Genomic DNA, 123,328 nt, shown 5'->3' with positions numbered 1-123,328 from the left:
CAGTGGGGAGAGCTACACTTAGCAAGGGTTTGTGACAGCATTGGAGTCAGCCAAGTTAAACCCTTTATTCTGAAACATGCAGTGGTAACCCAGGTGTGATCAGGGTTAGGGCTGAAAAAGAGCTTGGTTTATTAAAACCTCTTTTAAATATTGGTGAGTTAGAGGAAGGGATAGAGCTGATAAAGGCAAATTCATTTTTTGTTTTCATATAGAATTATAGATTGACATATAGATTAGCTATGGTAAAGGCCTTGCTGAAGAGCATGATTTATTTCTGGCATCCACATCCCCTGGGAGCCTTGGCTGCAGACCCATCTGCATGTGCAGCATCACAATTTGGAAAGAACAGAGCTGGAAAGATTTGCAAGGCAGGACCAAACCCCAGATTTTGGTCATCCTTAGCTCCTAGCATTGTGATAGCACAAGCCCTGTTTATTGTTTTCTGAGCATATATAAATTCATCAGCATCTTGGGCACAGGCACGAGTGCTCAGTGCTCCACAGATGAAGAGATTTCCAAGTAATGCTGCTGTAAATACAGAAGTTCACAGCCAGATGGTGTTGGGGGGGACTTGGCAGCTCTGTGCCCATTAAAATATGGTGAGGTTAGTTAGGATGAGGATCTGAGCACCAGGCTCTTGGCAAAAACCTGGAGTACCTGCCTGCCTGGTCGTTTACCTCTACATTTACAGGGTATCTTAGACTCAGGCAAGCCTGAAGGATGCTACTGTGACAAGCAATCCTGGGAACAGTCACCTTGGAGCACAATGCAGCAGCATGAGGGAGGAGAATTTGGGCCAAGGAAACAAAGGGAAACCCCAACTCTTATAATGAAATAATGTTCAAACAGATGGCAACCAATTCAGTGCATGGTGAGATGTCAAAACATGTTGAGCACCATATTGGGACCTGCTTAGGGAAAATCACAGTGCTATTTATGCTGTTGCACTTTTGAACAACCTATTAATTTAATAGTAGGAATGAGCCCTTGCTTTGTACAGTTGCAGATCTGCTGCTGCTCCTTCCAGTTAAGTGAGGTTGTACCCAGGAGCAGCTGTCAAGTTCAAGGAGTGATCCATAATTTGGCTGCTACAAAGGACTGGTGCACTATGATTCCTCTTGATAAAAATATCAAAGGTAGGAAGGAATCATCACTTTCACTTTGAAGGCTTCAGATCTTCAACTTAAACAAAAAGAAAATATGTGTTCTCCTGAACAGGTATGTATTTCTTTTTTACCTGAGACAGCAGAGATGGGTATTGAGGTGTTAGCACTGAAACTGCAGGTTTTTTCTTTCTCTTCTCCTCCCCTCATCTGCCACTTCAGTTGTTTTCTCACCATTTAATAGCAGTTCTAGTGCAACTGCATTTTTATGCTACTATTTCATTTTGCTGCTAGACATCCCTGTTTACCTAACTACAGAGCAACAAAGAAGGAAAAAAACAGTATGTGATCTTGAATCACAGGGCTGCTTCTAGCAAAATATGCATTTAAAGGCTTTCTTAAAGGGAACTAATCTAACTTGAGTCCTCATCTAAATGATGAGGAAAACTGTGTCTGTCCCAAAGGGTTTTAAGAGCCAGCTTCTTTGCTTGCAAACACTAAAAAAAAAAAAATCTTTATTTGGAAAAAATAATTATAAATTAATTTACTGTGAATCAGTAAACCGAAGCTATTGCTGAACCTGTTGGGGAGCTGAGAGAGGCCTGTGGTCCAGCCAAGCAGCTCACCTGGCTGGTGAAATTTGGGATATTGTGTGGGACACCAGAGCCAGTGTTCATGTTCTGAAGGGAAAGGGGAGCATTCATGTACATGAGATGGGACCCTTTATGAGCCATCTCCTGTCCCAGTGTGTAGGACAACCCAGGTCTTCTGCTGCCCCCATTTTTTAAATCCAAACTGATGTGCAGATATGGTGATATCCCCAGAGGAATTAGAAACAGTGGGGATATTTAACAGTAATTCTGGCAATTAAAACAGAGCAGGTTAATGATACTTGCTGAGGAGACAGGCTGGATAGAGGAGCCTGAAGTTCTCTTAGTTTGGATGGCAGACTTGTTCAAAATCTAGGGTAGAGCACCTTTAGACATGGCAGGGCTCCAATATCAGGGGAGGATGTGGCATTTTACTAAAATGCACGACCATGGCAATTGCCCAGTTCATGCACAGGAAGCTCTTTACTGCATTTCTATTTAAGAGCTGATCTCCCTGGGAAATGCGGATGTGGATGAGACACAGCCAGTCACAGTGTCCTGAGTGGAGTCCAAAACCAAATTGGCAGTGCAGGTAGTGGACAATAAATTAGATTTTAAAAACTCTTTCAGGCTTTGTAACTTGAAATGAACCCAGCTATGTAAGTTTCAGATGAGAAATACACCACAAATATGTCAGTGTTCCAGGGGTGGACTGGGGGAGGTGAAAGGAAGCACAAATATGTAAAATGATTTGTAGGAAGTCAACTGTAATAAATCCATGAGTGCATTACTTGATCAGCAAGATGCCAAAACAGCATTAGCATCATTAAAATGAATGTAAGAGAGCAAACATACGACGTGATTATTTTTAAGGGCCACACCACGTAGATTTCTGTTACCAGATTAAATCTTGCCCAGGCACTGTCCGGCAAGGGGCTGTTTTGCAGCCCTGTGATGTCTGCAGGTCTCAGCAGTGCTCCCTGCCGATGTCCCACGGATATCTCCGCACGGATCCATCGGATCCCTCTTACACAAGCTCATCCCGCATCCCCCTGCACCTTCTGCTGACGCCTCACTGACACAGGGCTGCCGAGCTGGAGGCCTTTCACCAGTGCCTCACTTTAAAGTTAATCACTCTGTATCTGAATAAAACGGCCGTACAGAAAGGGTCATAAAGGTCAGACAAGCATTTTACAGAATGAAATTTAAAGCTTCTGAAAAGCTTTCCATTTCCCCTCTGGCTGCCCTACCTGGCAGCAGCCGCTGCCAACTATGACGTCTAGGGTAGGGCTGAGCCAGCTCCACTCAGAACCACTGGGAATGTGTCATTTTCCCCTTTTACGATTCGGCACAAAAACAAACAAACAAACAAAAAGACGTGAAATACTCGACAAGCGTGAGCAAACCCGTGAGGGCAGAGCAGCGCCAGCGGTGTCCGAAGGCTTGCCTGTGCTCCCTCCGGAGCTGGGGAAGCCTCGCGGCACCGGAGTCCCCTCAGAGTCCCCTCAGAGTCCCCTCAGGGTCCCCTCAGAGCCCGCGGCCGCTCCCGCCCTCACGGGGCCGCCGCCACACCCAGGCAGGGCTTCCGGCCCCGCCGGCCTGCGATTGGCCCGCTCCGCGGTACCAGAAGTGACGTCAGCAGCCCCACGCCCACCGCGCCGTTCAAACGCTGGCGGCGGTAAAAGCGGGGAGCGCGCGGGGACTGAGGGGACCCGGGGGGCTCCGGGAACGGGTCGACCCTGAGGGGCGGAACGGAGCTTGGGGTGGAGCAGCTCTGAGAAGGACCCGAGGCTCGGGATGGGGCAGCTCTGAGAGGGACCCGGGGCTTGGGATGGGGCAGCTTTGAGGGGGACCCGGCGATTGGGATGGCGCAGGTCTGAGAGGGACATGGGGTTCAGGATGGGACAGCTCTGAGGGGGACCCGGGGCTCGGGATGGGGCAGCTCTGAGAGGGACCTGGGGCTCGGGGTGGGGCAGCTCTGAGAGGGACCTGGGGCTTGGGCTGGGGCAGCTCTGAGTGGGATCGGAGCTTGGGATGGGGCAGCTCTGAGGGGGACCCGGGGCTCGGGATGGGGCAGCTCTGAGTGGGATCGGAGCTTGGGATGGGGCAGCTCTGAGGGGGACCCGGGTCCGCCCGCTGTAACCTCCGGGGTCTGGGGGGCTCCGTGCCCTCCCTGCAAGGCGATGGGGTCACTGTCTCTGGAGGTGTTTAGGGAAAGGCTGGCCGAGGTGCTGAGTGCCACAGGGAAGGTGGCACGGTGGGGTTCGCTCACTGAATGGTCTCGGAGGGTCTTCTTCAATGTAATTGCTTCTGTGCTTCTCCCCACTTTATTGCTGGGGCGCTCCCAGCCTTTAAACTTATAAATTTTGTCCCCGAGGAAAAGTAGATGTTACTTAGATTACATCCCCCCTCATGCATGTTTTTTACTTAGAGTCAGCCAGCCAAGTGCTTCCTGAATGTCCCTGTTCACTTTTCCAGGTGCTTGTTTCAATGAGATAAGCTCTAAAGATGTTGAAGTTTAAATGTGGAGCCCGAAATCCAGTCGAGGCAGGACCGATGGAGCCCATCACCAGCCGAGTGTCTCGGCTAAATCTGCTCTTTCAGGTGAAGGACATCTGGCCTGGGAAAGGCTGATCCTGGTTTTGTTCTTGTCCTGATCTCCAGTATCTCAAAATACAGCTTTGCTTGTTTGGGTGCTGAAACCATGCCTGTGTTATTCTTTGGGGTAACTAGGTGAAGTTCAAGGTGAACCTGGTTTGCACAAAATTCAGTGGATAGGAACTGCTGTAATGTTTTGTGCATCTGCTGATGTTTTAACCTGATAGATTTTTCCACTTAAATATGGAATATTGCTTTCTGTAATATTTAGTTTTTTCATGAGTGAAGGAGCTGTGGGTTTGTCCCAAGATGAATTTACCTAAGGGGCTGCTTTTTCATCATCTGAGGTCCCACAGCTTTTCCTTCCAGAGCTACTGTTGATGCTGATTTCTCCAATTGTTTGTACCATGGAAAGACCTGCATGATGCAGTGTCAAGGAAAAGGCCAGTCAGATCAGAGTCATCAGGAGGATATAGATTGTTAAAATTTGAATCACAGCTTTCTTGAGACTGGTAGTTTAGTTGCTTGAAACTTTAAAGGATTGCTTTGTCTACAAGAAAAATACCTGTAACAGCTATCTGTTGGACAGATGGACATAGTGAGTTGATATATTTACCTCACACTTCTGTATCATTTGCCTAATTTCTGAAGTAGTGATTTTAAAATGGATATATATTATCTGCTCTATACATCTGTTATTGATTTGAGGCTTTTCATTGTTGTCTGAGACTCCATCTGCTGTTGCTGCTTTTTTTTTCCAGGGGAAGCCACTCTTTGTGACTCAACAGCAGATGTCTCCTCTCTCCCGGGAAGGCATCCTTGATTCATTATTTGTTCTTTTTGAAGAATGCAGAAACCCTGCTTTAATGAAAATTAAACATGTTGGCAACTTTGTCAAGAAGTGTAAGTTTGTTTACACTAATTTTCAGGTGTCACTTTATACAACAGTTCTTAAGAATCTGGATGTTAGAGTAATGCTTTAGTTGCTTTGATTGTAACCCAGGACTTTGAGCATCTGATTCTTTGTTGGCAGACTCAACTCTGCAAAGGGGATCTTGGCAATCTTGGTAAGGATTTGTTCAGGTCCAAGAAGATCAAATGCAAGTGGCTTTTGAAGTGCTGTGACTCAAATGTGCCTCCTTCTTAGTCTGTACTGTATTTATATTTGAAGAGGTGCTTTCTTGGAAAGTGAGTACTGGCTACAGCAAAGCTCTGAGTGTGCACCACAGAAGGATGTCAGAAGTTTAGAGCAGGGTGGTGACTCTGAGAGAAAAAAAGATTTGAGAGAGAAACTTGGTAATCTCTGGCTCTTTCAAAATACCTTTTGGATTCCATGTGTTACCAAAGTTCTGCATGTGTAACTTGTAAAGAAGTATTTCTGTGCTTCAGAAATGCAGGTCCTAAAGGTGTAAATATTTTATTGATAATGTGCCCAGAATCCTTTTGAGGAAGAGCAAAGAAAATTTCCATCAATTTTTCCATTAAGATGTAGCAGAAACACATTGGACTTCAAGTAACACCTTGTGTCCCCCATTATAATTCCACCCAATGATTTGTAGTATTATTAGCAGACAGAAATTTTCTGCTAGTTTGAAGAATTTTTAGAACAATCTCCTGTGAGTGACTGATAATCACAGTGCATGCTGGCTGGAACTAGTCAGTGGGAAACTTGAGCTGAATATCTGCAGTAAATGCCTCTGGTTGGTTGTTAGACAATAGACTGGTGCCTCCCTCAGGCAGAGGAGCAAACCCTGCCCCTGGACTGGAACTTGCTGGGTAAAGCCCTCATGTTTAGAGAATATACTTTGTATTGATAAAGGATGGCTGGAAAGAAATTAGGAACCAAAGAGCTTCTCAGGCTCTGATGTTATGAATGGGACAGAATTATGGTTGCCATGGGAACTGTCTTAACATTTCCTGATCCTTTTGTATGTACCATATTTCAGACTTAACTCTGCATTGATACAGTCTTTTTCTAGTTCTGATGCATGCTGTTATTTTTAAGAAGCATATTCTGGAAAGATTTAACATTTCTCGAGAATCTGGAACTGAAATGTTGGGATTTTTTTTTGGTTTTGGTTTACTGGAGCTTTTTAAATTTTATTCCCCAGTTTCTATGTTGTCTCTTTTTTATGAAATGCCAGTTGCCAAATGTAAAAACAAGTATTTTATTTTTATAGATGCAGAGGCTGTCGCTGAACTAAAGGAACTGCAACCCAGTGTGAAGGACTTTGAAGTAAAGAGTGTGGTTGGCTGTGGTCACTTTGCAGATGTCAAAGTAGTGAGGGAGAAAGTCACTGGTGATGTCTATGCCATGAAGGTGATGAGCAAGGAGTCCTTGCTGGCACAGGAGCACGTATGTATATTTTTCTCTGATGAGTCTAGGAGGATAAATTGCAATTTGTTGAACACTTCCTTTATGTCACTATAATTAGAACTGAGTTAAAAATATATCTTGAGAAAGTTCATCCTGCATTTGAGTGAAGCAATAAATTTGTGTGTAGTTTTGCTGTGTTTAAAAGCCATTGTGACAGTCTGTGGGTCTGTTGGATGAGGTGCCATCCTCAGGTGCCAAAACATGGCCCTTGTTGTAAAGAGCTTCCCATGTAATTATCAGAAAAGAAAAACAGATTATGAAAACACTGAATCAGTATTGATCTTGTTGAAGATGGTTTGAATTTTCAGACAATCTATTCATTAAGTTTTTTTTTTTTTTTTAATTTTAAAGAGCAAAGTAGAATGTCAGGAGTGGGTGTGAAGGCAAACTGTGGTGACTGGATTTTTATGGAGAGCCTCTCGCTAGCTTGAGGAATGTGTTACTTGGAAACTTAAAAAAGGGATAATGGAGGTTGTTCTCATAGTTTGGTGAGAAACAGAAGTTAATCTTTGCTGACATGAGATGACAAGTAGGACAGAGATACTCCATGAGAGACCTCATGAATTTATACAATATCTGCATCAGTTGTTCCCAATACATGGTGCACCAAGGTTGCTCCTGATATCCCTCAGCATTGTTTGTGGCTAGGAGAAATGGAGCCCGACTAAAATTACCCTTTTTGGGCCCAGATTGACAAGAAAGCAAAGTATGGTGCTACCCTCACATGGCACTTGCTCAGGAAACAGCACTTAATGATTTCTGTGTAATTTTTTTGTGATGTGTGCCAAGTTTTTCTAAAACTAGGGGATTATAATGTATTCTCACTCCCTCTCATCATGATGTAACTGAACACTTTTTTGGTAGGTGTCATTTTTTGAGGAAGAACGCAGCATATTAGCTCAGAGCACCAGTCCATGGATTCCACAATTACAGTATGCATTTCAAGACAAGAAAAATCTCTACTTGGTAATGCCTAGTTTTTGATTTTCTCCTCTACTGAACACCATTGTTGTTGGTTTATTTTAAAGAATAATGTGATCGTTGAAATGTGCTTGTTTTCTGTAAATTTTCCTGCACTGTTTGATATATGCCCAGTGTCATACTGGGGAGTTGAATGGAATATCTTGTATATCTATTCCTTTAAAATTGTATGCAGGTTATGGAGTATCAGCCTGGAGGGGACTTGCTGTCACTCTTAAACAGATATGAGGACCAGCTGGATGAGAGCATGGTGCAGTTCTACCTTGCAGAGTTGGTTTTGGCCATTCACAGTGTCCATCAGATGGGTTATGTCCACCGGTATGTCAGGGTTCCTTTGGGTGCTTCTGTATCCTGTCCTCTTTCAGTATTTCACATGCTGTGTCAGAGGACAAAATTAGAAAATTAATCAGACTCCCAACTATAATTGTAGCTCAGGGCATTGACTTTGATGTAAAGTTCAGACCAATATCAAGAAAGGATTGTTACATATATTTTTCTGGAGGCTCAGTAAAAAGAAGCCTTAATGTTGCCCTATAAAAAATTTAAATATTTTCCATGGATTGCTGCTTTTGGCACCAAATCCTATGGGGAATTAATGTAATTGTTAAAAATGGTTGTGTGCTGATTGGTGAACAGGGCAGTATAGGATGTTGGAGTAGTTAAATATCACAGAGTTTTCTCTCAGGGCTTGGAGACAGTTACTGTGTGCATTTCCAAATCATAATGGTATTTAAAAAAAATATTCCATTCTGAGGGTGTGGATGGATATTATGTTCCAAGAGCTTGTAGTGGCTGCACTTAGAGCATGGGCTGTGGCTTTCTAATGCAAGGTCACTGGCTGAATTTGGAAGATGTGAAGAATAAGTTCTGAGGGAATTTGGGAAGAAAACTACAAAGTACTTGACTGTGAGTCAGTTACAATGTGGTCAAGATGCAAAATCACCTTATCTTTTCATCTGCTGTCAATAGTTATTAACCTTCCATGAAATAAGGGGAGCTGTAATTCTTCCATATTTGCTTGGAAACAGGGAATTTTTGGAAAGACTCCCACTTGAAAGGCTTTATGCATTTGGTTGAGTATAGCTGAATAGGGATATCCTGTTATCTGGGTGTGCCAGTAGGGAATGGTCTGGAAAGGTTCTGATTGCTTTCTTCTGGCTTACAGGGACATCAAACCAGAGAATGTTCTTATTGACAGAACAGGACACATTAAACTGGTGGATTTTGGGTCAGCTGCCAAAATGACAGTAAACAAAACGGTAATAATGTGGATTTCAACTTTGTCTGTGCCTTGTTTGGATAGTCCAGTTGAAAAGGGAAAACTAACTCAGTATCTGTTCTTTGATTACGCCTTGCTCTTCTCTCTTCTGCCTTTCTTGTCTACTATGGAATCTATTCACAATTGTATTTTTCCATTTGTGAATGGCATTTCAAGCATGAGCTCAAGTATCTTGTTCAGCCCTCAGCAAATACATATTTACTTATTAAAATATTAATAGACAAGAAAGCAGACTTACCTTTACCTTTCTCATGGTGCTGCACTGGGCACAAAATCATATTTCTACAAGTTCTTACAGCTGTTCAATGCTGTGTTTAAAGGGGACATGGATTCATAGTTGGAATGAAAATCGTGCCTGTTGTAACCAAGTTCACATAACTTTGAAGACTGGGGAGCTCTTGATCAAAATGAGTCACATTTAAATATTCTGGGCTTCACTCACCACAAAGTACTGCATCAAATCTAAATCAGTGGAGTTTTTTATAAGTTGCTTGTAAGTTTTGGTAACTGCACACAACTTCCACTGAAAATTTTTAAAATTTAAATGTGTCTAAGTGAGAACATGAAGTTCTGTACCATATTTCTGTCTTGTTTTACAGTTTTTATTTTTCCATAACATTTTCTTTGTAATGTGATTCTTAATATCCTGTTTTTCCCTACTCTTACATTTTCAGTGCTTCTCTGCATTGCATTTTCCTTTGAAACTTTTTGTTCACACTATCTCTTCAGTCACTCATAGCTTTTTGTGTTAGCCTGCCTGCTGTTTTGTTTCATTCTTTATGCCACTCACTACAAAAATGATTGTAGCATTGGCTCCTGAATTACCTTTTCTAAGCAGTCCAGAAATTCAAATATTAGTACTTTGCTGATCATGAACACTAGGTAAAAAGGATGACAGGGAATGTAATGAGGACAGGAAATAGTTCTGTCTGAACATGACCATTTTTGAAATTTCAGCTATGATGTCCCTGTTAATACTAGTTGAAACAGAGTTAAAACAAACACCAGTTTAGTATTTCTGTGCTTTTTGGGATGCTACTTTTCTACTTTAGCAGTTTGTATTTTATAGTAACAATTAGCTCTGATAATTTGACTCTTTATATCAAATATATCAAACAAATCCCTTTGGTTACCAGCAGTTTTCTTAACCTGGTGCTTATTTGCTAAACAGCTTTGCTTAAAATTACTTTCTTAAAATTCACATGGAGGGCTGAAAATTATGTCTTTTTTAAAAAATAAAAAAAGAGTGGGGGCAAAAAAGAAAACCTTTGTTTTATTACCAAGATGCCATTGAACAGAAAGTGCTGTAATTTCACTTGGTTTATCTTTGCTCCCAGGTAAATGCCAGGCTCCCTGTGGGCACACCTGACTACATGGCACCAGAGATGCTGACAGGGCTGGGAGGGGATGGCAAAGCCTCCTATGGCCCTGAGTGTGACTGGTGGTCCCTTGGAGTCATTGCCTATGAAATGATCTATGGGAGGTCTCCCTTCACTGAGGGCACTTCAGCAAAGACTTTCAATAACATCATGAACTTCCAGGTAGAGAGATCTCTTTCCCTGTTCTCAAGTAAAAAGGCTGTTTTTCTCAGCTTTGCACAAAAGTTTATGGATGTCTCTTACTTTGTCACAAAATATCTGGAATATATGCACTGTGCTGTATTTATATAGGTATTATAGGTGTCAAGTTATTTTTTGTAACAGGTGTCATCATTCCCAATTCAAAAAATGCTATGACCCACCCTTTGGAGGTTTGTGAGAATTTTCTGGGGAAATGTCTTGTTTTATTCTTCCATTTGTGTGTGCTATTGGCCATTGTTCAGCATAAGGTGCTGACCTGGGATACCATTTGCCTGGGTGGGAATGGTTGTTCCTGTGTTCTTATCTTTACTGCAGTAAATGCATATAAAAGCCTACTTGGATAAAATGCACCATGCTTTTATTTGTGTGCTATAAATATTCATCCTTTGTACCTGACATATCTCAGAATAATGAAACTTAATCTTCCTGTTCTGAGCCTGTTTTCCTACTGAGCAGAAATCCATTTCTTTCTAATGCAGAGATTTCTGAAGTTCCCAGAGGATGTGAAAGTTAGCAGTGACTTTCTTGACCTGATCCAGAGCCTGCTCTGTGGGCAGAAGGAAAGGCTGGGTTATGAGGATCTCTGCTGCCATCCATTTTTTTCTAAAATTGACTGGAACAATATCCGTAATTGTAAGTAGAATAAAATTGCTTTTAGAAACAATTTTTGGGTTTTTTGGTACTGGGAAAATTTATACAATGAGTATTAAAGAGTGTTTGATCTGAATTATTCCTAATGAAACAGGACTGGTTTCTGGAGCAGGTGTTTTTAACAAAACAGCTCATTTTGGTTTTTACAAAGGCCATGTTAACATCTCAGGTAAAAATTGTAAGGTAGAGGATGTTTTATTAAACTCCACATGAATTCCTGATGCAATTGCCATATTACTGCAGGCGCTAGACTGGAAAATCAAAATGGTCCTTTCCATCTCCTTCTTCAGATTAAAAGGCATCAGTATTTTTTTTCAGGCCTTTCCCACTTCAGTTTGCTAAATTTTGGCTTCATCTTTTCTTGTTGTTGTTGTTGTATCTTCAGATTTCTCTTTTGTAACTTGTGAACCAACTTTACTTAGGGTTGGTTTGTTTTTTGTAGTTCCAGTAGGTGATGAAATGTCTGTGGCCATAGGGGCCATTGCAGCTTTTTGTCAAAGTCAATGGGGATAATGTATTACTGCTTTTTTTTTGGTGAAAAATCTGTTCATTCAACCAGGAATAGAATAAAACCAGTGAACCAGATAATTCTCTATGCAGAAAACTGTTTATAATACTATGCAAGCAATGGAATTTGGTATTTGGAAGTACTGAGGCACCAGCTCCATGGCAAAAGCAAATACTTCACAGTTCATCAGTGATCTCTGTATGGGGATCTGATTGTGTTGGAGAGTATTTTAAATTATTTGGACTGTAAGATTATCTGGGCGAGCAACATGTCTGCCTTATGTTTTTTGTCAAATATGCTGTAAGGGAATGATTCTGCTCCATTTTCCATGATAAATTGCTAAGCCAGTGCTTCTCCTTTTGATGACTATCTCAGCACTTCAGCTGTCAGCTCCACAGACTGTTTGCTCACTTTTCTGTCGATTCATTAATTTTGAACTTGTGGAGCTGCTGTTCTGTTAAATTCCATTGTTTCTGCCCTTTGAGAGCCATTGAGCCTGCAGCCCTTTTCATCACTTTAGCATACATTTCCCAGTGCTCTCTGCCTTCTCTCCCTAGAGCCCTGCCTCAGCCACCAGTTTCTGTTCCTGAATTTAGTGTTGCATTTATATCATGTTGCCTCAGATATAGAGAGGAGAATGACATGTGAGCATATGTTCTGGTGTTTCCTTGGCAATTGCCTGTCTAGTATTCACACAGCTGCAGGAGTTAATGGAACGTTTTGCCAATTTGTGTGACAGCAGTGATGCTGATGGACAAGCCACTAGGCAGCCCTGGTGTGGTTATAATGTTGGAATAATCATTTGGGATTTAAAAAAATCCCATTTCTGTCTGCAGCTGGCCAGCAGATTGCATCATCATTCCCTGTAATATCCACACCTACCTACTGGGAGGTTTCATGCAGTTTTGACCCCTCATTTTGTTGTTATACCTCATACTTGATAAACCCCCACTGTAACTAGCACAAAACACAGCAGTGTCTGTGCTTCAAGCAGCAGATTCAATGTATCACCTATTGCTTTGCTCTCAGTAGTGGTTCTCCCTGTGCTGATTTTTCTGAGCAGTCTTTCTGTCATTCTGTTCAAAACCTGGGTCAGGTTTGACCTGAGCTATCTAAAAGCTAAAGGTTTCTTTCTAATCTTGACCTCTGCTGATAGAGGTGTTTAGCTGGAGAAATGGCAGCTTGAGAAGATGGGTGGTGGAAGAGGTCATAGGATTTAGATTTACATTAAAGAATCTCACTACCCCAAGTTAATCTGGTGAAAGACTTTAAGGTTATGGAGTGTTGGGGCTGGGTGATCCTAAACCCAACTGAAGTGACTCTGATCCACAATTGTTGGACAAATTCTGTGTCAATATAGTCAGACTTTCCTATAGTCTATAAGGGCAGTGATGTAATTTCTATTTCAGGCTGAGAAAGGTAGGGAAAAAAATTGGTACCTTTGCCTTGCAGGTTTTTAATTATCATGCTGAGAGCTCCAGGATAGCCATTCTTAATACACAGATTATGGTTAAGAATGTGTCATTAAGGGGCTTTTCAGTGTTACACTTTGTTGTTATGGTAACCTATGAAACACTTGACTTTTTAGTAAACCTGTTTCCAAAAGATCATTGCCTCCAAAAAAAGCTCCCAACTTCCTGAGGTCCAAGTAATGTATTTGTAAAAGCAGCTCTTAAGTTACAGAAACAGAATCAAACAATTAAACCTAAAGTCAGGTTTATCTGAATTTGTCTCAACAGGTGATTTTTCTCCTTTGTTGGAGTATTATACTGAAACACACAGAAATTCTGGTCTCTGTTGCTCTCTGCCTTTTTTTCTGCTATTTAATGACTTCTAAAGCTTATTTAAAAAACCCACCTGCAAACAGATACCATTGCACTTCCTCCCCAAAAATAAAATAAACTAAAACTTTCAAAAGTTTTTGTTCACTCACTGAAGAATTTTCTGAAAGTATTTTGGAATTTATTTACCTGAAATAAGCATATTTCTGTTTCAGCTAAATGATCAGGTATTTCACTAGAAAGTTGATAACAGAACCATTTGAGTACCTAAGAAGTATCTAAAATCAGAGGTAGAGAATGTGGGAATGACATACTTGAGTTATCAGCAACAAGGCTGCATTCTGTATAATTTTGGGAGTTTTTGGTTGTCTTTTGTTATTTGACATCCATAAACTGCATCAGCTTTTTAATTTGGAATCAAAAATCTGCTTGCTGAAGTCTAGCTGGGAGATGGTCAGAAAACTTTGATCTGTATCAGCATAAAGAGCCTTTCATTTTAAGAATTGCTTTGTAATTACAATCCAAGAGGTCTTGAAAATGGAATGGCATATTTGGGTTTGCACATGGAAACTATATATATGAAAAGACAAGAGTTATTGTCTTGTGCAAACAGAAGAACTCGAGAAAGTATTAAAGACTGATTTTTAAACTGTTTTCTGCTGTTAAAGAGGCAGGACCCAAATCTCATTATTCAAAAATCCAAGACACTTCTCCTTATGAACACCATGTTGTCATTCAGGATGTTAACAGTTACACATTGTAGTGTTTCATTTGAATTCTTGTCTTCAGAAAAATGTGTTGACTTGTTTCTTGAAGTGGAGATCACTTGCACTGCAGGTTGGAAATCACTTTTATTAATAGAAATGTATGTGTTGGATCATTGTCTTGACAAAACACTAAAGGTGTTAAGATAATATTGTAATGATAGGTTAGAACAAGCACAGTGCGTTTTTTATAAGTAGTCTTAGCAAAAATTTCCTTTAGTTTCATCATTGGGATTGTCTATTTTTTCTTTCATAACACTTTCTCAAATAGGTCTGTTAGAGCCTGAGGAAGAGGAATGCCTAACCTATTTAAAAAGGCTGTGTGGATGCTTTTCCTCAGAAAGCATTTATAGATCACCTTGTAGATCAAGAAGAGACACATTTTTATCCTTAAGAAACATTCTGTATTGCCTTTAAGTTTCCTATTTCAGTTGAGTCTTTCACTGTCCCAGGGGAAATGCAGTCTCTCTTTTCTGAATTTGCATGAAAATATTTTGAAAGGATGGAAAGACCTGGTTAAGGCAATGTTCTTTGTACCAGTCATAAATACACACACTGAGGCAGAGTTTAAAAAAAAAGGCTTTTTTCCATAAGAGACACTTTATCTAATCTTAATTATAAACTGATTAAAGTACTGGAGTATGTGTGGTGGTTTTGGATTTTTCCTTTTTTCTTTTTCCTTTTTTCTTTTTCTTTTTTTTTTTTTTCCCTTAAACTTAGCAACCTACAACACCCCCTTTTCCTCTGAAAGTCATTCTTTGGAACAGATGGAAGAGGGTTACATCCTTCCACAAGTGGGGATGTATCTAGGCAAGGAATTGGCTTTTTTAAAACATGCAGTTCTCCACAAGATACTTTAAATGGTAAACAGAACATGTACGTTGTTGTAACGTGTCGGGGACAAAAGGAGCTCTTTGTACCCAACCAGTTTGTGAGAGTAGAAGCACTGGGTTTACTGATTCTTGAGTAATACTTTGGGGTGAGCCTGAGAAAAGTGCAAATTTGTCACCTTGTCAGATGTGATGGCTTGGTGCTCACATTTATTTCTCAGAGGCTTCTCTTGACCTCTGCTGAAGGATCCTTTCCTTTAAAGAGGAAACTGATAAGCACATCAATGTATTTGCATTCACCAGTCTTCATCTTGTTCTGAAATTGCTATGGTTGTGTGACAGCTTTCTGATTTTAAGCAAGAAATAATAACTTAGCTAGACATTATGCCATGGTGTGACCCACTCTTGAGAACAAAATTGCTTGTCTGTTTTAGCTTGATTTTACAAGACTACTCTGTTTTTTCTGTGTTAATTTGGACATCCGATAAAGGACTCCTTAGTCTAAAGAATAAAAAATCTATGAGGAAGCTACCATATAATTAGCAACATCAGACAGAGTGGATCTAGCTTTTTTTTTTCTAAGTTATTCCCTCTTACCCATAAGTGATATTTTTGTCCAACAGCTGAAACTTCTTCAGAAGTTCTGCTTCCCATTTTCAGCCACTGTTGACAAGTTCAGAACCACTTAACATCTAGAGGTGTTTTTGTCAAATGACTGTTCCAAGTTTTCTCTTTAGTTGCTACTACTTCTTGATACAAATATTGTAACAAAGTTATACTGCAGAGTTGCAGAGATTTTGGACTGTTAGTCATGGTTTTTAGTGAATGCAAAATAGAGGGCAAAGGATTGTTTCATTATTTTTTAATCTAGTATTCACAATTTCTCTTCTTTGTTCTCATATTTTATTAAACATCAGAGGAAGCTGTAGTGTAAAACATTATGCTCTTTAAACTAGTTTCCACCAGCCCCAAAGGTTTGCTCTGTCTCACATTCAGTTTTATCTTTGTGCATCCATTGTTCCCCCACTGAGTGCTTTTTCATCTTTTTATGTGCATGCATAGTTAAATGATATTTTTTTTTATGCATGGGGTTTGAGTAGCAATTCTTATTGTTGGTAAGAGGGACAACTTTGTTTTTAATTACAAGACCTTGAAGATGACTCTTAAGATCTTCTTTGCTGATTTCTGGAGGGAAGTAAGACTTTAGGTGTCTCTTTCAGAGATGAAGTTATATCTGGCAGGCTCTGGGGAGGACAGAATAGGGTGCTTGTACCCTTATAAAAAGGCAGCTAAGTTGGGTTTTGCTATCTCTTTAAAAATGTTCTAGATTTTTGCAGATGAAGTGAAGAGTTTGCTGTTTTCTCTATTACTTTACCTCATAGACAGTGTCTGCCTTCAAAAACAGTGTTAAAAATCCCACAGCAACCCTTCTGTGAGAGAAAGTGCAGAGTTCTTTCAGCAAAGGTCCTGAAACTAAAGAATACTGATCCTGAACTGATCCTTCTCTGCTGTGAATTAACTACAACGTTAGGCTTGTATTTGCAATTAATTTACAAATTGTTTTCTGTTACTTATCTGTTTTTAATCATTAAGAACAAATGTAAGAGTAGCTGGACATTATCCTGATATTAAGTGATTTTTTTTTAAAGGAAACATATTCCAATCAACAATCTATATTTCAAAATTATGTTTATGTTGCATAAGTATCAGCATTATGTTATATTTTTTATTATGACCAATTAAAGAGAAGAAATTAATAAATCTGTGATACTGACATACATTTTAAATGTTCTGGAGCTTGTAAGTTCCAGTAGGCTGAAACTGCTTACTACAGAACCTATTTAATTAGTGTATTTTCCCCATTTATCTCATTCTAATGCACTTGGAGCTACAGTACACGAGCAGCATCTGTTTCATGGAATTTCTTCTCACTTCCCTGCTTGGGAGCAGCGTCAGGATGGCTCTTCAGGGAGCTGCTACCAAAGCCCGCGCCTGTACTTGGGATTTGGCACTTGACGGAGACAGATTCTTTATTTTTAATTTTTTATTTTTTTGTCTATTAACGCTGGTCTGGTGGATAGTTCCAGCGAGGAATGGAGAGTTAAAGGCGGGCAGTGAAGGCTTTGGCAGCCTAGAGGGAGCCAGAGCCTCCAGCCGTGACTCGCGGTGCCCCTGCCACTGACGGGCGGCAGCGGCTGTCACGCCGCAGGCAGGTAGGGTTAACGCCGGCTCGGGAGCAGGGAGCCTGCACTGCAGGGGTTGGAATGTTTGTTCCCAGCCCTTCAATCCTCAGCAGCCCTTCAGCTACGGGAGATCCATACTGGATCCATGGTAACGGTTTTAGCACACTCCACTTCCATCAGCTGGTGACAATGGGCTGTTCTAGCTGCGGGCTGAGGAGCTGTCTCCCCTTTGCTGAGCTCAGAGTTGCAGTGAGTGGGGAGCTGAGTGATGAAATTAAATAAATAAATGTTAGGAAATGTGATTTAATGAGGTAGGGATTGCACAGCAGGGCTTCTGCATTCATTCCTTTCCCACACGTAGCCAAGCCAGCAGGTAGCTCGGGTGCTGCACAGCACCGAGAAGAACTTGTCCTTTTGTTCCTTAGGTTAATTAAACTGAAGCAAGCACGAGAAAATCATCTGAAATTAAAACAACTGCTTAGCAAGTTAAGTGGTACCAATTTAGAAATTATAGTAAGAAATACATTGTAATTCCTGCTATTTATACCTCTCTTCAGAGCTGATTGTATCAGAGCCAGACTGCAGTGGTGTCCCGGCAAGAGTTCCACATCTTAAGCAAGCTCGTTTAGAGAAATAAAATCAATCTTCTTTTCCTACAGACCACTGAGCTTTTAGTAGCTATAGTTTATTAGAACCTTCCAGGAGAAAGACCAGTTTGCTGTTGATTAGAAACCCATGCTGGGAAGATTCTTGTTAGTGTTAAAGGGTAAGATATATCCCTTAGCTGACTAGCACAAGATCAGGCTTCTTTCTCAGGTAGTGTCACTAATTGGACAGGTTGGAGACATTTTCCTTTTCAAGATGAATCAGAATTGACAGGCTGCTGGCTATATTACAGTAATGATTTTCTTAGCCTGGTGCTTTGATTTTATTATTTATGTGTTAAAAAACCCCAACATCCTCACCTGAAAAAAACCCAAACCCAGAATCTCTAATGCCCAAGCTAAATCTCAGTTTGATCAGTGTGGGAGATGCTGTGCCTGCAGAGTGGTAGCCATGTTGGCAGCTCAGGGGTTAATCTCTTGTTGCTGTAATACGCTTTGAGAGCAGCAGCTCAGTCTGCTTGTGTTAGCAAGATTAAAAGCAGGAGCTGCAGTGCCATTGCAAGCACTGAATGAGTGGGACTGTTGCAGAGTGAACTGTAGCTGAATTTTATCTTTTCTTCTTGCTTTTTTTCCACCAGCTCCTCCCCCCTTCGTTCCTACTCTCAAGTCTGATGATGACACCTCAAATTTTGATGAACCAGAGAAGAATTCGCGGGTTTTATCCTCTACGCGCCAGTTGAACCCAGCAGGATTCTCGGGGGAAGATTTGCCGTTTGTGGGGTTTTCATTCATCAAGGCTTTGGGGATACTCAGACCAGAGTAAGTAGAAATTATTGCTCAGGTGGATAGGACTGCTGGAAAAATGGGTAGGTTTGTTGCAGAGAGGATGATGTGTGTGTGAAAGGGAAAGCTGTTTTAACTGACCTGGACTCTGCTGTAGGGAAGCTGCCAGATTCGGGTTTTATCTGTTGCTGCTGTGTCTTGTGCATGTCCTACTGTTCTCTGATTATTTCTGGGATGAGGGGGAGGAAATGGGGTAAAAAGATTAATTCTAAATCAGTTATTATTAAAATTGTAGTTCAAATAGTTTGAATTAGTTGTTGTTGTTTAGCAGGGAGCAGTAGGTGATTGCATTTCTGGTACTGCAGATCCCTGCAAGGAGCAGAATACTGAGGAGTTCAGAGATGGAAAAAGGGGATGGTGTTATTTTATTGGGTCACAGAGTGGGCACCAAGTGCTGGGAATGTGTAAGGCTGAATCAGTGATCCATAGAAAAGGAGCTCCACTAACCTGGGAATGTGCAGTGATGGGTCAGTGAGCAAGGGAAGGAGCTGCATGGCAGCTGGCTCTGTGCTGCTGGGTCAAGTTGAACAGGAGGACTGGACATTGCTGTGGTGTGTGCTCAGACACTGGAGATTTGGATCAAATATGCAGTGGCCATGTGTGTGGAGGGATGTAAAGACCTCAGAGAAATGATTTTCAATGGAAAGAAAACATGATTTCCAAGAGAAGGGAGTCAGAGAAAAAGAAGAATATAAATAGTGTGATATAAACCATTTGGTGTGGTGGGTGGTTGGTTTCTGATGACAAAGCTATTGAAAAAGTATTAGTGCAGTGTGTTAAGTTGGGAAGTCCTCAGCTCAGGAGCAGGAGGCCTCTCAGGAGCGCAGTGGCTTTGGCTGGGTTAGTGACTCAATGCACTGTGTTATCATGTCAACCCTCATTCCCTGCTGCTGGTTTGCTCCCTTCTGGGACTTCATTGTCAATCTGTCTTAATTGAGTTTCATTTTATGTCATATTGGTGATAGCTGCTCTGCAGTAAGCTTGTCACCAAATTTGGTGATACTGTTGACATCTTTGATCTTGCTCACACCGTGAATCAAGGTTATGTGATGGTTATGTCAGCAATAAAAGGGGAATTTTTGCCTTTCCCTCCTCAGCAGAGTTGCTTTTATGGCAAAAGAGGAAGGAAGGGAGAGGATATAGAGCCTCAGAAAGTGTTCTTTTGGTGAAATGATCTAATATCATTAGCAGGATGGAATGTTAGATCTGTAGATACCTGGGGTTAAAAATCTGTTTTAATTTATGAGTGCGATAACTTGGGCTGTTCTCTTGTCTGCCTGGAGAACTGCAATCCATGTACCAGGTCTGTGAGGCCATTCAGGTGACAGTCAGGAAAGCCTGAACAGTGACCATATATGTGTGCTAAAAACATGTATGCAATTGGGCCCAGGACTAGAACTGAAGAGGAGCATGGGCTGAAGTCTCAGAACAGTGGTGTAACTGTGCTGGAGGCTGAGAGAGCTGGAGCAGATGGACTGAGGGGCTTTCTCTGTGGAGCTGCTACCAAAAATGCATATGGAAGTTACATTTGAATTTTGGGAATAGGTGAGAAGAGGTATAGCAAATGAATATAGAGATTAATGTCCTCTGCAGTAATTTTGACTGAAATAAAATTTCTGTTTGTGTGGCCTGTGTTTTCTTAAACTGGAACAGAAAATCATCTTATAGATATTTTCTCCTGAATAATAATGGTTTCTTTTTCTTGAGTGAGATCTAGATAAATGCACTTATTTTTAGCAGTAAATACTTGCCTTTTGTTCTAAGAAGGTGATTTAAGTATGGTAAAGCCCTTATGGAGACTTTAAAATACCTGTATTTAAATATTGCAGTGATTAGTTTATTCTCAATACCACTGCAAATGGGTCACAAAGATAACTTCTTACTTATAAAATATTATCTGGTGTGTGTTTTACTTGAGGAAATAGAGTACTGTTTGTCTGCACTGCCTTGAAAATCAAATTCTTAGATGAAGAGCAATAAAATGTGGAGGGAGTTTATCTGCTGTGAATCTTGGGATGCCTTCTCTGGAAGGTCCTAAGTCATGAAGTTTATCAGTCCAGAATTTTTTTAAAAAACCTTTTCCTGTGAAAGTCTCTCCTTATGGTTGCTAAGTGATGCAGATCTATTTTCCTGTCTGCAGCACGAACCCTCTAGTGCTGCTTACTGTAAGGCCAGGCAACTGCAGAGTGCTGGTGACGAGGTCCTTGAAACTTTCAGCACTTTGAATCTGGGGGCTGTCAGACTCTGAAGGTCAGGGTTATCCTTTGCCCTTGTCCACTGGACAGTAAGAAGGTGGGTTTTTGGGTATTTCAAATACTTCAGAGACAAGGCAGCTAAGGAAGGACAGAAGAAGGATAACAGAAGTTCTCTTTTCCAATCCCAATGACTTTGGGCTAGAAGGGTTTTCCTTCTTTAAGTCACTTAGACAGACCTGTTGCCAGAAATTACATTGTTGGTGTGTGGTTCAGAAAGGTCCATTGGATTACAGTGCTCTGTCTGCTGCCCCATACCATGAGATTTGAGAGGAATTTGTGTCCCTCTAACAAATGTGAGACTTATCAAAAATGCAAAAGACACAGCAATAATGTGTCATAGGAAGCAATCAGGAGAAATCAAGGGCATTGTTTAAGTTGTGGGCTGCTTAAAGTGTTCCAGCTAAATCTGCTCTTAGGAGAGCTGGGCTGAGGCTGCAGAGTAGGACCAGCTAACTCCTTCTCTCATCATGGCCTCTGAATTCTGGATGTGGGGGAGAAAAGCCTGTCTGGCTGCAAATCTGGCTGCTGGTTTGGCTGCAAGCGTGTGACTGTGACAAGATAAGAGGCAACCAAGAGTTTAATTCCATTAAAAGCCAGCCCCACCTTACTTCCTGTCCCTAACCATGGCTGATCTCCAGTGCTTAGAACAAGTGACAGAAACCCTTAGCTGCCAAAAATACGCATCAAGTGGTGGAAGAAAATTGTTCTTGTCTTTTGTAGGTGACTAGAAGAAAGCATAAGATAAATATGTTATAAATCCAGGGCTAACCAAATATACCAAACTGCCTAATAAAAATAAATACCTAATAAAATTAGTGCCAAATAAAAATAAATACCAAATAAAATATATCAAAATACCTAATAAAAAAATAAGTGCCTAATTAAAAATAGTTTATTATGCAGAATTTTGCCTGCCTATGTTCTCTCTCTAAGGTCCTAAGAAATGGTGTTTTCTCAAGATTTCTGGGGTTTTGTTTTCTGTTTTTTTTTTTTGGGGTTACTGGGGTTGAGGGTTTTTTTTAATTAAAAAATTTGGTATGGATTCGTGACTGTCATTATAAAATACTGAGTTAAAATGGGCCATTCCTCAAAAAAGAAGGATTTCTACTGATTTCTTCCAACAGTTTGTTGGGTTCTGGTAAGCTCTTTCACCAAAGATAGATGAAAGAGGAAGCACAGGATGAGCATACCAAAAATATGCTTTGCTTCAACAAGCTCTATTCACAGATTGATGGTATCACTGTTTGTTTTTGGTTGGTTTTTTTTAGGCCTGAGCAAGCATTTACGAGGGGGTGGAAGGTACAGATGAGTATAATGCTAAAAAGAATAGAGCATGAGGGATGGGGATGAGATTATCAGCATGTTGTGTGGGGGCCAGGATTAGGACAGATGGTGCCAATCCTTGTGAGAAGGAAGCACAGGTGAGTTGGGGGTTTAGGACAGTGGCAGAAAAGGACACAGGAAGTTACAAAGTGTGATGGGATGCACAAGTTGGACACCAAGAATCAGCTTGGAGCTTTTCCCATGGCAATGCTTTTTTCTTCTTCATCTCAGCCACATTAGGACTGGAGGAGCTTTTACACAAGCAGCCCCATTTCTGCTCATTCTGCTGGTTGAGGCTGCTGCTGATCTAGCTGTGAAATCACTAGTCAGCTCTAAGTTAACTTGGCTTTTAGTCATGCAGGCTCTGCTTCTCTGGAAAGTAAATTGGCACAGCCTATGAGAGCTTGGTACTCTAGACTTGGATTTGGGGTTTTTTAAATCTTTTATTGCCATTTTTTTTGTTGGTGGAGCTGGTTACCTTTTGTTAATAATTTTTTTCACACTTGGGAGGAAACAGCAGAAACTGCTCTGTTGTGCTAAGAGAATTGATCCAGATGTAGCAGTTAATTAAATGAAATACTCTGAGATGGTCCCATCCTGAATGATAGCTATGCATCATGGCTTTAGATGTTGGATTTTGTGTGTTTAATTTCTGCAATGATGCTGACTGAGGAAGAATATAAGTGCCCCAGAAATGTGGGTATTTTCCACCTTGTCATGCTCTGTTGAGAGCTTCTATCACCATGACAAGGCTTATTAGATTAGCCAGTATTCCATTTCTCTTGATTTCCTCTGTCTGCCCCTTTCTGATACTTTGAAGGTTGTATGGATGTTCAGGAAGTTGTTCTAATACAATTTGTACACAGGAAAGAATTACTGGGAGAGCCTGTCTCCTAAAAACTGTGTCCAGTGCTAACTGAGATCAGCTTCCCTTGGGGATAAGATGTACCGTTTCCATGGCAGGAAAATCACCGTGTCACCAGCACATATATTTTTAAGGAATTTCTTCCTCACTTTGGACAGGGATGGGGAAGAAAATTGGAGTTGTGTCTGCAGCCTTCTCTCCTGTTACAAAGCCAACACCAGCCCTGAGGAGCAGCTCCCTCTGCAGTCACCTCATGAAATCCAAACTTGGGCAGTCTCCTGTGCCCTGTCCCATCCCATCCCACCCGAACCTTCTGCAGAACTCCACATTCCCTGAATCCCTCCTGTTCCTGCCTGCCTTGCAGTGCCTGGGGATGCTTTCAGCTGGTTCACCATGAGAAGTTTTTGAAATGCAAAATGGTGCCTGTAATATTAGGCTCTGTTTCTTTTAATAGCAAATAAAATAAACAAGCCAAAATGACAAATAAAATGAGGTCCTTTGGGGAGGTGGAATAGAAGACATAAATAAAACCAGCTCTGTGAGAACTGGCTGGAGTTTTCTTAGGTAATGCCTCAGATCTGAAAAGAATGGAAGTAAAAAAGTGATGGTTAAGGTTGAAACTATAATAATAAAAAAAGATTGCTTTAGCCAATAGAGTTCAGACCTGTAAAACTAAATTTTTATTAAAAGAAGATTTTCAGATTTGTCTCAGTACATATTTGCAGCTATTTACATATATTTGATTAACATTTGAAAGCAGATTCCTTAGTGTCTTTTTTAGCTAATGTGAGCTTTAATTTGTATTTTTAGACTGCTTTTCTCAACTATTCATTTTTAGCCTTGTTTGTACACCCAGCTGTTATGGGATTTAATATGCATCTTTCTCAGATGGTTGCTTTTTCTCTGTAGGAGTATAGACACGCTTTATAAATTGATTTTTAAATATGGTAATTTGACGGATCAGATTGATTGGACCAGGGCTAAAGGAATGCTGTATAAAAGCATTAATTTTAAACTTTTTTTTAGTAAGTCCTGATCATATCTCTATCATTGACATGCAGGATTCTTTTTTCTAAGTTTTTCCATATCAGGTTTCTGAAGAGATATATTAATACCTGACCTTTCAAGGCAGCATTGGTGGATTTTGCTGTGTTTGTTTGCTGATATTAAAACAGCCTTTCCTAATCACTGCTCGAGGTGCTGGTGCTGAAGATCTGTTTGATCCAGAAATGTTGCTGCATTTTTGTAAAAATCCATGTATATCTTTCTGTGCCTCTGCTGCATATCCAGTTGGATTAAGGAGTAGATTTTTCCTCAGAAAATGGTGGTGATGGAATGAAACTTTCCTTGGTGTTGAGAGGAGCCTGTGCTGCTGTGTGTGGGTGTCTGGCTCTATGCAGAGAGCTGCTCAAAGCTCCTTTCTCTCCGTGGGGATAACTGGCTGCACACCAAACTGTGGCCAGGAGAAGCAGAAAGCAACGTGTGGGCAGCCTGTGTGATCTTTTATTAGCACCTTCATTGTACTGCTGCTTTTTCATCTATCAGTTAACACTGCTTCCATCATTAACTGCTCCAGTCTCTAGTCTGAATCATTTTATGCAAGGGAGAATGTGATTTTTAAAATTGTGTTTTGATGTGTGTACTTAATTTTTTGGTTGCAGATTGCATATTTAAGGCTTTGCAAAGCACTAAAAATATGCTCCTAAACATCAGGTGGCTTCCTATCCTCTTCTAAAATAAATTTAGACTAACAGGAATGGTAAACTCCTTAAATGCTGAGTCCCAATTAGACAGAAAGCTCAAGAACAAGTAAATATTTTCCCCTGGCTTCTGGAGTCAAATTGTTTTGAACAGTACAGTTGTGTCTCAGGAAAAAAAATTACTTTTACGTGGAACTCTGAAGTTCTGCAGTGTGACTAATCATATTGATATTGATTGGGTTTGTAGGGATCGTATGAATTGGGTTAGGGAAGTTTCAATTTTGATTCACAGAATGTAACTAAGGATATTAAACTCTTCTTCCTGTGGTGCAGATTATGACATGTTGAAGTTTGTAGGGCTTTTATACTTTGATGGTAATTTAAAAACCTGTTTAAAAATAAAGCACCAAATAAAAAGCATTTCTCTGAAAATTTGTTATCTTTCCAAATGGTTATGTTGACTTTATGCTCTGTTTTTGTTGCACCTATAAATCCCTACAAATCATGGAGAACTGCTGCTGTGATTTATTGTTTTGCACTCTGACACAGCCACTGATGGAAAATATGAATATTGTAACTAGAAGTACACGTGGATTATTTAATAATGGTGTACTGTCATTAGCTTTTATGGTACCTTTGATCTGCAATGATGGCTGTTAGGCTGTGATTGCTGCACAATCACATTTCTTTTATCCTGGAATAAGTAAGTACCCAATGACTTTACAGGGGCTGCATAAATCAGATTTTTGTACCTTTTACCCATATTCATGTGCTGTTTGGCTTTGCTCTTTTAGATCTGTTTTTTCAAGTGTGGATTCCCCAGCCAAGGTCAGCTCCATGGAAAAGACACTTCTTCTCAAGAGCAAAGAGCTCCAAGACGCCCAGGACAAGTGTCACAAGGTATTTATTCATGCGATTGGCCACACCCATTGCTCCAGGAATCTGCAACCACTGTATGTCCAGGGATCTGTCAGATGCTGCTGATCATCCAGACTCGTGGTGGGCAAAGTGCTTTTCCTTCAGAGAGGTGGCTTCCTGTCCAGTACAAAGGGAGATGAATTTAGGCCATGCTGTTGCTGTAGATACTTTTAACTTAACAAGAAGCGGCTCTGGATTTTAAACAGTGCTTTTGTCAGCGTGCCACAGACGACTGCTGCTTCCTGCAGGCCCTGCCTCTTCATCAGACACACATTACAGCAGTACTGTTCTGAGGGCTCTTCCTCACTCATCAGCTCCTGCTTATATAACTGTTGTCACGTCACTGCTTTATGGTGAACGTCTTGTAACAGTTGCTGTGCTCCAATAAAGGGAACCTGGTGGAGTCTTTTAACACTTACTGCTTGTTTTGAGACTTTTATGAGAGTTCCATTACTTTTCTCCCTGCTCGGTTCTGGATTTGACCATTTGCTCCTGACAAGGAGATGGGGGGAAACCATCTTCTGGTCCAGCATGGATTTGGGATAAGGTTAAAGTGACCCATCTCTGCAAGTCAGGTGAAAAATGATTGTGTCTTCTTTGCTAACTGGGGTTCGAAGAATGACTGAATATGAACAAGCAGCTTGAATGAATGGGGTGACTTAGACTTACTACTTTGTCCTTAAGAAGAACTGTGCATTCCTGGAGCAGAGACAATGGTATCGGAATTTAAACACCATTTGGAGAAACATAGCTAGAAGTCTCTTGGAGACAAATTTCTTACAAAGAGAGCTCTGAAAGTAGCAGTTAACAAAGCTTTTGAAGCCCTCCTTTATAACCTCTTGATATTTATTGCAGATGGAGCAGGAAATGACGCGGTTGCACCGGAGAGTGTCAGAGGTGGAGGCTGTACTTAGCCAAAAGGAGGTGGAACTGAAAGCCTCTGAGACCCAGCGATCCCTCCTGGAGCAGGACCTGGCCACCTATATCACAGAATGCAGTGTGAGCCCTTACCCCAGTCCTTTCAGCTCTGAAGGCCTGAAATCTGGTGGTCTTTGTCTTTCTCTTCCATCATGCTTTCAGTGGGGTACTTGATGGAGAGAAAATACTATGTGAGAGGATATCTGTTGAACATGGAGCCCTGAAGTGTTTGCACAAGCTTGATTGGTAGTTTTATTCAGATGTTGTTTCATGGTCATGTGCTTAGATCATGCAGGAGTGACTACTGTCCTGGTCTTGCTGAAACTCTTTGTGATGTTTGTCTTACTGGCTGTGCTAGAACATGCCTGGTTTGTGCTTCTGAAAGGTTTCTTAGCTGGAAGAGGATGGGGCCTAATCAGTGCCTAGACAGAAATCTTCAAGAACAAATAGGATTAGGAAGCAGTGGTGTTGCCTCCATCTGTGGTGTCCTGAGTTCAGACCCATCCTGTTCCCCAGCACAGTGTCAGGGAAGATCTAGGGCAGGTGCTATTTTTCAGGTAGAATATAAAAATGAGGCTGTAAAGCCACGTCTTCAGAGATCATTTTTCATGAGAGCTGGAATGTCTGCCCAGTTGTCACTGGCAATATTCCAGTGAGGATATTTTCATTCTAGTTGATAGTCTCTGTATTTTCAGTTAGATACACAATTATGTTTCCTCTCTTGTACCAAGAGCAAAAATGCAGCTAATACTCTGTTCCAGAGAATTGAAAACCATTTCTGATGTCTTGGTTTGTTGGGAAGGACATCTTAAAATGGGGCCACGTGATTTTCCTATACTGAATGCTACTAGGCAAGGAAGAAAATTCAGTTTATATCTTCCTGTTGATGAATAACACTCAGTTAATAGGAGCACCACTCCACTGGTGACTCCAAATTTGGAGGTAAGGCATGTGGTGAGATACACTCAGCTCTTCTGTTCCTTACAGAAATTTAACAATGATTAAAGCATTTGACTCACTTAACAGCAACAAGAAAAATGTAAGTAACATGAAGTTGAAGGATTGTATCTAGGTTGTGAATTAATAGTGCTGGATAAAATATAGATAAATGCTGTCAATAATGGATGCCTTTTGTGATCTGTGTTTGGTTTTTGTCTCTAAACCTGATGTGAGGAAGTGGAGATTTGAACGAAGATTTGAGTTGAGTAAACAGTGTTTGTAAAATGGGCTGCTTCTGTTCAGATAGGAGCCGCACTGGCCATGAATTTCATTAGGATTCCATCATTGGTGCCTCCATTTTTCTGATGCCTCACTGCAGTCAAAGAGGCATTTGTGTAACTAAAGATCTTCATTATACAACCATTTGAGAAACCAAAGCCTATGTATTGAACATTTTGCTTTCTGCAGAGCTTAAAGCGCAGCCTGGAGCAGGCACGGATGGAGGTGTCTCAGGAAGATGATAAGGCACTGCAGCTACTTCATGATATCAGAGAGCAAAGCCGAAAACTGCAAGAGATCAAAGAACAGGTATTCCTGCTTCTTTGGGGAGCAGAGTGGCTGCCCACAAATAGGCATTCTTGGCACATTCTAGCTCTGGTGCCAGGATTGCGCTCGGTGTTGATAGGCTGTGATAACTCCCAAGCTGTGTGATTTCACAGGGGTTCCTGAACAATACAGCAAGCTACAAAATTCCACTTGTGTATTTTGCAAGTAAGCACAAACTCCAGACTTCACTTTTCTCTTTTCCTAGTCCCGAAAGTACTTCATCTGTACAATCAGTTTAGGAGAAAGTTCCAATGCTTTAGTGACATGCTGCAGTAGAAATGACCTATCCATTTTAAATGTCACAAGTTAATGAATATTCACCTGGGAGAGAGCTGAGCTAACCTGAATTGTGTTGGTCTTTTTAAAAATTTTTCTTCTTTATCTTACTATTTAAAATGCTTAATTGCGTTTCAAAATAGAATGTGTACTGCCTATTTTTTTCCTGATTTGATCTGTTTGCAAAGTAGAAATTAATAATTTTCTTTTCCACCCAAAGAATGTTGAAAGTTCACTAATTCACATAGTTGCCCTTAAGTAAAAAAAGGTCAAAATTAAATGAAAACATTGTGACAAATGTGGCCATTGCAAGGGAGAACCCACTCAGTTTTATGAATTAACAGCAACATACTGAATTGAGAAAAAGGAACTGAAATTTGCTATAGCATTCAAACAATTCTTTGTAATTATCTGTTGGTTTTCATCTTCAAAGCACTTTACAAACATTAACTGACTCATTTCAAAGTCTCTGAGACAAGGAAGCCCTGAAACCTTGGTAATAATTCTCCAGACATGAGTAGCTCTTATATAAAAAGTAATGAAATGCAAGCCCAACCCTCTGGATGTAGCTGTCCTCCACAGACTTCCCCAGCATTCTTCTGGGTGGTTGTTTTATGTAATACAAGGGATCTAAAGCTCCCTGCTCTCTCTTCTGGTGCTTTGCCAGCAAAGTTGCTTTAAATGCTGAAATGGGGAACATTTTTGATGATTTTAAATATCCACAGATTCTTAGGCAGTACAGACAAATGTAACAGAGGAAACATAATGCAAGTAATTTTTAATCAAACACTTTGTCCCAGAATCTCTTAATTTGGCTTGTGGAGATTCACAATGACATAAAGAGGCTGCTTAGCTCAACAAATGAGTCCTGCAGAGTTTCATGTCTGTGGTGGCCTTCTGAGCTCCCTGAAACACGTGTTCAAGAATCTTGCAACCAAAAATGCTGAGAAATTTGTGCTGGCTCATGTCAGCAGGTGGATTTTGGCCATTAAAGACTTGGACCATGATTTTTAAGTCAGAGGGAACTGGGAGTTGGAAGAGCCCCTTAGAGTTTTGCTGTTGGAAACCTGAGGCTTGAGAGAGAATGAGTCAAATCAACAGCAAAGCAGGATCTTCAAAACCCAATAATTAGGCATTTGATATTTTCAGGGTGAGGCTGTAGGTTCAATTTAACCTCAGGTACTTGGATAGATGAGCATGGTGGGTTTGTGGGGTTTTTTGTTTGCTTGGGGTGTGTGTTTGGTTTTTGTTTTGTTTTGTTTTTTTGTTTTAACTAAACCTGTCGTTATTTGATGAAGAGCCGTACTAACAGACAAACTTGCAACAAATCAGAATCTGTATTTTTCTGAAAGCCTCACTTATGTCTGTGTAGTTCCCTGATGTGATTTGCTTCAGATACATGCCCTGAACTTGTCTAGTAATCTGTGCTTAAATATCTCTTGGTATTTTAGAACTCTGAGCAATGCATATCCCAGAGGATTGTTCTGTGTTGCCTTGAGTGCTGTGGCCTGTTCCTCTGATCTATCTCGGGACTTATTCAAAGACAATCTTGCAAATGTGATGAAACAAGAAAACCTGAAATATTACTAATTATCTCCTCTTCTTTCTTCTTTTCTCCCTCCCCATTTTCCTCCCTTCCCAAATGCTCGTTGTAACAGTGGCAACTATTGTCATGCCTTTAATTCTTTGGTGAAGTGTTCGCTGATATAAAAGCCCAGTATTTTAGGAAGTCTAAACAAATTATGATTTCTGAGCAGAACATTTATTCTTTCAAACCATTCTGCCTTTTTGTTCACAGATGTATTTGTATAAAAAGAATATTTAAGTTAATACATGCTTAGTTATTAGGAAAAAAGATCTAATTTTTTTCCAGCAAGGAAATAAGATTATCCTTGCACAGGAGACAAACTGGAAAGAGTAGGTTCCTGTCTGGCTTACAAAGTGGAGAACCAGTTTTGGGATTACAAGCCAAGGAGCCATTCTTTGCTCCCTGTAAGGGCCAGTAAAGCAATCTGCTAAAGGCCTGGCTTCTTTCACTATCTGCATAAGCTCTCCATGCTGGAGGATGAGGGGCTGCCATCAGGGTCAGTGCTCAGCAGGCTCTCATCGAGCTGAAGGCGCTGCCTGTCTGGAGGGAGCGATGACAAACCCGGTTCTGTCACGAGACAGTTACTCCTCTCAATATGGGGGTAGTCAGGCATACTGTAAGATATTAAAATGGAAAGAGAGATAGACTCCCCCACTGTCAGTCCTTCACAATCTTTGTTCCTAACTCTTGATGTGCATGTTTTCTACTTGTTCTCAGCTTCGTAAAAAATACTTCAATTTTGGAGAGGGCTTTTTTTGTTTTTTTTTTTTTTTTTTTTTGCTTTAGAATAATTTCATGAAATGCATACTTGCAGGACTTAATAAATGCTAAACATAATTAAATTCTTGTCTTTCAGTGAAGATGTGAAGCAATCTCTCAAGCTAGTCTCAGTTTGAGTTCCCAGTCTCATTGAGATAGTCAATTCAAATGTTCTTTTCTTCTCCCACCTTCCCCTTCCAAATGCCCTGTCTTGTAGTCTCCTACATGGGGAATCTTTATTTCTGCCTGTACAGGCAAATATCTTCTATGAGCAATGTGAGTTTTAGATAGTTTTTCTAAGATAATGTTTGATTTTAGGTTGTCTCCCATACTGAGCAATGTGATCCTTTTTAACTCTGTCAGGAGAAATCTGATGGCTGTGAGCCACAGTGTGCTACCCCTCTGCTTCTCCTTCTTCCTTTTACCCAAGCTGTGCAGATCTGTGATAACTGTCATGTTATCAGCCTGAGAAAATAGATCTTGAGGGAGCATCTGGGCATTTAGTAGAGACATCAACTCAAAGGCACATTTCTGTTTCAGAAATTAGAAATGTAAGTAATTTTTATCATTTGTATGTGGATGTATGTATGTGTTCCTGCACTCTCAAAAAGTCAATGTTTTGATTTGGAGGTATCGAGTTGAAAGTGGCAAGACTCAAACCACAACACCATGATTTTAGTTATTTTAGTTAGTTTTTACTGTTTTATTTTGTACTTTACCTTCCTTCTACGTACTCTTAAGTGCATCTCTTGCCTGCAGTCAGTATTCTGGAATCTGCTGCTCCAAGCATTTCCCCTGTTGCCTCTAAACTGTAACCCCTTCTCCTTCCCTTGCACCGCAACCACAGGAATACCAAGCTCAAGTGGAAGAGATGAGGCTGATGATGAATCAGCTGGAGGAGGATCTGATCTCGGCTCGCAGGCGCAGCGATCTCTACGAGTCGGAGTTGAGGGAGTCCCGCCTGGCAGCCGAGGAGTTCAAACGTAAAGCTGCCGAGTGCCACAACAAACTGCAAAAGGTAGTCTGTGCTCCATGGGAGAGGGGGCTGAGGCTTGCTGCAATATCTAGTGCTGCTTGACACATGCACACACACAAGTTGTGGGTGTGCCCTTCAGAGATTAGCGTGGTTCCTACAACTAACACAACATGTGTTGTATGATGTGAGTTCTACTTTGTCTAACTGCTGGTGTTTAAATTGCATGAGGTGATGACTGGATAGAAGCCTAGCTTTTCCTGAGGTTTTCATATATTTTATATTTAAGTTACAGGTTAAAGATCAAGGAAAAAATGAGGCAGGAGAGTTGTATTCCAAACTGGAAAAGGTATGTTACTTCAGTGTTCTAGATTTTTCTTCCTGGGTCTCTCATGTTTTGCACAGAAACCAAACTGTGGCTACTCAGTGGCATGCATGGCCTCACAGCCCCCACCTCCTTTCATTTTATGTTTTAAGACATCTTGGTGTGATTCACTGTTCTCTCTTGTTTGATCTAAAGCTGTCTCTGGATAACCTGTTCTTAATGGATTGTGTTGAGAAGCTGGGCAAAGACAGGCTGTTATGTGTCATCCAAGTTTGGAGTCAGGCTGGGGCTACATCAGGGTTTGCTTTACTCAGAAGGAACAGCAAAGTGAAAAACAAAAAGAATTCTGTGTTCTCACACTGAACAATCTTCTTGGTAACTAAAATATTAAATCAACTGGAAGTTAGCAAAATGGGAGTGGATTTGCCAAGGGGTGTTTTGGTGTGTTGGGATTACAGGGGGAAACCAAGATTTTTGGGAAGCGAATTAAAACAAATATGGTATCGTAAGCAAGGAGCATTTTCTCCTCTTTGGTTTTGACTCTTTCCCTCCATCTTTTTATCTAACTATAGATCAATACAGAGCAGCAAGCCAAAATCCAGGAGCTGCAGGAAAAGCTGACAAAGGTAACGACTGGGTGGTGAAAGTGGATTTTTCACAAGATTTCCCAGTGAAACCTTAATGAAGAGGAGGGATGCACTTTGTTTTACCCTCAAAAATAGAATTAGTCATAGCATGGGGGATGATAAGGAAAAGGGGGTGGGAACTGGTATCTGAAATCACTGGTGCTCTCAATATGCTTTTGGCTCTTGAGACATGTCAACAGTGCTTATTTTTACAAATGAAGCTGAGTCAGAACTGGAGTAGTGTAGAGAAATTCTCATTTAGAGGCCTGTTTGGGTATGCTCTGGACACTGCACAGGTCCCTTGCTTCTGAAGAGGGGTTCAGCTGCTTTTAGCTCACTAGTAAAACACATGTTGGACTTGGTTTAGTCTCCCAGTATAATCTGCTTTAATCACCTGACAGTTCAGTTCTTCCCAGGATCTTCACAGCAAAAATGTTGAATGATAAGGATTCACAACAGAACTAAAACACCTTATCAATGTCTGCTGAAAGTGGTGCAGAATATCTAAGATTTGCTGTCGTGGTCAGTCTGGCACTTCAGGTCTCACTGTAAGAACAGTCAGGGAACTTCTCTTATTGGAATCCTTCAGCAGGAAAGAAAGGGGTTGTCATAATAATTCCCTGATTGAGCTTTTCAAACTTGGCACCTGCTGAGAGAGGGCTATTTCAAGGGTTAATGATCATGAATATGGAGGCCAAAACTACATAGAAATAGTATGTCTAATATTTCAAAACATTCATATTTTAATCCCCTGTATCCTTTTCTACCTGCATTAATGCCAAGAAATTATCTGTAGGCCAACAGCTTATTCTCCTTGTCCTTCAGTAGTAAGAGTATTTTCTGAGTTCTTTAAAGGAACTTGGGCTGAATTTGGGATAGACTTACTTGACTCTATATACTGAAAGTTAACTTGCAATATAGCAAGACAAATATGCATATCCTAGATTTTAAATTTTTTTTTTTTTTTGTGAAATAGAAGTCAAAATTATGTTTTGGAAGTTATTTGGACTCATGCACATGTTAATTTAAACTGTTAAACCAAAGTTCTGTAGTGATTTTATTGAGAATGTTGACCATCTTGAAGTTCTGAAACTTTCATACACCAAATTTGTGTGTGTGTTTTTCATATAATATATTTTCATTTTTCTCTCTTGACCTTCAGGCTGTGAAAGCCAGCTCAGAGGCAACTGAGCTCCTGCAGAATATCCGTCAGGCAAAGGAGAGAGCTGAGAAGGAGCTGGAGAAACTGCAGAACCGGGAAGATTCCAATGAAAGCATGAAGAAAAAATTGCTTGAAGCAGAGGTGAGTGCAGAGTGTGTCCAGAGTAAATCAGTTATTGAGATGTGTCTTAGTTTAGGAACCCTCACCTGGGTGGCTCTGAACAGCATTCCTGTAGTAATTCTTCAGGGGAAAGTGCTGTTGGACTTTAAAGCATTTTTAATTAAGAAACATATTTTTGGAGGAAAAGTGAGGTGTTTTATTTTCAGTGAGGGGTGGATAAGGACATGCGGTCGGCCTGGTGGATTTGGGGTGTGATGAGGATTCAAAATATGAAAGCCAGCCTTATATTGACTGCTTCAGCCTGTTTCCTCCAGAAACTACTCCTTGCTTTGTGCTAGTGCAGAGTGGCCTAACCAGCAGCTCATGATTGCTCTGCAGGAACGGCGCCATTCTCTGGAGAATCAAGTGAAGAGATTAGAGACTGTGGAACGAAGAGAAAACCGCCTAAAAGAAGATATTCAAACTAAATCTCAACAGATTCAACAGATGGCAGAAAAAATTCTGGTGAGCAGAGGTGATAAATGAAACCTAGAGGGTAAGAGTTTGTAAGGAAGGGGTAAGGAAGAATCAGAAGATGTAGAATTGCGTTGAATAAGGTGGAAATTGTTGAATAAAGGGATTTGTTTCCTGTACCAGCAGAAAGCTTAAGTATTCAAATACTATTTGTACCCCTAGTTACAAACTCTCTCTTGTGCCTTTAGTCTTAATAGTGCTTCAAAGCTGGAGTCATCTCAGTGGGAAAACTTTTCCATCAACACAGTAATGTTTAAATTATTTACCTCATGATTGTTTCAGAGGTTAAACATTCTGAGGGTGGGTTATGGCAATAACAAAAACATCTCTCTTTTTAAGTAAATTGCAGAGGAATTTAGAGGTCAGATCTATTAGAAGTGCTTACATTTTGAAGCAGAGAGAAATTCGTCATCCAAACTGTTCATCTCCAAAGATATTTGTTAGGAAACCATTTGCACCCACATAACTTCTCTGTTGGCAATTTCTTGTTTCTTTCCTGGTTAAAACTATTAAGGCAAGTTAGTATGTCAGTCTCTAGTGAATCAAGCAGAGGGTGTTTCTAATAATTTTTGCTTCCCTTGGACAGAAAGCATAATTTAATATTGGAATAATTAAATTTATTTTGCCTTCCTCATGATTTTTCTCTGTGTGTTGCCAATATGACAAGGAAAAAAAGAATTACATTTTACTGATAGTAATCCCAAGCTGAGACACACCTGAGGAAGACCAAATGAAAATGTAAAATTAAACATATTTGGAGTCAACAGATGACCCAGGCTTGTTCTGGGTGAACAGACTTTAGCATCAGTATGCTGAGCACTGTCAAGAAAAGGTAGAATAAGTTCTTTAGTAGTGCTGTTCTTTTCAAATTGTTTTGATAGCAGGAGTGCATGGTAAGTGGGAGACTATGGTTGTGCTGGGCAGAGAGCCAACTTTATGTTTAGAAATAGTGTAAAACTTTGAATTGTTTCATAAGCCTCTTGTGTATATTTGGGGATTGTTCCTTGGTTTTGATTATGTTCTCTGTGGAGGAGAAAGTGGAAGGGAAGGCAGAAATATCAACTAATTGTTTTACACCATGGGATATGCTTAGCTCTTCTTATAGATAGTTTCCATGGAGTCCTGACAGAATGTTGGAGGGGTATTTTATGGAAAAAGTCAAACAGGCATTGAAGAAGTAATCCTATAGAGTCTTTCCTAGTCCCTTGCAACTGCTCTGGGAGCACAGGGTACTGGTGTTCTTTTTTCCTCCACTCCTACCTAGTACCTTCCCTCAAGCTGTCTCTTCAAACATTTTTTACTTTTCTTGGTATGGAGAGGTAAGAGGGGAGTTGAAGATACAGAATTGCATAGAATAAGATGGAAATTATTGAATAAAGGCATGGTTTTCATGTACACTCATGGAGCAGTACCTGAGAAGTACCTGCTCATCTGTCTGTAAGGAACTGATGAAGAAGTAAGAAACAAGTTAGAGAAGATACTTCTGCCTGCCTGAAAGTGCAGATCATTGCTGTGATGCCAATAACAAAGTCAGTGCTACATAGAGAATACTGACTGAGGGCAGCAATGGTAGGAAATTACCTTTTCAAGCCCACACTGGCTGTTAAGTGCCACTGCAGGAACTGGTGAAGCTCCTGCTACAATATGAGCAGTCTGATGCTGGGAGCTTTGGAGCTGCTGCTGATCTGGTTGTCTGATTCTCTGCCAGGACCTGAAACGTGTGGGTTTCTGGGGGAGGTGAGTTGTCCCTCTTGTTGCTGGGAGACATATTTCAATTGCAAAAAGCAGCAATCTCCATTCCATGCAGGAGTGTCAGGGACTAGGCACTGTTGATGACCTACTTTTGGTGAACCTCCTCTTTGATTCTCACTTCTGGAAAGGAGGTCTATTGCAATTACTGGAGCAAAAAAGCTTACAAGATGCGGAAAAACCATATCAAAATACTATGCAAAGTACTAAAACACACACAAATATCAGGAAATTTTCCTGTTCTGTGAAGTAATGAGGGCAAACAGGAGGTCCAGATGCCCCTCAGCACCCGAATTTGTCTATGCAAGAGTCAGCCCAGTGGTGGTGAATGACAGACCTGGACCTGCTCCTGTTCTAAAGAAATTGTTGGAATGACAAATATGACAATAAATGAGCATAAAGTTGTAAGCTTGGCTCTTGAGAAGTGTCCTGTTGAAAGGTTATTATAGATAGACCCCCAAATAATATAGTCAGACTGCAGAAATAGCTGATTTCTGAAATACAAATTATTTAAGTCCTTATTGTACATGGCTGAAACTATCTGATGTGAAATAAAGAGGCTAGAAGGATTCTGGAATGTTCCACCACATATATTGCATCCTGCACTTTTCATTTTTGAAGCCATTTATAAATAGCATTTCTGACAACATTTGTCCAAGGAATACAGCAAAGTAAATGCTATTCCCCCTCTGAATGCAGAAGGAAAAGCACAGACAGCAGTACCCCGTTATTGAGGTCTGCTGTAAGAAAACAAGTGAGACCTTGTTAAAAATAGATCTGAACTTCCTGTGATGCCACTGCAGCTATAAAATGTTTATAACTATGTTTTCACCAAATGTCCTTGGCCTATCTTCGGGTATATTTTACTGGGAGATGGAGATTCTTACCATGGAAGTAGAAATCCTTGTCCTTAGCAGTGTTCCCACTCTGCAGAAGATGGGTCTGCAGCAATATGCAAACCTAAAGTTGATAATGTTCAGGTCTCATAATGCCTTTCTTTTTTACCATGACAGCCCTGGACTTGGGATTTTTATAGTGTGAAGCCTTAAAAAAGAGAATGAATTTTTGGTATCTTTATAACACATACTCACAGCACCTGCCATTTCCTTGTTTCTGAATATGATTTTTTGCTGCTTTTAGGAGCTGGAGGAAAAGCACCGTGAGGCTCAGATTGCAGCACAACATCTGGAGTTGCAGCTGAAACAGAAGGAACAATTCTATGAGGAGAAACTCAAAGTAAAAATATCTTCTCTTCCTACAAGCTTTTGTGGGTAGAATGAGTTCAGGGAAAAACAGTTGCCTTTAGGCTCTGATTGCTTTGTCTTGTGAGTTGCCTTCTTGTTGCCATTGCTGCAATGTTGAGGGAGTTTAGTGGAATCCAAATCAGTTTTCTCCTGTTTTTTCTGCCATTGTACCTTATCTGTCTGTGGCACTGGATTAGGAGAGGTAGCATTTGAAGCTAGAACTACAGGAAGGCATTTGTTGGTTGTAATTTGACTTTTGATGACTAAATAATACTTAGTTAATGCTGTTGGATCTCTCACCCTGAAGAAGCTTTCAGTTCCCACTGATTTTCTATGAGTGTTCACTCAGCCTACCTGCAAGTTTTAAATGCAGCAAATAGTAGACCATTTCTGAAATTCCATCTTGGAGCTGGAACATCTGCCAAGAAGACACAGAAACCACCCACTTTGTTTTTGTCTTTTCCAGGGTAGCACTAACAAACAGTTAGAAATAGGCACCATCTAAAATTAGTAAAAACAAGCTGGCAAATAGGAGTATGTGCACTGGCTAAGGATTTTTCTAAAGAGCTTGCAATATAACAGCCAGTAAATGCATTTTGTAAGAATCTTTCATAAGAACAAATTATTCTCAGTAGGAACAGTCTTCATCTTGTACATTTATCTAATACTTTAATTCTACATTTTTGCTGAAATGTGAGAGGATGTAGTATTTAAGAGGAGAGAAGAAATTTCTGTGGGAGAAATATAAAGGAAAAAACAAGATATGCTGGCAGATCAGAGCATGTGGTTATCAGTAATGAGAGGAGAGTGATAGAAAGCAGGAAGATGAGATGTAGATGTTGAGAAATAAGTGGTGATATAAAAACTGGAAAAGAGTATAAGCTTTGAAAAAAAAATAAAAAGTAAGAGAACTGGTGTATTATGGGGCTCTATGATGTAGGGTTTAATAGGAGAAATCAGGAAGCCAGGTGAAAGAGGTTCAAAGGAATAAAACAGCACATGGAGTTTTTGTAACTGGAAAAGTAAAAACTATCCTGTGGTGCAGAATTTGTGCCTTTGATAAACTTTTCTTTGAAGGAAGAGACCTTCAATTTAACAACTGATTTATAACTCTGGTCATACATATACAACATGCATTTCTAGCAAAATGTAGCCATTCATTACTTTAGTCCTGTTCCCAATGACAGCTATTTGTGCCACAGTAAGAAGTTTTTTAATTTGCTGTTAGATTTTTGTCTCTGACTGGAAGAATTTGTGTGGTCTCAGTTGCCTTCTCATCCATACCTATGGAACTCACAAATTACTTATGAGCCATGTTGGTAGGGCAGCCAAAGGATGGGCACTTTCCTATTTCTTTCAGCTGTACATATTGGGTTAGAGAGTCTTTTCTCTGTTTCTCTTGCATTAGGCTGAAACAGTTATTCAACATGGTTTATATGACTCAAAATAATAAATAAAATACCTACAGTATCTCCATATCTCTATAAAATCTTATTGTTAAATTCAGTCTTCAGAGATAACTGAGAGTGCTCTTTTTGGAGTTTGCTCTTCCATGGATTTCATGCAATTGCATCATGGATTTAATTTTGCTTGAGATATGACCAATTGCTTACTAAAAAAACAATCTATATTGATGATTTTCTTTCTGCTTGCCCTTTGCCCAGTGAAACAGATATAATTTAGACAAAAGAAATGTCTTCATTTAGGTGTTGGAAAATCAGATGAAGAAGGATCTTGCAGATAAGGAAGCACTTGAGAATATGCTTAGAAGACATGAAGAAGAAGCACGTGAGAAATGCAAAGTTCTGGCTGAACAGAAGGCGGTATGTGGTGTTGAGCTGGAAATCAAAGCTGTTTAAAGAATAGCTTTCTAAAGCTGATTTTAAGCAAGATAATCTTGTTTGAGGTTCTGTAGTGCTGCTGAGCTGCTTTGAAAAAAATTCATTGATTAATATGAATTTTAAGAGACATGTTTTTTTTTTTTAATTCAAGAATATTTGAATATTTAAATTCAAGAATATTTTTGTCTTCAAGAATATTTCCTTTAAAAAAGCCATTCAGCTTGCTGTGTACCACTCATTTTGGGTCTTGATAATGATTGCTTTTTCCTAACATTAAAGCAGTAGCAAGCAGCTGCAAATAGCTCCAGTAATTGCATTTGTGTTGCTCATTTTGGCCATTTGATCAGTTTTCTTTTAGTTCTTTTTTGTTTCTGGAAAAAATTCAGACTTTTAAAATAAACTTTATTTTTGTAACTGCTTGCATTGTGCAGTCTCAAAGTCTCACTGCTGTGTTTTCAGATGATCAATGCAATGGATTCCAAGATCAGGTCACTGGAGCAGAGAATTGTGGAATTGTCTGAGGCCAACAAACTGGCAGCAAATAGCAGCCTCTTTACCCAGAGGAACATGTAAGTGTGGCAGCTCTGTCACTCCTTTTCCAATTGAAGTGATTCTCTGATTCACCATGTAAAAGTGGGCTCTTTTTTGCAGGCCTGCTCTGCTCCCTGCTTGTTTTTCACTGATAGCCCTTCAAAAATATTCTCCCTTCTTCAAATAGTTGGGACTCGCTGTGTATTTTGTGTTTTCTCAAACATGACTGGGAAAATTGGTTTGTATTGCAGTGTTTACTTTGGAGCATTTCCTAAGGCAGGTGATTTGTGCAGGTTTGCCAGATATGTTAAATGAATACTAATAATTTTATGTCTAAAATACCCCTGGAGAAGCATACATTCCTTCTTCAAACATAAACATTGCTAATAGATTTATATTTTGCTCAGTTCCCCTGACACATGATTTTGTAATTGAAAACATTAAACACCCTTCACTCACAAACATTCCTTCATGCCTTGATGGGTGAGAAAACAAGGAAGAACACTATATTTTTAAGCCAAGAATTTCTCTGCATGCTTTTGAATTCTTCTATTTCTGGCCTTTTGTGTGCCCAAACTTTATTTTTCTTTGGATTTTAGCTGAGATTCCTTATCTTTACAATGCTGTATATCCTTCATAAATGACATAGAGGTGTTCTACTTTGAGTGTAGGAAAAGCAGGGGTTGGTTGACACCTCCTGTAGGGCAGGGCTAAAACAGAATTTGCCCTTACTGAGTTCAGACATTCACCAGCTTGGTTTCCACAAAGGTTACAGCAGCTGGATCCAACATCAGGCAGTGCCTTTGTGGGAAGCACCTGGATAGATGCATCTCTGATATTGAATAGAATCAGACAAGGATGAGTTTTGGCAAAGACTTGCTTTGGTTTCAGTCCTTTTTTGTGGTCATTATGCCTCCAGATATGTAATGGCTCCAATTTTCATTGCATTTCAAATATCTTGCAATTTATTTTAGCCTTTGTAGCCAAAAACATTCACAGAAATAACTGGGGAACCTAATTGTGTTGCTTAATGCTCCAGATGACCTCCAGTTAATCACCCAGGGAGTTTGTTGAGGCAGCAAAAGCCATAACTTACCTTCAGTCTAAAATAAAACAGAAATGTCTTGAGGTGGAGCTGTTCAGTGTAGGGAAGGTTGAATGTCTCAGTCATGGGTGCTGAACTGAGTGTAAGGACTTAAAGCATCCTCTGGGAGCCATATCCTTGACTGGAGAGCCACAGAAAACAAGAAAAACATATAATAATGTTTCAACATACAATTTAAAATAGATTATTGAGAGCCATTTTGTCAAATGATGAACTTTGCAGGATTGGTAGGAGACAGTACAGAATTAGCAACATTTTGAGAGAAAATTGCCTAATTATGCATGCAGTTAGTTAATGAATTTGTGCTTATTTTGTGAATTGGGCTGTTGAAAATGTATAAATTGTTGTTGGACTGCATTTTGAACCCACAAAAGCTGCAGCTAATCTGAGCATGCATCAAGAGGAGAGCTAGTGATTAAACTCTTCAGAGGAGAGGGGAGCTCTGCAAGCTTTTGTTCCAGCAGTATCTGAGGAAACCACTGATTATCAGGTTCCTGAGAAGATAGCCCAGTAAACAGCAGGAAATGAAATAACACCATTTGACAGTTCTGGCTGGCAATAATCTATAGAGGTAAATTAAAAAAACAGAGAGGGTAAAAGGGTGGCTTTGCTTGCAATGCACAGAAATGTGAGTCAGAAGACTTAAGTCCTATTTTTAGTTTTGTTAAGTCTTCCTATTTGATCTTGGGCAACCCACATAATTTCTCTGGGATAGGATTAATAACAGCTTATCTCACAGTGAACTTCTTAAAATATTAATTCATTAATATATGTAGAGCTTTGTGAGGTTTCTAAGTAGAAAGCACTCTATGAGGCAGAATTTTCCAATGCATGATAACACAATTCCAGGAACTGTAAATAATGCAGAAAGACCCTTTTTTTTTTTAGGGTGTCAATTTCAGATGATAATAATTAATAATTGCCAGCTCTCAAAATTCTTATGAGAACAAGTAATTATTTTTGTTCAGTTTGTGGATTAAGACTTTGATCAGAGACAGCAAAAGCTTCACTTCAGTGTAGGTCAAGTTCTATGTTCATTACAACAAAAAGCCCCAAACAAAACCCCAACACACTACTCCCAATCCTAAAGCATGGGGTTCCTCTTGTGTCATGGAAATACACTCTGAGAAAGCAACTCTCAGAATTTATTTTTCCACTACAGAAAAACATGTGACAACTGATGAAATGAGTAGAATTAATTGTATCTTAAATTACAGAGTACCCTCTATTCATTTGTGCAACTGGCAAATATGGAATTTTAGTACTCTGGGCATATGTTGATGAATACACTAGTATTTTTTATTTTTAGCTGGGATGTAGTATTTAAGCCATGAACTTAACTTCACAGCAAACTTGTGTTTTCCTTACTTGACCCCAGTGGAAGGATATATGTTAAGGGCATTTTGGGTTTGTCACTTGTGCATTTCTCCTATCAGGAAAGCCCAAGAGGAGATGATTTCAGAGCTCAGGCAACAGAAGTTCTACTTGGAAACACAAGCTGGAAAGTTGGAGGCCCAGAATCGAAAATTAGAAGAACAATTGGAAAAGATGAGTCACCAAGATCACACTGACAAGAACCGCCTGCTGGAGTTGGAGACACGGCTCAGAGAGGTGAAAACATGGCTCTGATCCCTCTCAACAAACTTTCCTAAATGTACCCCGTTTTGTCAATACAGTGAGAACTAGATTAACTTGTTGCAGTGGTATTTGAAAATGTATTAGTAATTTAAAAAAAAAGCTCACTAAAAGGAGATAAATGTAAGTATTAAGGACTTGTCATGCTGAATCTGAGCTTTTAGATCATCTTGCTTTTTCAGAATTCTATTTCTGTGTTTGTTTGTACAATACCCTTATAATATTTTCTGGGTAGAGAATAGTAGCTCAGCAATGTCCAATGACCAGACAGATAACCTGTAGCCTTAGAGTCTACAGCTTAGAAAGCAAAGGGCACAGCAGAATTGCTGTACGAAAAAAGGAACCTGCTGCTTCAGGCACCATTTTCAGAGTTTTCTGGAAAGAAAACCCAACAGTAATATGGAAATATACTCTTAAAGATCTGTGAGCTGTACTTCAGTTTTAATGTTGTATTAACTAGTTTGGTTCTACAAATTCTTCTCCAGTCTCAGTCCACTAATTTTCAGCTAAGGCTGAAATCTTGCCTTCAGCTGAGGTTGTTGAACAACCAACCTGTCCTACTTTGGCCAGAAGCTGACTGAGACCATGTAAGGTTTCTGACAGCCTTGTCACACATCTCAAGCACAACAGACAGATTCCCTTAGGATAGCAGGCAGCCTGAAGAAGGTGCTAATGTTTGGAATTGATTTTGAACACTGAGATGTGTTTTAGTTGTTTATTTCTTATCCCTGGAGTGACATGTTTTTCCCTTTGTGTGCTGCAAGAAAACCTTCATCAGAAGCCATTCAAATAAACCCAGAGCCAGATGAGCTGGTAGGTTTCTGTAAAAGGATTCTGAAGGGAAGATGAAACGTGGAATTGCAAAATGTATGTAATGTATGCCCAGAGATTCCCAAATAAAGATCCTTAGAGACTCTTAGCTTCAGTGAAGAAAGTTCATCACAAACTACTTCAACATTTTATGTCAGTGTTTGATATGTTTGAGTTTCAGCTGGAACTATTCTTGTGCCCTTGTTGTTTCAAAATGCCAGGTTGTTTTTTCCAAAAAAACCAGTAGATTTTAGGGAGTAGACAAAGCTGTGTCCTTGATTTAAGCAGTCTGCCAGGTTGTGATTTTGGGAACAGACATGGCAATGGCATCTTAAAGTGGGCTGTGAAACAAGACTCCATTGCCTGTCATGTCTTTGTTAGTAACTCACACTTGGGTACTACTGTGACTTCCTTCAGGTTAGCCTAGAGCACGAAGAGCAGAAGCTGGAGCTGAAGAGGCAGCTGACAGAGCTGCAGCTGACCCTGCAGGAGAGGGAATCCCAGATCACTGGGCTGCAGGCTGCAAGGACAGCCCTGGAGAACCAGCTCAGAGAGGCCAAGACCGAGCTGGAGGAGACCACGGCCGAGGCAGAGGAGGAGATCCAAGCCCTCACGGTGAGCCCTGGACCTTGTCTGTGAGCTGCAGATAAACCCTAGAGTTATGTAGGTGCATGTTTCATAAAGAGGTTAAAAGGAATTTATATGATCTAATTTTTCATTTTCAGAAATGGGTGTGAATTGGGCCTTGTGTTGATAGGGTAAAATGTCACATTTTACCTTTAAGTATTTGAATACTTCCTAGTAATGGTTCATTGCTGCCTAAACTGACTGATGGCTTGTAGGAGAATCATTACTTTTGTTTTGAGGTAAAAGTTGCATCTGAAATTGGTATTGTTAGGAGTTTAACTCTGTGATTTACTTATTTAAATAATAGCTCATGAATTTAGAAGTACTTGATGGTCATAAATGTTTTGATGATTTTTTTCTTCCTATCAGTTACCCTGCTTTGAGGATACTTATTCAGGGGTATATATACCAAATTTAGGGGTGTATATACCAAATTCTCCCACCAAATTCTTGGAAGAGTCTTCCAACACATAATTGTATCCCAGTGCTACTTTTATTAAAAATTGTCATGTGTGTCTGGTGAGGTGTGTGAGTGATAGAAAGGAAAACAAAGTTCAAGTCCTGCCACCCTCTTCCACCCCAACCCCTATAAATGGAGTTCTGGATTATATGCTGCTGGTTGCTGTCTCTTGAGCACAAAAGGATGCTTTCAAACTGTTTGATTTTAAGAAATATTTCCTTCACAAAAGATTCCCAGGGTTGTGGGTAGAGAGTTTGACCTGCTACCAGCTAACCCCACCTTGAGCAGCAGCCTGAAATGACCCTCAAATCCTGTCATTTGGAAATGTTGAAAATGTGCTCCAGTGGCATTTAATCAAAGAACTGTTTGAATATTGCTGCCATTGCTGGTTTTTGGGAGGGGAGGGGGGCTCAGCTGGCATGGGCACTGGTATTATGCTGCTGCTTTGGGTAGATGAATGGCAGAACCATTCTCTCAGTTCTAAAGTGGGCACAGCCTGGGCAAGTGCAGCAACAGCATCAAGGCCTAAGAATAACTGAATAGAGATGGCATTGGGTTCTTTTTGCTCAGAACTGAGGCAGTCCCTTCCCAGCTGAAAGCTTTGCATAACAGCCACTATCACTGCCAGGGGGCTGGCAATGCACTTGGGATCCTTACCAGCAGTGAAACAGATGAATATTCATGACCTGTGTTCGCTCAGTTATTGCTCCAGTTAATGGAGCAAACTGGTCGTGCTGGACCAGCTGCTGTCAGGCACTCCAGCCAAGCAGGCTTGGGGCTATTCCTGCCATGGAGTTTTTTACATACTGTTATTTCTCACATTGCCTGTTGTGGTAAGGTAGCTTTTAAGCTCTCATATTTGACTTCTGCTGAATGTTTTTTTTCCTGTTTAGTCTCTTGGCTCTAAGGAAAATGTTCTGAATGAAGAAAGGTGGCTGGATATGCTTGAGCAGTAACCTTTCCTTTATTAAGTTTTCACATAGTACATGACATTAGACACTTTTTAAATCACTTTGAATTTTGAGAGTGGCCACGAGGCTGAAACAAGAACTTTTTGCTTTGTCATGCTTTGCTTGTAAATTAGGGGATAAAAATGGTGCATGCAATACTGCATTCTTTAAAATGAGTGTTTGAACTTTTCTGTACTTTAGATGCTGTCCTCAAAGAATTGATTATTATGTTTTATCACTGCTTTTTAGGGAGGCTCAGGCTTAAATGTGACTTTATGGTAGGATTCAGGTAGATTGGCAGAGCTGTTTGGGGTAGCTTGCATTATACATCACTATAGTTTTTCTTTGCAAGCATTAAATTGTGTGCAGTGTTTATTTTCTATGAAACACCAAATATAGAAATAAAACCAACTCAAATTAAAATGTCAAGAATGTAAAAACTTAACATGGGATCAACAAGTCTTCTGGTGCCCATTTCAGATGGAACCTGTTACATAATTCCATTCTTGCGCTTGTACATTTTCCTAAAGCACCTCAGATTTGGGAGCAGAAGTGTATTTTGATAAGTAGATGGGACTTTTGCTAATCAGTTCTTTGCCACTGCAAAGTGCTTTCAAAGCCTGCAGCATCTGCCTTCCAAACTTTGCTTGCTGGTAGATTGTTCTGCAGTTTGTTTAGCAACAAATGCAACAGCATTCTCGAATTCTAATGTATGAAAAATTGATGATGAACTTCTTACCTCCTTTAGGCACATAGAGATGAAATCCAGCGTAAATTTGAAGCCCTTCGTAATAGCTGCACAGTGAGTATTAAATACAGATCATTGAATTATTTTGAAATTAAGGATAATGAAACAAACAATTTCCTCATTCAGTCCTTGATGACACTAGTTCATAATGTGGACTTCTGGCTTCAAGGTGCTAGTAGGAGCTGGATGGATTGGATTGGATTTCATTTAGGTTTCAGGTAAACCTCAATTTTGAGGTTTTAGTCTGATCATGAAATTGTCACTGTTCTTCTTTTTGGAGAAGAAAGTAAATTAAAATATCTCATTGCAGTGCAGCTAATAAGAATGGTGCAGCAGCTGCAAAAAATGACTGTAGCTAAAGATCTTTTCTGCTCACAAGAAGGAAAGATCTGCCTGTCCAAATTCTGAGCTGCATTGTAGATCTAGGCCTGAGTGGGTTTTAAGGAGGATTTTAACACTGTTTGAAGAAACAAGAAGTGTTAAGGTTCCAAATAATACATTGACATACAGCAGAGAGAACTCTGGGATCTGAATTTTCACCTTCTGTTGCCTGAGATCTTTGACATGTTTTCAGATTCATTTCATCAGTCCAGGACACATCTCCAAGGGCTTTGTCTATCCACAGGGATTCTTGCAGTTTAACACTATCTTCACTTGTTCATGGCAGCTGATGGAGAGTATCTGCCTTCCAGTGACATGAATTACACAAGTGTTGGATAAGGACCACAGTCCTCTGGTCAGCAGTGATTGTGAATCATTCTGGGCTTTTTCTCTCTACCCCACACTGTGAGCAGGGCTTAATTGCTGGGACTTTTTATCTTGATTGTTTCCCTGCTTCCAGTGATTTCCTCCAATGTAATTTTTCATGCTGTAGGAGTAAGTCTCTAATGTGTCAGTTTTCATCTTTTAAAATATCTTTTCAGCATGAGAGTCATTCTGTTTTCCTCACTTGCTCTTTAGCACTGAGCAATGGGGGTTCTTCTGGACATGGAATACCCAGACAGGAAGAAGTGAGGAAGTACAGCTTTCCAAAGTGCTTTAACCTGTGTCTAAAAGAAATCCTACACAAGAAACTTCACTTTCTGTTCCCTTCCTCATTTTCTTAGATTGACTGTCTAGCTCCCTATGTGTCATCATAGATCTTACATCCAGAGCTATCTCCTGTTGCTCTGGATGTTGCCTTTCATTCAGAGTGACAGCTTTCTGGGAAAACACTTTTGTGATCTCCATGCAGGGAAAAGGCAGGTGGGGAAACTCTGTGGCTTCCGTTCACTGCAGGGTCAGCTGCCTTGCAGAGCTGTAACTCATTATCCAGTGACACTTCAGCTCTGAGTGTGGGGAACAAGCTCCAGCAGTGCAGAATGACCCATAACATTTCCAGAATGTCAAGAGCTTCAAAGGACTTGTAAAAGTGTTGTGCATTGTAAGGCCCTCCAGTGGGATAAGTGGGATCAGACATCCTCATCAATAAGAGATTAATTAAATAGTTCCTAAATGAATAATACATGCCCGTGGTACATTCTCTTTGCAGCCCAGGAGAATGCATGTATAATTTAATTGACCATGGACAGATAATTTCATGTTGTGTGCTGTGACTGCTCCTGGCTGTCCATCCTGCCTGAGGAATGAGGAAATCAGGGCAATATTCTGTTGCCAGTGAGGGTCAAGAAATGCTAATTACACTGCTTTCACCAGATGTTCCAAACTCATTTTTATCTGATGGTACCAGTATGATGCAGGCTGTGCTTTTTGGTGACCATGTGACTCCACTTGAAGGTGATTATAATTTATACTCCTTTTAAAATCCAACAACACTTCAAGGGAATAATTGTAATATGCTGCTACTTATACAGCCTGATAAAGGATGGATTTATTCTTTCAGGAAGTTCTCAAGAGAGATCCTTTTTAAGCTGACACAAACTCCTTGAACTAGTCTGGAAAACTTTGGCAGGGAATTACATTTTATTTGATCTTATTGAGAAGCCCCAAACAGCATAAGAATTACAAAAATAAGATTAGACAGGAAAAAAATATTAAAAAATTGAATTACTTCAGTACTTTTGCAGTCTTCAAAAGATAAATAAAAATACTTAATCTACTTTCTTTGGTATTGTTCCTGTTTCTCTAGCTTCACAAAGGTCACAACTTTTGATTGTAGAGAAGGCTGTGTCTGCTTTCCTTGTATCCTCATTGCACACTTGGTCTTCCTTTTGCTGAGGTCTCTGACCAAGGAGGCATTTTTAGCTTCCCCTTTTTCATGCTGTCACTCAATTGAGCAAGAAATAAAAGAATACATAATTACAGCAAAAATTGTAACTTGTGCTACCTGCTGAACACACATGTGCTTGTGGGCACACAGTCATATCTTATCACAACCTTCTCACAATGATGGCTCATCCAGCAAATCTGCTGAGGGAGAAAAACTACTTCCCTACATTTATTCTCTGAAATAAATGGTCCATTTGAGTGTTAAAAGTATTTTCCAGGCAATCACAGCAAGATCTAGAAATTAAAGGCATTCTTAAATAGGAAAATGTACACATTTGTCAGTTGTTTCCAGATACCTGCAAACTGTGGCTTGTTCTGAGATCACCAGCATGTTTAAACTTAAAAATACAACTAAGTTATCTAAATAATAATAGAACTGTTTCCAAAAGGAAACTTCCATTAAGCAGGTATTAAAGTCTTTAAATATTTAGCAGGAAATAGTCCTATAAAAGCCTTGCACTCAGATTAGTAAAATGCCAGAGAACAACCATCTGAGCCACCTGGGTTTTTCAGGTACAGGCTATTGCTTTTACTCTAGCAATGAGTGGCATTTCTTATTCCTAATTGGATATTGCATTTCCATTTATTCAAGTTTTCCCCTATAAAAGAAAGTTTATCTTCCCTTCTTGAGTTTCTTTTGTCATCATCTTGTGTTCCAGTCTTAAACATTAACAGGCTTGATCTGCAAGAGATTGGATACTGAGGCATTAAATCTGTGAGCCCATCAGATAGGTATAATTTATGTGTGAATTCCTGCTGAATTCAGTCTAAGATCCTGATTCCACATTTGCTTCATTAGTTGACGTAAGTTGTATTCTTGTGAGCTTCCAAAATAATACTCAGGGATGTTACTTTGATGCTAAACTGTGTTTCGGAGTAAAGGAATCTTGCCCACTATGACAAGGCTAATGCCCAGGCAAACATTTTTATATGGCTTTCTTAATTTTTTTTTGAAAAGAAAAATTCCTGTTGGGTGGAAGGAGTTATCCTTGATTCCCATTTCACAGAAAATCTGATGGCAGAAACCAGTTACAGGCAGGAATGGAGTTTTGTATTTTTTGTAGCCTGACAAAAAATCAGAGACTTCTGAGGCGTTGCTGTGAGAGGTTAATGAGACCTTCACTGTGGGTAACATCACCAGCATTTGAGGAAGAGGCTGTTGTTTGGGAGAGGCAGCTCATCTTCTGGGGCCTAGGATAGGAGCACAGGAACTGAGTGTTTTAATCCTGCCTTGCTGTGGGGAGGGGAGGAATGCAGTCTGGGCAGTGTCCAATGGGCAATGTCCCTCAAGATAAACCATGAAGAGTTTTTGGAGACTGAGATCCATGTCTAAGGTGTGTTTCAAGGCACAGATGTTGTCTGACTATGGGGAGGGAGGAAAGTGAGGGATTTATTGTCAGGTAGTGATGGAACAGGCAGAGATACAATCTGTCTGCAGCCCTGTGTGAGAGCCTCAGCCTCCCAGTGTTGGGATTTCTCTGCCTGGAAAGCTTTGTCTCAGAGAGTAGGTGAAGACAAAAGGAGTCTGATTTCTGCTCTCACTTCCTCCTCACAATAATTTAGGGCTGAGAGAAAGCTTTTTCTTGTTTCCTATTTACTCCTGACAGGTAGCTTTCTGGCAAAGATTAGTGGGGATGGGGAGGAGTGGAAATGGATAGAGCAACACTATTAGTCTGGAATTACATTAAATTCCAAGTAAAACACTGCTGATAGCATTCCAAAACAGTTTCCCTTGTTGTGTCCTTGCATTTTCCTGCATGTTTGTTGATGGCATCTGAAAACTGAGATACTTCTATGAAGGAATAGGGTGTGGGGAAGTTTGCAAGCTGCAGTTATTGGTATATAAATAAAACTCCTTATTTTTATCCTTTTCCTCATCATTGTGCCTATGGTTTTGGTATGTGGAGCATATGGATTAAATTTAGTACATTTTATCTGGTGTGCAAACCAAATCATCAAGGCCCTGACTGTTTGTTTCTCTGATATTTGATTTAATCCATGGCTGGAGAGGTCTCTAGGACCAGGGGTAACAGCTGTGAATCTGCTCAGCCTCACCAGAGGAATACTTTGCTTTTCTCAGATTATTCAGTGGAGAGGGAATTATGCTGGATATGGCCCCTTCTGCTGAGGAGCTGCTGTGCTTGGGCTGCCCTGCAATATTTAAAAATGAGATACAGTCCTCTGCATCAGGATAAAGATAAGCTGTGTCCTTAGATGTGGTGTGCAGTGAAGAATCTGTGTAGTTAGATGATATCTCTGGTTTATGGATTAGTTGTGGTGAAGATGTGCATAAATAGAGGAGAAAATTCCAGTTGCTCTGAGTGGTGATGCAGTGGCACAGATACAGTGGCTGTCTAGAATTGCTTTTCCAAGGTTTCAAGTGTTTGCTTAATTTATACACTTAAAATGTGAAGATTTTTCTACTTATATTATGGGTTTCTAAAGGATATAATGGCATTTTCTTACTGACTTCCCATTAATATACTTCACATTTACTCAAGAATAGCTCAGAATTGGTTGACTTGTTTGGGACTTTTTGGGGCTTTTTTTACCTGGGGATTTCCCTAACTGAAAAGAAAAATATCTAAAGCTATTAAATCTTTCCAGGTACAGGATTCTGATATAGGTAGTATGGATGCCCAAGCCAGTATTTCCAATTAAATCTGGGGGGTTTTTAATCTGTGGTTTTTTTGTTGTTGTTGTTGATAACCAGGAAAGGCATTTATATTACACTACATCCCATTTTCCTGTGTCAGCATTACCTATTACTCTTTAGGCTTTTAGTGTTAATAAACTCTCTAATCCTGTTGGGTTATACATAGCTGTAGATAGCTATTGGATGTGTTAAAAAACATCCCCTTTCCCCATGAAAAATGGAAGATTGTAGCAAGAGGAATAAATTTTCTCCTGTGGAAAAAAATTGTATCTATCTAGATTACATTATCTAGGTTTTAATATAGCTGGAATTTAAGCCAATGTATTTTGGAATTGTCAGTAACTACACTGTTAGAAGAAGGAAAGAAATCATGTCACATCTTCTGAAACCTTTCTTTGTTAACTGCTTTGTTATTTGTCTGAAGTTTTCCAGAAATATCCTACTAGATAAAATATAGCAGTGAAATATAATATGATCTGGTTTAATTTTAGTTGTATTCAGGGAAAGAAGTCATAATCTCAGAACCTAGAATAAAAGAAAACGGGAGCTCAACTTCCAGCCCTTAAGGAATAAAATCAACTTGAAATACAGCCAGTTTTAATAATTAATTAAGTAGTTGGACATATTAACTCTGCATATTACTTTATCCATTTTGTGTTTCCCTCATCTCAGTTTTCTTGTATTTCAAAACTAGCTTAATATTTTTTAATAGAAATTACTTGTACTAGTGAATGTATAAAATATATCTTGAAACTGCCTAGATACATGATGTGGTTAAATATAAAATTAAAATAAATGGAAGAAAAAGTGAGTTTCTGATCTGGTAGAGATATCAGCTGTTGTAAGAGCAGTAGGTAAAGCACTGTGAAAACAAATGTTCTTTTGTTCCTTTTTGTTTGTATAAACAAATCTACGTCCTTATTTCTGTAGCACTATAGGCACTAACATGTCCTTACAACCCAGGCTGCTCTTTGAAAGCTTGGTACAAACAATGCAGGGGAAAAATGTGTATTTTCAATAGGGCAGGGAGAGTGCTCACAAACAAGCACATGATCAGATTTCTTCAGAAATGTTGTGTTTTGAAGTGTGAATCATCTTGATTTGACCCTGAACATATGGGTGGCAGGAACTCCCCTTCACCCAGCAGGGAGTAATGGCTGTTGGACTTTTCCTGCTCACAGTTTAAAAACCAAATACTGTTAATTTAGGTCTAGGAGAGGCATGGTAAAAGGCTGCCAAAATATGCATTACAGATTCTTCAAAAAGAAGTGGTTGTCATCTTTCCAGAGAGCTGAGAAGAGCTGTGTGCTCTATCCTCTACTGCTTTAGATATTTAAGTCCTTGGCTTCTGTAGGAAATTGGAACATTTACATTTGAATGTGTGGCCAACTGTGCTCTGAGATTTTATTTTTTCCATTTAATGAAGTATCTTATTCACTTTTCTTTGACATCCAGGCAAAAGAGCCTCTAGAACATATTTTTAAGAGTTGAATGTGAATTGTATAGAGTTTACCAGTTTCTGAAATTCTTTTTATTAAGCTGATTTCAAAATTACTGAGGTTTCTTTCTCTTCTGTTGTGGTGATATTGGTTTTGAGTTAGGAGGTACAAATTCATCCACCCGGTGTTCAGGCCTTTCATTCATAAAACCAACTGTGAAAATGGCCCACTGTTGTTTATAGTTGTCCTTCAGTTGGAGGGGACTGTGGTTGAAAGCTTTTAGTTAGTGCTGACTGAACAAATGGATGCTCCCACTTTGGCAAAGGCCTTGTTGAGTTTTTGCTTTTCACTGATTTTCCATATTGTGTTACCACACTGGTTTCTTCCCTCCTGTGTACCCAGCTGCCATCCATAATGCTGTTACTTTGATAGAATGTATTTCTGAACATTTTTCTGCCTTTCCTGGTTATACCCAGTGTTACAAACAATAATATAAGCAATTCCCACGGATATCCATCAGGTTGCACTGCCTGCACTGCACCTCTTGGTCTGTTTTCTTCAGTACCACACTTTGAAAGGCTTTCAGAGAGTGATTAGCCTCATTGCACTTAGGGGAGATTGAGGAAAAAAAGGTCACTGTAAGTCAGCAGCAGAGCTGAGAATGCAGCCAGAACTCCTGGCTCCCAATCCAATGCTTTAACTATGGCAGGTCACTCAAATAATAAATTACATTGCAGCATATTTAGGCTCTGAACCAGATTTAAAAAAAAAGCTATTTTCTCTAAGACACAAAACTTTACTACTAATCCAAGTACATTACTATGCAAAAATATCTACCACTATAATGCTGCCCTTTTTTGAATTAGAAAAAATGTAAAAGCTTGGAAATAAATAATTCTGTGTGAATTGATTAATCTCCCCAGTTATATAGAAGAATGGATGATTTCGAAAACCTGTGCTTACTCACATGTAATTTATTTTTCTTTCTAGGTGATTTCAGATTTGGAAGAGCAGCTGAACCAGCTCACTGAAGACAATGCAGAGCTGAACAACCAGAATTTCTTCCTGTCCAAACAACTGGACGAGGCCTCGGGGGCCAACGACGAGGTGGTGCAGCTGCGGAGCGAGGTCGATCATCTCCGCCGGGAGATCACCGAGAGGGAGATGCAGCTCACCAGCCAGAAACAAGTAAGGCTCTCTAGGTCTGCCCAGCAGCCTTGGTGGGAGCTGGCAAAAACTCCTTTTACATCTGGGAACCCATGAGAAGTGATGATGCTTCCAAGGGCAGTGGCATTTAAGCCTTCCTTCCCAAGGCGGTTGAGTGAATGGAAATTTTTGGTATTTCCCATCGTGTTTTTACAACATTTTATTTAGCAATCCTGCACTCTGAAGGCATTGTCATTTAGAATTACTCATTTTAATTTGGTGGCTCTGGAAATCTCAAAATGTTCATAATGAGCTCGACCTGACATTATCAGGGATCACAAGTGAATGTACAGGAGCCTTGAAATAAATGGGCTGTGATTTCCCAGCTCCTGCTGGCTGCTGATTTGCATGTACTGTAATCGAAATGCTACGGCTGAAGCTGAGAGTGCACGCTTGATGTGGGATGTGAGAATTGATAGGAGGATTTATTTTTAGACTATGGAGGCCTTGAAGACAACATGTACGATGCTGGAAGAGCAAGTAATGGACTTGGAGGCCCTGAATGATGAACTCCTGGAGAAAGAGCGCCAGTGGGAAGCGTGGAGAAATGTTCTAGGGGATGAGAAGTCCCAGTTTGAATGTCGAGTTAGAGAGCTGCAGAGGATGCTGGATACTGAGAAACAGAGCAGGTCTCTCTCTTCCTTCCCTTTTATGAACTTTTATGAAAATTCTCTATAGAAGCTAGTACAAAAATTATATTTAGCATAGGATATGGGAGTTGGAGCTAAATATAAAATCTTGTGAGGTAGTTCTAAAAATGGTTTATTAGTTAATAGTCATCACTGATATTGTTCCTTTTGTTTCTTTGCAAGTGAAAGATTCAAGGGGAGTGGTATTTATCATTGTAACTTATAAAATGTCTTGATTTATTATCTTCTATTTTATTTTATGGAAAAAATAGTCTTTGCTCCTGACTGTTCCTGTGGGGTCTTGAAATTTTTAAGGCTGTAGTTCTAGCAGGGGCAGGAACAGGATTATATAATATAAAAGTGTTGCAGCAAACAGTCTGGCTTTCTAATGTAACATCTTGAATTTGAGGCAACCTCTGAAAGAGTTATTGATGCCACTGCCTGCTAGGGAGAGGTCAAGGAGTTAGGTAACATTATTTTCCATTTTAATGCAGAGTGAGAGCAGATCAGCGTATTACTGAGTCTCGCCAGGTGGTAGAACTGGCTGTCAAGGAACACAAGGCAGAGATTCTGGCCCTGCAGCAAGCACTCAAGGAACAAAAACTCAAAGCAGAGAGCCTTTCTGATAAGGTAAGTAACTTTCAATCCTAGACTTTCATAATTAGATGAAATATTTTTCCACTGATATTACTTTTAGAAATGTGGCCTTCAGCAGCTTTTTTCAAGATGTTATAGAGACAAATTAAAAAGACCAGAGGGCATAGAATAGAATTCTATCTGCAAACCAAAGACCTCAAATTTTCTTTGAAAAAGACTAAAGCAGACAGCAGGCTGTGATGCCTGGAATGAAGTCCTTCAATAACTTGGTATCTGCATTTGAACAAGCCAAAATATCTTTTGCCTGGTTTTTCCCCAGCAACCAAAGGCTAATTGTATCATTTTTCTTCAACATGTGCTTGGTGAAGTTGGATTTAAGACTGTGGAATTATATTTATTAGTGTTCAATGTTACTCTGACCCTCTTTCCCAGCTCAATGACCTGGAGAAGAAGCACGCCATGCTGGAGATGAACGCCCGCAGTTTACAGCAGAAGCTTGAGACAGAAAGGGAGCTCAAGCAGAGGCTTCTGGAGGAGGTAACCTTGGAGATTCATGTTAGAACTTCAGAAGGTTCCACATCTTGAGGAGGGGAGGTTGTGTGAATAAGAGTTACACATCCATCCTTCTTCTATATAACTAGGGAGATTAATCAAGTTGAGGGAGTTGTTTTCACTAAAAGTTTGCAGAGTGTGTGGCCATGTCAGGGAGCAATAAAAGTGAGCTGCTCCTCAGGGGCAGGGGAGATGGCAGCCAAGGGGGACAGCGTGCCAGGCAAGGACAGGACCTTGTAGCCTGCAAGCTCACACCCACAGCACCTCAACAAGAGGACCAGTGAAGATACCAGTGATCATTATGGAAGCCTCTAGTCACAAGGCAGCTCCTAAGTCAGCCCTGCAAGGCCAGGGCTGTGCCCAGGCATAGCTCTGACCAGGCCAAGGGCCATAGCTTAAAACCAGCTCTGGAGCCAACATGCTGACAGTGCACACCTGGAGGCCACAGGTGAGGCTTCTCTCACAGCTCCTGTCATCATTGATTTGGGTCACAGGTTTTGATACAAGGTCACACACCATCATCATATCAGACAGTAACTGAATGCAGGCAACCAGTTGTGGATGGTGGGGGAAGAGGCTCCAGAGGAGGATTTCAGGGACAATTAGGGCATTTAGAGCCTTCTGGTATTCTTGGGGTACTGACAGGTTGCCTGCTCCTTTGTGCATCACCAGGAAAGATTCCTGGCTCTTACTTTGTAACATAGGAGCATTCATGGTTTTCCTAGTCAGGGACCTTGTCAAGAAAGTGTAAATTCTAAAGGAAGTAGGAGTATTTTGTCATGTGCCCTCCTTTGGTGTTAATTGGAGAGAAAGATGCAAACAGCTGGCCATTATTTTCCTTATCTCATGTGACTATGACTGTCCTGGTTTATAGTAAAGATTGTAGTTTTAATTTACTTTTACACAGTACTTGAGGTGACTTCTGGTGGTTGTACAGAGAGCTTGAGAAAATGGTGTTGCTACAGATTAATATAAATACACAGAAATGCTTGTTTAGTCATAATGCAGTCTGAAAGAAAAAGAATCTTCTAGAGTATTGTCATTTTCCAGTTCTTGAAGAATTGTATGTTTATTTATAAGTTCTGCAATGATGATTATTTTACAAGAGTGACAACATTTAATAGCTTTTCCTTACAAACAAGAAGACAACAAACCCAAAACCCTGGCCTTTGTTTTCCTTTCAACAGCAGGCAAAGCTGCAGCAGCAAATGGATCTGCAGAAGAATCACATCTTCCGCCTGACTCAAGGTCTGCAGGAGGCTCTGGACCGAGCAGATCTTCTGAAGACTGAGAGAAGTGACCTGGAATATCAGCTGGAAAACATTCAGGTGAGGGTGAGGAAGCAGGGCAGTGCTCTGCCTCATTCCCTGTCAGGCTTTAGGATGTGATTTACAGTTTGTGTGATACTTTCTTTAGGGTATTTTTTAGCTCTGTTTTGCTATCAAGTTGTTTGTTTGTTTCTTCTGTTAAGATGAAATTTTTTGCATCTGTGTGTGATTCACAGGTTCTCTATTCCCATGAAAAAGTGAAAATGGAGGGCACTATTTCTCAGCAAACTAAACTCATTGATTTCCTGCAGGCAAAGATGGACCAACCAGCAAAAAAGAAAAAGGTGGGTGAATAAGGTTTGAGAGGCATGGAAGTGAATGGTTTTGTAATTAGTTATGTGCTGTGTATTCTTAATATTCTGTTTTATCTTCCTTTGTGTAACAAAATGTTGTCCTCATTTAAGACCATTCTGAGTTGGTGAACACAAACTTTACTAGGCAGAATGTGTTCTTTGTGGCTTTTCTGGTATTTAGTTATTCCTACAACATTTAGGTTACAACCCAGTAGCTACACCTCAGTGAAGCTGTAGGACTACAGAATTTTAAGTATGTTTTTTTAATGCTAAGTATGTATATGTGTACAAACTTATTGTGTACCAAGAGTGGTTGTCCTTTAGTCACAGCATAGGACGGAGCAGTCAGGCAATGTGACTCGTGTCACATCTTTGTCATAAGCTGTTCTGTCACTTTGAATGAAGTAATTTAATTTTAACCACATATTTTGAGATCCTCTGTTTAGATGCTTTCAGAGACTCCAGGTGTGAGTACTACCAGGTAATGTATGTCCCTCTTTAAATTAATCCATATCTTGACATTTTTCTCTCCAGTGCCAATATGAACTAAAAATCCATCCTTACACATAACAGAGTTGCCATTAGGCCCTCTGGCCGGACTGCCACTAGCTAGTGTCACTTTGCCTAGGTTAAGCCATCTCTTGCTAGGAGTTAGGAGTTGTCTGTGTGTTTCTGTTGCTAGGGCCTGTTTAGTCGGCGGAAAGAGGACCCTTCTTTACCCACACAGGTTCCCCTGCAATACAATGAGCTGAAAGTGGCACTGGAGAAGGAGAAGGCTCGTTCTGCTGAGCTGGAGGAGGCTCTACAGAAAACACGCATTGAACTCAGATCTGCTCGTGAAGAAGGTAGGGGTTAACAGAAAAGGTGGATCTGGAAGGAGGCACACGTTCTTGGTCTGAAAATGTGCCTTTAATTGTGTGCCACTCTAGCAATAATTAAACAACATATGTTATTACCACTGCTGTGATGTTACAATAAAGCTACACTTGATTCTGTGGGCTGTAACTGCAGACTGGTCACACAGAGCCCTGCTAGGAACCAGAGTGCCACGTTGGTCACATTAACCAGGGACATTTGTCTTGTCTGTAGCTGCTCATCGGAAAATATCTGACCACCCTCACCCCTCCACGCCGGCCACAGCCAGGCAGCAGATCATCATGTCTGCCATAGTGCGCTCCCCTGAGCACCAGCCCACGCCCATCAGCCTGCTGGCTCCACCCTCCAGCCGCCGGAAGGAATCCTCCACACCTGAGGGTAGGCTTCTGCTCACCTCCTCTTCTTCTTCCCCTGCAATGCCATCTCTTTACTGGTGTAGTTTTCACCCTGCTGATGATCTGTGTCCCTCGCAGAGTACAGCCGGCGCCTGAAGGAGCGGATGCACCACAACATCCCCCATCGCTTCAACGTGGGGCTCAACATGAGGGCCACCAAATGTGCCGTGTGCCTGGACACCGTGCACTTCGGCAGGCAGGCCTCCAAGTGTCTGGGTAAGGGCAAAACTCAGCACAGCTCGGGGGGAGGAGAGGCATCATCTCGGAGGGTTGCAGTTTATTGCAGTCCTGATTCACATGAAAAGTTTCTGTTTTGGCCTGCACATTTGAAGAATGAGTTGGAGTTCTTTAGTTCTTGGTCTCAGAGTTGTTTATTGTTTCTTATCTATAAAAATTTTTCTCCTGCCCTGCCGAGGTCCGTCCAGCAGGACAGTTCCAGGCACACTGCTTGCCCCCGGGGTGATGTTATCTCTTTATACTACAAATTATGTATAACATGTTTACAATTACTTTCCAATACCTATCACCTATGTTAAACAGTGAACGTCTACTCTAAACCAATCCAAAAGCACAGCAGAAGATGGAGGTAGAGAAGAAGAAGAAGAAGAAAGGCTGGACACACCCAAGTCCCTCCATCTTGTCCCCAAAACCCTCATTCTAAAAACCCCAAAATCTACTTTTTCACCTAGTGATAATTTTATTATTACACTATTTATACTTCTGTGGATTTCAGGTCTTCATACAAAGCTGGTAATTTGCTCCACGGGTCACAATCAAACTCACAGGTGTTCTGAACTGTGTGCCAGGGTCTCTGAGCCCACTGGCAGGGGTCCTGGCAACTCTGGGACACCCAGAGGGATGTTCTGAGTTCAGAAAGCATCACCCATCTAGAGCAGGGAAAGAAATGACAGTGTGAAGACTCTGAAACTACTTGGTGCAAACATTGAGAAAACATCATGATTTGGAGTGGAAGGGGAACCTTGGAGAAGCTGGGATTTGTGTGTTAGAAGTTGAGGCAGCTGTGTCATGATTGTTTTCTTTTTTTTGTCATTTAACAGAAGTTTTTCCCTGTCCTCTTGTCAGAATGCCAGGTGATGTGTCACCCAAAATGCTCAACTTGCTTGCCAGCTACTTGTGGGCTGCCAGCAGAATATGCCACACACTTCTCGGAAGCGTTCTGCCGGGATAAGATGAATTCCCCTGGCCTGCAGCTGAAGGAGCCAAGCACCAGTCTGCGTCTGGAAGGGTGGATGAAAGTGCCAAGGTACAAACAGGACTCTTGGTGCTATGTCAGGTGCTGAAATATTTGGCCTGATATTACCCTGGCTCTTACAATGAGATAATTAATAAAGGCCCATTACATGGGCATTGCAATTACCACCACTATAATTACAGTTGCTACTGCTGAAATTTCTTTTATAGGAGTTGCATGCTTGCTTTATATAGAATCCAAGCAGAAAGTCCAACATGGCTTTGTGCTTATTTTCCTCAGGAATAATAAACGTGGGCAACAGGGCTGGGACAGGAAGTATATTGTCCTGGAAGGAACCAAAGTGCTCATTTATGATGCAGAAGCAAGAGAAGGTAACTTAGAATTTCTAGCAAGAACATATATTTTAGTCTTCAGATATTGTTTGGTGGGTTGAGAGGCCTAAAGATTATTATTGTTTCCTATAGCTGTACCAAATTTAGCTAAATCTTCAGTGATAAAGCAACATTATTTTTTTCTAGACTCTTAGCCATTTTATTGGCTGGCATGTCATAATAATCCAGCTGAGAAAACATCCAGTGTGCATCCACTTCCTTTTGCTATCACAATTATTTTCTTGCTGCCTGTTTGTCTGTTCCTAATCTGTCTCCCCATTCTGCTGCAGCTGGACAGAGGCCTCTGGAGGAATTTGAGCTCTGCCTTCCTGATGGTGATGTAACTGTTCATGGAGCTGTAGGAGCTACTGAGCTTACCAATACAGCAAAGACAGGTGAGAATATTACATAGATCAGGTCAAATGGATTTCATCTGGCTTGCCATCAGTTAGCCTTGTTTGGCTGAACAGAATTTTCTCCCTCGAGCTTTCATTGTGTAATGCTGTAATTTACCTCCATCTGAATTAGGGGAGTAGCTGAGCACTCCAGACCTAGTTACACCCAGGCTGTTGCTTCTGTCGTGGTAGATTTGTGGTTAATATAGTCATCAAGCCAAATGGAAGTAAATCTTAAGAGATCTGTAGCATAAACAATCGCTTTATTTAAATTTCTTCTCTATTAACTGTGATGTATCATAACTTCTTCCACCATTGTGCTCTGACCACAAAGCCATTAACTTAGAAATGCTGTGGGGTGTATACAGTCTCTTATTATGAAAAAATGTTGATGTGTTGATTTGTATGTACTGAAGAGAACTGATGGATAAGATTCTGTATGTCTTGACTGTTACATTAAAGGATACAGACTGTTAAAAACAAAGGTTTCCATAACCAGTTTTTACAGATTTTCCTTAATCAGTACAGGGAAAACTTTAGTCAAGTGGCTGGTTTTGTTTTGGTTTTGTTTTGGTTTTTTTTCCCCACAATGGAATTTCTTTCTCTTTTGAATAAAAGGCAAGAAATTATTTTTGTTGAGTTAAAGACAGCCTTGTATGTATGGATTGCATACATCCAGCTAATATTTAGGTGTAAGTAGCTAGCCTGTGCAGGACCTGTAAAGGAGAAACCAATGTGTAAATTGCCATGGTACGTCATGATAAATACAACTTCTCTCCAATGAGGCTGAAAGGTGTTGATTTTAAGTCCACTGACAATATTCCAAAAACTAATCTAAGTCTTATTCTATCTATATAACATCTCAGATGTGCCATATATCCTAAAATTGGAGTCTCATCCACACACCACTTGCTGGCCTGGTAGAACACTCTACCTGTTAGCACCCAGCTTCCCTGACAAACAGCGCTGGGTCACAGCACTGGAATCAATAGTGGCAGGTGGGAGAGTTTCCAGAGAAAAAGCTGAGGCTGATGCTGTGAGTATAAAAGTTTCATTTAATAATAAAATATTCTGGGAGGGAGCAGAGTTTTGAAAAATATTTTTTCGGTATTTGACATACTGAGGTTTAACTGAAGGTAAGTTATTGCTTCTGCCTTTATGATTTGAGCACCAGGAGCCAGTTCACTGTGAGAATGATGCTGTGTATTACAATACCCTTCTTTAGACTTGGGGAGTGTAGTAAGAGAATCCCAAAATATCTCTGTAATTCCAGCAGAGGAGGGAAGAGCAGTTAGGACATTGTTCATAAGGTACCGCATGGAACTAGCAAACCTTAAAAGAAGCAAAAACTCCCTCCCCTCCCATTCTTAGAGAGCCAGAGGTTTTATGTTTCTTGCTGGGGGGAGGTGTGTGTGGGTGTGTACTTTTTAGTTTAAGTTTTATTCCTAATAAGAGGTTATACAGATTTGTTTAGGTTTTGGATAGCCTTTCTCACACTGTTACACTGATAACTCTATTTTCTGGCAAAGGGAGGTTGGATTCTGTGGTATTGCATAAGAGAATTAGCTGTGGAGGTAGGGAATATCTGACTGCAGGAAATACTCTTTTTTCCTCAGGCTCACATTTCTTTTGTATCTGAGAAAAAAACATGCTCCCACCAACATTTATACTTTTCTTTAATCCTTCCCCTTGGAAAATTCCACTGCTCTGTTGTAGGAGGTTGGGGAAAATGGAAAGGATAGAGACAACAATAGGTTCTGCCTGAATTTAGGATAATTCTGATCAGTTTGCCTTACTGTGTCTAAGGTAGATAAAAGTTTACTAATTCTTTTGTAGGAGGCATCCCTGCAACTTTTAGCTTTCTGAGAAAAAGAAATCTATGCCAATCTCTTTGCCTGTCTGAAATGATGACCTTACATTGTTAAAATACCCACAGATAAAGAGATGAAGATTAACTCAACAAGAAAAAAATTATTTTTGTCATTTACAGAAACTGCTGGGGAACTCCCTGCTGAAGCTGGAGGGTGAAGACCGTTTGGATATCAATTGCACAATGCCCTTCAGTGACCAGGTAATGGTCATGTGCACTTGGTCTTTCTCAGAAGTGGATAATTGATTCAGGGAAATGGTATCTTGATTGCAATATGTGTAATTATGCACTTGTTTGTGGGTTTGATTTTTCTCTTCATTGCTGGAGAGTATCACCCAAGCTGCTGTTGGAGCATTCCTTGTTCTCCTCACATAGAGCTATTTTTTCCCCTATTGTAGGTAGTGCTGGTGGGTGCAGAAGAAGGTCTCTATGCCCTGAATGTACTGAAGAATTCCTTAACACACATCCCAGGAATGGGAGCTGTCTTCCAAATTCACCTCATCAAGGATCTGGAGAAGCTGCTCATGATAGCAGGTACAGGGCTGTGTGTCCCCTCTGGCCCTGCAGTGGCTCTGTACTGCCAGGTCCTGCTTGCCTTTGGGTTTGTTCCAGGCTTTTGTCTGTTTTTTTTTTTTTAATCAGCAAATTGGCAGGAATGCCTTGCTGTGGTTAACACAGTCCTGTCTGAGGCTGGCTGGTAAGGGATGGTGTGAATGAGCACTCAGTTAAACCTTCACAAGAAACTGATTTCAGAGCTGAGGGAGGGAACAACCAGAGACAAAACATTTCCAGGTTAGAGGTCAGTTGTCATTTTAAGTTCAGTTTAAAAAGTGCTGAGCTAACCAGTGAACATCTCTTCCTAATTATTGCATAACCTTTTTAATGTAATTAACCATTTGAGGACCACTATGTGATCACTGGGGCATAGGGCCAACTTTTACCCTCTCTTGCCCTGTAACAAAGCTGGGACTCCTGTCATGATTTAAGATTTCTTTATGAAAGGAACACCAGCTTTAATCTCTCCATCTGTGGTTTTCCAGAGATAATCCTTCCCACACGGATGTAGGCATGCTGAACATTAGGCTGTATCTTCATCTGAAAGCCCAAATTATCAAGTGTCTATATGACATTTGCAGGGAATGAAAACCAAATTCTTTCCTGTTCTGCTAGTTTTGTGGGTTTTTCCTGGTAAAGGTTTAAGATGTCCATGGTCTATTTGTGCCAGGGTAGTAGAGAACAAAGCAAATCTCACACATAATGAGAAAGCTGTGTTAGTCTGTCACTGGGCTTCTGAGAGGAACTGGCCTTGGGCTGTAATGCAATTCATTAGGGCAGTTCTTGGAAATCCCTTGCCAGTTCTGTTGGCACAGAGTGATTAAAACATCTTGTACTTGAAGAAGTTCTGAAGGGCAAAATGAAACTTCCTGGCTAATTTTGAATAATGTCTTAATGAGGCCACAATTACTGTGTACTGCTAGACTTCAGCAACACTAATAATCCATGCAGGGAATGATTGCTCTCCTGGTGGATTTGCTGCCTGTTGTAGGGTTGGGATTTTGTAAGTTTTCTGTTTCAGTTTGAATAGGAATAATATGGAATGAATTCTGCTTGGTACCTTGTGACTGTTTCCACAGTAACAGCCTGTAACAATGAGCTGCTGCTTAGGTAAGACTTTTGTAGTGAATAGGGAGTTCTCCCTTGATGAAATGCACCCTTTTTCTGTTTCCAGGAGAGGAGAGGGCTCTGTGTCTTGTTGATGTAAAGAAAGTGAAGCAGTCCCTAGCCCAGTCTCACCTCCCAGCCCAGCCTGATGTCTCACCAAATGTCTTTGAGGCTGTCAAAGGATGTCACCTTTTTGCTGCTGGCAAAGTAAGTCACAGCTCCCTCGTGCCCCCAGACCACCCCTTAGACTGCTCTGAGTTTAATATTAACAAATCAGCATCTTTACTCCACTAGCAACACATCCAAGGTCTGTATTCTTGCTCTGAATATTTTTCTTCAAATAAGAAGAATGTATGGGCTGAAGAGAGGCTGAGCTGGAGACAGAATGGGGGATTTGCTGTTAATGTGGATCAGTTCAGCCAGGATGCCATGGTGGTATAGCTTAAACTTCTAGACAGTAAGAAATCCAGCATAGCATGGTACTACTGCCTCCTCACTACTGACTACAGTTTTGAAGTTTTTAATTAGTGAATTCTGTCCAATCTTTGTTCTTGAATGTCATGCTTCCAGGTTAGCAAATTTCCTTAGGTGTTTGTGTCACTTTAATTCTAAACATTTACACAAATTACTGGTTTTAGTATGGAGCATTTAACCACAGCAAAAATTCTCATAAACAATAACTTCTCTGGACTACTTTGGTAACAAACTGAGCACCACTCATTTCAAAGTGATGCTTAAGATAAGTTTCAGGGGTTAAAATGTAGACCTAACCTATTTCAATTTGTCAATCCCTTTTCTGTGCAAAACCTTCTCATATTTTATTAACGTCTTTCAAGCATAAAAGAAATCATAGAAGCCATTTAAATTCACGTTCTTTTTTGAGAATGTGAAGAGGCTTTTCATTATTTCATGAATTCACAATAATTACCCTATTAATAAAATGTACTTGCTTATCTCTGCAAAGTTCTTTTTGTGGCAAGAGGTTCTCAGATCCGTTTCACACGCTCAGCAATAGAATTTATTTTATTGCTGTCCTGAACTATGCTTTTTATCTTCCTCACAGGTTGAGAACAGTCTTTGTATCTGTGCAGCCATGCCCAATAAAGTGGTGGTTCTGCGATACAACGAGAGCTTGAGCAAGTTCTGTATCAGAAAGGTGAGTTTAGTAACTCCCTGCTCTAGTTGAGGTTAATTCACATTGTGCTCTAAGCCTTTGCTTTGGAGCAAACATCTAAAACCTTTCTGTGAGCATGAGAAAATTTGTTTGCTAGCTAAAATGATAACAAATTGCACTGTGCACTGACTCAAAGTGGAGTAGGCAGCAATTTCCTTTAATAAGAGTTGGCATTTTTGGAGAGATGCAGAACAGAATTGTGGTTTTTTTGAGATATTGGGCTGAGCTGTAACCATACCCTCAGAAATCTCTCCTCAGGACAAAAAGTTTAAACACCAGCTGCCTTAAAACATCTGGCACCCAGAAACTCATGTTCTCTCCTATGCACAAATTAAAGGATGTTCCAGTCAAACTACACCTCCCTGGGTGAAAGCCCCTGCAGGTGACTTTGCAGGCACCTCTTCATTTTCCAGTGTGACTGAGGCTGCTGGAGAGAGCAGTGGGCACAGCCATGCAGATCTGGCCTCCTCAGGAGGAAAGGCATGACTGATGGAGATCTGGGCACACCTGGAATGTCTACAAGCACTGCAGCTGACACCAACTCCTGCTCACACTGAGGGTCTGCAGCCCTTCCTCTGACAAGGGCTTGCATGCACAACATGCAAAGGCATGTTTTAGAGGGCAGGTTTTCCTTATCTCCACTAATCCAGACAACTGAATTTAGATCCTAACAAGATGGCAGCAAGCCCAGAATATGCTTTTCTTTTCTGCCAACAAAATTTCCAGATAAAGTAGGATTTATGTAAGGAATCTTGTCCTCAGAAGATCTGGGAATCTGAGCATTGTGTCAGGCTAACCTGCAGAGTATCCCAGCTCTTCAGTCAAAAGGCAGGTCCTGGTGGACAGCATCTCTCTATCATGTACAAAGAAGGAAGGAAGGAAGATGGGCTGTGGTCTACAAGGGAGCTGCTCATTGCTGCTCCAGAAATCTGAGCTGCAGAGCAGAAGAATATCTTCCAGAACAGTGTATTCTTCCAAAAGGAAGAGAATCTCTCCAGAGGCGAGTTAATATACAAGTCTACATTCAAGCATCACTTCCAACAAAACAAAACTTTCTTCTAGGAAGAGTTTTTGTTCACATGCTTTTGAAAGACTGCTGGGTCTTTGAGATTGCCACCTCTCCCTTTTGTAAAGATAAATGTAGCAATATCCAACTTTCCAGACTCAGTATTATCTGTAAGCTGGTACAGGGGACTAATATCTGTCTATGCTGTCCTTTTTTGCAGGAGATTGAAACCTCTGAGCCTTGCAGCTGCATCCATTTGACCACTTACAGCATCATCATTGGAACCAACAAGTTCTATGAAATTGAGATGAAGCAGTACACACTGGAGGGTAGGAGATAATTCCTGAGAATGCTCCAAGTGGCTCCACAGGTTCTTTTGTAAAGCTTTTTGAAAGCAGTTTTGAAAAAAGTTGGTGCAAATCAAAGCCTTTCTCCATTCTCTTTGCAGAGTTTTTGGATAAAAATGACCACACTTTGGCCTCTGCTGTGTTTGCTGCTTCCACCAACAGTTTCCCAGTCAGTATCATCCAAGTGAACCCAGCAGGGCAGAGGGAGGAGTATCTGCTGTGTTTCCATGGTAAGTGGTGCATGGATGTGCAGGTGTTGCACTGCTCCTGTTCTCTGAGCTGCAGAAGGTACCCAAATGCTGTTGAATTTTGGACAACCTGCTTTGGTTTAAAAGTTCTCCATGCCTGGTGGATCAGTTTTTGCACAAGATTTCTGTGCCTAAGGGAAGGACTGCAGGCAGTGTGTAAAGTGCAAACAGGTGCTCGATTACCCTGATAAGATGTTCAGGGGCTCTCAGGCTTGGGTTTTGTCTGGTTTCTGTGCAGACAGATGAGACTTTTTAACCTTCTGGTGATTAAATAAGAGAGGGTGTTATTTTTTTGGATAGCTGCTTCTGTTGCCCTCTTGTATACTGTCATGGGAATGCACAAACCTTCTGAAGCCCTCTAGCAGTAATTTTGGGTGAGTAATGGGAGGAATGCCATCACCTGCCCAACTGTAGATTAAATAATGACCTTAGTTTAGCTGGAACAGAGACATGGAATCACAGCACCTTTTGGCCTGGCAGTATTCCTACATCCAACCGCTTCCATGGCATTTAGAGTAATTCATGGCAATCTGGGATTTGTAAGATATCCCTGATAAAAAGGCTGGGAACAACTGCCTTTGTCCCTTCTGAAATAAATGAATAAAACTCAGGCAGATGCTCATGACCTGATGTGGCTTCTCTTGGCAGAGTTTGGTGTCTTTGTGGATTCCTATGGAAGACGCAGTAGGACAGACGACCTGAAATGGAACCGCTTGCCCTTAGCTTTTGGTAAGTGTTGAGGGAAAACCCCTTGGATTGTGGAGATTATTGAAACAGGAAAAATCCCTGTGGAATGGGTACTCTGCACTCAGCCTTTCTGTCTTCTTTTCCCTTCCCAATTATTCCAGAAACTATAGAGCTTTTTCCCACTATTTAAGCTTATTCTAAATCCAGATGGCAAACCCTCTGAAATATAAGCAATTTAAGGAAAACTAAACTGAATTCCATTTCCTCTATGTTCCTGGTCCGACACTGGCTATTGGAATTTTTAACAATGCTCTAAGTTTCTGAAACAGTGAAGAGTATATGAGGGCAGCATGGCTCCCTCAGGCCTTTTGCACTGCTTAATGGGATTTTGTTCAGTTAATAGCCTGACTTTAATGCCTTTTTCATGATACTTTGGTTAGTAAAGTCCTTGAGATACAGTTTCAAAGCACCAATTCTTTAAACTTGCATCTCCCCCTATACTGATGGTGTCTCTGTCATTACATATAATGTATTCCTCAGTTTTCCCACAGGGCTGTCAGCCTCTCTTGTGCTTGCTGTTGTGTTTTAGAAGTTTTTAATAGAGACTGTATTTTGTGTTTTTTCCTGCCTTTGCACTGCTCCTCCAGCCTACAGGGAGCCCTATCTGTTCGTGACCCACTTCAATTCCCTTGAAGTGATTGAGATTCAGGCACGAGCTTCTATAGGGTAAGTGGTTCTCTTTTCATCTCTTTGAGCAGCCTGTTTTGCAGGAACATATGGACTTGCCAGGAAAAGGTAGTACTGTGCTGCCACTGTAAAGACTTTTTGCTGCCATTTTCCCCAGGACCCCGGCACGAGCCCACTTGGAGATCCCGAACCCGCGGTACCTGGGGCCCGCCATCTCCTCAGGAGCCATCTACTTGGCCTCCTCCTACCAGGACAAGCTAAGGGTGATCTGCTGTAAGGGCAACCTGGTGAAGGAGACCAACAATGAGCAGCAGCAGCCGCCACAGCACCACAGAGGCTCCTCTGCCACGCGCAGGTACGGGGACATCAGGTGTCACAATGTCAGTGTTACAGTCCCTGGGTGCCTCAAGAGCAAACTTCCCTCCTGATGCCTTTGGTGGTGGGCTGCCCTTGTTCTGTTCTTAGAGCCTAGTGACTGTTACTGTAAGGCTGTAATAGAGTCACTAATGGCTTAATATCCACAAGGAAACAAACATCAGCTCTAGATGGGGATAATCTCCACAAATGCTTTGTGACCTTGTGCTGGTTTGCTTTGATGTTGTGATAGAGCTCTGGCTTCAAAGCTTTTTGAGCTCAGATACTGTTGATATGACACTAAACACGGCTTGGCTGTAACAAGATGTAAAGCAAGAGCCCCTTTCTATCAAATAATGGGTCTGCCTTAGGGAGATTAGTGCTGGCAAGTTGTGTTGTGATATACAGGTAATTAAATGCTTGGGCTGATGGTGCCACTGTGTGCACAGGAAACAAAAATTGAGGCTTGTAGTTCATCCCAGCCTGGCCTGAACATCCCTGAGCTACAGAAAATTGTGTGAAAACACATATATCAAATTTTATTGTATTTTTATATGGAAAAGCATATGGCTGGAGTGTATGAGAAGGTGTTGTGTACAGAACAGGCCAGAGAACATGACTTACACTGGCAATTCATTAAGGCACATTGCCAGTGTGGCTCACGTGATGGATACTCCAGCTGCCAAAATACCTCTGCATTTTCCATCTTGCCTCAGGGAGGGGCTGATGCTCCTCACCCGAAGGGTGCAGGGGGAAAAGTTACATTTTTGCTAAAAGAAAATGTGACGGGAGGTTTTTGTCACTCAGCGGTTCGCGTCAATTATTTTTGAATGACAGCAGCCCGAACAAGAGAGGCCCCCCCACGTACAACGAGCACATCACCAAGCGCGTGGCCTCCAGCCCGGGGCCCCCCGAAGGGCCCAGCCACCCCCGGGAGCCCAGCACCCCGCACCGGTACCGCGAGGGCCGCACGGAGCTGCGCAGGGACAAGTCCCCGGGGCGGCCCCTGGAGAGGGAGAAGTCGCCGGGGCGGCTGCTGAGCACGCGCAGGGAGCGCTCCCCGGGACGGCTCTTCGAGGACAGCGGCCGAGGCAGGGTGCCTGTGAGCGGGGCCAGGACTCCCCTTGCTCAAGTCAATAAGGTAAGGCAGGAGCCTGCAGGAATGTCTGTTCTCAGGGAAGGGCTTGGAGGTGTAGTGCAGAAGGGCTGGTGGCACTGGAAAGCTCAAGAGCAGATCAGATCTCACCCCTCTGCTCCTCAAATTCTGTTGGAGCACAGCCCACATGGTGTCAGCCATTCACTGGCCCTGTGACCACCAGCCCTGGGCTGGTTCTGGCACTGCAAAAGCTGCTTGACCCTCAAAGGGGATGAAAGCACTTGGGCATTTACTAGCAAGTGATAGAGGGCTTGAAGGGGAATAATATCTGGAGCGGGGAACGTGGGAGCCTGCTGTGCTAAGCTACATACAAGGCTGAAAGGGCCCAAACATTGTTGGCCCATTCAGGCTCCTACAACCTCTAGCAGATGGAGTAAAACTATCAAAGAACCTATTCAACCATCAACATCCTCCCCAATCTTATTTATCGCAACCCCAATACAAGCCTTACTTCTAGCAATCTCAACCTGAACCCCATTGCCCCTTCCATTCCCCTTAGCAGACCTTAACCTAGGCCTACTCTTCCTATTAGCCATGTCAGTGTTTGTGGATGACAGGAACCCTGGCTCTGTGGCAGCAGCAGGTGATGAATGTACTGCTCCCACCACCTCCTGCCTGGAAGAGAAGCACCTGTGACTTGTAACTTGTCCTTTTATTTCCCTGCCAGGTCTGGGACCAGTCTTCAGTGTAAGTCTCAGCTAGACAAAGTTACTCGTCTTGACCTGCAGGAAAAAAAGGAAATATACTGAGTATATGCACTCCATCTGTCTGCAGCCCAGCTCCCAAACAGCATTCCTGGGCCAAAGCTCGCTCCGCAGCGGGAGCCGTGACGCTTTCCAAGACCGTTCGCAGCTCAGTTAATTTCTCTGCACTTTCCTGCACTCCTGTTTTTGCACTTTGTACTACTGTTACTCTTTCAAGCAGTTCATGAACTTTTTGTATCCACTTTAGTCCCTAGTAGTTCATCCAGGAAATGGGACTTGTGTCCTACCCCAGGTCATCACTGTGGTTAGCACCCCTTAACAGAGAGTTGGTCAAAGTTCTGAGATGTGCTGGGAGCCCCTGATGGCCTGGAAACAGAAGGGCCAAGGTGAGTGAGTCTTTCAATAGGAGCTGTGGTTGGATGTTCTCCACAGAACACATGAAAAATTTCTTCTGATTAGCCTGTTCACCTGCCACTTCTGAAAGTTATTTTGTTCTCACTAAAATCGCTTTAGAGCAGCTCTGATGGGGAGGGAAGAACCCTGCTTTAACCAAGCCCCCTGCCCGGCCCTGAGACAAAGTGCATTACCTATAAGCTACTGGGTTGTAAGACTTTATCCAGGTCTTCTGCATGACAGTTCACTGCATGCTGCTGCACCATCACTGGCTCTCTCCTTTTAGGTTGCTTTGCTGAGTAGTGTATTGTACCTCACTTGTAAATTAACTGAAACCTTTAGATTACGCTGCAAATAGCCGTTAATTACTCTGGAAATTTGGCACCGAAGAGTTAACAAGCCTTATTCTATGACAAGAATCACAGTCACACTTGTGTTCTCCTCTCAGCACTGGACATGGTCTCTTCAGCAATGAGTCCTGCCAGCCTCAGCTCCCCAGGGGGAGCAGCCCGGGCTGGCTCCTCCTGTGAGCTGTAGCTTGTGGTGCAATCAGATCCGGTGTCTTGGCACAGGACACCCACAGGGAGCAGCTTTGGCAGTTGCTGACACACCTTGGCTTCCCCGTGTCTGACCTCGAGCCTTTTATTGCTTCCTATTCTCTTTTGCTGTGAACATGAAGCAGAGAGCAAATGATTTTCAAAGCAGGTTTTGACCATTCACTCTGCAATAGCAACATTCTAAGTGAACAACCATGTTCTTTACAACTGGAAAGAGCAAAACTGCATCCAGTCTTCTTCCCTTGGCGCCACACTTAAAACTTCTGCTAGTCCCTTGCAAGCCTGTGCTAACCTGTTCTAGAAACCCATCAAAATTCCAATGCCTTGTCAGTGTCCCTTGGCGAGTTCCATGAATATTGTATTCTGTTCTCTTGTCTGTTGGGTTATTTTCAGTCAGATGATTTGGCAGGAAATTTGCTGAAAGTTTTTGTCTCCTGGTCTGAATATTTCGAAAGGTCACTGAGATCAGTCTTTAAATCTTTGCATCTCATGGAAGATCTTCAAGACCTCAGAAATGGGCTTGTTGAGTCCTGAAAGTGTATATCTTGTGTCTTGTTCGTGAAATGCTTCCTGCTATAGAAATAGCTCAAAGGACTGTACATATTTACAAGAAACTTTATATTCGTAACAAAAGGGAATTGAATTGGTTTCTACTTTTTTATTGTAAACTGTGCGTTTTTCAACACTGGCTTTTTGTTTTACTGGTGGTTGTGGACAGCCATCCTCAGACACTGGAGGGGCCTCGCCTCAGTCCTCCTGCTCCCATGAAGAAATATTGTAACATTAAATTGCAATTGAAGCTTGTTAGCATAAATGAGGTTTTAGGTCTCTAAAAGTACAGGATTTTTCTTCATTACCTTTTTATTATTGACAAGGGAGGGAACCAGAGGGACAGTTCAAAGCTCCACCGGGAAAGTATTGAACTTTGTTGTTGAACAATAACCAAATAAAACAAATAACTATCTTACCTGGCATGGTGAAATGACGGCTTCCTTCTCTCTGGAGTGCCCCTGCCCCTCCTGCCCCTTCCCTGGCTCTGGGGAATCCTCGGTGTCACAGCTGACCCCAGAGCAAACCCTGGCAATATTCAGCATTTAATACTCTTCATTCCCTGAACAGTAGCATAAGTGGCTTCACAAACCCCAGGCATGTTCACATGCACGGACCCAGGTGGGTTTATCCAGGTGCTTCACTGGAGCAGCAGTCACTGCAAGCACCCACACTCAGTCCTGCCTCACCTGTGACAGGGGCAGAGCTGGAGCACCTGTGAGTGTCTGGGAAAACAGTCTTGCCCTGGTAAGTGACCCCACACATCTTGAGCTGGAAAAAAGGCTTCTTAATCAACAAGAGTGTGATCTAATGACAGGTTTGGGACTTATCCCAGCAGTGTACTGGGAGCAAAGTGGAGGGAGGCAGTTCCTCATCCCACTGCTGTAAAATGCTGGTGCTTTAAGGCCTAATAGCTGCAACTTTAAAAAAAGACCATTCACAAATCCAGTCAGATTGAGTACAACCTGCAGTTACTGTACAGCTCAACTTACACCTGCTGGGAAAACTTGCTAGATCAGACTTAAATGTAAATACATCTATTTTTAACTGAACTAGTTTTTACAGGGTCTGAAGTATTCTTTCACAGGAAGAGGTTTTTAATATTCACACTGCTGCCTACAGTAACTTAATTTGTCCTCCTACTGTTGAGTGTTTTTGGTTCTGTGCACATACCCACCCCCTCAGCCCTGAGAAAGGGCTTGGTGGAGGCTCTGGGGGTGGGTACCCAATGGCTCCTCTTACAATTTGGTCTACATGACATTCTCCATGAACATGCTCTCCATCAACCCTGAGCTGCTTGATTTATCTATTGTGCCTACTATGATGTATATGATGAAATGCTGACTTGTTCAATGTTCCTTTATTTCTTTTACTGTGCACAAACAATACTTATTTAAAGCTCATTGTTGCAGTCCTATGATGCATGATCCGAATTGTAACAAAACTAAATTAATCCAGAAACTGGTGGAGTAAAAAAAAATTATTTATTGAACTTTCTGATTCCCAAGAACCCTACACAAATCCATGTCAGCTTGACCCCCACATGCTGTGCTGAAATTCAGGGGGTTGGGGAGGGCAGGGAGCTCTTGTTATTCCTGTACTGGTTTACTCCAGGGTCCCCAAAAGTGACTGTAACAAAAGTGTCTGCATCTACCTTTAAAAAAATGTGCTCTCCTAGCAACAGCCAAGAATAAACATAACAGCACAGACTGTGAGCTGTGGGTGGGGAATGTAAGTGAGCTAATAAATCCAACTCTTGATCCAGCTTCTGCCTTTGGAGGGATTTGATTCATCCCATTGCAATAAGGGAACACAGAGTGATTAATTCATTCACCTGTCAAGCAGAAAATGACCCAGAAAAAACCCCAATATAACACCCCAAAACCCACCCCCCAGCAAAAACCAAACCAACTACCTTTCCTCTTCTTCATCCTGCTGGAGAGAAAGGGCTTTGGGGGGCTGAGGGTGGCAGAGGCTTACCTGAGGAGATCTGTGGCTCCTGGCCACACTTGGGGTGCCAGCTCACCTCTGTCACTGCTGCTTGTGGCTGGGGAGGCCTGGGGACAGCTGGGCTTGGTCCCTGTGGGCAGGGAAGGGTGGAGCAGAGGGAGGGTCCCTCCTGCAGGCCCTCCACAGCCTGGGGCCCACCCTGGGCTCCCAACCTTTGGGGCTGCAAAAGCTGATGGTGCAGTGGTGGCTGCAGTCCCTGTACTGAGCCCTCTGCCAGCTGACACAGGGCCGGGGGTTACAAACAAAAAATCAAAATTAAAAATCCTCAAGCTTTCTACACAGCAATTTTTCCTGTCCTGGGGTTCCACCATAACTGGTGCACTGTTGAAGAAGATGGAATGCTCTGCAGGTACCAGCACTGAGCACACACCCCACAGCCTTGGCATTCCCTGGACACTGCAGGAATACAAACTGTCACAGATTGTCCCCTCACACAGCTGGACCTGCAGAGTCACCCTGGTGAGGACAAAGGCTTGGGGAAAAAGGTCTGCTTGAAGTGGCTGCTGGAACAAAGAGAAGCTGACAGGAGGCTTAAGAACCATCCCAAGCTTTCCAGCTCTGCTGCTGGAGCTTTTAAATAACTGGACTCTTGTCCTTCCTCTAAACTTTACATCAGAAATAAGCATGAACACCTTGGTCTTGTTCACTGACTGAGTGCAAGAGGAGAAAGTGTTTCAGTCTGCATCATTTAATGAAAAGCTTGTACAACCCACCAAGGCATAAAACTGCAATCAGGAAATCACATGTAGTAACAAAATAACTCACTGAGGCGAGGTTACCACAGGAGGGAAGGGTAGTAACAAGACAAGTCACCCACATCTCTTGAAAATGTTTTATTTGTTTCTAAAGAGGTTGAAAACAAGCAATTCTGTAGTTCAGAATACTAAATACTATCCATAGCACAGAATGAAGAAAGAGTTTTCAGAGAAAACCATTGCACTAGACCCAGATCTACTCAGCTACTGAAGATATTGCAACAAGGCTGGTGAACAGACCCCAGGCTGGCAAGGCACCCTCCCACTGTGGCTCACCCCACGCTGGCTGCTGCAGCTCTGTCCCCACTCTGAGGCCTCACAGACTTGTGCAAAGTGCTTCCCCACGCTGGGAGGGGCTGCTTGTCATTGGCACGGGCACGGTGCCCCAGGCACCACAACAAGCACACTGGCAGCAGGTTTGCATTAATGTTGCATTTGTTTTGGGATAAAACAGGCTGTCAGCACCAAGGACAGGCAGCCTGGCACTACTAGAATCACTTAGAAAACAGAAACAGAATAAAAAGTTGCCCGGCTCCAGCCCTGGGCACAGAGGGTGCTGCATCCAGCACTCTGCTGACACTGAGGGGTGAGTTTGGCCACTGGACACAGGAGACTTACAGTCACCCTCAGGCTGTTACTGAGGGACTCATCCCTAAACTGAATCCATCCATCTCCTTCCTCTCTCAGCTTAAGGGAGTCCTCATCAGTGACAGCAAGAGAAACCAGTTTTCCAAAAGCAGATTACTGCAAGACACAGTTATGATTTACAGAAAAATCCAGCCATTAAAAACAATTGTCTTTACCAGAAATTCCACAGGGGAAAAGATGTATTTCAGTTCTCATGAAGAGAAAAAACTACAGAGCTATTCACAGTAGAAACAGTGCACCCCACTCTACCGTAAAATAATAATGAGCTTGTAGTGATGATTATGTTGCTGATTTTGCCCAGAAAAGGCTGCTACAAAATGATCATCAATATTCACACTTACTTCAGCCAGGCAAGTTTGGAACTTGCTACTGAAATAGTGTTTGATGAGCAATGGAAGCAGTAATGAGCCTGCTTTTGCTGAGTGTTATGCTCAAATCAGATTCCCTAAGAATCCTGAACTTTCCAGACTTTGGGCTGGCAGACTCCCAGTCTGCCTTGCTGCTAAAGCTCTTTGATCTCTTGCTGCCCTGACATTATTCAGCCTAATTAAATTGGTGGTTTTTTAACTCAGCTGACAAGGGGCACTGACACCTTGGCCACCTGTCTGGGTGCTGTGAAGCTGCCACTTCCAAGAACTTCCACGGTGGGGCTAACAAAATAAGGCAAATACAGGAGAACCTGGAAGTCTCAGGAAAAATATGAAATCAGAGTTTGTTTGCTACAGCACAGAGCAGAAGTACATTTGGTTAAGTGAAGCATTTTTTTCTGAGACTGCACTGGCCCAGAACAATTGGTCACAAATGACTGTGATGCTCATATTGGCTTGTACAGCAAAGTGGTCACGTATTTCTTCTTGTAACGGTGTGTAGCACTGAGCACCATCACTCCATCCTACAGGGGAGGGAAAACAAGTGAGCAAGTGCCATGGCCAGACACCCAGGCTGCCCCTGGGCACGACATGCCCTGGCTCTCACCTTGATGGAAAGGGCATACAGGTGGTTCAACATGACGTGGTTGGGCTCAGGGAGCAGAGCAGGGTCACACTGCAGAGAACAGGGACAGTGTGACAGTAACAGTGTGACAGATAGTGTGACAGACAGCGTGACAGTTCACTCCTCACAGCTGAGGGGTGACAAGCAGCATCTGTGACCAGCCACTGAGTCCATCACAAACACAGTCAGCACTTCAGAACAACCCCAGGGTAAAACCCTCTGCATCCTCACCAGCACCATGAATCAGACTGATTATCCCTCATGTGCTTCTGGTGTCTTAACAGTTACCAAGATTAAGCTTTTCGACATTCTAGTTTTCCATTTTAAAGACAGTCAACAAGAAAAATAGAATTACTTCAGATGAATCCTTGTGGACATATATAATAAGGAACTCACCAGCACAATAACTTCTCCTAAGGTTTTTCCTAAGCTGTCCCATGCCCATATCCAGATTTTTCCCCACCTGTTCCCACCCTCAAGGGCATTATTTAACAAACCAAAGTGATGCACTCACAGAAATGCCTGTGTCCTTGTTCAGGATGACCTGCAACAGGTGTGGGGGGAGAATGGGGGGGGATTTAAAGCGCTCCTCTGCCTTGCAGACATAGGGCTCCTGGTGGTATGGTCCTGGGGGTGAACTGGACAGCTCTGCCAGAGATCAAATGGTAAATATGGTAAATATTTCATCCTGAATGCTTTGTGAGAACATCTGCTCTTTATAGGTACATGCAGCCTAAAGGAATCAATGGCACTTAAGTACAACTGCAGCAGCTGGTGCAGTGCCAGAGGATCAGTCACTGCCCAAGAGGGGATTTAAGGTGCCCAAAGTCTGACTTGGAAGGAGCTGTGAGGTTCTGGGCAGCAGAGTTCTGAGGGCACAACTGCACTTCAGAACTTCTCTGTCACCTCTGCCCAGCACTTCTGCTAACAGCCCACTGTGCAGGCTGCCCTACAAGGGCAAGGACATGGGAAGCACCTGAGAAAGGCAACTGCTCCCCCCTGCAGGCTGGGCTGTGGGAAGGGCCCTTCCAAGTCTGATCAGGGAAAGGAAACACTGCTACAGCCTGTGGGGGAAGGCATCTGCTAGAATCTCCTCCTGGCCCGCCCCACAATCACACAACACTTCCTCCAAAAAGGCTTTGTCCAGGGCAAAGTCACACAGAGCAAACACACCCAAGCACACCTCCTGCCCCGGGCTCAAAGGTCTGCTGAAGGAGGGTGGAAGGTGCTGCCTCAGTCATGGGGTTCATCCCTACAGAGCTCAGCAGCCAGCAGGGCAGGGCTGACCTCAGACATGGCTCAAGCTAAACCCCACCTCCCTCCTATTACACTGGAATGTGAAACTGAAGGCATTTTTGTATTATTCTTAGGTAGATAATTTACACTACACTGTGAGGATACTCCCCAGCCTGTGTTATGACTGAGATGCATCTAATTTTTCCCTGCTAAAGTGCAACCCCTGACCCCCTCAGCCACCTCCTCAGCAGAGAAGACTGAATTAGGAGCCGTGCAGGCTGTCAACGTTGGTTTGATGGGGTAAAGCAGAGACTGATGCACCAGTGACTGCCCTAAACCCAGCCATGCACACAGCAGGGGCAAACAAAGTTACTGAGCACCCAGGGCTTCCTCCTCATCAGGTCTGTGCTGCTTTGTCACAGGCTTCCTCCTCTGTGCATTCCATTTTCTTCCTTTGGGCATTTGTGATTCCTGCACACATCCCAGGGCCTGACACAAGTAGAGATTAATCTCTGCTGGAGCTTTAACTCAGCTAAAAAGGGAAAATGCAATTTTGAACAGCTCTAAAAAGTGTGATGCAAAGTTACCAGTGAGCTCATACCAGACATGTCTGAACATTTTTGGGAGTCCACCATCAAAGCATCAAACACTTCAAAGTCAGTTTTCTTCACCTGGATGATGTTGTTGACAGTACCCAGCTGGCTGGTTACTACTGGCTGCCAAAAGACAAGACAGAAAAACCAGAATAAAAAAAGCCTGTGGGACTAATAGATTCTCAGAACTGCACAATCAGCATTACCAAGAATGAGGTACAATTAATTTTGAAATGTGACAGAACCAGATGTGAGAAGAGCTCAATGAGTGTTAGGTTAAGAGGAAGTGCAGGATTTTCAGGGCTGGGAGGGGAAAATGCCAGCTGAACCTGCCAAGCCCACAGGGCTCCAGACAAGGCAGGGGTCAGTCTGGGCTGGAGTTACCTGTGACACCAGCTCTGGACATTGAGCACGTGGGGAACTGCTGGGCAGGCTGGGGTTAAAGCTCTTTTTATAGCAGAGGAGGAAAAACAGGCCTGGTAGATTTTGGCACAATTACTGGACTGTGAAAAGATCTAGAGCAGCAACAGCAACATGCTGGCACAGAGAGCCAGGAAGGCACAGCAAGCTCTGGGCTGCCAGGAGTGCTGCAATGCTCTAAAAGGCAGTTTGGCACTGGGCAAGCAAAGCTTGGCATCACCTATAAACCAGTGGCCAAGAGATCCTGTCCCTCATTGCATCTCCTGCCCTCTGAGCTCAGGCTGATGCTGCCACCCAGGCCAGCAGCCAGCAGAAACCTCTCTGTCACCAGCCTGAACAGCCCCTTTCTCCTCTTCAGATGCCTCAATCAATAAGCAGAGACTCAAAGCAAACTTCACCTCTGCAGGATCGTGTGTCCACTGCCCATCCACGAGGAACTTGTACTGGTGCTCTCCTTCTGGCAGGTCCAGGATTGCCACAAAGTTGTTGTGACTGGAATTCAAGACAAACAATCAGCCCTGCAGAATTCTGAGAAGTGCCTTGGTCTCTAAGCTGTGGCACACACTGTGACACAGAGCAGAAGCCTCCTCATGCAAAACCTTGAACAGGCAGAGAATCTCTGATGCAATCCAAAGGCAAGGAATCAAATGATGATTAATGCTCATGATAATTTCCTCTGTGACAGTGAGTCCCCCCACACTCCTGACATCCCATAACTGGCACTGAGCTTTTGTAAAGTCACTCTCACATCTTCATGTTACTTGTTAGCACAGGAGACCTCATTTATCTGCTGATGGAACAAGATCAGCTTTCTCATATTTCCCTGCCTTTCAGTATTTGCCATCGTAAATTGCATTTCCCAAATGCCCATGAAATAAATGAACAATGAGCAGATAAAAGCAGCAACTCAATACTTCTGGGTTACTTTGGGTCTGCAGAGCTGCTGCTTGGCAATTTCCAAACTCTGTGAGGAATCAGGGCTGTGAAGTCCCTGATTCTTCAGAAAGCTTTAGAAGCATCTCAGAAAAGCTGAGTAACACTTGATGCTGCTCCAACAGGCCTCTGGGCCCTCTGAGCTGGGCAAAAGCCACTGACATGGCCAGGATGTGCCACAGACACTGTGTGTGATGGAACCAGCTCTCCTTTCCCTGCTCCAGGCTCACAGCAGGGACAGTTTGGGGTTATCTGTGTGCTGTGCCCAGTGAACTGACACACAGCTCAGCTTCCACCCTGTGCCATCCAAGAATGGAGAAGCCACTCTGTCATCAGGGGCAGAGGAGAGAGGCAGGACAGTGGTAAACCCAGTCCAATCCCATCTCTGAGCTGCCCACCTCCCCCATGGCTCTGAGCACTGCCAGTCCATGGGGAACACGCTGCAGCAGCACTCCCTTACCTCCTTGTCAGAGGAATCTTACTCCAGTTGTTGAAGGACCCTGACAAATAAACCTCCTTCCCCCCTCCAGTCCAGCGGAACACCGTCGGCCGAGCTTGAGTGGGGGTTTTGTCATTCACCTCCAGGTCCTGCTGCCAAGCTAGAAATTCCTCTTTCTCCAATGGAGCCTGCAAGCACAATGTCTCAATCAAAAAAGGGTCTTTCCTGCCAGACTCAGAGAACCTGTGCTGTACTGAAAGCTTTTTTTGCCCTCAGGCAGGATTCTCTAAGTTTACTACAAGCAGGTTTTGTCAGATGCAGAATACAAAATGCATTTCTAGATACTGTTCACAAGGTCATTTGCACAAATTCTGCGAAGGTGTTAAAGCCTTCCAAATCTGCAGGAAGAGTGGAAGGCAAAATAATGCTCTTCCCTCCAATTATACCTGCTTAAACACCAATTCACTCTCTCCTTGGCATGGGAAGGAAGGGGGATGGACAGCTCTGTGTAAACTCAATGACAAATCCCTGCAGGTTCCAAACAGCCCCAGAGCATTCCAAGCAAGCAGTGCTGGGAGAACAAACCAGCAATACCTTCATTTCCTCTGGATGGAACAAGTCTGCATCTTCAGGGCTGTCCATGAGGATTTTGGGTCTGTCTCCCTCCTTGGTGGCTCCTCCTGAGCTGTCCCCTCGGGCGCCTTTGTGCCCATGGCGCTCCAGCCCCGCGCGCTCGCTGCTCGTGTTCCCCATTTCCGTGGATCTAAAGGAGCAGGGAAAGCCGGATCAGCACAGCACTCCCGCAGCTGGAACACCAGCAGGCAGGAAAGGAAACTCATCAATAGCCTTAGGCTGTGCTTTTGAGTTGAAGAGCCTCAGAAACGTGATTAACCCATTGTGAAGTGACACCACGCTCTGAACAAAGGCACTGACAGTTTTTAGCCTCTGCTGACGATGTTCTACATGAGCAGCTCTACCGGAGCCAGCCAGGCAGGGAGCTGACCCAGCAGGTCCTTGGCACACAGCACGGAGCTGCTGTGCCCCCCCAAGCCAAGGGCTCGATCTTTGCCTCCTGCCCCCCGTGCACGCAGCGCTGCACCTCGCCAGCTGCAACACCAGGGGAACTTTCTGCTCCAAAAGCAGCCAGCCTGAAATGTGACCGCTCTAGAGTAAGTTATCTCACCCTGCTGAGGATGCTGAGAGCAGCTGAGGGGGGCTCTAAACAAATAATCACAGAATGGATGTCCCGTGCTGAAGGGCCCACAGGGACCACCCGGGCCAGCTCCTGGCCCTGCACAGACACCCAGCGCTCCTGGAGCTCTGGCAGCCTGGGGGCTGTGACCGCTCCCTGGGACGGCTCAGTCCCGCTCTGTCCCCGCTCTCCTCCGGGAGCGGCAGCGCCTGCAGAGACCCAGCCCCGCCTGGGTGTGCACGGAGGGGGCCCGCGGGCGCACCGGGACCTCCGCGGGGCACGGGGGCCCAGCCCGGCCTGGCAGCCCCGGGACCCGACCCCGGGAGCCGCCGCTGCCCTGCCCAGCCCAGCCCAGCCCAGCCCAGCCCAGCCCCGCCGGGCCCGCACCCACCGCCCGCCGCGCTCCCGCCGCCGCCGCCGCGCTTCCGCTTCCGCCGGGCCCGGCCCGCGCCCGCCGGGGGGAACCGAGCCCGGCATTGCCGTTCCGGGCTGGCCCGCGCTCCAGGGCGGGCTCCATAGTCAGCTCCATGGTGAACTCCATGGGGGCTCCATGGTGAGCTCCATGGCGGGCTCCATGAAGAGCTCCGTGGCAGGCTCCATGGCAAGCTCCACGGTGGGCTCCATAGTGAGCTCCATGGCGGGCTCCATGGGGACCTCTATGGCAGGCTCCATAGCGAGCTCCATGGCAGGCTCCATGGGGGGCTCCATGGTCAGCTCCATGGGGAGCTCTATGGTGAACTCCATGGTGAGCTCCATGGGGTGCTCCATGGGGGGCTCCATGGGGTGCCCCAGGGCAGGCTCCATAGTCAGCCCCAGGCCAGGCTACCCCCGCGCCTCCTCAGCCCCCACTGCTGCCGGGCACGGCTCCGTGCCCGCCCCGGGAGCCGCTGTGCCCCGGGCAGTGCCTGAGGGCGGTGTTGGAGCCTCGGGCAATGGTGTGTACCTGAGGGCGGTCAGAGCACGCTGGCACAGTCAGCTCTGGCGTCTGAGGAGGTACAGATGGAAGGCCAAGTCCTTAAATGATAAATGTTTCCCAACTGAAATGACACTGATACATTTCTCAAAGCATTCCCCACTCACACTGTCTGGTTTTACCCTTGGCTTTCCCCCCAGCTGTTACTGGTTTTTTACCCTTGGCTTTTCCCCCAGCTGTTACTGGTTTTTTATTCCCCTTTCCTCACTGCTACAGTGCTGAGGCCTGCAGGTGTGTCACCCTTCTCTTTACAGGTAAATTGCTTTTTTGACATTACAAGTAGAAGCAACCTGCACAGAGACAGAAGGACTCCTACCAAATGGAAGCATCCACACACTGCCGGGATGGCTGTGCCAGTGCAGCGCTGGCTCCCACTGTGTTTCGGGGTACAGCTGCTCCCTTTTTGCCCCTGGGGTCGAACACCCTGCCCAGGACAGGCTGCCAGGGGCTGCCAGGGTAGTGTGTGCAAGCAGCTCTTCCCCAGCCCTGCACACAGCCCCTGCTGTAAAATGCAGCTGCTGTTACTTTGGCATTTCACACATTTAGTGCTCCTGAATTCTTGTCTCCAACCCCAATTGTTTTGTTCTCCCCAGTTTTCTTGGCCAGCACTGTTTGCAGCACAGGGTACCCCTTGTCTTGCCCATCATTTGCCCATCCAGGACCATTGTGATGATCTGCACAGCAGCCACATAGACCCACTACAGGCCACAGTACCTTCATCTGGGGCCTGGCCTTTGCAATGATTTTTGTTTTTCTAGGAACCACAGAGTGGTAACAAACTGCAGGGTAAGGCCTGCTAGCAGATCATGAGGCTGTGGTAACTACTCTGTGGTAGGTACAAGCATTCATTTTAAAGTCTGGTGTTAAAATGTGATGGTTCCCCCTTCCATGGTGATGAACCATCCGTGGTGTGCTCCATGCCAAAAGCTCTGGGAGCTGCTGGCCTGTGGACAGGACAGAGGCCATGGACAAGGCATCTCAGCCTCACTGTTCCTTCTCCCTGTTTTCCCTGTGTCTGCTCTCTTTCAGGACTGGTTCTTGTCTCTCCTCACCCTGAAAGGTGGGTGTAGCACACTCCTGGAGCACTCAGCTGTAACTCACTCTGTCAGGTGCTGCTCCCTGAGAGGGCTGGATGACATCCCACCATTAACACCTAAATCATCCCCCACCTCCTCACACACGTCTGTGTGCACGTCCTTGCGTTCACTGGAGTGTTGTTTTCTCCCCTCAGCCTGAGTGGGAGCCCCATTCCCTCACAGCTGTTGGTGCAGGAGATGTGGGAAGTGAGGGATTAGCTAAAGACAAGCCACAGGCCCTGGCAGAGCTCAGCCTCCCACTGATTCTCTGGAGCCCTGGAGTTCTGCTCCTCTCTTTAACAGCATCTGTGACTTTTGCCTCCTTTTATGCTCTGCAGCCTGAAGGGCATAAAAACTCCCCCTGTTCCACCCCATCTGAACCAGCCTCCACATTCCAAAGGAAGACTACAAAATACCTTTTCTACCTCTGCCCCTGTTGGGGTAAAAGGAGCAGGGGAAAACACAAGTGACTAATTCTGAATAAGAAATTCCCTTAAAAAAACAAACAAAATATCCCCAAAACAAACAAACAAACAAACAAACAAACAAACAAACCCCAATTTCTCTTTCAGACTGTTCACAGCCCATAAAACAAGATAACAGTAATGATGAAATGTTTCATCTGGCATCATGACTGTGCCACAACACCTCCTAGGACAATGTGAAGTTTTAAAAGCAGAGGCTTGTAAAAGACTTGCAGGATATGAAGACCTCTGTGGTCTCTGTTAGTTGCCATGTCAGTAGCCACAAGCAAAGCTCAGGTCTTTTTTCCTCCCCTCACACCTACCTTTTTTAGCAAACATGAGCTAGACCTGGGCTGACTATTAAATCTTCTTAGTCAGAAGTTAATTTTAAGGCAGTTTGGTTCTTGGCTCTTAAAATGACGAGACTCAGCAGAGCTGGTCAAGGTTCTGGGAATCATTACAGAGCACTTTGGGTGCTGTACAGGCTGAGGGGTCAAGTGAAGTGACATCTTTGCTACTGAGTCACTCTACCCCCTTGGAGATATCACTTACCATTCCTCTCTATCAGCTGACTCATTTTAAAAGAGAGGAAGGACCAAAGAGGAGAGGTGTGAGGTCAGGACAGACCTGTGTTAGGGGAATGCATGTCTTGGATTAGATGGAGTGAAGAGTGACATTACAAGCTTTTCAGGCCCAGAAGTCAGGGATGGCACTCACCAAACACCATGCTCTAGGCCAGAATCTCTCATTTTCACTATTTAGATTATCTCTCTTGTTAATTGATTAAAATCAAAAGGCAATTAAGCCTCCACTCAATACTGGTTGAAAAGTGAACGTGAGGCTGCCACAGCTCACCATGACCACAGAGCCTGCTTTGGTCTGGATACTTCACTTCCAGTGGAGTTTCCCCTTCTCTTACCTCAGAGTAGGTGTCAAAAAAGAATTGCCTTCAGCCTCATGCTGTGCAGTTCAAAGTCCTGAAGAATCCATTGAAATCTGGCAAAGTTCTTTTCCCTTGACATGATGCAAGCTTATTTAGCCAGAGAGAAGTCACTGCAAGTGGTGTGGAAGCTGACTCAGCCCTCCAGCGAGAGATGACAAACGCAGAGGAGCCATCCTCAGACGTGAGCTGGGAGATCAGATTCACACATGCCATAAATCACATTATAAAGGACACATGAGCAAGTGCTTCTTGCAGCTTGAGTGCTGTGGGGAGTGAGCTGTGTGGGAGCAGAACAGAACTTACCCAGAGTTCCAGACAGGGTAAATTTCTTGCTGTCTTGGAGTCCCAAATTTATTCCTCCATCTTTGCAATGGCTGATTGATGTTTGCAGGCCCCCTCCTCCTTTTAGGTCCCTTGTGGGTTTAGCCCCCTTAGGCTGGCAGGGAGTGCAGCAGAGGAGGTTGGGCAGCCTCCTTAGAGGCTCAGTCCCCTCTCAGGGACACGTGTCCTGCTGAGCTGCAGAACTTTCTGCTGTGCTTGGAAATGGAAAACTGGGAGTGCACAGAAGAAATCCCTCACACACCACTGCATCCCTCCTCTGCTCCCCCACTGCACACCTCCTGAGACCTGCTAAATCAAAATGAGATTGGAGGGGGAGGATTGTAAGAGGAAGCCAACATTTAGGTAGTTTTTGAGCCTGAAGGTGCGGCCTGTGGAGACTGAGGGCTGTCTCAGAAAGGTGGGGGTCAGGCAGCAGCCCTGCAGAGCCCTGAGGGCTCCAGCCTTGCCTGGAGCTATCTCCTACAAAGCCAGGGTAGGTTCCACATCTGTTCAAGGTTTGGTGATATGGACTCCACCTTCCACAAAGGCTCCTGAGCAGCTGTCAGGTAACCAGGATGCTTCTAACCAGCTTGGCCCCCATCAATCCAGTGACTTTTCCTTGTATTTAGATCTTACTGGCCTTTGGGAATTCAACCCTTCAACTCTTCTTGCATGTGTGCACACACAAACACACAAAGTAAAAACTAAGGGGGGAGATGACTCCATCTTCCCCCTTCTGAGGCAATCAGAAATAAATAACTGGCAGATCAAGTTAGGGTGCAGGAGAGGAAATGAGCCTAGAGAGAGATGTTTGCCCACTGTTTCAGCAGAGGCACCTGAACAGATGCTGAGAGTGAAGGACACTGTGGCAGCAAACAGATACAACCTATTTCCAGGCTGAGAAGCAGAACACACTGTGAGCACATATCCAAAGATAGAGGTCCAAAAGCTACAACTTCTGGAACCTCACCACTCCTGGATCCTGGCTGCAACCACATAAATTGAAGAGCCAGTGCTGATCTTCAGGGGAAGGCTGTAAACCCCTGGCTGTGCCTGCAGGAAGGCACCCCAAGAATTTAATTTCATATTATCCCCGAGATAATTTGTTTTTTGTGCAATCTGAAGAAACTTACACCACGTTTTGAGTGTCTGGCTGACCCCCTTCATACAGCAGCAAAGAACCCCCACTTATATTTAGAAGCCTCTTCTAGGATTACATATCAAGATACGTGCACTGGGCTGTTTTGCAGAATGCAGCTGCCTTGTAAGAAGCCAAAGGTGCCAACATGATCCAGGAGCTGAGGCCAGCAATTTCAAATTGCCATCTGTCTCTGCCTGTAATATGTGCAGGAAAGAAAAGGGAGCTGCACTTGAGGCATTTAGTTGGTGCCTTCAGTGTGCGAGGACACTGTGTCCAAAAAATGGAAGCCTGAAGCAGCTTTGCAGAAGGAAGACTCTGTTCATGCACCCAGGACACAGATGTTGAGTTGAAATACATCTTACTGCTTCCCACCTCTCTCTGTTTCATCAAATAACATCATTCAGCACATATATAATATAACAGGGGCTTTTTCCTACCAAATAAGGAGGGTCCAATGCAGAATAATGGATCAAATCCAAATCTAGATGTGTGACAATGAATTTCAGAGATAATGGAATTTGTATACATGCCCCTCTAAATATGGAGCAGGCACAAATTCCTCAGTCAGACACCTGCATTCTGCCTTCCACATCCTCTGCTGGCACTAGGGCCTTGCTGATTTGGGCACTAAAATGTCATTTATGCTCCCTGTGTTTGCTGCCTGCTTTGGGATGTCTCTGCCATCCTGAACATGCCAGAACAATGTGGTTGTCCAAGGATCAGACCTCTTTCCAGCACAAGCTGCACTTCCCAAACATGGTTGAAAATTTATGTAAACATAAATAAATGAAGAGAACCAATACCAATACATTAGTAAAGCAAAAATAAGATTACCTATGACACAGAAGCACTAAGGACATTAGAGGAATTGCTGCATTCTCTCCTCTCTGTCACATTAAGTGGTTTAATATAAAGCCTTTATTTTTATACCAATCAATAGCACTGTAAGGTACCAACATTTATCTTCAGAAGCACTGAAGGTACAATGGCTCAATTCTCAATTGTATTAAGAGTGAGACTTCAAAGATATTTATGAGGAACAAGATACAAGTTAGATTTCCAGTATGGTTTTCAAAAGCTTCTGAACAAGTCGGGTGCCTAGCTCCTATTGATCTCAACCCTTGTCAGGCTGTTTAAAAGATACTTCAAGTTGCCTATCCCTATCCTCTGGTGCCCACACAACTTTGGAAACCTCCTTTTGCTGTGATTCACCTCATTCTGAAACTGTCCAAGGGCTTAGAAAAAGGGATATTACTCTTTCCAATAGAAGAGGCAACAAAACTTAGGAAAAGACACTTCCCACATACCAGAATAGACATGAATTAAAAGTAATTTTATTCCACTTGTCAATGACATTTCTATAATATCTGATAATAAGGCAAGCTACTAAAAGTCCCACAAGACATATCAGACCATTAAAATAGTATTCAAAAACCAAAGAGGAGTTCACAGAACAGCCAATTCTTGGGATCATCAAAATCAGTGGCAAGATTCCCATGTGGACAAATCTGATCAGTGTAAATGTTTAATAAATCAGCTGACTTCACCAGTGTTTGTGAAGTTTAATACGGCAGCAATTAAGGAGAGGTAATGCTTCACTGACTTCAATGAAAAACAGAATTTGGCAGGAAGGAAAGCGAAAAAGCACATTGAAAATATAATATCAAGGCACAAAAAATACATGCTACTTCCAGGCATATGCTTTAACAGGTAAAGGTTTCTGGGAGGATTTTTTTTTCGTTTTTAATAGGCTGTTGAACTCCTGACAGATGATTCTTGTCTCACCTGCACCTGCAGAACTCCCTGGATTTCTGGGCAGTCACTCCAGGTTGATGTTGGTGCAGGGAGAGGGAGTGGAAGTTGGCACAGCTCTCTTGAAGGTGTGGTAATAAAGCAGAGCAGCAGCTGCTGAGGGTGCAGCCACATCTTAATGCTCACCAGAGCTCACTCCTTTTAACACAGAATATTTGTGTGACAAAACAATTGTATTCTGTGAAACAGCTAATGAAAACAGCTGTCCCATGCTAGATTTTCACAAGGTATCAAGAAACTGCAGTAATTTAGAGGCCATCAATTCTGGAACCTGAGGCTGCTTGCTGAGTAGTGTCTAAGGATCAGGAAGTGTGTCTGTAACTAGGCAGAGGTGCACAAGTCTGTGCATCTCTAACTGCAGTGATACACAGACCAGTCATAGAGATGAGAGGATGAGCCAAACAAAACCCACATGAACAAAGCAGAACACAATGAAACTATGTGCCTTGCTGGAAGCACAACAACGAAGGGATGAAGGACATCTGTTTAAAAAGAAGATCTTTTGTCAGATAAAAAAATAGGAACTTTTTACATACGTGAGGTTTAAAGAGGAAAATATGATCAGTGCAAATTTAATGCGGGACAGGAGCTAAGTCAAGGGAGTGCAACAATGAAAGACAACAAAACAAAAATAAATTATTAAGAAAAACATGGATGCAATGGAACAAGAGTCTCTCTTAATAATCAAGTGATTGAAATCGGTCCCAGGTGTTTAAAAATCCAAGGTAAAGTTCTAAAAGCTGAGGATGACAAAAGAAAGCAGCTGCTGAGTCAGAGTGCGCCCACGGCATTATAAAATCACAGAGCAGGGTAAAATCACAAACCCATGGGTACAGTTGTGTCATGTTGAGACTATTTTAAAGTAATGGACAAATCCTTAATGGCCTGATCCAAAATCTGCCAGAAGTAACAGGAGTTCTCCTACTAGCTTCAGTGGGCTGTGCATCAGATCTTACACTGTGCACCATAAACAGTCTGGATATGTTGGCTTTGTCTGGCTGGGGTCAGCCAGGGAACATCACAGATCCAGCATACATTCCATGGAAAAGAGAAGGAAAAGGGATTTTGTTTTAGGGCAAGATCTCATTATACATTAGGGTAAAAGAAAAAATACTGCTTTATACTGAGATGTCTTATAAATAAATAGTTTTGAAAACCTGGTCACGCCATGCTGATTAACTAACTGGGCTATCAGTTCATTCACCAGCAACATGCCTCTGCAGACGTGTAGGGTCAGAGCTAACAGTCTGGAATGGCTTCCATCTCTTCTTTTTCCCCCTCCAGAGGTTTACATGTTGATATCATCCAAGTGCAGTCCTGGTCTTCAGATAGCATGCTGCAAGGACACAGAAATATGTGTGTTTAAAGGAGGAGAAGACAGAGAGTTTGCCCTGTGAGTTTAAATTATTAATTCTACAGATCTAATGGATACATTATGCCACATTAGTGGTACTTATTCTCTTAACAAACATCCCTCTAGACTAGCAGCTCAATACAGTTTTGAGTCAAAGAGCTGAGTTTCTAATGGCATTGGTCATCTGTCAATCCGAACTGAATTTTTAAACTGGGTTACCTGAATCAATGCAAATCAGGGCCTTCCATTCCAGGAAATGGGCTCTCACTTGACAAAGATTCATGAGGTCAACAGCATCTCTGCTTCCTTGGAGTGGTACATAAAGCAGTCAGACAAGAACAACCCTCCAGCAGTGGAGAACTTGGTAAATCCCACAGTAACACTCAACATGCTGGGAAACCTGTCCTGTGCATGTGCACTAGGAGAGCAAAGATCTGAGGAGTTCCCTCAAATTCCTGTGTAGGGGAAAGCTCTCAGACAATAGCCATGGATGCCCTGAAATATCCCTGGATTCTGGGTTCTGCTGGAGTCTGAGGGATCTCCTCATCAGGCAGATACAGTCTAGCAGCTCCTCAAGGAGGGATTTGGGACTCAAGGCGCTGCCCAGTAAATATATCCTGCAGACAGCATTGATGACTTTGCTGACTGTCTCTTGGATGCTACTCATGGCTCCACTGGGTAGAATCCATTGTGGGAACATCTCCTCTGTGCACAGATGAAACAGCTCTTTCTGGACCAGGACTTTTCATGTGGTTTGCTAAGGAAGTCAGGCTGATGTAACCACACTGTCTGTGCACCTGCACACTGTGCCACTACTCAGCCTTCCAGCTGAGGGAGCAAACACTTTGAGAAACAGGTAGAGGCCTTTAGGCTCCTATGTTTTCACAAATCCAGTGAAACACGGTAAGGATCAAGGAAATAACCAGTATGTGCCCTTGCCACAGAAAAGCAGCAGTATGAGCTCCCTGGCTGGATGGACACCAAGAATTATAGAGCAGGAATGCCCTGACTTCAGGCTTGGAGCTCTATCCCTTACTGGCAGGCCAGTCCCTGCAGCACAAGACCCTGACTCGTTTATTTTTATGGTAAGGTGCAGAGGACAGGATGGCCAGTGTAAAGATCTGGAGGCTGGCTGAGTAATCCCTGTCCTCGTGCTGGTCTTCAGCTTGTCCTGTCTCTGAAAGACAGGCAGTCACTGAGTGGAATGCCTGCAAGGCTCCTGAGAGCTTCAGGAACAGGACAGCACAGATACTAAAAATAAACTTGCACTCCTTTTCCTCCTGAAGAATTATTTCTAAGTCAGTGAGGAAACTGTATGTGTACATCTGTCACAGCTGCACAGTCTAAACACTTCTCCTTTTCCTCCTACCTGGAATTACCAGTGCTGCATTACTGCACATGAGCTTGATTTAAAACCCTTCTGATTCTGAGCAGTGCAAGCTGGTGCTTTCCTCACAGCCTGGCTGGCTCTGTGTTCCTTGGAAGCCATGCTGACAGGTGGCATTTCTGTGGCTTCCCTGGGGTGAAGTTCTAAATCAAGTGAGATTAAAGAAGGGGTCAGAAGTTCAGGCTCCTCTACGAAAGCACTGAAATACCATAATGGTTTGCATAAAATTCCAAACTCACAGCGTTTTGGCTTCCTTCCTCAGAGCAAAACTGTTGCTGTCTCAGTCTACTGGAGTTTTTACTTCTCTCTAACACCTCTCACTCACCCTCCACATTTCTGCTTGGCTCACTCCTACTTGTCCAGACTGCAGAAGTCCACAAGAGAGGAGCACAGAAGATGTGGGCTGTATATGAAATGCCTCGTGGCTCAGCTGGGTGGCAAAACTCATGTGAGCAGCACTGCAAAGTGTCACTCAGACACTAGAGGTGGTCTAGTAATGTGCTGTGAGGAGCTGACTATTGTTCTGAACTACTCACATGGCAGCATGAAGTAGAACATGACGTGTTTAGATACATTTAAGAATAGGGTTTGGGATATCTAGGATCTCCTTCACTTAAGTAAGGAGGATCCAGCCCAGGCTCTTGTTTCCCTGAACCCTGCCAGCAGAACTCAAATGTAATCCAAGGGTGTCTCATGTCAGCAAAACCCAAACCAAAACAGAATTTGGAATCTGCTTCAAAAACGTTGGTGCTGCTCTGAAAACAGATTGTAAATGACTTGAGAGCCCTCACTGACTGTCAAGATCACCACCTTTTGCTGAACAAAATGCCCACAGGTGGGAAGGCTGACTGCAAGCCTGTGCAAGTCTGGGGAAAGGTTTCTGAGAGGAGCATGAGAGAACAGGGGCACTGGGTGGGAGCAAACAGGGTATGGCACACACAGGCTGTGGCACACAGCCCTGCCCTGCTCCAGGTCACGGTGCTGTCCCCTCAGGGAAGGCAAATACATCCCATTTCTCACTGCAGTCCTTGATGGACAACATGCCTGAGGCACACATGCAGGGCCAGACTGTGGTGACACAAATGCCAGCTAAAGTTACATCTGAGCAAGCCCTGGAAATGTAACTCAGCCCTCGGGACTGGCAAGGCAGGGGCACAGGGGAAGCTGACAGGGGAGAGTAAAAGCAAATGGGGAAGAGTAAGGATAAATTTGGCCCAGTGTGGAATGAGGCCCAGCCCTGATCTCACACACAGCACAGCTCTGCACTCAGAGTCCTCAGCAGGATGAGGGACATGCCACTTCACACTGATCAGGACACACAAGTTTCATTGCTGGGCTGTCAGCTCCAGTGATGCGAGTGATGGCTTCCCCTTGCCTACATTTGGGGCTGCAGATCATAGATGGTTCCCAAGTGTTGGGTGGGCCCTGCTCCAGGATATAAATATGTATCACTACATATCTTAATATATGGTAGCTAAAGATAACATGCCAGTGTTTGAGACAAATCAGGCTCTCTGAGGCAGCAGGAGAAGCCCCAAGCTGACTTAGCTCTGAGTAAATCCTCAAAATGAGAAGTCAAGGCTGTTTCTTCCCTGCAGTAGATGTGTAGGTGTTGGCTGCTGTTACTCCTGTGCTACTGCTGCTCTGTGACTGAACCAACCAGGGAAGGCACATGAGGACACTTGGAAGTGGGGGTTTGCTGAAAAGTGAAAGGGTCTTCCTCTTCCCAAGTCTGGCACTATTATTGGGAGTACATTTGGGAGTATTATTGGTGGTATAAAATCATTGTTTGCTCAAAGCAGGAATTTCCTGCTCTTCCTCTCTCTGCAGCTTCTACCATTTCTGCCCTCAGCACACCTGACTAGATATTTTTCTCCTGGCTGAGGCATGTGGAGTTGTTTTGAAGGAGGCTTCAGAGCCAGCTGAGCCTGACTCAAGTTCCTGTATCTATAAGAAAAGTTGTGTAACAATTGATGGAGATTCCCCCCTGCCAGCCTGACTTGGATGTCTCACTTTTGTTGCCTCTCAGAGGCTGGATGTTGTGGAAGAAAACTTGAGTTCTCAGTACACTTAGCATCTTTGATGCTGGCAGCAGTATCTCCCCAAGGTAATTTGCAGTGAGATTTGTTATCCCTTGAAGACCAAAAGAAGCCACAAGGAATGTCAGCAGAAAGAACTGGGTACGGTGGTATCTGATTAATTTCAAGTGGATAAAGTACAGGAATTAATCTTGGAAGGGTCAAGCTTTTCATACATACTGCTAAAGTCTAACTTCCAGGAAAAATGCATGTGTAGGTCATGGAAACATTAAATCTGTGCTTAATGGTGATCAAATAAATCTGCCATATTATTGTATCAAGGCTATTTTGTGCTACCTTACTAATATTGAAACATATATTAAAGTTAGCATAGAATTAATTTACAATCACTCCAGCAGAGTGGCTGTCAGTAAATGATCATGAGAAAGGCACAAATGGGTGTGAGGTCACTGAATGGAGTGTGAAAAGCCATTCACAGCAGTGGAATGTCAGACTAAGACAATTTAGTATAAAGTAAAAAGGTCCAAGAGTAAGGCAACAGAGGGGACCCAGGTAAGCATGGAGAGTGGAAAGACCAGCTGGGTGCTTCTGTTCACTCATTTTTACATCAAAAGATTGTTGTTGCTATCGAATCCTTTCCTAGAAGCAAAGGCTCTTTGGAGGGTGACAAGTGAGAGGGAGAAGGGGAGCAGTGAAGAGGCTGGAAGGGTAAGAGAGCAGAGTGAATCCAGTGAACCTGAACTCCTCACAAAAGTCATGGTACCATTTGGCCAAGGAAGCTCTGTGGAAACTATGTACAGAAATTAATATCCCAGCAGTGTTCTGAGGGTTCCCAGGCACCTTCTACCCAACAGAGAGTTTTCTCTTAAAAAAAAAAACAAAAACTCCCAGAACCAAAATCAAATTAAAAAGTCCTCAAAGGAAAAACAAAGTTGTAATATACTGGTTTACTGTGAATGCTGTGAATGCCTGGTCACTGTGAATGCTTCTGGCCAGTGCTGTCTGCCACTCCTCACACTGCCCTTCCCTCCCCTACTTTGAAAAAATAACTGAGCTGCTCTCCTTGCCTGAGAAATGATGAGTAAGGAGGTGGAATTTACTGCTGCTGTCAATTACAAAACTTGGCACCCCCAGCCTGAAGAGCCTTGGGTTTGAATCTGCCAGCGCTGAATGAGCTGAACACAAGCTGAACCAAGACTCCTGCTTGCAAAATGCACAGAAAATTAATGAATGCACAGGACACTTAGAGTCTGAAACAACATCTAATAATGCCCCACAGAGCTGGACCCCCTGTCCAGTAACTTCCCTGCAGCTCAATATGTTGTATTTCAATTTTTGTATGAAAATGCTGTACACGTTTAACCAGTTACTGCATTCCACTCCTCAGAGATGTCTTCATTTCAGTGGTAAATGGGCTGTTCTCTGTTTATAGCTTATGCATAAGTTTGTGCAGTGCACTGAAATGCCCTCCAACCAAACCAGCCAATAATAAATTCATTTAAATTGGTTATTTTAATGGGAAGTGCACAGTACTGTGGAGAAAAGAACACATTGTTGCACAACCTTAAGAAAGATTATCAATACCCTCAATTGCTTTTGTTCTCTTTTCCAGTAATCCATTTGGGTAACCCCAGAGATTCATTTGTTTGTTTCTATTATTGCAGGTGAGGGAGGACAATAACACAGCATAGAGAGTGAAGGGCCTTACCCCACAGAGACACAAGTCAGAATGACATTTTTGATCACTTTTGATATAGTTCTGGTCATCTATTTTACTGTCAAACAGTAGAGCAGTAACTGACTGTTGTCTCCTCCTTGCAGAGCTAAAAGATCTGTTGGCCAGACCATGAGACTGAAAATTATCACCTGGGGACTCTGTTACCTGAAATTTAAAGATCTCAGGTCACTTGGTCTGAAAGGTGGTGAAGCTGAGGAGGAGAAAACCCAAAACCAACTGGCCAAAATAGCAAAAACATATTGGAGCTGCAAGAGCTTCTAGAAAACCACCTGCTGCCAAGACAGAGCCGCTTGTGTTTAACCACAGACAACAGAATTTTCTAAGGTGTTGAATACAATAAAATCCTTTTGGAAAGCATACATGCATCCCTAGATAGACAAAGAGAGGTGGCTGTGGCAGCCCTCAGTGCCTGGAGGGAGGGCTGTGGGAGCCCTTGCTCACCGTGGTGAAGTGAACCGCGCAGTAGATGCCGATGATGATGAGGCCGATGATGATGGAGGCCACGGCCACCCAGAGCGCGTTGCGACCCAGCCGCTTGGAGCCTTCTATGTCCCCCTGGTTGTAACTGTTCAGGGCCTGCAGGGGGCAAACAGGGAATCACACTCGGCCCTTCAAACACAAACCTGTTGGCAAAGCAGCACGGCAGCGCTGAACCAACAGAACCAATCAATGTCCGCTGTCAGGGTAAGCAGGGAGTCCAGTTTTCTGTTCCACTCATTTTCTGTTGGAATGTTGGGGGACACAGGACAGATGATGGACTTTGGACCTGGTAAACATAAGAGATTTGATAACAGGATGCTTTGGCAAAAGCAAACAGAACTTTGAAAATTAGACCTGGATTGCAAGAAGATGAAATCAAACGGTTTACCAGAAAAAGAAAATCCCATTAAACTCTGCAAGCAGGAGATGCTGTTATACGCATAAGTTTGTGTATGTGATTTTAACCTAAACATTGTAGTACACATTACTAGTCTCCCTGAAATAGTATATAAGCATTTGTATCCCACAATAAAATTGAATTCTGATCACCAAGTCAGTCTCCCCATCTCTCTCCATTGCTGACAATTTTCAGTACCTTTCATTGAAGCTACAGCTCTTTTTTGTTTGTTTGTTTGTTTTGTGGTTTGTTTGTTTTTTGTTCAGTGGTGGGGCTTTGTTTATATGATACACACCTGTCACTGTAATATTTTCTGAAAAATTCCCTTGCCCAGGATTCTTCTCCTGGGAAGGTGAGATGCCTCAGAGAAAAAAGAAAACAATAATTATCTGATTTGCTTCTCCTGTGTTTTGCTGCTTTGGAATGTGGTTGGAGATTGTTTATCCAATATGTGAATTGTTTTAACTTAATGGCTAATCACAGCCAGCTGTGTTGAGGCTCTGGAGAGAGTGTCAAGTTTTTCATTAGTATCTTCTAGCCTTCTGTAAATATCCTCTCTATATCCTTTAGTTTAGTTTAGTATAGTATTTTAATATAATATAATATAATATAATATCATAAAATAATAAATTAGCCTTCTAAGAACATGAAGTCAGATTCATCTTTCCTCCCAATGATGTGGGACCCAAAAAATACCACACACACCAGCATAAAAGCTGTCAAACTAACATCAACCCATTTGCATAAACCAGTGGCTTTTATCTTTGGAAATAATTTTGTAGTATATGGGAATTATTATTTGGCCACTTCACTAGCAGTGAGATAAATTCTTATGCTTTACAAGATATAAGCATAAAAAAGAGCATAAACAGGCTGCATTTTTAGAGAAAGTCTCAGCAAAACTTTAAAAGGCTTACTAATTACCTATTTTTCCAATATTTTACTTTTCCAAACAAAGTTTGAAGAATTAATGGGTAGTTTGCTAGTGGTGGGAAAAATACAAACTGAAAAAATATAGGGCATCTGAACAAAACATCTGAGTGCCATCATCATGGGCTAGAAGTTGTGTTCCTTTGCATTCTGGAAGACACTGATAATTATGATCATAGACACTGATAATTATGATCATATCCATCCTGAGGTGTGCATCAGCTATCCCTATATTATCTCAAGAGACTCGAGTTTCTCTCTACCAACCCATGGCTTAGCAGATGCTGTACATTCATTACATGCTCAGATTGCAATGTGTGGTAGGACCACTCTGACCCTCTACACTTCTGTGAGACAGACTGTAGGATTTTCTGAATTAATTTTTGGTTTAACCAAACCATTTCTAAAGGAAAAGATTCAGTGAACCACACAAAGTGCTGCAGCATATGAGTCTAAACACAGTTTGTAGAATTTTTTCCCAAGAATGATATGCTATCAAAGCATTAAAAAGGGCATTATTCCTAAGAATTCTTTTGTAAAATCATGAGAGTTTGAGTTCATAAGCCATAACACTGAGTCCAGATTTCTAGATCAGATTTCACTATTGAACTCAGCATACTTCCTCAGGGAATCAGATTAGTCACAACATGGTTTTTAGTATCTTGTATATATTTCAGGAGGTATCAGAGAAATGGGAAGAGTAGGGGGAGAGATATGGGGACCTAATCAAATTAACTGCTCTCTGGACTAGAGAATTCAGATTGTCTCTAGAAAACAACTGTATGAGGTATCACCAAGTGCCAAAATGAAAGTGCTTCAGCTATAAATCACTTTTTGCAGCAAACAGAACAACAGAGTGAAGAGCTGAGACTGTGGAGGGCAGGAAAGGGATGAAGTTCAGAGCACACCAAGCACTGCTGTGCAGCCATTTCTCCCAAGCAGGAAAGCAATGAGGGGCATGATGTGTGTGCTGTGTCAATTAGTGAGCACGCAGAGCTAATGGGCTGGGTGCACCCGTGGTGTCAGCACTGCAGGAGCTTCAGCCCAGCCCAGACAGTCCCAAAGCAACACAGCCTGCGTTCCTAGAACTGCATCTCAAGGATAAGTGCAGGTACTTATTCTCTGGAGCCTACAAAAGGCTGAGATGCTGATGCACTCATGTCCTTAAAGAGAGCACTGATACATTTCTTCCCTTCCTGGAAGCCCACATGCCTAAACATTTCTCTGGTTTGTGTCCCCAAAGAATATCACTAAAACCTCTGCTCTGCTGTCAGATTTCATTGAGGTTGGAAAGCACGTAATGGGGAAAGAGGGAAGAGATGGAAATGAGAGATGGACACGAGCACATGGTCAGACAGGACAGTGCCAGCCCCGATCGTGCTACAAAGGGGCTGGCACTGTCCTGTCACCAAAGCCACTCCACTGTCCCCAGCAGACCTGGCTGCAGAAGAGCTTTCTCCAAGTACATTTGGAAAGGTCTTTAAAAGGATTATGAGGAGAAACACAGCTCAGCTGGCCTTGAGCAGACTGACCTCCTCCTGTGTGTGCCAACACCCACCAACGCCACTGTGGCTGCAGGGAGAAACACAGAGAAGCAGCACAGACACCCTGGCCCTGACTCTGTGCTCGCCTCTTATCAAAGCACTCCCCTTGCACGGCATCTGCAGGGGGTTCTGCAGACACCATCGACTCAGCTCCCCAGCTTGTGGTCTCAAAAGTGAGACAGAGTTGTAAGCAAGACCTGACAGCATCAGCTTGCAGTTCTGGGCCATTTTACTAATGTATTTAGGAAGTCTGGAAAATGTCCATGTGATTTCTGCAGGTACTGCATAAATAATTCACCATACAAACTTTAATAAATAATGCCATTTTAATATAAATCCACGATGAAGAGGAGGAAAGCAACATTAATGATAAAGAATAGGATTTGGGAGAGTCAGGAAGGAGACCAAAGTTTCTCTATGAAGAGGTTTAAATTAAATGAAATAACTTAGAAAGCATTCAATAAAAAAATAAGAGGTTTGAGGGAGTGGTTGGGGTCTGATGTAAAGCTTTCTGAAATTCATTACTTCCATCTTCTTCAAAGGGCTCCTGGTCAAGTTTCCAGTTTTCAATATTAGACAGAGATAACAACAACTGTTAAAGCTTTAACTGTTACATCTATTTATTTCCAAGGGCTTGGCAATATATTGAGAACACAGCATCTGTATGAGGCATTTGGTCTGTCCAACTTTTAAAACAAATTTCAGCCCTTTTCAGCCTAACACCATATGATTTCTCAGGTTTCTGCTACCTCACTGGCTATGAAGTCATAATGTAAATTAAAGCCACAGTTCTGCAGCTGTTTATTTACTTGAGTAATCTCAGTGACTTCACCAGGTTCACACACATCTATTTATAAAACATTCTCAGTTCAACAATAAAGTGACTTAAACTCATGTGAACAGAAATGGTCTGAATTAGCTATAAAATATTAATCCCTTTTTATGTGTATTTCTTGTTCCACACCCCCAGAACACTGATCATGGGAAAACCATGAAAGAACACTGAGATACTTCAGAAATCCTCCTCTACTTTTGTTACAGATCTGGGCAGAGCAGACTGAGGTTCTCTGATCAGCATTTTCTAGGCTCTGTAAGGCAGGCTGGGTGAACCTTAATTGGCTGTGCCTGGAAAGGAGACACTCTCTAGTTCAGAGCTAAGGAAGAACCAGACCTGCTGACTCAGGGTGAGTGCTCACTGTAGGAACAGCTCCCAGGGAAACACAAAGGAGAGGGGGTGCTTGGGGAGCAGTTCAGAACAGGCAGGTGCTGAGCAGGGGAGTGAAAGGGGAGCTGGCTCTGCAGGGTGCTGCTGAGGAAAAACAAAAACCTTCCAGTTTGCAAAGGCAGGGCCATGCAAAAATGCCTTAACAGCAGCTGCTGAGCCCTGCTGTTTAATATTCCTGAATATTAAATATGCTGTTTAATATTCCTGAAGTGAGTTCAGGCTGTCCCATATGGTGTTAGATGTTCAGGTACCTACAAGCTACCTAACAAGGGGTGTATAAATAATAAACTCTGCAAGCAAACTTTCTAAATACAGAAACATTGGTCACTGCTGGTCACTGAGCTGGCCACAGCCAACACACTGCACATGGCTCCTTAGGATCCCAATTAAAAGAGGTGAGAAAGCAAGGTCCATCCTTTCCTGTCCCCACAGCTTCCACCACCCTCTAATTTGTTGTCTCTGCTTAGGGAAACCAATATAAAGACAAGGCATCTGAATCCCACAGCAACAAATGCAGACAAAGAACTTGTTACTATCAGAGGCAGATGAGCCAAGATTGTCACAGCTTGACCACATATGTTGTTTGAAGCATGGAAATGATTAAATAAAAATGTGTCAACAGCAAGAGGGAGTTTGGAGCAAAAATCAGTGAGAAATAGCTTTGGAGAGACTGTTTGGAGGTTGTTACAAATGTAAAGCCCTATGGAATTACAGAACTAGTCTGACATCCCTCAGGTGAGAGATCTCTGCAATGAAGACAGCTGAAGGGGGGCAACGAGAAGGGCCAACAAAACGTGTTCAATTGTCAGACCTCAGTGCTGGCATTGAAAATATCTGATTCATTTCCCAGAGTTATTCCACAGCCCCCCTCTAGCTTTGACCCCATGAGCCAGACACAGCCAGTCCACCCAGCCAGGTCTCAGGCACAGCTGGCAGCTCACTGAGAGCTCTTTGGGCTCACCACTGCAGAGAAGGAGCCAAAGAGCTCAGTGACACAGTGCCCAGCCCCACACCAGAGAAATCTCCTGAGCCACAGAAGCCTCCTGACCTGGTCCTGCCCCCAAACTCTTGCCTGTGGTTATTACACTTGTATGGGAAAGAGGAGGGCAGAGCTGAGGGAGGTGTCCCTGGGGCTGACTGAGCCAACTGATGGCAGAGCAGTGTGACACAGCTGCTGGAAGCAACAAGGAGCAGAAATGATGGCATCTGGGGCTGCACAAGGCTATTGAGAGCAGTGATCCTACAGCCAGGAGTCTTGGGGAAAACAGAACTCCATTTGCCAGAAATGCTGAGCAGTGCTCACCCTGCAAGTGGCCAGGGGTGCTCTTGTAATGCCAATATAGCAACACAGTGATGGCAATAATGCCCTTTCTACCAGCTCTCCTCTGACCCCTGCCATGAGAAACAGGTAAGGAGCAAGGAAAGTTATTATTGCAATAAGGAGAACTTGCAAAAGGTTTATTCTAAAAATAAAGTAAAGGAGGTAAGATCTGTAACGGTGAGGTTTGAGCCTCCAAAGGTGAGAAAGGAGTGAGGAAACCAGTGCTGGAGTTGTAAATGGGGCAGCAGAAGAGACAGAAGAGACTGAAGACAAATCTGTCACTTATTTTGGGGGTGTGTTAGAGCCCAGACTCTACTTTTAGAGTGAAAACATTGTCTGAATTTAGAACAGTTAAGGAGGGCATGACACAGGTACACAGGGTGCTGAACCATGCCCCCTCTAGAAGCCAGTAGGTCTTTTCCCTTTAGGTCCATTTTATGAAGTGGAAATTTGTAGAAAATACGCTTTTGAGGGTCTTTAAATCTGACCCAGAGTCTCAGGTAAGCTCTGCAGACCGTAAAGGTGTCTTCTGTAAGAAAAGAAAATAACCCACCCTTGTATCTCAGTGTTAACCCTTAGCAGCTCCAGCTGAGAAAGGGAGGGAGGTGCAGATCCCAGCAGAAGTGGAAATAAAACCAGCCCAGGCTAAAATGCAGAACCTGCAGCTGAAGATAATGCAGCAGTTACAGGTTGCAGCTTGGAAAGGCAGGGGGGTCAGGCTGTGGAAAAGAAGTTGGACATGCTATTTTTATAGAAAAGGAGAGGTTTTAGGTAGGATGTGTTGAAACAGAAGCTATTCCCAGACAGGGGAGGTCACTGGTCTGGTTTTTGTTTCCCCTGTAAGGGAGTGGGCAGCTGAGACCTGCACAGGCTGTTCAGCATTCAGGAAGTGCTCTTCCCACCCTGGTTCCTTCAAACCCCCTGGTAACAGCTACTGATGCCTGACTCCAGAAGCCTGCATGAACTTCAACCAGGCTGGGGGTGGAGATTTCTCCATATGGGCTGCAAAAATCTTTAGAGGCCAAATTCTGTCCTTGACAGTTAACTTCTGTACAGCCCCAGCACCTTGATGAAAGCAGTGTCACAGGGAACAGACGCTCCCAGCCCCAGATCATCAGCTCTCATTACTTTATATAGCACACTATCCATGGACAGAAAGGATGCTGAGTACCAGCAGAACCAAACCTTCCCAAAATAAGGAAAAAAGCATACAGTATAGTTCAGGTAACAACAAAGGAAATAAACGCAGAAGGAAGAAAATTAAAAAAAAAAAAAAAAAAAAAAAAAAAGAAGAAAGAAAGAAACAAGACAGCTAATTCTTAACCACAAAAAAAAAAAAAAAAAAAAAAAGGCAAAAGAAAAAAAAAACCAAAAACCAAACCAAAACAAAAAACCACACAAACCCCCAAAAACTTAAACAATGGCTTTAGAATAGTAGTTTTCAAACTTCAGCAATGTGATTTCTCATCAATCTTTACTCATCACTCTTTACAAGAGTGTGTTTTGGGATATTTTAGACATAGTTAGCTATTCTTATACTTAATTGCAAAAAGAAATAACTACATTTTTACTTACCTTCTCAGCTTGGCTGTCAGAGAAAAGGATGAAAATACACAACATGTTTTAAACCTTTTTCAGCTCCTAAACAACAGAAATACATTGCAGTGTTACTGATAACACCGATCATGTATATGACAAGAAAACTCTGGATCTGACTCTGCAACTTTTAACTCAGAGAAGGAGATTCTGTTCCAACAATCCTTTGGAAGTTAAGGGGATTGCTGGTTTATTAAGGACAACGTGTATCAATTTCAGACTGTAGGAGTGAGGCTGTTCTCTCAGTGTGTTTGATACTCAATTTACACGGGCAATTGCCAACAACCTACAATCGTTATCATCATCTGTATTATTCTAACAAATAGTATCAAAGAGCCTGTTTACTGGAAAAAAGGCACTCCTATTATATTTGATTAGCTAAAGCAGAAACCAAATCTGATTTCTGTTCTCCAGCTGACACTTTCACACAGATACTCTGTCCAGTTCAGCGTGCGCCTTAGTTGATGCAACAAACCCCGCTAACTGGAATAAACCCGCCGCCTGACAATGCGAACTTGTTGGAAGCTGCCTTTCACTCCACGCTTTCCATCGCTGCTGGGATGGCTCGGCGGTCCCCCTGCCCGCGGATGCTCCCAGGCTCGCTGCCTCGCCCGGTGTCCGCAGGCTCCGGGACAAGCGGCTCCGGGGCGGCTGATGCCCCTGTCCCTGCCGGGGCCGCTCGGAGCCCGAGCCGGAGGTGCTACTCACCATGACGGCGAACACGAAGGCGACGATGTTGACGGGATAGGCGGGACAGAAGCAGGAGAGGATGCTGAGGAGCAGGTAGTTCTTGGGCCGCGGCGGCGGCGGCTCGTCGGGCAGCTCATCCTCGATGTTGGTCTCGGGGCTGTTCTCCAGAGCCCGCTTGATGTCGGCGCCGGCGGGGAGCGCGGACATGGGGCTGCGCTGCGGCGGGCGGGCGGCGCGGAAAGCCCAGCGCTCCGGGCAGGCGGGACCGAGCGGCGCCGAGCCAAGGGAGCCGCCCCGGGCCGGGGCCGGGGCCGGGCGGGGCGGGGGGGCTGCGGCGGGGCCCTGCGAGCACGGGCTGCGGTGATGGGAGAGCGCCCGGCCCGACGCCGCCCGCCCGCCCGCCCGCCCGCCGAGGCTCCCAGCGCCCCGGCCCCGGGAGCGCCCCCGGGCAGCGAAACCCGCGCCTGCTCCGGCCCCTGGGGAACAACTTCTGCTGCTGCAGCCAAAGGGCTTGAGCCGAGTTCGCACAGCCCCCGGCAGAACCGCGCCGCGCTCTTAAACTCGCGGTCCCAAGTGCCCGAGCCGCTTCAGCAAGCGGGGAAAAGCCCGCAAAGCCATTTCCTCGCACCTGGACTGAATTTGCCGTCTCAGCCTCTTGCTGAACTTAGCCAAAGCGTTGAAGAGCAGCAGAAACTAACGAATTTAAAACATTAGGGTCATTTTTTTAGCAAATTATTCCGTTATTACTGAACATGACATCTGTAAGGTGAAACCTACTGTGGGGAAGCCTGAAAGAGAGCCAGGAAATCAGTATTATCTCTAAAACAACATATGGGGGAAAAACCCCCAAAATAAATAGATCTTTATTTACCCCAAGTAAACCATTATGAAAATAGATCTTTATTTACCCCAAGTAAACCATTATGGAAATAGATCTTTATTTACCCCAAGTAAATAAAGATCTATTTCCATAATGGTTTTCAATTTAGTGAGGAGTGACACGGCAGCCTACACTGAGAAAGGAACAGGCTGTTTATGCTATGTGGTCCTAGAAAAATCTTCACACCTGTATCAGCAAATTAGAGACTTTTGGTCAGATGAAGGCTGAAGTTGGGATTTTGCTCTCACTGGCTCGTCCTGAGAGCATTTCATTAATTAAAGTTTTAAAAAATAGTAAGGTGTGCTTACAGCTTTATGAATGAGAGACTTTTATCCCTGGGAGTTTTGCAATAGACTTGAATGGAGCCACCGTTTCCCTGTTCTGGATGTTATCCTACAACATGTGACACAGTAGAGACTTTTATAAGGAATAAAGGTGCAGTGTTTTCACTTTCATAGGCATTAATCGTCTCTCAGCTGCATGCCTGGAATATAACACAGAGTGAGAATCTGCTGATCTATCAAAATGTCAAAAGAAAAGACGGTACATCTTTGGGAAAGAGTAAGAAAGACCAGCTCCCATCTGCTTGCCAACGTAGCCATTAATGCTCAGGCACAAGCTCTGTGCAGCTGTAAACTCTCTGATCTGTTTGTTCTCAGGGGACTTTAAACACAGTCACCAGACAAGTGCAGGAAAAACAACTCACATCACACCACACAATTACTGCTGGGGCTGATTTCAGTAGGGATGGAGTCCATATCCTCTGCCAGGGATCAGCATCTTCCGGGCCCCTCAAGCCTTTAATCCAGGGGCACACTTTCAGGACCCATTGCAATGGCTTCGAATGGTTTGAGCTTGAGTTTGCCTGCTGGTGGTTGAAACACAGTTAATAAGAATTTGTTATCTCATGACTGTGAAAATCCAGCTGCTTAGGGCAGTTTGAGCCATTCAAGGTGGACATAAACAAGGACAGCAAACAGCTGTGGCAAATCAATTCTAAGGAGAAGGCAAAGGTGTGTGCAGAGATCAGCCAGAGAAACATGACCCTGGGCTGTGAGGAAAAGATGTAGATTCTTCCTGTTTAACACCAGACATCGAGTTTTAGTGCTTTTCCAGGGGACCTCCAAGAGAGTGATCCAGAGACTGGCAGAGTCACCAGTGACATCAACAACCTGTGTTAAATCTTCCTCTGAGGACAATGAAGTGCAGGTGGAATCTGGGCTCCGTTAAGCTGGGCCGTGTGAATCCCTTCCCAGGTCTCTCAAAGTCACAGGTCTAACAGTAGAACCTGGTGTTTCTTGTGTGTTTCTAGAAACCGTAAAGTTTAATTGTTCAAACGAGGCTGCTAACAGATGCTAATGGATTGCAGAGAAAGCAGGAGATAGGAAGTGGTGAGATATTCAGGGCCAATTTGTGCTAATGAGAGCTCATTAAGAGGTTCTTGAGATAAAGGTTCTGTCAGGAGGCAGTTAGTGTGGCTGAATTTAGTGGTTTGTGTAGAAGATGGGTTAAAATCCAAGAACTGTGTCCTGTTAGGACGAGACTGATTAAATTTTAAACGGCACTGACTTGTAGCCACTTACCGAGGTGTGGAGAAGGAAGGAGGTCCTCAGCCAACATTTTGGGTTCTCAGGCTGCAGAGGGAGGGCAGTTCCAGCCCCTGGAGAGGCTGTAACCTCAGAGGAGAGAACCGCTGTGCTGGGATGGCTCGGCAGCTGTGAAAGTGATTTAAGAACGTGGCCTGAGAGTTTTAAGATATACATGAACAATCATAAAAATAGCCTTCCAAGGGAATGAGTCAGAGTACCCAATATTGCTGCTTACAGCCTTGCACTTCATGCTGAAACTTGAAAGAGAAACTGATCGCTCTGCACAGAGCAGCAATTTTTTCCAGGGATATGAGTAAGGCAAGATCATGGATAAATTGCTTATCACGATGGGCAAAGCAGATGGGCCAGAGACATGACAGTTGCAAAATGGTTTTTTTGTAAAGGTCTCCTGATTTCAGATGCTGTGGCTTCCCAGCAGGATTTCTTGTACGGTGGAATATGGTCTCTCCACATTTTGCTGTATTCCTGGCTGGGAGGACTCTTCACAAAGGCATGTTCACAGCCCAGAGTGCCCCTGCAGAGAAGTTCCAGTGTCTGCACACAAGTCCACATAAACACCAAAAATGGCAGTTTAATGCCCAGGGGTTCTTTGGGGCTAACATGTATGTCCAGACACGAAACAGTAACAGCCAAAGGGCACATCAGGCTCCAAGCTGAGTTCTACTTACCTGAAAAAAAAAGTACTCTCACCATCTTCCAACATTAGCCATGCTTTGTCTTCCTGAGAGAACAGAGAGCCTCCCTGCCTTCAAAGGGAAGAAAAAAATATAAACTGGAAATGAAGTAAGTCAGTGCCTAAAATTCTCATAGTGCATCCATTGCACAGTAATTTAAAGTTGTTATCTACTTCATCACAGTATCTCATGATAGTAAGATCCATTTTGGAGGAAAGCCCGTGGGGTTTGAAATATGCATACACAGCAGGGCTGTTCCTTCTGTCACATAGCTCAATATAACTTCCCCTTACCCAAAAGGGGATCACCTGGTTGGATGGAGGCCTCCCATATTCCAAAAAGTAGTATTTTGGCTTGGTTTAATAAGTCCTTCTACAGAAACATTCGGCAGGGGAGCCGTGGAAAACCTACCCACCCTTCTCTTTTCAAAGACAAATCTGTATCCAGTCATTCTTGTCCTGCCAGAATGTGGGGGAGTGTGGGAACCTCCCTTCTCTGCTGCCCATCCTCAGGACTGCCAGGCCCCTCAGCAGCACTTCCCAAACTCAGGGACTGTGGCTATCAAGGAGCACAGCCAGAGCTGCAATTTTGGTTCTTGGTGCTGTGAGGTTGGAGGGAAATCTGTGCCACCCCAGGAGCCACTGGAGAGAAATGGCAGAAATGGCTCCCTGTCTGTCCCCAGGCAGCCACCACTGTCTCCAGCTTTTCCTCTCCTGCTAAATCAGTTCTTTCCTTGGTACATTCTGTACATTTTGGTGCCCAAATTTGCTTTGCACTGATAGGTCTTTGCTTGGAAGCCTCTATTTATAGTGAACTGAGGTGAACTGTCTTTAACTTCTGCCTGAACTTCAGCTGCAGAAAACATTCCATCCCACCCTCCTTTTTCTTCCCCTGAGGTATTAAACACAAATACCTTCACAATTTGGCTTGTTAAAGTTTTGTTTACTGGCAGACTTTGGAAAATAGCCACTATGCCTTTGGTTTTAGGTGTTTTAGCTGCTCTTCAGGCGATGATATTGTTTGTAAAGGGAAGCTTGTAGATAGAAGCATTTTGCTCAGACATGTTGAGAGCACTAAACTGAAGCATGAGGAGAAATGAAAAGGAAGAGGTTTGGGAGGCTGCTTAAACTACTTCTCATTTGATAATTCCAAATGATTATATGAATCAAATTGCTTGTCAACACTATGCAAAGGAAACAGCTCCTTGTTCCTGCTCTTGATGTGGACAGAGTTTAATATGTGGCATAATAAGCAGTGGAAGCTGTAATGACTGGAAGGATGCACATTCCTTTCCTTAAAAATTATGGATCAGGACTGGTTTTGCTGTTGTATTTCTGTGTTACTGACTCAGCAGTGGCTGTGGGGCTCTACCCTGTACACTGATGCTCTAACAGGTATTGTGAGATAAATACTTTTCCTAGTTTAAACCAAACTTTGCAATTTTACCCTCGCAGCTGCAGATTCCCCTTTTTCATTGTGGGCCACAGCTGAGGGCTGTGGCTTTGGAAACACCAAAGATTTGTCATGAGCTGTTAACTATGCTAAATTATTCATGGCAAATAAATATGTGACCAGTGAAATGTTCAGATAAAAATGAAAGTTACCTTCACAGTCTGAGATTGCTTTTTCATCCTGTGATAACCTTCTGGAATTATATCACAATTTGAAGTCAGTAAGTTGACTGTGCAAGCCTGCAAGAGCTCAAACACATGTGAAGAGGTCTTTGGGTGTTTTCCGTGATCTGCCCTTTTCCATGCTGTCTCCCGGTTTCTGACCTGTGTGATGAAGTCAGATATCAACATTAGAGGATCAGTCCCAGCAGCTCAGGCAGTGTGGGCATCTGCTCAGTGCTGTGGGTGACCTGTGCTGTGCTGGGAGGAGCCCTGGTTTCATCTCACTGCTCCACTTCCCTGCAAACCAGTTCATGTTCTTCAAAGTTTTTTCTCCTTGTGACTGCCAAGACAGTCTGTTGTAGTACTGAAAGGGCAGGAGTTTATCTTACCTCACTTTAATGCTCTGAAAACAGAGCATCAAAGCTCAGCTCAGTCAAGTTTCCTTCTTGAATCTATGTGGAAAGTTACTACAAGGGAGTTTAATAGCAGATACCTTCTCATTTATATGCTTTTTTTACACTGGACACCTAATTTTCCAGATTTCCTGCTATGAGGATTAATTTCAGATGTGGCTGTGCAATGCAGTGCTGTGAATTCAGCCTTTTTGGAAATATTACTGACCATTAATTGTCTATGAGTTCATAAAAACCATTCATAACAAACTTGTTAGTTTAAGAATTTGAACAATTATGCCAACTTGAGTGGTATTTCTATCTTAAAGAAATTACAAACTGATTTGTAGAGGCAAATATTGAAACATTACTCTTTTGAATGTTTTTCAAAAATTCAAGTGTTTATGGAAATATTTTGGGGTTATTTATTATTATCTCATATTCCATTAATAAAGGTATTTGACACAGACAATTAATTTAATTAGTTCCCACTCCACAGTCAGCCTGGAATCTTCTCATGGACTTCTCTGGGTCAGCTCCAACTTCACACAACACAAGCAACAGGAACACACAGGCAGGGCAGTGCATAGCTATGTTACAAGCAGGATAAATCTTGAACAAAAGGCTAAATACACCCATTAGGGAAAGTCTGGATCTGGACTCACATCTGAACCTGTGGGAGGAGCTGAATACTAATTGTTCTATAAATATTTAATATACCTAGCACTTTCCCATTGTGTGGCATCCCAAAGGAGGCATCTTTCCTTCTCTCTCACACACACTAGTACTCTCCTTTCATTAAGGGTTCCCAAATACAGTAATTAGAGCAGTCATCAAATTTGCATCTGGCTGATCAGTGCCACTCCAGCTCTATTTCAATGTAATTGCAGTGGCCTCGGCTGCACTGGTGAACATGGCCCAGGGCTCAGGTAATTATTGTGCCAGAGATTATTTAATGAGGAAAAAGCAAGTGAGACATTTTGTGGGATAGGAACCCACCAGGAAATAACCTGCCTGTAAACATAACAGGACCTTGATAATTTTCCTCATTTATACATTTATCACAATTTTAAAAAGTTCAAATGCATGAATTCAGTGTGTTTGCCCTCTGATACCAAGACAAGCTATGGTACAGACATCAGCAAATCAAATTTATAAATAACATGCCAAAACATTCTGGTTTGGGACAGAATTGCCATGCTGTGCTGCATGACTGTCAAAAATCCAGGTGCAGTTGTCATAGGGTAAAAGCTCCTTGGAGGGCTACTTGTAAGAATTTGAGGGCGAGGGGCAGTTGCTCCCCTTTGGATATAGAAACTGCAATTGCAGGGGAAGATTAACAGCTCCTTGTCCATGACTGAGGAGTCTGACTGCCCACTGCTCATCCCCACAGAGCTTCCATGCTCAATGGTTGTCTGGTTTAATAATTTCAGTATTTTCCTTTGACACTTCGTGTGCGAGAAAATCTGATAACTCTGTGGAATTTGTAGAGGGCTTCCAAAAAGTTGAACAACTTTCAGTCCTTGCTCAAGCCCTGGATTCAAAAAGAAGCCTGCGCTAATCAAGTCTGGTTTTTTACAGGAGCAAAAGCTTGGTTTTCTGCCATTTTTCTCTCAGCCACTTAGATTACGTGTGTCACAGCTCTTCCTCTTTTCCTACAAGAAATGGGAACAGCTGGACATTGTTTTAATGCAAAGTTTTCATTACAAAATGTGTGTGTTTCCCTTAGCTCCAACCTGCCCTCCTCTGTAAGCATGGTTTGAAGGGCCACAGGTAAGGAACAGCAGCCTTTGAAAGGCAAGGATTTGCTGGAATATTCTGAGAAATGTCCTAATGAACTCTGTGTTCAATGTTTTGATGGCTGTTACAGCAATCTGGAAATACATTAGATGCTGGAGTGGTCAACTTCTTTTAAAAATCTGCTAAAATTTATGGCACAATGACCAAATCTATCATGTAATAGCAGGTTGTAATTTACAATGTAATGTACTAAAATACAGCCACCCTAATAACAAGCCATATAATTTACATGGGAAAGAAACAATTTGCCAGGGGGAAAAAAAATTAGGATGTCAACAATGAGAAAAGGATTTCTTTTCAGCCTTCCCCTACTTCAGGTCTGATCTTGCCCCTGTGAAGTGCACTGCAGAAATCTGCATCAACAATGGAAAATCAGAATCTTGAAAATGGGCATTGTTAATCAGGACTGACACCACTAAAAATAATGTTGCAGAGTGGGATTGTTGCAGCCATCAGCCCAAAGGCTGCAGGAGGTTTGTGTAGCTGGAGCATTCCAGCTCCTTGGGGAGGCACCTTCTGAGGGGAAAGAGTTTCAAGGTTGCTGTACTTTGTGCAAAAGTGAGTTTTCCCCTTCGGGTGGAATACACCCTTTATTTCCCTTTTTGACTGCAGAATAATCAATGAGTTATACTACATCAGGGAGATCAAAATGCATCTACAGCTCCTTTTTGATGTACAGATGATTAAGAAGAGTACAAAACCAGGGCAATTTCAGGGTATTTCAGGCCCTGGTACCTCCTCCCAGGTTCTCATGATCAGCTGGTTTTGATTCAAAATAAGAAAATTAAGCTTGGGGCACCTGAGAATTCTTCCCAGCTGCATTTGGTCCCATCTTTGTCTGTCTTTGATAATTTTCTTGATGTGGTGGGTCAGTTTTCCTGCTGGGAAATGTATTCTGTGTGTAGGATTGTGCCCACACAGACCCAGTTACCAGATCAAGCTGCTGGTTACAAGATCAGCCATGGCACTTGTGATAATAATCTATTCTGATTTTACAGTCATCAACACTCATCAGGGTAAACAAGAATCTTTCCACTGACCTTAACAGGAGCTGGAGCAGATCCCAAATATCCTGGAGTTGGTAAGCCTGAGTTTTCCATCTTCTGCAATGCTACAGCAGTGATATTGATTGAAACTTAGCAGAGAGAATTGTTGTTATTAGTATGCCAGGCTAAATATAATTCCATCTCTTTAACGTGCTGGTGTGGTACCATTAACTTACAAGACAGCAGAACAGAGGGGTGATATATAAACTTGAAATTCTGATTACTTGCACCCCAGTTTGTGAATACCCCTCCAGTGACATTCCTTTCCAATAAAACAGCTTATCTCCAAGACAGAGATGTTTCTTTTATAATCCCTATTTATAAAATGCTGCTTTTTATGTTTATAAAACACAGAGGGACTACTGTTGATGGAATAGGATGGTTGGCTTATTTTCTACCATGGTGAAATCTTTCCTAGGAAAAGAGAATAGAGATGACAATTTCAGAACCCTTGTGAAGCAGAAGGGAAGGGTGAGTGCTCAAAGAAGCATTATTTACTCTTTGAATTGATGAGTTTTCCTGTAGCAGTTGCCAGCCTAAAACCCAGGAAATTCTCATGGAACCAGAGCTTTCTGCCCAGTGCCACCCAGGTAAATCTTATTTCAGTGTCACAGGGGGAACCTGAGGAGGGAAGGGTTTGGGTGACACTGGGAATGGACAGCAGGAAAGAGTTCATTGTCTGAATCCCCTCCAAGCAAGTGACCAACCCAGGTTTTCATGGCTTGTTTTGGCTAATGGAATTTGTTAGTGACTGCTCCATCAGCTGAAATTGTAGAGGGTCAGAGCAGGATGGGACAGAACTCTGATCTGAGCAGCTCCACCACACACTCTGGTGGCCTTTAGCAAGCTGCTTGGGCTCTTGGTGCATCTCCAGGTGTTAAATGGGTTACTCTGAACCTCCCTTGCAAGGGGCTGCTGAAATTGAGAGTCTAAGGCTGTGAGATTGTTCATGGAAGTATTTGGGAGAATCCAAGATATCTGCAGGGAAAAGCCCTCTGAAGTTTAAAAAGCTCAGATCCTCTTTTATCTGGGTATGGCCCTCTCAGTGTTCTGTTTCAGTCCTTTAAACTGGCAGATGAAGACTTCACTAGAGCTGAGGATCTTGCCTGAGGAAATCAAGCTTTTCAGGAAGCAGGGAAAGGAAAGCTGCATTTTTGCTCCAGAGGAGCTCTTTGTCACATCAGAGTGAAAGAAGCAGAAAATTTTTCATTATGCTGATGCTGGAGAAACAAAAAAGACAATCTGCTTTCTTTTTAGAGAGAAACCTGGTGGCAATAGGAGAGAGAAGAGCCATCATCAAGCAAAAGCACACATAAGAGAAAACCATTAGAAACTCCTAACATTCACACTGGCATCCTGCTCTGGGAGCTCACAGGGCTGCTCAGACATTAGCTAATTACAATTGGCACAATCCTCTCATCTTACATGCAGGCAGACACATTAGGTTGCCTCCTTAGCTGGTGTAAAGTTTGGATTTTGGCAGCATGGCTCGTGCCTTCTAGCTGAGGACAAGCCCCTTTTTTTCCATTATTTTTATATGTGATATATAAATAAATTTCATTTATTAATGAAATTTCACAAACTCTGCCTGCACACAGTGAGGAAGGATTGAGATGAAGGTTTCACCCTCTGTAACCACAGTTTAACCTGGAGCTTCCAAGCTGCTAAATTAAGATTTCTTTTTGTTGGCCACAGGGTAACACAACAGCCCTGTCAATGAAACTTGACCCAGACCATGGTGAAACAATCCCTGAAGAACAACAGAACTGGGGGCTCTCAAAACCTGCTGAGGGCTGCAAGAAAGTTTAAAGAAATAGAAACAAATGCTGGAATTGGGGTTTCAGAGATCGGGAGACCTGGTCATGCTTATCTGCCAGAATCACTGCAGTTGATTTCTCTGAGCACCAGATCAGGCCCACAGAGTTTGTGGAGGGAAGCTTTTCCACTGGATTTTGAGAAGGAGGAAAAGCATGGACAGGGGAAAATATGATTTCTTTACCTGTACAAGTGCTAATTTATCACTGCCATATACAAAAGAGGAAAGCAGGAGCTGTACAGAACTTTAAGAACTTACTTGTCTTTAATGTCTGTAAGTCAAAGAAATCTGTGCTCTTGGTTCTTTTCCCTGAGAAACAATTACCTCTTGATAATGAGGAAGGACAAAATAAGGCCATTAATCAGTAAAATATTACACATCAGTGGTCACTGTGCTCACCTGGCCTTGTTTCCCCTTATTGTGGCTGAAGGATAAGCAGCATTTCTTCCCAGTGTGCCCTCAGGAAGCTTTGACAGGCAGGGAAGCAGTTCATTAAAATTATCAGCTAAGAAAATCACTAGGTCACCAATTCCATCATCCAGCAACTGTGACCCACCAGGAAATACACATTTGAGCCCAGACAGGTTCATAAGTGTCACATATTTATCACTGTCTACAAGTTCAGGTGCGTCATTCTACTGCCTTTCCCTGCACAGTGATGGCAAACATATGCTGAGGTAATCAGGGGAAAATGTAAAATGTACCTTCAGCTGGAAACCCGGGAGATGCATCTAATGATGCTTGGTGTTTCAATACTGATGTAAGGCAAGAATTAATCCATAATCAGGAAATAACTCCAGAATAAACTCAATGCCAACTGCCCCCTCCGTCTGAATAACAAAAATAAAATAATTAATGCAGAAAAAAATTGCCTTTAATCTTACAGCTACCCTGCGTTTGTATAAAGGAGAGCAAAACTGAAGAGCAGATAGAGTCAATGCTGTTTAGAGATGGAAATCGGGATATCTGTACTGAGCAGATGCTTCCTATACTGTAGGTATTGTTACAGGAACGTTGTAAAACATCAAGACAATACAGAGAAATTGATCCGGATGTGTTGGGTGCTAACAGTTTGCCTTTGTAAGGCACGACGACACTCGGTATGTGCAAAATGCAGAATAAACTGCTGCCGGTGAGAGATTTCTCTCGGTCCCGCAGCCAGGGGAACAGAGCAGCTGTGATGAGAACAGCAAACACGAGGTGGCATCGTTGCCATTTGGTCAGAGGTGCCTGGGTACATCTCACTGTCGGGGCGCTCTCCTCCCTTCCCTATGTCCTTCCTCGCCGGACAATTACTTCCAGAACAAGAATTGAGCCCAACTTAAGGTCTCGAGAAGGAGCTGTTGTTGTTTTCAGCGTTGCTGAAGCAAAAGGTGTCTGGACAATTTGCAGAACCTGACCAGCTCATGGATGACTGGGGACAGCTCCCCTTCTCAGAGCTCAAGTTAATGTTTCTCCTCGAGTGTCCTAACACTTTATGACAGATGTCACTTACACTGAGGTGGTAAATAAATCAACAATGACATAACAACCAAATGATACTGATTAATAAGCCAGTGGTTGTCATAACGTCTTTCCTCTGAATAGTTCAAGATGTACTGTAAAAATTTAATCTTCATTTAATGAGATCCTAAATTATTTAATCTGGTGACTTTTCAGTGCAGGGATTTCACCCACAGGTGCCTGCTCTCCCCACCCTCATATCACAGGGAATCAAGAACTGGGCTCCTCTCACCTCCACAGCCGCAGGAGATCTGGAGAACACACCTGCAAGGCAGCCAGAGCCTTAAAAAAGGTGTCTGGGTGAATTTTCAAGTCAGAATTCTTCCAGTCTGGAACCTTAAAAAAGGCGTCTGGGTGAATTTTCAAATCAGGATTCTTCCATATTTTTCCAGTCTTTCTGTACATATTTGTCACCCTTCACACGCTCTGGGAGTCAGGCAAGCAATGCAGGAAACCTTTAACAGAAAGAGCAGCAATAAAAGAGAAGATTTGGGGAACAAATGCATGTCTGATTAATAACTCAGAGTTTGCCTGGCATTTCTGCCACTTCACAGCCTCCATAAGTTCCACAGAAAAAATGGCTCTTTGGGGAATGCAGCACTCTGTAATTCTGAATGAATCATAGAATGTTTTGGGTTGGAAGGCACCTCTAAAGCAAGTAATGCCAAAGAGCTTTACTTTATTGGACTTGAGCACCAATTCCCTTTGCTGAGCATTGAAATCAGGGCTTCTTCATTGTTCATCAAATTCTGGATGACAAACTTGGGTATGAAAGGAAATAATAAAATCCCAACAAATGCTTTCATTATACTACAGATTTGTCCTCTTCATTTTTCTCTATTTATTTTGTTTGGCCTCTATGGATTTCCCAGTGCAATCAGTGCCTGTTCTGCCACACTTTCTGATTGTCTTTACTATCCCTTTTCCCTGTGCTATCATCATTCTCCTCTCTCCATGTGCTGAGATAAATCTCACTGATGTAAGGGCTCTGCAACACGCAGCCTTTACCATTTCACTCTGAATGCAGAGATACAGGAGGAGAATTACAGCTTACAATAAAAATAAAACTCTTGTGAAAAGACTGCCATTTTTAAACATTCTGTCTAAATTCTGCAGTGCTGCTTTGACAGTCCTGAAGACTAATGTTCCAAACCTTTCTAGTCTGTGCATGACTGGGCTGCAGCTTCCATTGCACAGGCACAGGATTTGGCAGCACATCATGAGGAAGAGCTGCCTCCCACCAGTTTAGGATACATGGTACTGGGATAGGAGGAAAGGGGTGAGAAATTTCCTCATTAAAGCAGTAGAAAAGGAAACTCATGGTTTTCAGCTTCAGCAGGGCCAGTTCTACACTCAGCAGTGTCCTGCCGGTGTGGATGTACAGCAAAATCCTTATTATCCCTGGCTGGATTATCCAGGTAACTGGAATCATGTCACACACAGCCCTTTTATAGCCCCTCCATGCACTATTTTGAGAAGGGAAGTTCTGCTCTGTGCGTTCTTACACTGCTCTGCTCATATTTGTTTGTTTTTCTCACTTCACGAGAGAGCCAAGACAAGCAGCACGCAGCAGTCAAGTGTTCCTCTGTGATTCAGCCTCCTTGGCAGGCAGAGCATGATAAAACCAGCCCCATTGTAAACGAGACAAGTGCCTGGGGAAAGCAGCGCCTCTGTCATGGCTTGGTGCCTCCACGAGAGGGGTGACCAGCCTTGTGGGAGCAGGAACAGGGATCCCAGTCCTCACAGGCAGCCCTCGGCAGGGCAGGGCTGGCACAGGGAGCTGAACACATCTGTGCTCTGCTGCAAAGTCCAAGCTACCCGGGGGTTCTGTGCCTCCTTATCAGTTTTTGTCCATCTTCATCACGTTCTCTTTCAGTTCTCATGCCCAGCTGTCTTAATCTTTCCGTGTCACTTCCAAACTCCTTCATTTGTCTCAGAGCCTGTTATTCCTGTCAATATCACCCTTCCTGCCTGCTGCAAAAAACCAAACCAGCCCGACCAACCAAAAACAAGCTGTGTTTTAAACATGCTCATACTTCTGCAGAGTTAACTGGGAAGACACTAAGGAAGGCAGAAAACAATGAAGAACATATTTTATGTTCTGCCTGTGGGCATTACTACCAGATTTTGCAGTATCCTGTACACATCCCCATTTTACAAATATATTAAAAGTGTTTACATTTTATATCTGTAGGTAAGGAAATCTTCAGAGTCAAACTGCAGACTGTGTGTGGGCTGAATTTATTACTCAGGTTTTGTGTGAAAAGGATTACAGTGTCCAGAGTAAATATATCCACTGTATATGCCCAAAAAATCATTCAAAAATAACCCCAAAACACTGCTGTAATACATTACAGTTAACCTGTAATGTATTTTGTACAGTCATAAAACTGTCCATCATCATTCCTGTATTTTTATTTTAATGTCAAATCACATAACTTCATCTTTAAAAGGCATGAAAACAAAATCTGGTGAAAAGGAAGCTGAGCTGTGTTACAAGAGTTACAAAAACAATCTCTTCCTACCTCCCAAGGCTCACTGGGGTGTCATGTAAGGATCCAGCTGCTTCTTCATGATCTTCTGCCTCATATTGGCAATGAGATGGATTTGCTTTTAATGGAAAAGCTTTCAGGGCAGCTAAAGCAAGAAATCAACATCCTGTAGTAACCATTTTGTGGCAAGCACCAGTGTTGGTCAGAGCATACAGCAAGACCTCTTATTCTCACTAAAAATTGAAATTTAATATAATGTACAGGTGGGGTTTTTAAACTTAAATTTATGAAATAATTTGAGGTATTTAAAAAAAGGCAAATTATATTGAATTTGGATTGCTGTCATCTTTCACCCCAGTCACATCCTGGCAGGGAAGTGCCCTCACATTGCACTGGGATGTACTAAAAGTGCTGCAAGGTTTCCGTGGCCTGTGCTGCTCTCGTGTCAGAAAATGCTCCCTGACATTTGCATGCCAAGTGCTCTGCATGGAGAGGGCTGAGTTTGTAGAGCACATGATGTGCTTCAGAACCAGTTCTGTGCCCTCACCCTGCCTCCTGGGCCTCTGCTTCCCTGGTGCTACACTCTCATGGTCCTTAATGAATGGAAAGTTCACCCTGCAGTTCTTCTGGCAGCAGACCCTAGGACATAACCACCTTTAAAATAATGCACACTGTGCCTTCTCCAGGAGTAAGACATTCTGGTAAAATCCTATTAATATTGCACACTTGATGGGGGCTATCCAGGTGTAAAATTTATTTCTCTTGACCTCAAGGGGGAAAAAAAACCTCCAGCAAAGTCTGTTTGTAAGAATGGTTTGTCATGTTGATTTTATAGCAATGGAAACCACCACAGAGCTGAGTGATGAGGGAACACACCTCATGTTAGCTGGAAATGTTACAGAGAGACTACAGAGAAAAAGCACTGGTGGAAATAGAAACAATTCCACAGGAATAAGATAGAACATTGCTTTTTCTACAAAGCTGCTGGAGCACAGGATTTCTTCCATTTGCAAAGGCAAGATTTATGGAGTATTTTCCAGAAAGCACATCCTGCTTGCACAGCAGCAAAATGGTTATTCTGCTACCCATGCAAAAAAAAAATGCACATATTATCTGAATTTACTGAATGCTGAATTAGGTTTTTTTTGGGGGGGGGGGGGAATAAAAAGAAAGAAAGAAAGAAAAAGACATAAACTGTTCTGATTAGTTGTTTTCCCTTGTCCTGCAGAAACCCATCAGGTAACATACCTGCAGTCCAACCTTCTTAACAACTCTTTGTTTATGGACACCTTTTGACACCTCTTCATGTTTTACCTGTAGGGATGACAAAAACTATTCTGTAAAACCTTGCCAACTCAGTAGTGATTGCTCTCTCCCTTCCAGAGAGGATGCCACTTATGCTGCCCTGAATGAGACATCCTAAATAAACTGCTACTTAGTATTCCTGAAAATTAAAGTTTCTTCAAAGAAAAGCAGATTTTTAGAGAGGTTTCGAGATAAGTACCCAAATACAAATACACCCAATTCATTAATCACTGTTGAAAAGATAAGCTTTGTTCTTTCAGCTGTGAAAAGACCCAGCCATTAAGCAGAAGACACTAAATATTTTTTACATTAGATGCTTATAAAAATAGTGTATCAGAAAATATGGTAGATTTGAACAAATTATGAAGAAAGTCTGTTTTCAGTGCCATGGTGTGATAGTGGCATAACTGTCAAGCCTGGTGAATTCCTAAACCCACTATATCACTTTGCCATTCTTCTTTTAAATGTCATGTGGAATTTAATGCATTTAACACCATCAGGTATCTAATTACATCTCTGTGTCTCCTTATCAGCTTCCACCACCACTCCAGACACCCTCAAGCAGTCCTTCACTGGCTGCAGTTTCCAGACTCCCCCTCTTTGAGCAGATCTCTCTCCAAAAATACCCTTTACTGCTTTTGCCTCCCACTCTAAGGTGAATGCTTTTCTTCTCCATCCCCGGAACACTTGCAAAGTTAATTTAACTCACTGTTTTCCTTCAAATTAACATCTTTGTTGTCCTTCCCACTGCTGTTTCATTGCTGCTTTGGTGCCAATCCCCTGGAGAGACAGACACGCCCATTTTCTCTGTTTTATCCCCTCCAATCACTCGTGCAGTAAAACACCTGTCAGGCTCCTTGGCAGAAATCCCAGTGCTAGCTGTCAAATCCTAAATCATCCTCCGAGGTGCCTGGTGTGTCCCACATGGCAATAAGTGACATTTCCCTGAGCACACAACACCTTGAAGTTGTAATCCCCAAATTCAAAAGGTCTTTTTCCTCTCTTTTTGGGAAGGACTGCATACAGAAGGGGAATGGTGGCTGTGTTAAATAGCAGCCCAAGCTATTTCTACATGGGAAAAGTCAGGACCTTGCTTGGAAGAGCCCAGTCCCTTCATTCATCTCCACCTGGAGAAACTAAATGCAAATAATCAAGCTTGTCTGTATTAATAATAATATTTTTGAAATATTAACTTCCATAGCTGTGAGCTAGTCAGACATTAATTAGAAAAGAGAAAAAAGCAAAGGAGGATTCAGTAATTTCACCTGCCTTTGATTTCTGTGCCTTAGTTAATCATCTGTGAAATGGGGTACTATATTTACCTGTTCTGCAGAGATCTAACAGTGATAAATCAGTTCAAAAGGCATTGATAAACCCCAAAGAAAAGCCCCAAGTTCAGGAATAAGTTTTAGAAGGAAGATCCTTTGCACAATACTTATATCCTCCTTTTAAAAATACATGTTTTACAGAGGAGGCGAAGCTAAACTGCTGTCTAGAAAGCTTTGGGGAAAATATATCCAGTTAGTGTTTAATCTCTCATACAAGTCCCACATTTTTCTTTGCATTGTGAAGGAAATGTGTGTCATCTGAACTGGTCTGCACACACACATTGCTTATTACACAGGAGCCATGAAAAATTAGGCTTGCATTTTGTACATTTGGATCACATACTCCCTGTCTATGGAAAATGAGATTTTTAATTTTTCTTAAAATGGGGTGAAGAAAGCAAGCTCAGAACTCTAATCTGCTCTGTAAAACCTGTGACTGATTGGGTGGGGACTGAGTGATAAATGATACTTCCCCAGCAGTGACCTGTTGTTCTAGCACAGCTGCCACCACTGCAGCTTCAACATTTACCTCTGTCAGCATGATGTAACATTTTACCCTTTGCACTAATGCAGCTCCTCACTCAGCCACCAAGCACTGAAAAATCCAATTTGTATAAGCAAAGGTTCCACTGGACAAAAGGCTTTGTATTGAGTCATGAATTCTTAAAAGAAATCTTTCTGTTGGAGTCACGCTCAGCTGTATCTACAGATTATCTGCCTGCTGCAGAATCTCTTTCCCAGCTTTGAAATATAAATATGTGCCCATGCGGGTTAGGGTTGTGTGTGCTCTCAAAATTATGAGCTACATGAAGATCTGTGAATTTGGGGTATGAGGCTACAAGGCAGCTGTACTTGTAATCCATTAATTGTTTTCCCTTCTATTCTGTTAAACTGCGTTTGCACTTCAATGTACTTTGAGCAATATATTGTAGCAATGAGTTCCTAAATTTAATCATGCTTGAAAACACTTCCCATTGCTTTAAATTGTCTGCCAGATAATTTAATTTGGTGTGCAATAAATCTGGTGTCAAGGGAACTTGTGAATAACCACTCTAATCACTTTTTTTCCATGCACTCCATGACATTAGAGAGATCTGTCATAACCTTGTCTCCAGCCATTTCTCTCCTGCCCTGAAGAGCCTCAGAATAAGTGCTTCTCATGTGGAAGTCATTTCAAATCTGTAACATCTCACCACTTTTTTTTTCAATCAAACTTTACTACTTGTGAAACCAGCCTGGGTGAATGGGAAGGATGGGAACTGATAAAGCACTTAAAAATATTTCTCTTTTTGCTATAAATACTTTCTTTTTTGCCTCCTCTTTGTTCTTAGTGTTCTTCTTGCCTTTTTGACAGCTCCTGAACAGTCCCAGAACTCTCCCCAAATGGCTCCAAGAGCTCCTTCCTGAGTGGTAATTTAGAGCGTAGTAGAGCATGCTGTCAGCCTAATAATGATAATATAAATATCAATTAAAAAGTAATTAGTAGTACTAAATGGTAAACGTGCCTTTCTGGTCCAGTTTGACTTGGAAGGAAACAAAAAGATTTAAGATTATCTGGTTTTGCAGTGAGCTGCATTGAGAGCCAACAGACAAAGACTCTGTCAGGTCTCTCAAGTGGTCAGAGGCAAAAGGAATTTTGCAAGCAGAAGCTGCAGAACTGGAAAACCTGGGGAAAATCCAGGGCTCTGTGCATTTATACCCTGCTGCCAGCCTGTACCTGGGAGTCTTGCTGACAAACTCTCCTTTCTCCCAGTCCATTGGTTGGTCCCCATATGTAAAGGGGTCAAAAAGCCATTCACCACACACACCAGGATTGCCTCTGTCCTCCAATTTATCAGGCTAATTCTGCATAATGCTGCTCTTATGCCTCTGTTATACACAGACACATTTTGGCTTGGCTGAGAACACAGACAGAAAACACAACAGCTTTGGAGAGCTTTACCATGCAAGTCAGAGCATAAACTGTTCACTGTTCTTACCAACCACTCATGAATAATTTAAATACACGTTATATCAACACTATTGTATTGACTAAAAAAATGTTGAAAATCTAAATTACTATTTACTTTTGGCAGTATAAAAGTTCAGAAGCAAGAGATCTTTTACAAAATACCCATCACTGTCATACATAATTGATAGAATAAAATCAGCTACTAAATATCACCTAATAGCTGGCTTTGTTCTGTAATGATAATGTATATGGAATTCCTGTTGAGTTCAGTGGGATAACCCTTCAAGGGAAGGCTGTGGGAATATACATACATCTATTACTAAATGTATTTAATTTGCATATTTATTAGCCAAAAGAGAAAAAGGGAAGAAAACACAGATTTGGCAGGGATCTCAGTGTTTTCTCCTGGTTCTGCAAGCTGCAATAAGAGAGGAGGATGCTGTGCTGCAGGTCTGACTGTACCACTCCCTGCTGACTGCACAGGGACAGAGCCAATCCAGGATTTGTTTCTGGTGCATAGTACTGAATTAATAACACTCCACTGAAATGGTTATTATTTCTTGGAAGGAGAGAAACAACAACATACAAAGGACAAAAGATCCCCAGTACCTCACTCCTTCCCCTTGGATTCCAGTAGGTCAGTATGGAATGGGTCAAAGTGTTGGATTTGAGAGCCAAAGCTTCCAAAAGCCAGTGTGTGGCACAGAGCTGTTGGAAAAGGTGTTCAGTGCAAAGAGGAGAAACCAACATGTTACATTCTAGGCAGGGAAAAAGCCCAGCTGGCACCGTGTGGGCTCAAACAGACACATCCAATTATTTCTGTAGCAGGAGCTTTAATTGTCCCAGTGGGTTCTAGGCACCTCTCAGGGTTTTTCTAGTCCTGATACATAACTCTGTGTCCTCAAAGAATATTTTGGGATGTGAAATTTCCAATGGGCTTATGATGACGTGCCCAGTGCTTTCAAACTTAGGAGAATTCTGACATTTATCCCATTATGCTGTGGATTTTTGGGGGTTTGGATGCTACAGGAGCTTCTAAGTTTTGCATTTAAGTAAAAACAGTGTGCAAATTTAAAACGTTGAGCTCATCTTTTTCCAAACCAAGATTATCTTTGGCATTCAGCTTGTTCCATGTAAATATATAAAGACACATTTGCTGAGCAATTGGGTTAATGAACTTAGAACAGACCAGATTGTATGTTAGTGACTAATCCAAAGTACAGAGAAACAAACATGGTACAAGCACTTTCCTCTCTCTCTTTCATAGGCCCACTTTTACCTTGGCTGGTTAAATTTTAATTTTCACAGCCTTTGCTCAAAATGAGCCCAATCCTGAAAGCTGCACCACATCAAACACCTTATGCAGTTTAGAACTTGCTGAGTGAGTGGCAGCAAGGCAAATGATGTGATTGTGCTTCTGCACATGTGCACACACAAGGTGCTCTTCAGGATTCAATCATTTAATGTTAAAATTTGACAGTTGCTGCCAGTAAAGATAAACTGTATCCCCACCAAGTCCTGAAATTCTAAGAATACAATTTCAGCAGCTGAGCAGCAGCTCTGGGTGTACCTGTGATGGGTTTGTGTCACTATGGGTTTCACTCATGTCATACCATGGAGGGCAGGACATGAATCTTCCTTCAAACTTACCTTTTTGCTCCAGGGTGGTTTGGAGTCCAGACATTGGCATAAACAGTAATAAACCACTGTAAAGTCATTTTTTTTGTCTTCTTTCCTGACTTCCTCATGTGGCTGTCTCCTGTGGGAAAGAAGAAAAACTGAAGTTAAAAAAGTAGTATGTGAAATGAAGGCAGAGCCAATAAAACTGTGTATTGTTTTCATCACACCTCCTCCCCTTCTTAGCTTTTCAAAGAATACTTAGATGCATTTCTAAATTGTTAATGACTGCACTTATTAGCATTTATTAATATTGAGAGTTGGATAGTTCTATGTTTATCACAATATATAATTTTAATTTATTTCTAATATGCTTACAGTACTTTATAAATTATAATACAGTATTATTTGTATCCACAAATTTATACTACTGCTTATTATTTGCAATTAAGCATTTATGTGAAATCACATTTGGAGGCAGAGGAAATAATGTGACTGATTTGTTTGAGAACAGATGCTGACACACTGCTGGCATTCCATTTTTGTTTTCACTTGTTTTCTGTTGGAATCATGCCACTGGAGGTGGTAGGATTATATACCTGAGGCCAGGGTTTCAAGATGTGCTTCAAATTCTGTTCAGTTTTTCCTGGGTTACCATATTGTCAGCACAGAAATAGTAAATATTAAGTTGAAAAGATTCACCCCAGTGAGAAGAGTCTTGGCCAAAGCAGTGTAACAGAAAGCTGAGATTTTTACAGGCTGTGGGTGCTGCTCATTCACTGCATGAGTCCCTTTGACCG

At 42.6% G+C, this 123,328-nt stretch overlaps 3 protein-coding genes across 6 annotated transcripts; 1 reads left to right on the top strand and 2 right to left on the bottom strand.

The window, feature by feature from the left end:
* Positions 1-4,201: 4,201 nt before the first annotated feature.
* Positions 4,202-72,269, top strand: CIT (citron rho-interacting serine/threonine kinase). Of its 2 annotated transcripts, XM_058037281.1 has the most exons (47): positions 4,202-4,297; positions 5,053-5,194; positions 6,472-6,647; positions 7,533-7,634; positions 7,825-7,967; positions 8,815-8,908; positions 10,266-10,469; positions 10,988-11,141; positions 18,469-18,649; positions 25,611-25,716; positions 26,590-26,733; positions 28,060-28,179; positions 31,668-31,838; positions 32,089-32,142; positions 32,691-32,744; positions 33,907-34,047; positions 34,405-34,530; positions 37,429-37,524; positions 39,239-39,355; positions 39,833-39,942; positions 42,446-42,620; positions 43,872-44,069; positions 46,240-46,293; positions 53,593-53,790; positions 54,244-54,437; positions 54,932-55,067; positions 55,467-55,571; positions 56,774-56,914; positions 57,091-57,198; positions 57,890-58,052; positions 58,297-58,461; positions 58,557-58,694; positions 59,562-59,742; positions 59,971-60,062; positions 60,353-60,457; positions 61,324-61,493; positions 62,448-62,528; positions 62,726-62,861; positions 64,057-64,196; positions 65,053-65,145; positions 66,390-66,498; positions 66,618-66,746; positions 67,413-67,493; positions 68,099-68,177; positions 68,296-68,493; positions 69,330-69,633; positions 70,316-72,269. In XM_058037281.1, exons 1-47 carry the CDS (start codon positions 4,202-4,204, stop codon positions 70,337-70,339), a joined length of 6,228 nt encoding a protein of 2,075 aa, XP_057893264.1. In that variant the 3' UTR covers positions 70,340-72,269. The 2 variants fall into 2 exon arrangements, with proteins under 2 accessions (XP_057893264.1, XP_057893265.1); XM_058037282.1 differs by lacking the exons at positions 4,202-4,297; positions 5,053-5,194; positions 6,472-6,647; ... (3 more) ...; positions 10,266-10,469; positions 10,988-11,141 and having other exon boundaries at positions 18,444-18,649; positions 32,083-32,142; positions 69,300-69,633.
* A 2,271-nt stretch (positions 72,270-74,540) lies between these two features.
* PRKAB1 (protein kinase AMP-activated non-catalytic subunit beta 1) lies at positions 74,541-81,494 on the bottom strand. 3 transcript variants are annotated; one of them, XM_058036852.1, is made up of 8 exons: positions 81,462-81,494; positions 80,473-80,641; positions 79,900-80,066; positions 78,905-78,998; positions 78,095-78,209; positions 76,772-76,905; positions 76,240-76,308; positions 74,541-76,156 (listed from the first exon to the last, which is right to left on the bottom strand). In XM_058036852.1, the coding sequence occupies exons 2-8, from the start codon at positions 80,629-80,631 to the stop codon at positions 76,079-76,081; spliced, it is 816 nt and encodes a 271-aa protein (XP_057892835.1). In that variant the 5' UTR covers positions 80,632-80,641; positions 81,462-81,494; the 3' UTR covers positions 74,541-76,078. The 3 variants fall into 3 exon arrangements, with proteins under 3 accessions (XP_057892835.1, XP_057892833.1, XP_057892834.1); XM_058036850.1 differs by having other exon boundaries at positions 76,067-76,308; XM_058036851.1 differs by lacking the exon at positions 81,462-81,494 and adding an exon at positions 81,062-81,168 and having other exon boundaries at positions 76,067-76,308.
* A 5,497-nt stretch (positions 81,495-86,991) lies between these two features.
* TMEM233 (transmembrane protein 233) lies at positions 86,992-102,742 on the bottom strand. The gene is made up of 3 exons (XM_058037032.1): positions 102,520-102,742; positions 94,760-94,894; positions 86,992-89,136 (listed from the first exon to the last, which is right to left on the bottom strand). Exons 1-3 carry the CDS (start codon positions 102,706-102,708, stop codon positions 89,125-89,127), a joined length of 336 nt encoding a protein of 111 aa, XP_057893015.1. The 5' UTR covers positions 102,709-102,742; the 3' UTR covers positions 86,992-89,124.
* Between the last annotated feature and the right edge of the window lie 20,586 nt (positions 102,743-123,328).

Source organism: Melospiza georgiana, chromosome 18 (genome assembly GCF_028018845.1).
Source record: "Melospiza georgiana isolate bMelGeo1 chromosome 18, bMelGeo1.pri, whole genome shotgun sequence".
NCBI lineage: Eukaryota > Metazoa > Chordata > Aves > Passeriformes > Passerellidae > Melospiza > Melospiza georgiana.
This window is presented reverse-complemented; position numbering and strand designations above follow the sequence as displayed.

Excerpts from the sequence above, each read along its gene's own strand:
- PRKAB1 (XM_058036850.1), bottom strand. The coding sequence starts at position 80,631 with ATGGGGAACACGAGCAGCGAGCGCGCGGGGCTGGAGCGCCATGGGCAC. Across the intron at positions 80,067-80,472 it reads TCCATCCAGAGGAAATGAAG|GCTCCATTGGAGAAAGAGGA; the intron begins GTATTGCTGGTT and ends TTGTGCTTGCAG. Across the intron at positions 78,999-79,899 it reads AAGATTCCTCTGACAAGGAG|TCACAACAACTTTGTGGCAA; the intron begins GTAAGGGAGTGC and ends CTTGAATTCCAG.
- TMEM233 (XM_058037032.1), bottom strand. The coding sequence starts at position 102,708 with ATGTCCGCGCTCCCCGCCGGCGCCGACATCAAGCGGGCTCTGGAGAAC. Across the intron at positions 94,895-102,519 it reads CCTTCGTGTTCGCCGTCATG|GCCCTGAACAGTTACAACCA; the intron begins GTGAGTAGCACC and ends TGCCCCCTGCAG.
- CIT (XM_058037281.1), top strand. The coding sequence starts at position 4,202 with ATGTTGAAGTTTAAATGTGGAGCCCGAAATCCAGTCGAGGCAGGACCG. Across the intron at positions 32,745-33,906 it reads TGCAGGAAAAGCTGACAAAG|GCTGTGAAAGCCAGCTCAGA; the intron begins GTAACGACTGGG and ends CTTGACCTTCAG. Across the intron at positions 69,634-70,315 it reads CCCTTGCTCAAGTCAATAAG|GTCTGGGACCAGTCTTCAGT; the intron begins GTAAGGCAGGAG and ends TTTCCCTGCCAG.